The 144,179-nt window shown below is 36.3% G+C and overlaps 1 protein-coding gene across 2 annotated transcripts; it reads left to right on the plus strand.

The window, feature by feature from the left end:
- Positions 1-240: 240 nt before the first annotated feature.
- Positions 241-72,867, plus strand: HGF (hepatocyte growth factor). Of its 2 annotated transcripts, none has more exons than XM_036328346.1 (18): positions 241-527; positions 6,858-7,023; positions 10,648-10,760; positions 12,538-12,652; positions 17,304-17,446; positions 23,388-23,508; positions 25,114-25,232; positions 39,519-39,693; positions 43,451-43,578; positions 47,956-48,058; positions 51,837-51,970; positions 59,521-59,559; positions 60,957-61,053; positions 64,145-64,219; positions 65,313-65,459; positions 65,798-65,904; positions 66,026-66,171; positions 69,671-72,867. In XM_036328346.1, exons 1-18 carry the CDS (start codon positions 440-442, stop codon positions 69,845-69,847), a joined length of 2,193 nt encoding a protein of 730 aa, XP_036184239.1. In that variant the 5' UTR covers positions 241-439; the 3' UTR covers positions 69,848-72,867. The 2 variants fall into 2 exon arrangements, with proteins under 2 accessions (XP_036184239.1, XP_036184241.1); XM_036328348.1 differs by having other exon boundaries at positions 17,319-17,446.
- The last annotated feature ends 71,312 nt before the right edge of the window (positions 72,868-144,179 follow it).

A 144,179-nucleotide genomic window follows, 5' to 3' on the forward strand; every position in this document is an offset into this window, starting at 1 on the left:
GTGCCTTGATTTAGCTATTGGGCTGAGCCTTGCTCCTCCCTTCCCTACTCGGATAGGAGCGCTCCGATCTGGAGCTCGAGCTTCCAAATTGAAGCTGGCCCCAGGCCAGGTGACCTTTTCTTTGTAAGTTTCTTTCCTAAGCAGAGTTGGAAAGTGGAGGGGGAGGGGGGCGCGGGGAACTGGGATCTGTTTGGTGTTGTTGGGGGTGGGGGGGTAGTGAGGGAAGGAGGGGGTGGAAGAGAGTAAAGGGCTGTTGTTAAACAGTTTCTTACCGTAAGAGGGAGTTCAGACCTAGATCTTTCCAGTTAATCACACAACAAATTTAGCTCATTGCAATAAAAAGCCGCTCAGAGCCGACTGGCTCTTTCAGGCACTGAGTCGGAACAGGATTCCTCCACCCAGGCATCTCCTCCAGTGGGACCCGCCAGCGCCCAGCACCATGTGGGTGACCAAACTCCTGCCAGCCCTGCTGCTGCAGCATGTCCTCCTCCACCTCCTGCTGCTTCCCATCGCCATCCCCTATGCAGGTTAGTTTTCCCTCCCTCGTTGTTATTATTTCCACTATCTCTTGCTAACCTATTCTTTCCCTAGCGCTCTCTCTTTCCCTGTCCCCAGCATCCTTTCTTAGCTCAGTATGTGGTATGGGTTTTTTAAACTTCTCAATGTCCTTTCTTTTGATCTCTTTGCAAAGCATTTAAAGTGATAATTAACATCCCCTCAGCGTGTCTCCCCACCCCACCCTTACTCCCTAATGACCCAGCCCCTTCTCACTTAGCTTAATAGGTGTGGACTTCTGGGTAGGGATGAAGTGCTAACACTGGCTGGAACTTGGATGGTTTGGACAAGTTTAAAGTTGAACAGAAGGTCTGGGCTGACGAGGGGAGAGTGATGGTCAGTGCCGCAGGGATTCATTTTTTTTTCCAGAGGATACTTTTCCATGACCATCCACGACCCCACATCACTCTGTAAACACTCAGAGCCAAATTATGACTTTATGCAGGTCAACATTTGGAGACGGCAGATGAAACTCTGAGTCTATGCATGTTATGAAAATGAAAGAGAAAGCCTCCCTTCTAAGATCTCAGTTTTTCTGGGTATGGATGCCTGTCTTTTTGAAACTGCAGAGCAAGGAAGGCAGAAAAAACACAAAATTGTGTAACTTTGAGTAAAGCTGCAGAGCTGCTTTCGGCGTCTCATTTTCTGCCCTGAATTTACAGGTTGGGAAGGAGTTGCTTGGGAGTTCCTATTGCCTGGAAGTTGAGAAACTTCATTTACTGCTTTGGGACGTTTTCTGTTGTTATCAGGGCAAGAGGAAACATCTGCATTTGGTTGTATTATCATTGCAGTGGCTGGGATGCCAGCGGGAGAAAGTAGTGAGCATCATGGGTGGGCACAGGGGAATAAAAGAATGGAACACATGCCCAGATGGTAGACATGGCCTTTTTATAATCTAAAACAGAGAACTGGCTGTATTTTTTAAGAGAAGTTAAATATGAAGTTCGTCAGACCTCTGATCTTGCTCTTGATGTAATAGAAGAGTTGAAAACATCAGGGATGTGCTAAGTGATAAGAAATCGTTCAATCCACCTGGCTTTCTTCTCTTCTGTGAATCGGTCCTTTTGGAAAACAACACTGTGTTAGAAAGGTCAGCTTGAAAACAGGTAGGTTAGACTTCTGAAGAGGTGAAAAAGAAGTTAGTTCAATCACCAGGTTATCATGCTTGAGATGTATCCTGTTAGAATAGATTCTTATAAGACATCGCTGGTTTAGGAGAATTTAAGTATAAATTGAAATCATGGCTGATATTTTGAGGGCTTTCATTTTTAAAGATGAAAGTGTTGCTAAAGTCTGAAATAGACTCTGGTTACCTGAAATCATCTGTGCTATTGCAAGGGGAACACAGTGTGGAAAACCCAAACAGTAGGTCAACCATAGACAATGTCTACTTGCTTTTGGCATGCATCATGAAGTTTTGGCAGGAGATATACATTCGTAATTATATTTCACTTTGGCTAATGTTGAAATGACTGCGTTTCCTGAGTGTAGAGAAAGCGCAGCCCAAGAGTGTGCTGGCAGGCAAGGAGAGGCCAACTGGGAATTACAGATATGCTGTGAATAATTCCCGAAGTGTATAATGGTCAAATTGTCATCAAAAGAGGGTCTGCCTTTGTTTGGGTGGCAAGTTTATGTTGATAGTTGCTCTTTTTAAAAATAACATTCTTCAAAATGGAAAACATGGGTAGCCCTCTTAGGACACAGAAAGAAAGTTTGTTCTTTTCAGTTTCATCTCATGCTGAACATTTAAAATTTTTGTTGTTGTTACTTGCTTCAGTGGTACTTTTTGATTTATCTTATTGTACATATTGTAAAACCATGCAATGTTAGGAAAGCATTGGGTACTATAGTAAAGTGACAACCAGTTCTGAGCAGAATGCATTATGGAGATATTTTACTGAAAAGTTTTTAAAGAAATATTCAATGCAGTGGACCGAAGCCATGTTTATAGAAGTTCTTACACAGAGAATTACCCTCTATCTGTTCCTAACTACACTGGAAATAAATATCCAATCCCTTGTAACTGCTGAAGCATTAAATGAGCATCTACTGTGGGGGACATAAAGATGAACAAATGAGGAAGAAACCTACATTACTGAGCAACTGTTATGGACCAAGCTCTAAAAGTGAAACTTATTTAATTCTAATAAGATTGGCATTGTTGGACTCATCTAACATGAGAAAATTGAGGTTAGAGACCTTCAATTATCTTAGTGAAGGGATAGACCTGAGTGTCTTACCCAAATCTATGTGAATGAAATATATGGGGTTAAAAAATATTTATACTGAAGCCAATAATTGTGAAATCAATTGAAACAGCCTTTAAAGAATCCATTTTGCTAAGTAATTTAAGAAAAACTGTGGGAAGCTGCTGCAAGTTTTCGAGTTGACAAGGTACCTGACAGTGTAGTTGTTTTGGTTGCTGTGTGGATGGAGCGTGGTAGGCAGAAACAGCAGAGGAAGAGAACAGGAGCTTCTATGGGATGAAATGAAATGGAATGAAAGAGAATGGAAAAAAAGAGAAGGGAAATATCTAGGGAGGCCCCTAACCTCCTACTGAACATTGCTTCATTTTGCAAATCTCTTTGCTGCTTCTCAAATAGCAACATTTGATTGAAATCTGACAGGATGCCTTTCTTCTTGACATCTTTATTTGTGATGCTGTTACCTTCTCTGCAGAAGAGGAGATGATTGTGATTTCCAAGTTCCTAGATAACAGCAATGAAATTCTGGACCAGTATTTATGATTCCTGCCTTTGAGAAGTTTAAAATCTCCTGTCACAACCATTCCTTCCCATTAATTATTTGTATACTTTCATCTTAACATCTTGCCACTTCAAGCTGTTAATCACTAATCATGTGGGTAGGTTTCTCAGAATGTGTAGAGCCAGATTCCTGCATCTTTCTACACCCTGCAAATCCTTTCCTTGCACGATTTTCCTTTGAAGTCAATGGTTAGTCCACACAGAGAAGAAAATATATGAGGTACTGAGAGAAATGAGTGTGAGGCCCAGGGACCAGAGGGAGAAATGTGTCTTTCTTCAAGCACCTTGATACATTTGACCCTACTCGCTGTTTGTAGGTTTTCACTACAATCCTAATGATTTCAGTTCTAAAATAGGGACTTTAGGTCCTTCAGGAAACACAGCTCCCAGAATGTTTCCCAGACTGGGAGAAGAGGAAAAAGTTGTTACAATTTGAAGTACAGGAAACATGACAAAGTTGGAGTGATCTCTCACCCTTTGGTTTCATTTCACTATTTTGTTTATAAACTTCAACTAACAGCCATGCACAAAATTAGTAGGGCAAAATCTGATCCAAAGATATTTTTGAGTTTCTTCCCAAATTAAACTTGTCTTTTAACTGTTTTCAGTAAAATAAGCATCAGTTGTTACTACATATGGAAGATAATTTTTTTTGGATGCTTTTTAATGACTTCTCTTTTGAAGTTTTCTTTTATTGAAGAAGAAATTGAGTTTATAAGTGTATGGGGTTACATGATGTACAATTAGCCTGAACTTCACATTTTTGAGTATATGTTACTGATCCAGTAGAAATGACTGAATTATAAGGGAAAGCGTCTAAGTCATGACAAATGAATAGTGGAAAGGGAATCCCGGTATCTGGTTCTGATCGCCTATGATTAGCTTTGTAGCCCAGATAAGCCTTTCACTCCTATTTATTATCTAGTAAAGGGAAATCATGGACTTATTTGCCTTTTAGAATGCTTTTTGATCTTTAGATGAAATGTAGTGATGGGAAAATTTATCAGCAAGCAAGAGTAGACTATTTTTATGAGGTACAGCCACACATTAACACATTTCAATAGGACAACTGAGGAGCTGTAGAATTAAACACAACCAGCAAACCCACAGAGACTTTTTCCTCACAGTAGTCTTCCATGCTTGCTTTCATATTACATGGTATCAAGAAAAGAAGCAGAGCATTGACCAGGGATTCTATTTTTTTTAACAATTAGTAAAATACATATCGAATTTAATGTTAGTCTTGGACTTTTTAAATTTCTCTCTCACTTAGATGTGTATAATAAATACATAATACAGGAGGTCATTTTTAATTCAATATTTTTAGTTAACAGAATTCATTTGATATATATAATGCTTCCATTTTGGTGGATAATTTTTTAAATAATTGATCTGCATCTATTAACTATATTTGTTTCTAAGAAATATTTCTATTTGTGTAGGAAATCAGATGATTATTATGCTGTGAAACATTTCATAGCAGCTGTGAAATAGTGCACTAAGGTCAAATGAAGGAGAACTTCTTAATGAAGAAACTTATCTTCCATTAACATGGTCCTGTATTATAAACCAACATTTGAAAAGAATTCTACTATTTTTTTTTTTTTTGCTTGGGAGAATAAGTTTCACTCTTATGCCAGAAATTAAAGAATAAAATTTCAAAAACAAAAGTAAAACTTTGCATATTAATAACATTATTTATTCAAATTGGTTTCCAAATATTTACTTAATGATTATAGTTTAAATAGCTCCTTTTAGTTCAACTATAATACAACTTTTATTTTTCTTAGATTGAGTAATTGGGATATTAGCATTTCAGGTAATTAAACAAAGTCATCTGGCTAGTCAATGAGAATGCCAGAATTATCATCTGTCTGCCAACGTTATGCAAGGCATTTGGTCCGCACTCAATAAAAAACATGTTGATAGATTATTTGGTTGATTGAATTTCTATGTTAAAATGTCTTTTAAATTATATCTGTTGTGCCATAGCCATTTAATCTTGTAGGGCAAAGAAAAGTTAAAAAAAATGAAAGCATTACTACAGAAATTAATACCAGTCTTTTGGACCCTGTGTTCTGGAGTTTTATAGAGAACTAGACATGTAGAAGACTTCATGTTTTCTCTTATTTATTGTGAACTTCAGGTTAGGAAAGACATTAATGAGTAGCATCTGTCCTCTTAATAAACCAACTGGAGCCAGTGGTTGCTGGCAAACTTAAGAGTACAATGCCATTCTTGGTACCTCACTCTACTAGCCATAGTTCCAATTTTTTTAGACAAAAATTTTCATTCTCTTTTCTTGACACATTTCACCACATATAAAAGCCAGGAATGCATTGTCTGTTCTACTGTCCAACTTACTTCTGTACTGATGGCTCTAATCTAAATCTTCATGAAATATTTACAAGCCATATTCTCACATTCTTTCTTAGCAATGCTAAGAGAAAAGAAGGCATCATAAGTGTTTAAGAGTGGGGGTTCTGAAGCTAAGGCAGCTGGGTTTCGAGTCAGATCTTGTAAGTGGTCAATTTCCCCCTGTGTCTTGGTATCTACATCTTTAAAATGAATATATTATTGCTGCCTTTCTTATAGGGTGTTAAAAAGGATTGACAGGCAGAGGAGAGCACAGTCATGTCTATCCTTATTATACAATAGCTGCAGTCTCTTAGACATTTTCATCCTCATGGTAAAGATGGTGATCATCATTACAAACCAGACAACTTTAGGCAAATTGAGAAGAAGCAAGTTCATGATACTCTAATGTTATTCAATGGATTACATCTTTTAGGATGTTTTAGTTCTGTTCTCAGGTTTTTAATAGGAGGATTCATGCTATCTAGGCGCCTTGTCGAGCACTTTCATGAAGAAAAATGATGTTGTTACATTAAAGGATGGAGCTTTACATACATTTGATTTGCAGCATTTGGATTGATTTCAAGACAAACAGTTCAATGATAGTAAGAACTAGTGCCCCCAAGCACAGAAGGCACTAATGTGGGAAATGAGAAGAGCTAAAATATGAATAGTATGAAATATTTTAAAGAGCAAGTCAGAAAAATGTGTCCACTGTCCCAATTTTAGTGAGAAGTTTCTTATCTGCTATTGAATGGGCTTGTTTAATTAATACTACAACTTACATACAGACCACTTATGGGAGGAAATGACAAATTTAATTATAGAGCATGATATGATATGCCCTGGCCCTTGCTTTCATACTGTTTGGAGAATATCATGTTATTTATTTCTTTAGAGTGAACTCTGCCCTAATTTTTAAAAACATCCTTAATTTGAAAGAATGTAGATGAGTGAAGTGACTCTACATGACAAGCTATTTATTCTTCACTGATTATAATATTCTTTTTTTCTCTTAACTATCAGAGAGTATCATTTCCCACTTCACTCTATCCCCAACTCCTGGAGGTCTAGTATGTTGTCAGATGAAATTATTACCTTGTGGATGATCTTTAAGGATTTTTTGTATGTTAGCCTCAAAAACATATTCCTCATGTGTGTTTTTAAAATTATTATTAATAGAAGGACAGAAGAAAAGAAGAAACACACTTCATGAATTCAAAAAGTCAGCAAAGACTACTCTATTTAAAGAAGACCCATTACTGAAGATAAAAACAAAAAAAATGAACGCTGCAGACCAATGTGCTAATAGGTGTATTAGGAATAAAGGACTTCCATTTACTTGCAAGTAAGTTTCTTCATTTTGTTCTTAGGAAAACTTTCCAAATACAGTATGTACTTATTATCATCATGGCTTTTGTTTTTGTTTTTGTATTTAATGTGATTTTCCCTTAAAATTATAAGCTTGGCTTTAGTGTTAAACACATTACAACAGAAGACTTAGCTCTCAGTTGATGGAAATATGAGTAAGGAAGTACATATAAACTGTTATATTTTAGACCTCATGGTGGCTTTGGTTATGGAATTTATATTTCTCATCTTATAAACAATTGAACTTTAGGAACTGAAAGGTAATTAGATTTACTTTTATCTCACTTTTAAATGTTTTAAAAAACATTTAAAATATTCTATTCAGAGTAAACATTTTTTTTCTTTCAAGAGGAGTGAAGAAATTTTCAGAATATAAGTTGGACAATAGCCAAAATTTACTGTAACTTATGTCAATGTCTTTAGGGATTTAAATAAAAGGTGTTGAGAGAATTAGATTATAAACTAGAAGGGTTGGTGTCAGCAGCAGAGACTGTTTAGGCCAGGGTAGTGATGATGACGTTATAGATGAAAAGTGATGGGGTAATTCAGAGAGGCATGAGGGGACTCAGAGTGAGTTCTCTTACTTGTGAAAGTCCCTGCATGATCTCACAGAGAATTCCTTACTACTTTGCCAGTAATCCCAGAGGATGCAATTTGGAATTTTGGGCCATGAAGGTAACACTTTCATCCTAACTGCCCAAGGAAAATGTGTTTCCTAGTTCTTCTCCATAAACATTTCTCCCCTCACTTACTTTCCTCCCTTTCATTCCCTATTTCATCCCACATGTTAGAGGATTTAGCATGACACCCTGTAAATTTTAAATTCTGCTCTATAACATTTGGGTCATGACACATAATGTGAACACAGATTTAGTAATGTCATGGCAAGTGGTCTGAATATCATCTCGCCTTTCTCAGAGAAATGAATGTTATGGGCCTGAGGGGAAAGGACATGGTCAGAGAATAACTTCAATAGATTTAGAGGGAGGAGAGACTATCTCCTTTCTATCCATTTACAGCTCCTCTGGAAGTATTTTATAGCCAAACTGCCACTTTCAGGGAGATATTTCTTGGCAAGAATAGTGGGGGATTGACTTTGCAAGTATTTTCCTATGATGATTCTGCTTCTTTCCCTGGCTTTCTGATAAAAGCCTTGTGTTAGTTAAAAATAAATTAGAGAAAACCACTCTCAATCAGCATCTCAGCTGTGCAGATTTATGGAGATGTTCTTCTGGCAACTGAGGAGGTTGGATTTACTGTATTTCCCCCCTTGGGGTTGGAAGGGCAGGGCATAGAGAATTAGAGAACCACAATCATTGTTGGTTTTTAACTCTGAATCTGACAATACACTCTCCTGAATCCACAAGTAAGGAAAGTATTGCTGCCTTTCATTTTTCACATTAATCAGCCTTATGCCTATTAAAACCAAACCAAAACAAAACAAAAAAACCTTTTCCTTTGTTTTATTTAGTAGAAACGAAAATGAATTTGCTTCATTGGAGAACACATGTGACCTGATTAATATATCTTTATATACCCCACGTATATGAGGTTTCATATTTTCCTACCATATTCTGGTTGAGTTAAATTTAGTCTGCAAATTTATGGCAACCTGTACAGAAAATCACATGTAATAAAACCCATGCACAGCCCAAGTTTTCCTGCCTAGAAATTGTATCATCCTTCTCACTTATCTATCCCAATATGTGTGTCTTATACATATGTATTTGGAACCACTAAATACATTAGTTATTCAGAATTAAATATATATACTGTGATACTCTGAAATTAGCTTCTTAATGAATTAAATGATATTTTTGCTGACTTGTTATATGGACTAGAATCATTGGCAAACAAGAGCAAATATAGGAAAATGCTGGAAAATACCAACAAAACTGTGTGAAAGCATTTGCAATTGAGTAAGCATGGAGTGGAGCATTGTCAAACACTCTTTTCTCTTGAGAAGGGATCAACAAAATTGATTGCACAGAGATTGAAATGTTCCTTTGCTGGGTAGGAAAGATAAGCAGAGTGCTTGGTTCTAAGCTCTTCAGAAAATTGCCATTCATCCATTGGCTCAAGAGAAGAAAACAGGAGGCATTCCTCTTCTAGCCATGAGTTACTCTTACTGGAATTGCCCTCCTGCCATGACCAACTAATTCTTGAAATGAAGATGATAATTAAAATCAGGCTAAGATAAAGTCAAACTTTTTTTTTTTTTTAAATATATTTCATTGATTCTCCACAGAGGAAGGGAGAGAGACAGAGAGTTAGAAACATCAATGAGAGAGAAACATCGATCAGCTGCCTCCTGCACATCTCCTACTGGGGATATGCCCGCAACCCAGGTACATGCCCTTGACTGGAATCGAACCTGGGACCTTTCAGTCCGCAGGCCGACGCTCTATCCACTGAGCCAAACCGGCCTCAGCGATAAAGTCAAACTCTTAAAGTCAAACTTAAATTTGACAGCCAGGATCCAGTCCATATGGAGTGTACAATGGTCGAAGGAAACAGTTTTCTGAGAGAATATGGCAGAGTAATGGAAGAAGAGAAAAAAGTGAATGAAATCAGTGAGCTGGAGACCCTGTCCCTCACTTTCCAGATGTAACCACATTGTATTCACAGAGGCTAATCTTGCACGTTCCCCATGGGGCTCCTGTAAAGTTATCTCATGTCAAAGCCATATAGAAAAGTAGTTTATATATGTTTGCTACATTTTTATTTTAATGTAAAGTTAAGTGGGACACTATTGATTTATTTTTAAATGTTTGTTTATTTTTATATATGTTATTTATATAATTACTATGGTTTCAAGGTCATTTAACACGCTCCCCCTAACACCACAATAAGGAAATAGGGAATTTAACATGTATGGCATAAGCTTATAGTCTACCAGATCACAATACAAATCTACTATTAGCCAATTTTTTTTTTAAATTTGTTTTATTGCTTAAAGTATTACATTTGTCTCCTTCTTTTTTTCCCCTCCCCTTGACCTTCCCCTGGTCTCCCCTACCCCCCAGTGTCTTGTCTTATCAAGTTTTTCTGCCACAGCTACAAAAATAATACTTTTATGTTTTGCTTTTAATTACTATGTCAGCTGTAAAATGCTTTTAATAGGTAGATATTTTAAAATATTTGTATGTAAATCAAAGCACAAAGTTTATGAATATGTTTTGAAGTTATGGATATAGAATGAATTGTAGTAAATAAAATATAAAATAATAAGTAAAATATTTTATAAATTTTTATGTATTTTTGTATTTGTTTTATAAAAATTATTTCCCCTTATTGATATTATTTAAAAGTTGTCAAATACTAAGAAATGAAGGCTTGTCCATAGTGGCATCATAAGTAGCATAGTGAGGAATTTTAATATCATTTCTTAATGGGAAGAAAACACTTCAGAATTCCAACTTCGGTTCTTATGTGTAAAATGTTATCAAATACTTTACTATTTATGGTTAAGAGATTTTTGCATTTATAATTTTAGTTTAGAAAGACTTTTTATTGCCCTCCTTGGTTAAACCATGTGCCCAGTCTTTAAAAACTGTATAAATAGTAGTATTCCTTCTTTTCATTCAGATATTTTTTTCAGGGCCTTTGTTTTTGATAAAGCAAGAAAACGATGCCTCTGGTTCCCCTTCAATAGCATGTCAACTGGAGTGAAAAAACAGTTTGGCCATGAATTCGACCTCTACGAAAACAAAGGTAACTGGCCACTTTCTAAATATCCATAATGAAATCAAGTGTAAAACTATGTAAATTTCTGCCACAGTTCTCTTTCTCATGGATTTTTCTGTTATATACTGGATCTATTATGCAGTCAATTCATCTATTAAGACAGATGACACTAGAGACTTGACAATAGAATGACACTTTTGATTACAGAGATCATTTCCCAAACTTCCCATAATTAGATTACCTCTCCTCAGTTTATTTCTAGGAGCCTCTCCTAGAAATGGTATTCTCCATGTCATTTTGGAAAGTGCCACCTTAAGCTATTAGTTTGACATCTTACATTACAGCAAATTTGGGGATTACTATAGTATTTTAAATTTTAATAACTTTAAATATCTAAGTTATAGTGATAATTGCTGATAAAAAAATGTGGAGATATTGAAAAAATAGTTGGATCTATTTCTAATTATTATGTTCTTTAAAACTATATATATATATATATATATGTATATATATATATATATATATATATATATATATATATAATCTTTATTGATTTTCAGAAAGGAAAGGAGAGGGAGAAAAAGACAGAAACAGCCATAATGAGAGAGAATCATTGATTGGCTGCCTCCTGCATGCCCCCCACTGGGGATGGAACCCACATCCCAGGCATGTGCCCCGACTGAGAATTGAAGCTTGATCTTTTGGTTCATAGTTTGACACTTAACTACTAAGCACACTGGCCAGGCTAATAAAATTTTTTTAAAAGAAGAATTGAGACCAAATTTTTTTGTTAATTTGTCTATTTTAGTATTCTGATATTATAGTCACAAGGTATTTACTTTGTAAAAAGCAGAATGATATCAAATTATTGAAGAATGTTAAATAAATGTGAATTTGAGAAGATAAATCTCTCATCACAAGAAATAGTTATGGATTGTATTTATGATAATAGCATTAATTTTAATTTTAATGCTTTCTTCATATTATCTTATTAATTTAGGTATTTGGTAATATACACAGATATTTTCTTATAATATGGTATATGTCTAAATTAAATTAAGATGGGTTCATGGTAGAAAATAATATAATATCTATATACCCCAATAATTCTACAAATCCTAAATATAATTCATACTCTAGTATAAGACCATCTTCAACTAACAACTGTATTGTAGTTGATATTGTTTGACAGAAATATACTGCATGTTTCAATTTGATTGCCCTGAAATTTAGCAGTGGAAATATTAGCAAAAATATGGAAAAAATCAAAATAATATAATTATATCTCTCACACACACACACACACACACACACACACACACACACACGTATATACAAAACCCACACCATTTTACTAAAAGACAAATTAGTTATTTTTATTATCTTTAAGTAACTTTCTGAATTCATTATAGGTTTTATAAATCCATTAATTTTCATTTTTAATATTTTCTTAACATGGTCTGCATAATTGAGCAAATCATTCTGCCAAATTAAGTTTGGCCAGTTGAGTGTAGAGTCTGTGTTAAATACATAGACTAATATCTTCAGTTATCCAAGTATATGCTCACAAAATTAAAACTTCTCAATAGTCTTTTTGTTGTTGTTCTTGTTTTGGATTATTCTGAAATGTATTATTTTGAATATATTAGTAGAAGCTTTAGGCAATACATTTCAATATGATTCGAGAAACAGTAGTTTACAAGTGTTAATTACTTAAAGGTTTGAATGGAAGTTTCTTTTACTTTTAGATATATACAGCATGTTACCCATAGTTACAGCCTTTGTCTCTGCTTTCTTCTGATAGACTATATTAGAAACTGCATTATTGGTAAAGGAGGTAGCTACAAAGGAACGGTGTCTATCACTAAGAGTGGCATCAAATGCCAGCCCTGGAATTCCATGATACCCCACGAGCACAGGTAAGAACGGCATGAAGAAGAGAGGATAACCCTCTTTTTTGATTATGTGTGTTATAAATCTCACATTGGTCCTTCAGGATAATGCTACAGTTCTATCATAGCATAGACAACCTTGCTGAATTATAGCAGGCCAAGGACGATGTGAATCCATGACTGGTATTTAGCCAACGATGAACAAATTTATCACTAAGGTGTAGCCTAAAAGCATCCTCCCTCAAAACTTCAATTTATAGATCCTAGTGTTTGTGAAAAAGTCATGGAAACATAATTTTAAGATTTCCCCCGCTCCCTTTGCCTTCAAAAAGGTTCCGCATTGTGCAGCTGGAAGTGGAGAGGTTGACTGTATAAATTAGAGATGGATCACATTCTGACCTTACCTAGTGGCCAAATGTTCTTTAACCATGGTGGTTCTCAACCTCGGCTGCACATTGACATCACCTGCTAGAAGCCCATAACACCTCCTGCCACCCAGGTATCAGCATAGACCAATTAAATCAACATTTCTTGGGGAAATAACCCATGTGCCATCTGATTTTTAAAAAATGCTCACCAGATGATTCCAAAGTACAGTCAAAACTGAGAACGCCTGCTAAAAACTCATGCCTCTGACCAGCTTTCCTGTTTTACCTACTGTCGGATGACTGAAAACAAAACAAAACACAACCTTCTCATTCCTTGGGAATTAAATGTCTACACTTAAAATTGTGTTCATTATGAGATGAATGCTATTTAAAGACGAGTACACATAGTAGCCATAGCCTCATTAGTCTGAAAGTTTTAATCATAATGGAGGAGAAACATAGATATCTACTCCCCACTAGAGAACTAAATTTAGCCAGTTTTCAAGGTTTATTTTACAAATAATTTTAACTGCAACTGAAGTAGTTGAAAAACAGCTCACCCTGGTTATTAAATGCATTAGGAGATTTAGATTACCATGTGCCAGTTACCTTGCTGAGCAGTATACCGTGTCTATAGTCTTTAATCTTTCCAAGAAACACATAGTGGATGGTTTTATTAATTCTGCTTTTATATAGGGGGATGCTGAAGCACAAAGAGCCTTAGTAACCTTTCGAGGTCATTCACATCTAGTAAGTGGGATGGCCAGAATCTGAGTCCTGCTTTTAACAAGCCCAGGGCATCATACACTTAGCAGGTCAGTAGGACACAGGCTGTCACTTGTTTTTGCAGTAGTGAGGATAACTTTGCCTTAATGAATCCACTTTTTATCCCACTCCATTAATTTTTGGAGGGTATAATTATGAAAGATGATTTTACTTCAGTAAACAAAGTTGAGTTCATTGGTCCACATACAAAGAAAAAGAGTTTGTTGCTTCACATTGGGATCAAACTTGTAATCTCAGCCTAATTAACACCAGCTAGTAAGTGTCCAAACTGATCAGCTTTCCCATGTTTCAGTAACAGAAAACAACTAATCTTTTCCAAATTATTGATTTTTTAATTTTAAATTTATTTTCTAACTTTATTGTTACTATTGACATTGTGACAGATGTCCCCATTATCCCCCGTTTGTCCACCTCCACCCGTTCCCCACTCCCCCTTCCCTCTGGCCATCACCACACTGTTGTCTGTGTCCATGGGTTATGCATATATGTTCTTTGGCTAATCCCTTCACCTTCTTTTATCCAGCCTCTCCCTTCTCCCTCCCCCCTGACAGCTGTCAGTCTGTTCCTTGCATCCATGCCTCTGTTTCTACTTTGTTGGTCAGCTTCCACATATAAGGGAGATCATATTTACTTTTAATTACACACAGATACCTGTGAAATAGAGAATTGTCCTTATATTTAAAAAACAAACAATATAATTGGTTTTGTCCTCTCATAAGTATGTGGATGGTGTCATTCCCAGGATATTACGGAAAACATCTTATTTAAATAGATAGATCTATGCTTTTCATGAACAAAGGAATAGCATTTGAAATCAATCCAGCCTTAGCTAAGGAGAGTGCACTGGACTGACCCAGGAGAGTTCTTATTTCAATCCAATTTCTCTATGATTGTGATTCTCTGCTAGAGGAGTAAATGTGAAATAGATCTCCCTGGGAACAGGCTTTCCAGTCCAATCAGCTATTTTTCCAACAAACATTTCCTTGAGTTTAGGGCTGAGAAGATCTTGTACATTAGTCAACATTTTAAAAAATTCAGTGGGAGCAACACTTAATTATCATCAATTATCAGCTTATTGGAATATCAACATAATTGCTTAACACTTTTAAGTGTTAACTAAAGATTAACTTCATGGGAAATGGAAAAAGAAATATATAAATGTCTTTGTCTAGAGGAATGATTTGTTGTTGACTCCCTAAATTGAAATATTTTACAAGTGGCTTAATGGGAAGATGATGATAGATGATGAAATGAGCATAGAAACTTAACCAGAGAATCAGGTGACCTGATATCTACACCTCTATCTTTCATTGGCCACCCAGCATTCATTAATGAAGCAGATGATGGAATAGATCAAGTTTCCTATGAACACTGTTTATATTAAAAGAAAAGAAAAGGAAAGGTGACTAGCACCAGAAGATCTAATTTATATTTCAGAGTACCTTTAAATATAACTCAATTTTAAATATTTCTTCACTTATCTCTCTTAAAGCCTTGCCAACAAGGACAAAGAACCAACAATAGTATATATGTAAATAAAAGTTTATTACAAATCCTGTTGACTGGCATACGGCTTTGGTATAACAGCTTTTCATAAACATTTGTTGAATGAACACAAATAAGTGAAAAGAGCAGGACTAGGCTTCACCCCTTGCTCAGGCACAGGCTGCTACAGAAAAGCATGCTAACACCTCAAAGCACAAAGGAAAACCAGTTAATTTGGGTAAAAAGTCATATATGCCAAAGAATGAAGAGAAGAGATGACCCAGTATTCTTGTTACCCTGCATGCCTTCAAGAGGAATTCGATATAAATTGATAAAGAATTGTGAAAAGAAGCACATCTTTTCTCTTCATTTCTCATTTTGTTAACTCTATTGGGACAAGTTTATTCATTTTTCAGCCACTTTTAGGTTTGATTTACACTTTATCTACCTTTTTACTTGTATTTTTCCTAGTAAATTGTTTTTTGATTCATTCACTACTTCTTGCAGCTTCTTTTTTACTTTAAAAATCCACTGGAAAGGTTTATTTGTTTATATATTTGTGTGTGTGTGTGTGTGTGTGTGTAGAACAAAAATCTCTAAAACTAGATATTTAATGTGTTCATTTAATATGTGCTAAATCCATTATTTAGTTTCTTAAGTAAACTGAGTCTGTAAAATGATACAAAATGAAGGACCTCATAATAATCCCATTCACTCCATTCATCTTATACATCTGGAAGTTGAAAACCCCAGATGTATCTAAGAACTGGTGTCATATATGGCAGCAATGGAGATTTTGTAATTATTCTTACTCTTCTATTATACTAAGCTTTCCCATAAAATAGAGTTATAAGAGAATTTTCTAAGGTAAATTTGATTAATACAGTACTTTATGAAAAAGAGTAAAATCAGTTTTGATTCTATCAGAATAGTATTTCATTAAAAGTTATAAAAAATTGGAGAACTGACAAAAATGAAAGAAAATTTCAAGCAATGGCACATACAAAAGGTATCCTAAATTATTCTGGAATAATAGGACTAAAACTAAGACAAAAGATGACTCCTTTTTCCTTTGAAAATTAAAACTGTTAGGAAACTAGTGAAATCATATGGGCTTTAATTGTTCATTCAAGTGTTTAATTTTTACTTCCACAGAGTAAAGACTACTAAGTGGAGTGTGCTTAGTAGGTAGCATTTATTGTCAATTACTCTGTCATCTCTTAGAACTTCTCAAAACAACCATATACTGTGTAAGATATGGTGACACAGTCTACTGGGTTATAAGTTATGGTTATATTCATTGTACAGGTAAGCTAACAGGCTGAGAGGCCAAATTACCTACTGGGTCTCCAGTTAGTAAGTGAGAGAGTTGAAATTTGAGTCCAGGTTTAATTTGATTCTAGACCCTTTGTTCCTGTTACTTCATCAAGCTGTTTCTCAGTTGTTCAGAAAATAGGAGGGTCATTCTTCATAATAAAAGCAACAAATAAACAAGCAATTATGTGGGATAAGCAGTGTAACTGTGAGCTTTCAAGGTCAATTGCAGTGTTTCTTCAGTTTTCTTCTTAGTGGCCTTGCTCAATCACTTGCTGCCTTTGAATGAGGCTTAGAAATTGTGGTACAAACAATGTTCATTAGGTTCTTAAATGTTTGGCTCTTGAAAAATCCAGAGATAAATCATTCTTAATGATGTTGAGCATGTGAATTGTTAGCTAAGTGTTTATAAAATTTAAGGATTTTAAGAATGGATGGAAATAACACTTAACGTTAATATACAGGGTGGGGCAGAAGTAGGTTTACAGTTGTCTATATGGAAAACAATACATAATTAATAAGTAATAATGCAAGAATAAACTCTGTTTTGCATACTCACAAACTGTAAACCTACGTTTGCCCCACCCACCCTGTATATGGAGATCTGAGTTAGAATAAATGTTTCTCCACTTTCAGGGAAAACATACCCACTAATTAGTAAATTTAATAGGCCCACAGTAAAGTTGCATGCGCTTATACTGTAATGATTATCATTTTAAAACTAGCTTTTTGCCTTCGAGCTATCGGGGTAAAGACCTACAGGAAAACTACTGTCGAAATCCTCGAGGGGAAGAAGGGGGACCGTGGTGTTTCACAAGCAATCCAGAGGTACGCTACGAAGTCTGTGACATTCCTCAGTGTTCAGAAGGTAAATGAACCTGAATGCCGTGCGGGGCACTCAGCTCCTCCTTTGTGTAGATCTGCAGCTCGCATGAAAGGTTAACAAAAACAAACCAAATCGCAATGAATATGTTGTTAATTCAAACACAACCAGAGAATTAATTGAGCCTTTTATACACAGTTTTAAAACCTGATCATCACCAGATGAATGCAGACTAAGGGAGCGAGTTATCAGTTTGTGAGTTTAATAGAGCCTGAGGCATCATTCTGGGGAGAGTATAAACTTGGACTTTTTCATTAACCGTGTGGAGCTCACGTGCCTCAAAGTCTGTTTCCATACATCATCTGAAAGGAACCAAATGCAACTTAGCTCTTTATGTACGAGTAGAGCTAATTCTCTAGTCATCAAACTCCTGCTTCCCCAGCAGCGGTGCAGCAAGGGTATATGAACCCAGAAGGGTATATGGGAGGGGGGTCATGGGAATTGGACACACCTGTGTGCGTTTTGGTGCAAATGTGACTAGAACCAAATCTAATACATAGACTGGAACACTGTTCAGAATAGCACCTGAAGAGATCAAGGCTGTCTTGAAGGCAGGCACCCTAAATCCATGTCTATGTTTTTACCTCCTCTCACAGCATAAGAGGGCACTGTCCTTACTTTTGCAGTGGAAAACTGAATGACTGACGAGAAGGAAGAGTAACCATTTCAGCATTGTATACGGTTTATTTTTCTTAGTTATCTGGCTACCGAATAGCTGTTCTGTCAGAACCTAAAATCCCGAGAATCCAAATGAAACATGGATTACATTCTGATAGAAATTTAGTAGGATTTTGAAGTTTTGGGGGGTTGGGGGGGGTCTGCTGAAATACTGTCCAATTTTTATAGTAAGTTATCTTACCTATTTGTTAATGAACCAATTTTTTAAAAGACATTTCTTCCCTAAATATCAATTTAGTATTAGGTTGATATTTTCACATAAAAAATCATTGTTAGTTCACTGTCACAGAGAAGGTGGATTTGTTTTCTGTTGTTGGTTAATTTAAAATTGACTTCATGTGCCAGAGCCAGTTCTATCTCTGTTTGTAAATTCTTACTTTTCATTCGTTCCATATCGTATTCTGTTCACTATAACTTCTTCATCATTGTTTTCTTTTCTTTTAAAAATAATAAACTGATCTGTGATAACGTGATGAACAAGTCTGTTTTGTATGAATAAGTCTGTCATTAATGTTTGTCTTAAATTTACACCTGGAAGAAAATAACCTGCTTTTGGGAAACTCTCCATTATCACAATTTTCTGAGGTTGAAAGTCATCGCAAGGAGTTTTGTAATTGATTTTGTTTGACCTTGGAAAATGTTTTCACGGAAGGTAACATGGTCAAACTGTAAACAGTTTAGCATTTATGTTACCTGCCTAGTCTGTATGAGAATATAATTTTTCAACCACTGGTTTATAAGTGAAACCTTATCAAAATACACTGGCATAGATCTGAACTGATAATTAATGTAGAACAAACATGCTAGAAAATAAGTAATTGTAGAAGTCCTCTTTCCAGTTATTCTTATGTCATTAGATTATATATCTCTAACATCCTTTAATAATCATTTTAGGTCATTACAGCTCCCTTGGAAAGGGCATTACTATTTAGTATAATGGTGCATGATGCTGATGGTTACAATGGCACTGAAGGTTGCAGATATGCTTTTTCTGGAAACAATTAGAAATCTGACAATAGTAGAAAAACCCTCCTGTAAGAGAAGTAAACCAACACCTACTTGCCCTATAGGCTGAACATATCTCAGGGAGTGTGAACTGAGTTGTGATGTTTAAATTCATTCTATAATGAACAATGTTTTAGCAGATTTTAATAAAGAGGATCTAAAATAATAAGCACTATCAATACATCAATAAAGAAAAATAGCTCTTTATAAAATAAGTAATAAAATACTCAAAATAATGTACAAATGATGTTCATTTATATTAAGATACAAATGTAAGGGGGAAACCTCAAAATCCAGAATACTTAATATCATCAGTGAGCCATTTTTATCTATGTATATTAATTTATTAAATGGCAATTTCCAAAGGTTACATCATTATGGATGAGGTAATAATAATCAAATAGTTTTGGATATTTAAAATTAAGCAAGAAAAATGCCTCAAGTCAAACTTCAAACTGTTCTTTTTAAAAATACATGTAGAACAGTATATATTTTTTGAAAAATTTATAACAAACTTTTGACTAAATACTCATCTGAAATTTTTCAGAAAGTTTGATTCATAGACAATATATATCTGATGTCTGATGATTAATATTATTTTCTTATAATTTCAATCTTTGAAATATATTAAGCATTCCAGTAGAAATGTCAATCTTTGATTCAAAGATTGTGGAAAACTGAGCTTTGTAAAATCTAATTTCTTGTTTTAACATTTGCTTGGGATTTAAAATAAAGCCAACACTAGTCATTGGAACAGATGTCTTTTTAATGATTGTCAGATATCTGAGTAAATACATTTTAAGCCATAATCATTATTTTTTAATGTCTCACACATAATATCCCAAATAATACTGTGTGTTAAATCCATACTCTGCATGGAGAATGACTTTAAAAAAAACAAGGCTTAAATAAAACTATTACTAGTATTTATAAATATGGATTTGTGAGACTATCCATATTTTAAACATTCAGTTGTTCTGAAATAATCACCAGCATGGAATTTGCTGAGAAATACTTTTTGAAATATCTCTTTTACTCTTAAACTCAGATTACTGTGGTTTTATGATTGAGAAAAACGGAACACAATACTTTTTGTTCCTTAGTTAATACGGTGAGAAAGATGTTACGTTAATCCTACTTATGTTATAATTATGTGTCATTTTATAATTTTCTACTACTATTTAGGTCAAAACTATATTCAGAAAAAACAATCTACTTATGAATAGAAATAATTAGTTTGCATTTATATGATCTGGATTAGTATTTTACTTTTTTGTACTTTTTGTTTGTTCTTTTTTTTTTTTTTTAAGAAAAGAACTTGCTAGAAGGGTTAAATAATACACTTACCACAGTAGAGAGAGAAAAAGAAAATAGAGCAGTAGGACAGTGCTCACCCTCTTGTACTGTTAAATAGATTATGCTTTCACCTGGTTCCTTGAGTAGGTGGACTTAGTTTCTACCTGTCCTACCTGTACTGCTTAACTTTGAGCTACAAAAACTTAGAAGAGTCTTAGAATTCTGGAATTTTGAAAAGTGACTGTGAGCTTAAAGTTTGGCTTTCTTGAGATAATTTTTTAAGACTAACCTGATGGTTTGATGCAGTGGTAAAACAACAAACCTTGGAAAAGATGGTTAATCTACCTGCTTTCCCAGGGCCTCCTTTTCCACATGCCCCAATAGGTGAAAATCCAACAGGAGGACAACCTACTGTTATACACAGGAGAGCAAAAGGTAATTGGGACAATGTTGAAAAAGTCAGGGAGGTTGACTTTCTAAAATTATTCTTATCAGTCTACCTGAAAGTGTGACTAGTTAGGATGTATAGGGGACACATTAAAATATGTAGGACGACACAAAAGCAGTGAGGGAGAATGGAAAGAACACTGGACTATGGGTCAGGAGACCTGTGTTCCAAGCACAAGTTTGACATATTTCTGTTTTAGGTAAGTCCTTTAAGATTTTGTGAGTTCTTTCCTCACTACATAGATCAAATGATTTCTTATACATTAAAAGTACTGAATAATCAAAGAACATGTAATGATAATATATTTAGAATCTCACTTCTATCACCATAACACATTCATTGACTACCAAAATCCAATATTATCCTTATTAACTTTTATTATTAAAAAAAATCTCACTAGGTCTGAAACTGCATCCATAATCATCTTTTCACTTTACTATAAACATAGCATGCTAATTCACATTTCTATACCATTTTATGGTATTTTGCCCCTTTTTAGCTTATCCAACTCTCATTCATCCTTCAAGGACCAGGTAAAATTCACTCTCTTCTAAAAAGCTATTACTGACAAACACTTAGAACTTTTAGAATGGAACTAATTATCTACAAACTTGCTACTCTCCATGAGATCCAAGTACCAGAAGCATCAGCATCCGCTGGGAGCATCCCGACCCCCAAAACCCTTTATAAGAACTTGCCCTTTAACAAGATCTCAAAGTGACTTTTTACGCACATTCAAGTTTGGAGAAGCACTGGTCTACCACACTCATTCTAGAAAGTGGTCATAAGAAAAATAAAAAACCCTGAAGTCCCCAGGAAAAATGTTTTATAATAATCCCCATAGTATAGCTTCCTAGAAAATAACTTTATGTACTCTCATATAAGGGGATATACTCTTATAAACTGCATTTGCTGAAGGAGACAAAATAGATATATTTTAATTTCTTGAGTACTATCTAAGGTTAGAAATTGTATATGTGGACCCTTATCTCTTATGTCTGACCATAGTATTTTGTTCTATTTTCTCATTTAATTGAATTCATTTTTTCATTCCATTTTATTCATTACAAAGGAGCAAACAACAATGATAAATGTCACATCGTTTTCTGTGAGGATATCAAATCTTGCATTCTTTTAAAAAAAGGGAACTAAATCAGTCTGTACTGCATTCAAATGGAAAGCTCTCATGTGATAAGGCGTAACATATGTCGATCATTTCAATGTTGAAGAGGCCTTGCCCAAACAGAGAACTGTTATCATTATGCTCTTGGACCCCTGAAATGTATAGTGCACATGCTTACAGACTGTAGTCTGGGAATCTCAGGACCAAATGAGAGGAAGCTGAATTGGTCCCCTGTCTTAGTTCACAGATTAAACTACATGAAAAGAAGTAGATGGATCAAGCCAAATTGTCTCATGTTTTGGAGAGTTAATAGTTAATGTCCTATTAGATGATACAAATCAAAGGTTCAAAAGTGATTTTTCTGATATTATACCCCCAAGTTATTACAAATGCTAATTAGGCTAGATCTTGGTAGATAAAACTAAACATTGACATCTTTGCTCCCTTTCAGTAAAGGTAGATGATCAGTAATCACAAGATACAAATGATGTGTTTGGGGAAGTTTGCCTGACCCATAGGAAAGCTAAGCAATGATTTATTCCACAGGGTGCCTGTAGGACTACAAATCAACCTGTCCATTTGAGAAGTATCTTTTTCAGATAGTTGATGTGATTCAGGGTTTTCAGTGTGACATAAGAGGCCAGCCAGAAGAGAACTATTAATTAACCACACAGAATCATCAGTAAGATTCTGCATACCTAGGTCAACTGAAAACATTTTAAAAACAGTAAGTACAAGGAGTTCAATAGTAGGTCAACTTCTGTCCTCAGCTAGATAAGAGTAAAGCCTGCCCAGTTATTCAACATGGATATTTGCTAGCAGAAAGGAGCTATGCTTTCTTCTTTTAAAATATTCTTTGAATAGTAGCAGATTTGTATGCAAAGCTGGTCTCTACAATCTGTCTCATCCCGATTTGGGCATTGACCATATGAGTAAGATGTACACTCATTTCCGGTGCATGTCATTGGAGGTTCGGCTGAGAGGGGGGCTTTATTGTACTGACAGTATAACTACTGAGATCCCTTGCAGCTTAGACAAACCAAGAGGGAAACCCCAAAGCTCTATCTGATATTTCCAGTTTCTAAGTACCTTTGGACAGTTATTGAAAAATTAGAAAGGTAATTTCCTGGTCCTGTGGTAAATCTGTATGACACTGAGGACAAAAATCTCATTTAAGCTATATGAAAAGTTCTGTAAGGAGGATTTTATGTCACTCTTTATGGACATTAGGCCATAATTTAAAGTTAAAATGACATGTAAGTTTTTTCTAGAAATCTCTTTGTGAAACAGATGATTTACGGTTCTTTAAATGGAACAGTGGTGTTTTTGATTTTTCTGTCAAAAGCAATTAACATGCCATGCTTTGATTTTATTAGTAGAATGCATGACCTGCAATGGGGAAAGTTATCGAGGCCCCATGGATCATACCGAATCAGGCAAGATTTGTCAGCGCTGGGATCATCAGACGCCACATCGGCACAAATTCATGCCGGAAAGGTAAAATACCACCAACCGTGCTCCCAGCGATTCTTTACTCAAGCTGTTATTTGCTCCCTGACAAACTGAAATGGAAATTCTCTTTATACAATGTTTTCTGGAAAGTCTTGGGCAAAGGGATTTATGATGTACCTGAGTGCTGTGTACACTCCAATTGGCCTAGGCTGACTGGATTCCAATTCCCAGAAATCAGGACGGTCCTGAGGAGCACCCGTGGAGAGTGAACGGGAAGCACTAACAGGAGCTTCCTCTTTCTCTTGCCCAGCAGAAAAAAGACAGAGGCCCTTTCAATAATGACCTCTTTGACCAACCTGAGCTCTGGGAGCGGGCATTCTTGCTAAATACAAGCCAGACTCTTTCTAGAGCCACATCTTCCGTGAGTTAGGTAAAATGGGCTCCCATGGGTGACAACATGACAGAGGTCCTGCCCAGGGAAAGGGAATGGAAGGCAGAGCAAATGATTCTTTGGCTGATTTATCCTGCTGTAGTTTTTAAAAATACATTTGTATTGATTTCAGAGAAGAAGGAAGAGGGAGAGAGGGAAACATCAATGATGAGAGAGAACCATTGATTGGCTGCCTCCTGCACGCCCCGGAGTGGGGATCGAGCTTGCAACCTGGGCATGTGCCTCTTGACTGGAACCAAACCTGGGACCCTTCAGTCTGCAGGCGGCCACTTTATCCACAGGGCCAAACTGGCTAGGGCTACCCTGCTATATTTTGAAATTTTAACCAAGTCTATTTTCTCTTCAGAAGTAGGTTTTGGAACTTAAATGGTTAAAAGAAATACTATCTACTTTGGCCCATTCATTTCACATGAAACACTTTAGTTGAAAAAAAAAAATCTTGTTTTTATTATAAAGAATAAAAATACAGATAATAATTCCAGAGGAAGCTTTCTCCCTATCTTTGTTTAGAAATGTGTTTTTGGAAACGTGTTTTTTCTTCTTTATATTTTTATTTATTGTTCTTCTAAATGAGGTTAGAACTTGGCTTTCTTTTTCAGTGCATCTCTAGTCCTTCAAGTGAGAGCAGAAGGGACATGGTAGCAATTAAAATCAAGTCACCGATGCAGGCCCCAGCTAATTGAAAGGGAGGGGGGTATGGAGAAAGGGGTGTGATGGAGTTTGTCTCTTGCTCCAGGGAAGGTGAGGGCATGACCTAGAAAGGCTCTGGTTCCAGAATTGAGCTATATCATTAGTAACAGCTCTTGAAACCTACCTTTTGGGTTAAACTTAAAGCCTGCCATGGAAGAAGACCTGTTTTTTAAATGAGTATTTTACACGAGGTGATGTTTGTGTAATCTGTTCTTAACTGGGCTTTATGAAAAGAGGTTTAGGTTTTGGACCTCTAATGGTAGACAGGTACCCAATGGACTTAACTTATTAGTAAAGGTGATGGTACTCTATACTTGGTGGAATATGTAAGTTCATAGATTCAGCAATGATTAGCAGTCCTTGTAAGGCGAAACACAGAGAACTTTTTTTTATTATTATTCCCCTCAGCTAGCAGTATCTGAGCTGGATCAGAGGTTATTTTCTGAGCTGGGGGCTGGGAGGTGTTTCCAGGCAGATTTACGTGACACTTTTGTTGGTGTGGTTTGCAGATATCCCGACAAGGGCTTTGATGATAATTATTGCCGCAATCCTGATGGCAAGCCGAGGCCATGGTGCTATACTCTTGACCCTGACACCCCTTGGGAGTACTGTGCAATTAAAATGTGTGGTAAGTTAGGGTCAAATTTATTGCTTCCTTTTCCTCCCACAGATTGAATCGAAGCAGGTGATTATTAGTGAGACTGGTTAACAACTATTTTACTTGATGCTTTAATGTGTGCAGGTTTTTAATATTTTAAAAATGTGTTACATAATCCTACCCAATCCATTATTTTGAAAGAGAGAAATACACAAGTGCACACATACTCACAAAACATTTATACTTATTAAAAGTCCTAAGCATTCTCATGTCGTCAAGGAAAAAAAAATCCACAGAAGGAGAAAAAGATTAGAGATTATATGAAGTGTCATAATGACATTACGCTGTAAAAGCTAGGACCTTAGGCTCTTACCTTCCAATCCTGTATCCTTTCCTTACCTTTCCTCCCCAGATGTTACATTGGCTGCCCGCTCACTGTGAACCTCCTCAGGTGAAGGACAGAAGCTGCAGTGATGAATAACAAATCTTTAATTTCTAGGAGCTGGTCCCCAAGGCTGTCCTTGTACACAACCTGCATTCTCTTCCAACCTCTCTTAGCAGTTCTACAATTCTTCTCTAGGTATTGTCCTTTACCCACTCCCACTCTCTGAATTTATGGTAAAAAGTTTCTTTTCTCACTTGCTTTGTGGTATCCCTTTAAATATGTATGTTTGGTCCTCTCCTCCATGGTTCACTCACATATTTTTTTTAAATATATTTTATTGATTTTTTACAGAGAGGAAGGGAGAGAGATAGAGAGTTAGAAACATCGATGAGAGAGAAACATCGATCAGCTGCCTCCTGCACATCTCCTACTGGGGATATGCCTGCAACCCAGGTACATGCCCTTGACTGGAATCGAACCTGGGACCTTTCAGTCCGCAGGCCGACGCTCTATCCACTGAGCCAAACCGGTTTCGGCAACTCACATATTTTTACTCTTTTCTGAAATAATATTAATGGATAATAATTAGACATATACATGCTTTTATTTATATGAGTACAGATGGGTCTTATTTTTTTTCAGCTGAATTCTAAAATGCTTTAAGAACAGTAGAACTGCATACATTTAGTAAGGTGTAATAATGATATAATTGACTTGATATTATAAAGAGGATGGGGATAGTCCTTTGAACAAACCTAATTTGGTGTTATCCACAGTATGATACTGCCAAGGTAAATCTCTCTTCACTTAGACCTGCTAATAAAAGGAAGTGTTTGGGACAAATCAAAGCCCATAGAAAGGGCCATGTCTGGCATATGTGAAGTAACTGCAGAATCTGGAAGGCTCTCAGTGTGAACACAATGTTCCAAGGAAATTTAATCATCTGCTCAGACCTTTAAAATAAAAGACAACTCCTGTGACAGTGTGTCCCTGTATAGATTGAATTAGTTCCACTTGTTGGCTTTTAAAATCTTGTTACTCTTTCCATCATTAGACCATTTTAGGTACAACAAAACAACTGTTTTCCTTCCCTGTGTGTGTGTGTGTGTGTGTGTGTGTGTGCTTTAGGTACTCTTATAAATTGTCTCTTGTATTTTTGGTGTGTTTTAGGCATACACACAAGCATACTCACCTGCACATTCACCCTTCAACTGATACCACTCCCCCCCACCCAAAATATCCATGTGTTGCTCTCCTCTTCATTTTCCCAAACAATCTTTGGTTATTTTTAAAGGACATTAGGAGAGGAGAGCAATGGAATGAATATCACACTTCCTAACTATTACATAGATTATCTTTCTTTTCTGTCTGAGGAAAAGTCAACTAATTATTGCAAGTAGCATGCAATCATTCTGATGGCTTTGTTAAACAGAGGGTGGTGTTTATAGGATGTTAATTCTAAGAAAATGGTAGAACTTGTGAGGCAAACCTAAAGTTAAGATTAAAATACTCTTCTGAGCTTTGGAAATATTTTAGAAATAATTTATTACAGGGAAGCTTTTAGTTTATAAAATGAATAAAAGTTGACATTTGGAATTCTGCAAAGTATGAGATAATGTTTTATGAATATCCTTTCATAATATTTTGGCTTCAATATATAATAAAGCTTATAATGCAAAATCAAGAAACTTGGTATTAGTTTGGTAAAGCCTATAATGTAAAATCAAATTTCAATTGTGTATTTGTTTTATACTGCTGCATAACAAATTACAAAAATAATTTGATGGCTTAAAACAATGCATATTTATTATCTCATAAATTCTGTTGGTCATTAGTGCAGGCATGACTTAGGTGGGTTCTTAGTATTGGATCTCACAAAGCTGTGATCCAGATGCCTGCCAGAACTACAGTCTCATCTAAGACTCGGGGTTCCATTCCAAGTTCACTGGTTATTGGCAGAATTCAGTTTCTAGTGGTTGTAGTGCCGAAGTCCTCAGCTCATAGAGAATGCCTGTTGTTTCTTACTATCTGACCCTCTCCACAATAAGTCAGTTTATCTCTTAAAAGCCAACAGGATAGCTTTCTGTTCCTTTGAGCTTCTTACCCCTATACCCTCTTTTAAAGAGCTTGCTTAATTAGGAAAGACTCATCTAAGGTAATCTTTCTTTAATTAACATAAAGTAGATTTTAATGAGGGACTTTAACTGCATCTGCAAATTCACTTCATTTTTATGAAGCTAATATAAGCTAATAAGTTAATGGCAGGAGCGGTTCCATAATGTTCACACCCACACTCAAGGGGTGAGAGTTATACAGTGTGTACACCAGTGGGTGGGAATCTTGGGGGCCATAATTGAATTCTATATACCACACACAGGTTCACATGAACTGATTGTAAGAGAATATTGATTATCACTTTTTATTTGTATTATTTGATTCTTGGGTGAGCTTTCTGATTATCTCTAAGTCCCAATTGCTTGAATTCATTCTGAGTTTTCAATATGTTTGAAGAAAAAAATAGAGTTGATTATGTCACTTATCCTCTCTAAAGTTTAAGGGAAACTTTTAAACTCTTGTTACATTATATAATATTAGTGGCCCAGTGCACAAAATTCGTGCACTCATGGGGGTCCCTCAGACTGGCCTGCACCCTCTCGCAGTCCAGGAGCCCTCAGGGGATGTCTGACTGCTGGCTTAGGCCCACTCCCCACCACCGCCACTGCACAACCACCAGGGGGCAGCTCCTGCAGTGAGCGTCTGCCTCCTGGTGGTCAGTGCACGTCATAGTGACTGGTTGGTCTGCTGTTTGGTCAATTTGCATATTAGCATTTTATTATATAGGGTATGTTCTCTATCCAGAATATATAGCTATACAGTGGGGCCTTGACTTACGAGTTTAATTTGTTCCGTGACAGAGCTTGTAACTCAAATTATTCGTATGTCAAATCAAAAGTGAACGAGTGAGACACGTGATGCTGGGCTGATGTTGTGGCATTCACTGTGACGTTCGCTGCGCCAACTAGCGGTGGGGTATCTGAAGCTGGCTCATAGCCCGAATTTTAGCTCACAACTCAAGGCAAAAAATCGGCCGAGAGACAGCTCGTATCTCAAAAAACTCGTTAGTCAGGACACTCATAAGTCAAGGTCCCACTGTATATACATTTACACATTGTGTGTGTGTGTGTGTGTGTGCGTGTGTGTTTAGTGAATTGTGTATTTATCTCTTAGAATCTTGTGGTCACAAGAAATTAAAAAAAACTCAATTTTAATATATTAAAATCTTTTAGAAAAGTATAATGGAGCAAGGAATAAAGAACTCTCCAACATAAAAGAAAATGAATTACATTAAAATAATATTTTGGGGTAAAGTGGAATGGAAAAATGATTGAAGGAGAAAAAAAAGTTGATGTACATTTTAATCAGAAACAGGTAGGTATCAAATCACTGTGGTATTTACAACCTATGAAATCCATTTAAAAATCATATGAATTTTTTTGTCTAAAAATGCCAATAGGTATGCTAGAAATCTCATATTTTGTAACTATTTAAACTTACCATAAAAAGTATAGAGGTCAACTTAAAAACATAAGAGGAAATATGAATAATTTTTTAAAATTCTTTTAGTAAAGGAGAAAAAACAAAAATGAACATTTGAAGACCACTGATCTTGAAGAACTACTATACATTCCAAGTATTTGGGGTGGAGAGGACTGAGGAAGGGGGCAGGTGGGTCTGGTGAGCTCTGATTTTAACAGCTCAATTAGAAATAAAGAGAATGTGAACTAAGGCAGTAAGTTGTGAGAACAATTGGGTGAGGAAGGATGTGAACAATACTAAATAGGTATAATGGATGTAGTGGGAAATAAGATAGGGATAGAGAAAAGTCTAAAATATATCCTACATTAATGGGTAGATGGTGAATATTTGAGAGAGTTAAAATTTTCAGGAGAAAGATAAGTTTAATTTTGCTTATAATGAAATACAGGTGATTGATGTGTGTGCTCATAGCACATCTAAGTTCAGTTTTCTCTGAAGCTCATGCAAAGTCATAAGTAATTACCAGTGGTAGTAAAAGCCTTGGACATAACAGCAATTCCAGGAAGTACAGGGAGAACACAAAGAGGTTGTTCATCTCTTTTCTATAGGGTTTATTTAATAAGTATTTACTGAGTAGATCATATATGTCAAATGCTTTTCAGATTCTCAGGATGTAAAAGTGAACAAAACAAACCAAGACCTATGATAAAACTGCAATTTCAGAGCGTTAGCACGAACTAGTGAAGTGAAAGCTGACATTGCCTTGACATTAGGATATTCACCTTTCTGAGCCAAGGTTTTGAGTACTGCTCAGTTACTTTTATTTGTTAAAAAGCTGAATGAACCACACATTTGTTGTCACTTTGCTCTCAGCCTTCTAATCTTACAATCAGCATATCACTGAAAGTGAAGAATGAGCCTGCTGGCCGCCTGACCAGTGTGTGCCAGGGTGGTCCAGGACAGGCCTTCTGTCTTCCTTTGCACCACTTTCCTCAGGACAGGCTGTCTACCCAATGGCAGCTGCCCCACATATTCTAGCGATATTATGTTTAACAGATTGCCAGGGATATGAAATTTTAAAACATTGCAAACATATAAGATTGGAGGGCCTATATAGTGCCTAAATGAAGTACTGATTTTCTTATGTTTTTTTCCTATAAGAACTTTATATTCTGATAAACAGTTTGTTCACTGTTATTCAGGAAGAAATAATAATATTGATTGGCCATAACTGTATTTTTCTGAACTGAACTTGAACAGTTCTCTGGCAATTTAAAAATGGTTGTGGTTGCTATCCCTCAGGAACTCTCATTGATTATTTAAATCAATTGTTAACAAACTTCTTGTTATCTCTAACCTCATGTACTACCACATTTCTCTCCATGATCTTCATTCTATCCAGAATAGTTTCCTTCTTATACCTCATTATTTCCCATATTGTCATAATGGTTCCTTCACCTCTGCCATTTCCTCTGCCTCGAACAATTTTCCCTCCACGAGTTCAAAGTTCAACTCAGTTATCATTTCTTCATTCAATGTCCCTGAGTTGGTCAAATCCCTTTTTATATATTTATAGCACCATCAGCCTCTCTTTCCATGTACTTCTTAGAGTTCAGTTTTTACACTTATTTTACACTTATCTTTATAGTCTTTAACGTTACTGAGATCCTCAAATTGTCAATGTGGACTATATGACTCAATATTTACTGTATTGGAAATTAAAATTAAAATTTTAAAATTTTATTAATTTGCTAAATATAAGCTTATTGGGTTTAATAAATATAACCAACTTTAAATACCTTTTTTTCAGAAAAATTAAGAAAACAATGACATGTTTTTAGATTTTTTGAAAATGCCAATGTTTTGCAAATTTATTTAATGTGACTTTAATTAGAAGAGGATAACTGAGTATCTCACATTTGGTTCTGCATTCAATAGCTTGGGATATCATGCATCACATGCATCTGAAAATTCCACTTTATAAAGAACAAATGATGACTTAGCATTGTTATGAAGCATCTCCAGAGCCCCAGGTGTTCCCCTGAGAACAGCTGAGTTACTGCATGTGCGACATGTAAGGCTGATGTAATCCCGTTAGAGTACACTCACTAGGATACTCCTGTTAGCTGCTCTGATTGATCCTCACCTCTCACGACCAGCAGCTCACCTAGTTGGGCATTTCATCTATCATTTATTATCTTTATCTCTGACTTTCTTTATCTATGCTGTAGGGTGGTCTACTAGGTTTTAAACTCTCTTTTGTATGATTGGTACTACCATTTACACAGTTTAACTGCCGAAAACCTGGCATAATACTAGACATGCTGTTTCTTTCAATATTCATTTGATCCATCCATACCTCTCAATGTTATCTTCTATGTACCCTCAAATCTGGCCATTACACTTTATCACTGTCTCCATTGTCCAAGAGAGTATTGTTCTTTATCTTGAATATTTGTATGACCTTCTGAGTAGAGTTGTATCCATATTCACTAGTTTTCCCCTGTAATTCCTTTTCTACACTGCCAATAGTATATTTTTTCAATCTGAGTATACCCCATCTCTGGCATACAACATATGTACTCAGTTACACACACCAGTTAAAAACCCTTCAATTTGGGGAGTGAGGGCGGAGGGTGGGGTGGGAACTGGGTGGAGGGGAGTTATGGTGGGAAAAAAAGAGTAACTAATGTAATAATCTGAACAATAAAGATTTAATTAAAAAAAAACCCTTCAATGATATTCTTTGATATCAGGACAAAGAAGAAAGAAAACCATCTTTTACGCCTACATCCATATCTCTAACCTCATATATTACCACATTTCTCTCCATGCTCTTTGCTCTATCAGAATAGTTTCCTTCTTATACCTCATCCTTGTCCCTACTAGTATTGTCATAATAGTTCCTTCACCTCTGCCATTTCCTCTGCCTCAAACAATTTTCTCTCCTTTCACGACTTCAAAGTTCAACTCAGTTATCATTTCTTCATTCAATGTCTCTGAGTTGGTCAAATCCCATTATATATTTATAGCATCATAAGCCTCTCTTTCCATGTACTTCTTAGAGTCCAGTTTTTATACTTACTTTTGAAATTTTTTAGTTAACAGCACTGTTAAGATTTGTAAGCTCCAATAGTGCTTAGTACTTTGTCTTGTACATGGTAGTAGTTCCACAAATATTTGTTGAATTAATGAATGTTACTTTCCTACAAAGTGGTAGTTTTAATTTTCTTTTTGTGTTTCCTGGAATTTCTTTTATGCTTCTTGATGTTCATATGAAAACTTGGCTTCTGTCAGACATTGTCTACCAGGAAAATTTGCTTTGTACCTTCTTCCCATCACCTCATCAACTCATCCTCAGGTTTCTTGTTTCCCTGGCCTAATTTTTGTCCCCTTGTTGCTGGTTGTCTTGATGGTCTTTACTTTATGGACAAAAGAGACAAGACTTTTCATGATTTGCCTTATTTTTTCCTTTTATTTCTTTTTCTTATTTTTTAAAGTTCTAGATATGTAAGTGTCCAGACCATTTTATTTTTTAACAACTTTATTCAGTTGTAATTGATATAAAAAGCTTCACATTTAATGTTACAATTTGATGGGTTTAAGCACATCTATATACCCACGAATCAAGGTAATAAACAAATCCATCGCCTTCAAAAGTTTCCTTCTGTCATCCCCTGCCATTTATTTACTTATTGTGGTAAAAACACTTAGAGATCTCTCTCAACATTTTTTTAGCATACGGTACAGTATTGTTAACTATAGGTACTATGTTGTACAGCAGGTTTCTAGAACTTACTCATCTTGCATAACTGAAACTTTATATCCCACTTCAGAAATCTAAACTAGGCAGATCTTTGGTAGCTAGGATTTCTATTAAAAATATTGTTATAGATTGAATTCTGTCCCTTCCCCACAAAAATTCATATATTGAAATCTTAACCCCTATTGTATCTGTATTTGGAAATAGGGCTTTTAGATGTAATTAAGGTTAAAGTAAAATGAGGATTCGTGGCTATATAAGTAGAAGAAGAGAGATCTCTTTCACTCTCTCACTTCACTATATGAGGTGAAGGTAGCCATATGCAATCCAGGAACCAAATTGATTGGTACCTTGGTCTTGGACTTACCAGCCTCTAGAATTGTGAGAAAATACACACCTATTGTATAAGCCACCCAGTCTGTGGTATTTTGTTATGGCAGCCTGAGCAGTCTCATGTAGTTATGTTGCCATTGGTCATTAATGAAAGGAACCCTTCCTCCTAGTAACTAATATACATTGGTATCATTTTAAGAGAACATCTACCTTTAAAAATTCAGTATGTTTGTATGTTGGGAAAATAACTTCCTAAAATTACATGCAAACACACTGAAATTATTTTCTTTCTTAAAGAAAGCTGGTTATTTCTCTGAATTTTAATAATCCATCTAACGCCAGACAGAGATTCATAGGAATAAAATCTTCTTACTGTAGTCTGAGTCAGGAAAAAACGATACTGTCAATACCGTTCTCAAGGGAAAGATCTTATGCTTCAAGGTTTTATTTTTTTTCCAAGTCATCTACTAAGGAATAAGAGTATAGAATTGAAGACCTTTCATGAAAGTCTTGTCTCTTGAGCATTTTATACCAGAAAAGGCTTGGATAAAGTCCAGGGAAAAGTTTCAGTTAGGAATTGTAGGTTCACATGGAAAGCAAACGTGCAAGCAATTTGAGGTTTGCACTTTGGAGGTCTTTATACTACTTTCCCACGTCAATTTTAAAACGAGAAACTTTTTAAATTTACATTGAGCCCGGTCCTGTCTTTTGTGGCCCCAAAGAATACAAGTCTGTTGACAGGCGAGTAGCCTTACACACTGTTCTGAATCTCCAGGGACCATCATAGAGTAAAGCCTGCATTTCAGTTGCTCTTCAATAGCTGGGAGTAAGAAGTGGGTGGATTGAACTAGTTGGAAGAAGAAGCAAGTATTTGTCTAAGGGCCTGTGAAGCAACTTGTTCTTCACTATAGTCAAAAGAACAGTGATAGCTTATCACCACTGGGAAAACCAAGTTTTGGGGTGTGCGGGGGGATATGTAAATGTAGGGCTTTACTTATTGTCCATGTAAGTCTTACAGAGCCATGGGGGTGGCTCTCTGTAATATGCGGGTGCATTAGAATTCTTCAGTTGCCTTGGATCGCCGTTAGGGCCATGTGGTCTTTCTGCATAGATTTGGCTAGCCTTTCACAGAGAAAACGGATCAGACTTATTAGTCATCTTGTTCTACTGTTTTTTTGGGGGGTGGGAGGGCGGTGGTGGGGGTGGGGGAGAAGCAGATGTTTGTTCCACATATTGCATCACAATTAATGCCCATTCTCTTAAACCTTAAAGTTCCCCACTAGCAATCCACACCAGCAAAGTGAAATTAACATTCCAAGAGGCACCCATTGTATTTGATTGTATTCTAACAGGACAGTAAAACATTTAATTAGCAAATGTTGTTTTCCTTAAAGCATCTCCAAACAGAAAATTTCATGTCAATCATCAAAGAAAAACATTCTTTCTCTCCTAGGCCACCAAGGATCATATAAATTCTCTTTGCATCTGCTCCAAAGGGTGATCACTACTGACACCTCTGGCAAATGTTTTATTTGTGCGGAACTCTCAGAAGATTCTGGATAGTTTCAGTATGAGTTTGGTAGACATTACTTGCAAAAATATTTGTGTACGTGGGAATGCAGTATTTAAAAAACATGTTGCTTTGGCTAGACTTCATCCATTTCCGCCAATATTTGAGGATATTTCTGTGCTTAACACTTCACTTAGCTTCCAGAGACTCTTCAAACTCATCTCTTAATTTAGGTGCCATGTTAAAGTATTAAGTCTAAAGGAATACCTTTCCTACCATTTAATAGCCCTTCCCAAAGTAATTGGCATAAAACATTTGTTTTTGAACCAGGTTTTGATATTTATACAGTAGGACAGCTGAAGAAGTAGACTTTATTGCAGTTCAGGAAGAAGTCATCTTGTCTGAATAGTAAGTATGTATGTAGGCAGCAAAGATCAAACATTTATATCACATTAAAGGGTCTATGGACAAATCATTCATCATGGTCCTCATTGGGTAATAGTTATTAGACAGCTGCATGCGTTATTGATTGATGACAACTAGTTATCTTGTACTAATTTACCTTTTTGGCCTTTGTTATTTATTCTTATACATTGCCACCAGAATTATGAAGTTTTGTCTATGGCAGCGGCTCTCAACCTGTGGGTCACAACCCCTTTGGCAGTCGAATGACTCTTTCACAGGGGTAGCCTAAGACTATCCTGCATATCAGATATTTAAATTACGATTCGTAACAGTAGCAACATTACAGTTATGAAGTAGCAACGAAAATAATTTTATGGTTGGGTCACAACATGAGGAACTGTATTTAAAGGACCAGAAGGTTGAGAACCACTGGTCTATGGGGTTACTGCTAGCAGCTGAATATCAAATAGGATAAATACAGATGCACTAACTTCAGAAGGTACTTTTTAGTTAAAGTAAAATTCTATCTAAATACTGCTAGTTTTGCCCTATCTGGTTTGGCTCAGTGGATAGAGCGTTGGCCTACGGACTGAAGGGTCCCAGGTTCGATTCCAGTCAAGGGCATATACCTTGGTTGCAGGCACATCCTCAATGGGGAGTGTGCAGGAGGCAGCTGAATTGATGTTTCTCTCTCATCAATGTTTCTAACTCTCTATCCCTCTCCCTTTCTCTCTGTAAAAAATCAATAAAATATATTTTAAAAAAATAAAAATAAATAAATACTGCTAGTTTGTAGTTAAAATCATAGGTAATGTTTCCACTGAATTAAAAACACAAGAATAAGTAAAACCATCAGGTGTTTGAGGTTATATATTTACCTTCAAATTAGGGAAATAGTTATTTTCTACTAGCTTTTATATATTAACATTCCTCTTAATATTTTCTGATGATTATATGATTGGTTACTCTTTTAATTTTCCCGGTATTAATTTCTTAATGAACTATGATAATATTTGTTTATGTTAATTATCTCCCTTTTACAGAGAGCAGTGTAATTCAAATTGGTTAAAGCTCTATGTATTGTTTCACATTTTAACGATTCTAGGTCATTTCTACAATAGTGTCATTTTGTAAAAGGTGCTTATGAAAAATTACTTGAAAAATGCAATACTCTCTAAAAGTGACACTTTATATTTAATCTTACATTAACACAGTAGGCATAACATTTTGCTCTCACATCTCCACACAGGCATAGTTATACAATGAGAGGCTACTGGTGCATTCACATAGTAGAGGAAACAGCCCTCTGAATCTGCTGCCATTTTTAGAAATTCCATCAAATCATGGCCAAATCCCTCACCATCTCTAAATAGCATATTCCTTTTTTTCATTGTTTAGGTTTATATCTGGCAAATCATACTGTTGTCCAAGGAGAATAAGAGCCTGTTAATCTCTGATTGGCTCAGCCTCAATCTAGGTTCCTAGTAAGATGTGTTGGGCCCACATCTAGCTGAAGGTGATTGATGGGGACTCATTAAGACTAAGTTTTGCTGTTACGTGTTCACAGTGTCAGAGTAATACTTGAGTCTGGGGAATAAGTCCCCCAAAGTAGCTTTAAAACTTCTAGCCCCCCAAACTTCTGTAAAAACTGCTCTCTAAATAATTCTGTACTGTATTTCTCTTCTAAAAATATGAATCTTTCAACCAGGCTCCTGGTGACAGATGGGTTTCCTTGAAGCCAAGTTTTATTTTTGTTTTGGTGTGTGTGTGTGTGTGTGTGTGTGTGTGTGTGTGTGTGTGTGTGTGTGTAGGGTGGGGGGGCAGTTCTTTTTTTTTTTCTTTTACATTAAACAAAAGCTACTGATGATTTCCACGTGAAAACAAAGAGCCATAGTTTCAGCCTTGAAAAAAAAATGAGTCAGTAATAAAAAAATAAATAAAACAATATATACAAATAAGTAAGAAAGTAAAAGAGGTTTGTGAAAAGATTAATAGAAGTGTTTCTGCTTTGACTGCTCTAACTCTGTTTCTCCCATTGTCAGGACTCTTGAGTCCCGACCAAGGTCACAAGTTTGCTGCCCAGGAGTTTGTGTCCAAGAAGTGAAGGAATCAAATCTTTTCTTCTAAGATGCTAAGCTAACAAATTTATGGATTCCTGAGGACATTTGTTTTGTCTTCTTTCACATCACATATAGTTTTGCAGCTATATATGAAATATGTCAATATGAGCTTGACCTTTTATCTGTTTTAGAGTTATCATCCTTTAAAGTCTCCCCCCACAGTCTCCTCACATAATTTAACAGTAAACTCAAATTATCAGAAATGTAGCAGCTTAGTGGCCTTTGTTTTAATGAAATACATATAGTTCCTCAGGACCTATGAAATCCATCTTATTTACTACTTCTTGAAAGAAGTTTAGGTAATATTAAAATAAAAAAGAACTTGGTTAATTAGAACCAACTTTTTTTATACAAGTCATTTCTCCTGCTCAATAATTTTTGTTCTTATAATACATTTGTAAACATTCTCTAGGCTATCAACCATGAGCACTTCATGGGTCAATCTTCAGCCACTTTCTCATCTCAATTTGAATTTCCTTTTAACTTAGGATAATTCTGAGGCACTTTTTTTCCTTAAAGTAGGTACATAAAAAATTAAAATATTTAAAAATGAGCTGATGTTATTAAAAGGCAAATTTGTAGAAATCTGTATATACAACATATTCCAGCTGTTGGGATGGTTATTAATTAATCTTCCTCCTTTTTTCATGAAGCTTCATAGAATAACTTCAAACTATGTAATTTCCATGGAATTTAATGAAATAAAGCATTTCGCCACATGAGGTAGTAATTATTTGTAAGGAAAATATAAAGTTAACTAAAAGTGAAAAGCCATTAAATTTTTTACTCTATTAAATAAGGAGCACTTTTATAGACATCCTCGGCCTCTGAAGTCATGTCTAATTTTGACCTCTCCTTTGGAGAACTGATACATCTAATTCCAGATTGGATAAATCAAAGGCATTTATTCAAATCTTAAACTGTCCTGGAGGGTGGCAAATTGAATTTTATCCAGTAGTATCTTGAATGCCATTGGAATGGCAAAGGCTACTGAGGAGTTTACACTGAATTTAACCCTTTTGAACCATAAACATTTTCATGTATCTTTTGAAAAGGCATATGAATTTTGGTTGCTCCAGAATGTTTTGAGTTAATATTTTGTTTGAATAACATTAAAGACAAAAAGAAAGTCCAAGTTGTGGTAAAAATTTAATTTTGTATTTTTTTTTTTACTTCTTTGTTACTGAAATTTTCATGATCTTCATAAAATATGGTAAGAATTACAGTTGGACTAAGAAAAAAGCTAGAACAACTAATTTGTGTATTTTTAAATGCCAACAAGTTTATTAAAAATAAAATATTTTAGCATATCAGCTTCAAATCCTATATAATAAAATGCTAATATGCAAATTGTCCCCTCAACCAGGAGTTCCACAGGGAGTTCGAACAGGAGTTTGACCAGGGGGAAGGGCTGGCTGGCCAACCTCCAAGGTCCCCTCCCCCCAGCAGGCCTGGCCCGATCAGCCCTAATGGGTGCAGGCCAGCTGGACCCCACCTGGGCACGAATTCATGCAACAGGTCTCTAGTATATTTATAATATTAGAGAAAAACCAAGGTTAATACCATTACCAACTTTGTATGTATTTAAGCAAATTAATTTTAGGAATAATTGTATAGCTATTTCAGAAATATATACTCAGCATATATGTTATAGTGACATATGGAAATAAATGCCTTTGAAGAACTTTTCAAGAACAACCTAATTTGACGTTTGAAAGGAAAATTGGAAAGGAGATAGCCATAATGATAAATTGACTTTTTTTATAACTATAATCTCTAGACCAACATTAATTTCCCTTTTTGTAAAATTTTTTTAATGGCCAAACTTAGAGCAAAGTATTTTTTTCATTTCCCTACTTGATCATTATATTACTCATAGATGTTTTTCAATTTCCAAAGAAAAGTAATTAAAAAATATATGGGATAGTTAAATGGAGAAATTTTATGTCGAATGTTAAAACATGAGTAGACAGATCCAGGAAACTTAAAAATTACCAGTTGATGCTTTTTTAAACTGGTCTAGATGAAGCCAAGCTAAAATATTCTGTTTTATATGGAGAAAAATTTCACAGTCGGGTCCACCATGTCAACTTGCTCCTGTACGTTAAGTGTGATAGTAATAATGATACATTTAATATTTATTCCACTCAATTATTATAAAAATGTATGTGACAAAATATCCGGGTAATATGAATGCAAATGAACATTCAGAAGGATGATAGTTTGAAAGATTTTATTAATTTGTATTTATTTTTATCAATAGCTCACAGTACTATGAATGACACCAATGTCCCTATGGAAACAACTGAATGCATTCAAGGTCAAGGAGAAGGTTATCGGGGAACTGTCAATACCATTTGGAATGGAATTCCATGTCAGCGATGGGATTCCCAGTATCCTCACCAGCATGACATAACTCCTGAAAATTTCAAGTGCAAGTGAGTAAATTAGGCAGATATTATAAATGTGCAGTAAACTCTGGGAAAATGAGGTAGGGTGGTTACTTTTTACTAATTTCTGTGTTAGAGATCCTTAAATTTTAGTGTGCTAGGGATAATCAAAAGGCAGATTAATCTACTCAGAGATTTTGATTCCTTAGGTCAAATATGCATTTTTTAACAAGAATTCTAGGTACTTTCGAATCAGATGGTTTATGTACCATGCTTTGGGAAGCACATATACAGGTTTCTAATCACAGCTTTGTTCTTCCCTTTGCTTTTTCTGGTTAATCTTCACCCAAGGATATTTTTCTATTAATTTTTAGGGAAAGTGGAAGAGAGAGGGAAAGAAAGAGAACCATCGATGTCAGAAAAACACAATGATTGGTTGCCTCCTGCACAAGCTCTGACCAGGGCCCTGGGCCCGGGAGGAGCCTGCAACCAAGGTTCATGCCCTTGACCATAATCAAACCTGGGACCCTGTGGTCCGCAAGCCGACGCTCTTTCCACTGAGCCAAACTGGCTAGGGCCATAGCTTTGTTCCTACAGGTCTAACAAACCAATAAATGGTAATAGTAACCAGTCAAATTTTAAACCAGTGCCTTTCATATTAACTTTAGATTACATACTTTTTCTCCTGCAAAAAGAGGAGTATCTTATTTTCAGCTAATATTGTAAACTGATAAATATTAGGCCCTGAAACAAACTTTTTTTTTAATGTTAAATGAATATTTTCTTTTGTTTCTAGGTTTGCTTTTTAAAAATGGGGAAGTAAAACATTTGTTTAGGTGAATTAAGCCCAAGAAACTCCCCTTAAATGTCAGTTACTTGGCTGTATGTGCCTCCCCTGTGGCTGCTTTTTTCACCACTTGACGTGTCGGACAGGCACAGCCACGATGCCATGTGTTTTAAAATTGTCCACCTTGTTATGGGGAACATAGAATGATTGCTTTTGAAATTTATAACACACGTGTCATTCATAGTGCCTTGCTGAAATAGCACCTATAAATAACATATATTGGCTTTATGTAATTGGATTTTAATAAGAGAGCTTAACATTTCAAGATGGAGAATTTTGAGCACTAGTCAGCCAATCCATTGGAGAAGGGAGATATTTTATGTTTTTCTTTTTAAGTTAATTTAATGTATTTACTTAGATAATAAATATTCATCGCTTATGAGTTTTTTCATTATTTTATAATAACACATTTATAGTTGTTATTCTGGGCTTATTTTCCATCATTTTTTTTCACAGCAGTATACTTTTTATTCCTGACCTATATGTTTCATACCTCGGAAATAAATATCAAAGTAAAGAAAGCAAAGAAAATGAGAAAAGATTAGTTAAGAGAGATAGAGAAGACACTGTCAGTGCCATTCACACTTTCTGTTAACTTCTAAGACTGGTAATATTCAAGTAAGAAATCATGTATGTGTGAATACCCAATTAAATTTATTTGTAAGAAAAAAATAATGTAATTCACATATTTCACGATTAAAAATTATCAAAAGTTTAGTTGTTATTTGTTATCAGAATTTAAATTATCCTTTCTTAATTTATTTATTTGGTCAAGATTACCAAACCCACATACAAAAAAAAATAGTGAGTTTTGTTATAAAACAGATAAAACCTGACTCAACATTTTTCTCAGAATGTTGATGCATTTATTTGTGGTCTAACAGAGAACAGTGTGCTAGTCAGGTGTCTCTGGTTGCATTAAATACCATTTGCTGCAATATGAGACTCCTTACAAATGACAATTTTAAAACTATAACTCAACCATCGTGCCTGTGATGAATCTACATGAATCATATAATAATTAATTTGTTTTAGAAATTGTAAACAATTCTTTCTTCAAGTGAAGGGAAAGATCATAGAAAAAAACATTTGGGCATGCCTTGACTCTCACGCTTGCTTAATCTAGATTAATGAGGTGCTTATAGATATTGATTTGTGTGTGTTAAATAATTTTTTAAATTAAATTAATTGAGATGACATCGGTTAATAGGATAATTAGGTTTCCAGTGAACAAACACCTCTCCCAAGAAGACATACAAATGGCCAACAGATATATGAAAAGATGTTCAACCTCACTGGCAATTCGATATAGGTTTTTAAAGTGGGCCTAAACTAAGACTTTTGTTAGCCTTAGAACTCTAATGATCTCGCCCTAAATTAATTTAACTAAGCAGTTATTCATCTAAAATTACAAAATGCTATAAATTTTATGTAAACTTTAATGCACATATTTTGTACTGACATACATTTTTGAAACATTAGTATAAATTGTTTGAAAGAAATGACAGATTTTCTTTACCTTTCCAGTTAATAATTTTATCATTTATAAGAAGGCTAAAGGCTTGAATAGGGGTTATAACTATGAAAACTTGTTGTTCTGTGGCCTTAACTATTGGCAATAACTGTTATTATAACCTTAAATAACAAAGTTTGTGTCAGGACATATTTTTACTATATAAATTATTATTGATTTTATAATCAAACCCAAGCCTCTTCCTTAAGAACTTCTCAGTTTCTAGTGGTTAATTTTGGTATCATTAAAATTATAGTTCTTTTTAAAAATATGTGTTTTTATTGATTTTAGAGAGAGAGGAAGGGAGAGGAAGAGAGAAAAACAGAAATATGAGAGAGAAAAATTGATTGGTTGCCTCCTGCATGTGCCCCAAATGGGGAAAGAACCCTCAACTTGGTACGTACCCTGACTGGGAATGGAACTGGTGACCCTTCAGTGCACAGGACAAGACTCAACCAACTGAGCCACACCAGCCAGGGCAGTGCTTTTAATTGGACCTAAGTGATGTAAATAATGTGGTTTTAATAGATTGAATATTAATTTTGTTAAATTATTATTCACAGATCTAAAAAAAGACAGTGCAAGCTTGCTTTAAATTAGAGAGCATGTTTAGGAAAGCAAGTCTTAAATTCAGTATTTCATTTGAAGTGAATTTTATATTAAGTTTTGCATTAAATACTTTTATACACAGAGAATATTTGTATAGAACTTTTCCTTACTGAGAACTCTAAATACTTAATAAGTTACTGGTAAAATAAAGGATGTACATATACTACATTGATGACTTCTATATTAGGTTTCTATGTTATAATTATGTCTTTATTTTACAAAAATATTTATAAAGATTTAGGTAACATCTCTAAGTCAAGAAATAAGTAATGTGCAATTAAAATAAATATATGTAGCAAGTTAAATGAATCGAGAAAAGACAGAATTCAAAGAAGAAATAGGTATGATGTTTTTGTGTGGCAAATGTTCGATTAGGCAAAATTTTCATTTTAAGTGAGCGTAATTAATGACTATTAATAATAGCCTTTATTCTACAGAGAGATGCATGTTGTTTCTACATTATATATGAGCAATAAAGATAATAAGTAAGAGTTTAGTTTTAAAATGTGTAGCAGTTGAGAGTCCTAGACTGACAATAAGTGAGAAGAATGTAGTGAGTGGTACCAGTTCTCTCATTTGTGAAGCAGGAGTGTTTGTCTGAAACTCCAGGCTGGTGGGAGGAAAAGAATACTGAGATCTGTCAGCACGTTTTTCAGTAATGGGGCAGTGTCTGTTGCATATATTTAATTCTAAATTGTTCTAACTATCTTAAAACTAAAACTTAGAACTCTAATTATTGACATGCACACATTCTGGGGTGTCTAGAGGTATAGTAGTGCTGATTCCATCAATGTAAGAACTCGGGCAATTTACATTAACATGCTTATTCTCAATAGGGACCTAAGAGAAAATTATTGCCGAAATCCAGATGGGGCTGAGTCACCCTGGTGTTTTACCACTGATCCAAACATCCGAGTTGGCTACTGCTCCCAAATTCCAAAATGTGACGTGTCAAGAGGACAAGGTAATAGTTGACATTTTGCAATATGGGCATGATTAAATTCAGGGGAACTGCCTAAAGGGAGCTCACAATTTACAGCAGAAAGCCTACTTCTCATTGCACTGCTTTTGTTGAAAGCAAAGTCCCCAAGTCTAATTCTTTTTCACATTCCCATTCATTTGTTCAACGTTTATTTACTTATTGCCTGTATACCAGTGCCAGACACAGTTCTAGGCACTGGAGATATACCAGGAAACAAAACAAAATTCTTTGACCCCCTTGAAACTAAATTCTGGTAAATAGAAAATAAGCAAAGTAAAAACGAGGTTGGGATAGTAAGTTAGTTTGTGGTAGTGCTAGAGAGAAAAGTGTTCCAGTTAGAAGAGAGGGGTTTTGCTACTTTATATTTTAACTTGAGGCCCAGTGCACAAATCTGTGCATGGGTGGAGTCCCTCGGCCTGGCTGGCGATGGTGGCCCATCAGGGCAGGCCAGGGATAGGGACTGTGGGAGGTTGACCGGCTATGGGAGTGCACTGACCACCAGGGGGCAGCTCCTGCATTGAGCGTCTGCTCCCTGGTGGTCAGTGCACATCATAGTGACCATTTGACCGGTCATGTGGTCGATAGGTCCTAACAGTCGCTTAGGCTTTTATATATATAGAATTGTTTGGGAAGATCTTACATATTAACACATTGTATGCGCGAAACGTACTTATACATTTTACTTATACGTTTTACGTTGACTGGCAGTAGAGCACGGGACACGTATTAATACGTTTTTTATAGACTAGCGGTAGAATGCGGGTAATGTATAAATACGTAAACTAAAGTTATCGTAATTTTACTGAACGTTGCCATTTGCGCAAAAAATTAGCAAAAATGGCCCGCGCCACCTGTTAGCGCGCGATAAAAACTACCCACAAACAATGCCTTTTGCAACAGCATGGATGGAACTGGAGAGCATTATGCTAATAGAAATAAGCCAGTCAGAGAAAGATAAATACCACATGATCTCACTCATTTGTGGATTATAGAGAACAACATAGACTGATGAAAAGGGACAGACCCAAAGACTGAGAAACAGCGATCAGGCTATCAATCCCCAGAAGGAAAGTAGGGGAGGGCGGGGGTAAGGGGAAGAGATCAACCGAAGGACTTGTATACATGTATATAAGCCAAACCAATGGACATGGACAACGGGGGGATGGGAGCATGAGTTTGTGTGTGTGTGGGGGGGGTTGGGGGTTAATGGGGGGGATGAGGACACATTTGTAATACCTTAACTAATAATAAAAAAAAAAAAAAAGAAGACCAGAAAGACGTCAGGGAGCACATGTGCCATATGCATCTGTTTATAAAGGGCATTCTAGATAGAAAAAATCTACAATTGCAAAGATGGAAGAGTGCTTGAAAAGTTTAAAGAAGCAGCACATCATTATGGCTGGTAGAGACTCAGCAAGATAGAGAGTCTCAGGAGATGAGGTTATACAGCAGCGGTTCTCAACCTGTGGGTCGTGACCCCTTTGGCGGTCAAACGACCCTTTCACAGGGGTCGCCTAAGACCATCCTGCATATCAGATATTTACATTACGATTCATAACAGTAGCAACATTACAGTTATGAAGTAGCAACGAAAATAATTTTATGGTTGGGTCACAACATGAGGAACTGTATTTTAAAGGGCCAGAAGGTTGAGAACCACTGTTATAGAGCAATTGGCTAAACTCGCATAGGCCTTGTAGGAGTTGGAAGGATTTACACTTTTATTCTGAAAAGGAAGGAACTCTTGTAGGGTTCTGAGAAGAGAAATTAAATGACCTGTCTGACTTAAATTTTAACTGGACGATCCTGGCTGCATTATGGAAAATAGCCAGAACTTCTGACAAGGACCCAAATAGGGTAATCAGTTGAGTGATTGTTTCAGTAATTTAGGTGATGAGAGTTATGGGGACCTGGGTGTTAGCAGGGGAGATGGTATGTAACAATGGGGTTTGAAATAAATCACCATTGTACTTGAAAACATAGGTGCCATTGAAGGTAATTGTTTCAGGAGCAGTAGTAGAGAAAAGTCAGATTGAAATAGATTTTAAGAAGAAATTATTTGTCAAAGATTATTAATAATGTTAGGTTATGGACATGTATTAGTATATAGTAAATTGAGAGCTCTAATTTTTGAATAATTATTTTTTCACATAAATTTAATTATGATGGCTATGGTCAATCCTAAATCATCCTAAAAAGTCCAAGCCAGAGTCAAAGCTTCATTTCATAGATTTATTGTCCTATACATACTCATCTATCCTTTAACCTCTTTCCTAGTGACATTTTTCATGAACAACTCTGAACACAGTTGCAGAGAGAAGAGGGGATGAGTCCCTTTTCAGTCAATTTCACTGTTCTTTGGCAGATTTTAAAGGTCATTTGGAAATAAAATTAAAACCAATTATTAAGGGAGTCTTGGTATCTACTGGATGTTTTATTCCTATCTTGTTCATTAAAGCTATTACTGATAATTTGTGATCATAGAGGCGAAAAAGAGCAATTGCTTGATAAGCTTCTGGTATATATGAAGACACTTTTGTGTACAGTACATATATATTACTTACTAAAAGATAAGGTAATATAAAATGAGAGTTTTGTATTTTAGAAGTTAAGTAGATGTTATTGCTTATCTAGTAAGTGCACAAATTAATAGACAAAGAAATTAGTTTTATAGAATTTAAATAACTTAGCTAAATACTCAGCTTATCACAGCTGTGACTGAATATAACCCTCCTTAAAATGATCTTTCCATTATTCCATGTTTTATCTTTTTTATTAATACTTTAACATTTATTGCATCGCTTTTCTTTAATAATATATTGTACTGATACATTACAACAAAGTGCAGGCTCTGTGGGGCAATTTAAAAATGAAGTCCTACTTAATAGACAATTCAATATACAGCTGTGAAATGTTAACACTGTTATGCTATCATTTGATATTGCCAAGCTAATGGCATGTGCGCGTGCGCACACACACACACATACACACACACACAAGAATGTTGCTGTTATCCTCTCCATATACCAGAAAATATAAATTTCACATATAGTTTGATAAGTTAGAAATTTCTTCTCAAATCTTGCAACACCTGAATTAGCTTATGTAAAAATGCTCTTCTAATTGGATATTAAATAACTTTGTTTAAAAAATAAAAACTTAAATTACAGACTTTCTTTATAAATGTTGATAAAAACAATTTATTAGATTATGTGAGATACACTTAAGAGAATTTATAAGTCCACATTTATATCACTCCTTCGACTACTAACAGTAGTATTGCTACCACTACCATTGCTACTACTGGCAGTAATAATACCTAAATGGAAGGAGCAGGGGAGAAGGAAATATTCATTTATAAGAAAATGACGACTACAAAAGAAGTGTGGGAAATAAAAAATAACCATTTTAAAACCAGCATAGTACTAATTCATGCAAAATTAACCAAAGTATGCCTAAGCCATTAAGTGACTATTACTTGGCAGTATGTTTACTCAGTCTCAAAGGCCTCAACATTTTTTGTTTTTGTTGTTATATAAAAAGAAGTTTTTCTTTTGCACCACTTAATGAAGATATCAAATTCACCAGTAATAATGATAAAAGCTCTGAAAAGAACAAAATATCATCTATTCAATATTCCTGTGTTTAAATTGATTTTATTCATGAGCAAATAAAAGATGAAATTAAAGAGCATTTGCAAAACACTTGGCTTGGCCTGGTTGATGTGGCTAAATGGTTGAGCATAGACCCCAGAACCAAGAGGTCATTGGTTCTATTCCTGGTTTGATTCCCTATCAGGGCACATACCCAGGTTGTGGGTTTTAGGCTCAATCCCTAGTAGGGGGTGGGCAGGCAGCAGTGCTCGCTAACATATGGGGATGTTTCTCTCATCTATCTCTCTATACCTTGTCCTTCCTCTCTCTAAAAATCATTTAAAAAAAAACAACACAAAAAAACCAACATATTAAAAACAAACAAAACACAGCTGGCTTGGGTGACTCAAAATCCCAATCACATGAAAGATAAAATTAAAACACAACAAATGTGATGAGTATATGAGTGTTCATTATGTCATTCTTTTCTGAAGAAAATGTTGGGAAATATATATGTCATTCTAAAAATTCCCACTGTAAGTGTCCTTAAAAGCCACCTGTTTAATTTTTTTTTAAATGTGCAATTTACTGCATAAAGTCTCATTTTAATGAAAAAGAAATTTGGCTGAAAAATAAATAATTTGTACAGATTTTAGAGTGATTTAATTTTTATGTTGACTTTTGTGAATGTATATGTTATGTTTTTGTTCTATCTGTATTCCCTAGTATTCACTAGTTTTTTTCCCATGTATTTATTTATGTTTAGATTGTTATCGTGGAAATGGCAAAAATTATATGGGCAATTTATCCAAAACACGATCTGGACTAACATGCTCAATGTGGGACAAGAACATGGAAGATTTACACCGGTGTGTAAATTTCTTTCTTACAATATATAGTATCCTATATAATAAAGAGGTAATATGCAAATTGACCACACACCCTTGCACAAGATGGCCACCTCATATGGTCAAAGATGGCCACCACAAGATGGCTGGCAGGGGAGGGCAGTCGGGGGCAACCAGGCCAGCAGAGGAGGGCAGTTGGGAGCGACTGGGCCTGCAGGGGAGGACAGTTGGGGGGGACCAGGCCTGCAGGAGAGGGCAGTTGGGAGTGATCAGGACGGCAGGGGAGCAGTTAAGTGTCCATCAGGCTGGCAGGGGAGTGGTTAGGGCGTGACCAGGCTGGCAGGCAGAAGCAGTTAGGGACAATCAGGCAGGCAGGCAGGCGAGTGGTTGGGAGCTAGCAGTCCTGGATTATGAGAGAGATGTCCAACTGCCAGTTTAGGCCCGATCCCTGACTGCGGTTGTGTGGGGTCGGGCCTAAACATGCAGTTGGACATCCCCCGAAGGGTCCCAGATTGGAGAGGGTGAAGGCTGGACTGAGGGACACCCCCTCACCCCCCCCCCCCATGCACAGATTTTGTGCACCAGGCCTCTAGTGTAGTGATAACAGTAATAGGTATATGCAGGTATGCACATTGATATTTCTTTCCATTTTTATATATCATCATAAGCTAACAAAAACATTAGATTGATTATTCATGCAACTCAATTTAATATTTTACCTCTAAGTAGCAAACTTTTAAATAAGAAATTCAAACCAGTACATATTTATTGAGCACTTACTGTATGTTCTGCTTTGTGATAGGTACCATGGGGAACATTAACAAAAATTGGGTATACATTTTGACTCCATCTTTATGGAGGATATGGTCATATTGAGAAAATAATTTACATTACTTAATAAGACAAGGCATAATTAAGTGATAAATTTTATGTTTCATGTAGTACATTATATTATTATGTTCTCATAATTAATTGTTAATATTCATAAAAATTGAGTAAGTTACCATTTTCATGTACATACATACCTTAATATCTAATTAACTCCTAAAAACTTAGAAAGACATGTTCCTTATATAACCTTATTTTGACATATAAAATGTTTCTAAAATAAAAGGAATGTAATTGGAAAAAATTCTATATAGTTCAAAGAAGTAGAGATTTTAACATTGGACATATTCACAGAAAAATAAGTTATCTTCCACTCAAACCTAGCAATAGTGTCAGTGTGTTTGAAATTACAAAAGAAAGGCCATAGTTGTGACATAAAATATCCCAGAATATATGCATAGTTACATTAGATGAGTTATCACACTTGACCATTCTATATGCGTGAATAAGAATTTTAGCACTCAGAGAAATTGAGTCATTTTGCCTCCAGCCACACTTTAACTTTAAAGCCTTTATTCTCTTCCAAAATGTACTCACTAGTGGATGATAATGTTTCAATTAATTTACTTCATAAATAGTGATAATTCTAAGGTAGTGCTCTCTAACGTAAATATGCATTTCACATATGTAAGCTTCATATGTACTTTTAAGTTTTCTAATAGACACATTGAAAGAAGTAAAAATAAACAGGCAGGATTGTTTTTGTAAATATAGTTTTATTATAAATCAAATATATCTAAAGCTTTTTCATTTTAATATGTATTCAATATAAAATTATTAATGAGATCTTTTACATTTTTATACTAAAATGTAAAACCTTCAAGATCTGGCATATATTTACAATTATAGCACCATTCAATTTGGATTAGCCACATATCAATTTCTCAGTAGCCATATGTAGCTAATAGCCACTGTATTGGGCACAGTAGCTCTAGGACTTCAAGCATAAGCAGAATTCTTTCCTCATAGATTTTCAATTCTAGTATGTAATGCCAGAAAACAGAAAATGCCAATATCATATTGTAAAAATTATGAAAATAGCATATTTTATTTTGTGGGAATGCAAAGAAGTGGCACTCAAACCTTTGATCGTCAGGAAGAATTCTAGAGGAAGGGACATTAGCTGTGACATGAGATAAGTAGGAATTGGTGAAAGGAAATGTGGGAGATAGAGTGCATTAGGCAGAAGGTATAGTTTGTTCAAAAGCCTAAAGATTGAATTGTTCAAAAATCAGAAATAATTTTGGAAGTTTGAAACAACGTAATTTGGCCACTGTCCACAGCCAAGGAATTCCCCAGTGGCAAGACTATATAGAGCCCTGGAAGCTGTTTAAAGAAGTTTGGATTTTATCCTGAGTATTAAAGGGATTCATTAATGAATTTTAGGCAGGAATCAGCATGATTAAAATTAAATGCTAATTTGAACACTGTTATTTTAAAACTCATTTTTAGAAATACAAAGGGGTGGATCTAGCTCTTATGGACAGACCTGTGAGAGACAACTGTACTAACTCTGCCTTTACTGATTTCTCATTAGAAGGTCAATGTTTTTATGATGGAAGTATTTACACCACAAAAATCAGCAGGGACAACCTATAAAGACTCCCTTCCTACACACTTCAGAGTTCCAGTTGTTAAATATTTAGCAGCATATTACTGGAAAGATGTAACATTTACTTAGGTATTGCAATGGTTATAACTATTAATTTACTAAGCTTAAGATTACTTTTGGAAATAGTTAAAAGTCACTTGGAAATAATTTGTAGGAAACTGATGAATGATTAAGTTACATGGTGGCACTTAGGTTATATATGTAACTCACATAGAATCTAGCACATAGTATTATATGTGTTTGCTGTTGTTATTGCTCCAGAAAATAAACTCGAGTTTGAAAAGATGGTCTAAGTTTCCATGTCCAAAGCTCTTCCCAATTTTTAAAATTACATATTAATTACAGTTAAGATGGTAGTAATAAATAATCCAAAACAAATCCAGTTAGATGTATAGTTTTCATGATTTGGTTAGGATGGCCATGTGGAATTTGACTTCACTAATATTACTGAAGTAAATATAAATATCAATCTATAATAATAAAAGCATAATATGCAAATTGACCAAACAGCAGAACAGCAGAAAAACTGCTGTTATTATTAAGGTCCACAATTTACTATGTTTATACATTTTTAAAATTTAAATATTTAGTAAGGTACAGTAATGATATTGTACTTTATGTACAGTATATATATATATATACTGCACATAAGCAGGTATGGTCTTCTATACAATATTTTTGCTTTTCTTTTGTAACAAATTTAGTGAAGATGTAAAATATGAAAGGCCAAAGTGTTACTCAGTTATCTGTCAAGAAATCACATTTTGTAACTCTATGACCAATGATATTTTATAACTTAACTATTTTATTAGTACATTGTTATTAATTTCTCAACGTTTCTTCTTGTATTTTTGCAAAGTTATTTTGCAAGAGATGCTTCATATGTCACTGAAACAAAAAAGTACTTTGCAATGGATTATGTCTTCTAGTTATTTTATAATATTGATGTTCTTTGTCATCTGCTCTTTTTTTTTTTTTTGCCAGTGTTCATTTCCATGCACAAGTATATTGTTGCCTTACCACTGCAATTATTAAATAGAAATAAAGCCATAAAATATTTCATCATTTAACTATGCTAATTATTCAGCCCTATTCCATATTCCTGAGCTAGAGAACATGCTTCCAAACTGTAGAAACAAAATAAATATCAAACAAAATAATCAAAATTCATATCAGTTGAAGCTTGTGCCATATCTCTAATGAAAGTTATGTGCTCGGGCTTTATCTTCTTGGTGACATTTTGGGTTTTTTTGGACAAAATGAGCATCTTGTGATGTTCAGAGTATTTTGTTTATGCAGGCATATCTTCTGGGAACCAGATGCTAGCAAGCTAAATAAGAATTACTGTCGGAATCCTGATGATGATGCCCATGGTCCCTGGTGTTACACGGGAAATCCTCTCATTCCTTGGGATTACTGCCCTATTTCTCGTTGTAAGTATATTTAATGATCTTTTTCAGGTGAAATATTTTAAATATACTGCATCTTCTCTAAATTGATATCATAATCAGAGGTGAAATAATAATATAGGAGGAATGCATTTGATCCCTTAATGAGAATGTACTACACACACATACACACATATTTTTTTCATCTTTCATCTAAACAAGGAGACATTCTGCTGACCTTTAAAAAAAATATATATACATATATATAGTGTTATATATATATATATATATATAACATATATATAATTGATTTTAGAGAGGAAAGGAGAGGGAGAGAGAGAGAGAAAAATCAAATGATGAGAGAGAATCATTGATTGGCTGCCTCCTACTGAGGATTGGGCATGCACCTCAACCAGGAATTGAACCGTGACCTCCTAGTTCCTAGGTTGATGTTCAACCACTGACCCATGCCAACTGGGTCATTCTGCTGACCTTTTAAAAGAAGACCTTCCTTCCTCAGAAGATTCTCAAATTGAATCCAGAAACAGTCATTGGTCATGGCTCTAATATGACTGCTCTAGGAAGAACTCCCCATTCTCATCACCAGTACTATCTGTTCAGCCTTTGAATGTAGCAGAGCTTTCAGCAAAGGCCCCCAACCCACTAACCATCCCAAGAAGAGAGCTGAGGTAGTGGTGCTTCTATCTTCTTAGTTATTTAGCCCAAGACTAAGAAGTATGGAGCATTCCATCCACTCTTTGAGCACAAGAGAATTTTGTTAAAAGAGTATCCTATCTAATAAAAGAGAAACATGGTAATTGGTGTACGACCACTACCCTTCCCATTGGCTAATCAGGGCGATATGCAAATTAACTGCCAGCCAAGATGGCGGCTGGCAGCCAGGCAGCTTGAAACTAACATGAGGCTTGCTTGCTTCAGTGACGGAGGACTCCAACGTTCCCCGCCTGCCGCTGCAGGCCTCTGAGCTGCAACTCTAAGCAACTATGTAACAAATATAGAAGCTAAACAAAACCCCAGAAACCTTCTTTAGTCCGCCGGGCTTCAGCCAGCAGGATCGCAACATTGTAAGCAAAGGCCAGAAACCTACTTTCAGCAGCGGAGGCCTAAGAGCTGGAGCCAAGCCTCAAAGCTAAAGCTGGCCCAGAATAAAAAAAAAAAAAAAAAAAAAAAGGAGCGGTTGGGAGCTTCAGTCACCCCCAGCCTGAAAACAGCCCTCAGCCCCTCACCCAGACTGGCCAGGCACCTCAGTGGGGACCCCCAACCTGAAGGGTGTGTGACCAGCTGCAAACAGCCATCATCCCCTCACCCAGACTGGCCAGGCACCCCAGTGGGGACCCCCACCCTGAAGGATGTGTGACCAGCTGCAAATAGCCATCATCCCCTCACCCAGGCTGGCCAGGCACCCCAGTGGGGACCACCACCCTGATCCAGGATACCCTTCAGGGCAAACCAGCCGGCACCCACCCTCTACCCTATATAGTAAAAGGGTAATATGCCTTCCAGCAGCAGGATCAGTGGAGCCGCGAGGCCTCCTGGCACCGGGATCAGCGCGACAGGGAGCAGCGCCCAAACCCCCTGATCGCCCTGCAGCTCTGTGTGTGACAGGGGGCAGGGCCACAACCCCCTGATCGGCCCTGCTCTGCGTGTGACAGGGTGCAGCGCCCCAACTCCCTCCCACCCCCCCACGGGCCCTGCTCTGTGTGTGATGGGGTAGAGCCATAACCTCCCCATCGGCCCTGCCCTGAGTGTGACAGTGGCAGTGCCCCAACCCTCTGATCGGCCCTGCTCTGTGGGTGATAGAGGGCAGTGCCCCAACCCCCTGATCCGCCCTGCCCTGAGTGTGACAGGGGGCGGTGCCCCAACTCTCCTATTGGCCCTACTCTGTAAGTGACAGGGGGGAGCTCCTCAACCCCCTTATCGGCCCTGCTCTGTGCATGACAGGGGGAGCTCCCCAACCCCCTGATTGACCCTGCTCTGTGCGTGACAGGGTACGGAGCCCCAACCCCCCTGATGGGCCCTGCTCTGTGCGTGACAGTGGGTGGTGCCACAACCTCCCCATCAACCCTGCCTTCAGTGTGACAGGGGGCGGTGCCCTAACCCCCCAATCAGCCCTACCCTGAGCGTGACTGAGGGTGGCATTGCAACTTCCCAATCTGCCCTGCTCTGTGCATGACGGGGGCGGTGCCCCAACTCCCCAATCGGCCCTGCTCTGAGCCCGACCAGGGGCTGCACCTAGGGATTGGGCCTGCCCTCTGCCACCCGGGAGCAGGCCTAAGCCAGCAGGTCGTTATCTCCCAAGGGGTCCCAGACTGCGAGAGGGCACAGGCTGGGCTGAAGGACCCCCTTCCCCCCCGAGTGCACAAATTTTTGTGCACCGGGCCTCTAGTTAGTGCATAAAGTAAAAGATACAGTTGGGCCTTGACTTATGAGTTTAATTCGTTCCGTGACGGAGCTCGTAACTCAAATTACTCCTATGTCAAATCATAAAGTGAACGAGTGAGACACGTGATGCTGGGCTGATGTTGTGGAGTTCACTGTGACGTTCGCTGCGCCAACTAGCGGTGGGGTATCTGAAGCTGGCTCGTAACTCGAATTTTAGCTCGCAACTCAAAGCAAAATATTGGCCGAGAGACATCTCGTATCTCGAAAAACTCGTTAGTCAGGACGCTCGTAAGTCAAGGCCCACTGTATATATAAAATATATGTGTGATATACTTCACATAAAAGAGCACCTATATATCAGTAAGAAAAAGATAACTTAGGAGAAAAATAAAGAAAACAAATCCTCAAAAATAAATATAATTGATAAACAAATATTAAAACTTAATTGTAAGAAAAATGAAATTATAAAAGCATAAGAAATAATTTCCACCTATCAGGTTGGCAAATAAGAAAATGATTGTTAATGCCCAATAATATTGAGAGCGTGGGTGATCAACTCCCTCGATTCTGAATTACTCTGTGAATGGGAAAGCTTATCTGGAAGTAGTATGGAGAAATTTTGTAACCTCAATACTAGTGACACTGTGTGCTAGATAGCTCTTGTTGTGGCAGGCTGTCTTGTGCAGTATAAGATGCTTAATAGCCCTACCCATTATATGCCAGTAGTACCACCGATACATCCAGTCATGAGAATTAAAAATATTTCCAGACATTGCCAAATGTCCCCTTGGTGGTGATGGTCGGGGAGCATGGGAAAATATCCCCATTGAGAACGACTTATATGGAAATATATCCTCAATATATTATTGAGTGAAAAAAGTCTTATTATAAAACTGTACAGTAGCAAGAGACCATTGTACTATACTATGTATCTCACAGCTCCATGTTTATAGCAAACATCTTGAAACACTGTTAAACTACCTTCTTACTTAAAAAAGGACATAGTTTGATAAATTCAATACTAGTCTGTTTTAAGAATGTTTTACATGTGAGACAAACCAGCAGCAAGTACCTTGAAAATAACAGTAAAAGCACCCTTTTTAAAAGAGGCAATGGTTTGAAGAATTGTTAGTTTTAAAACATGAAATATAAACAACTCTATATTTTTCCTTAATATATGACAAATTAAAGAGATAATTTCTCACCTTAAGTGGAAACATTGTGAAATTTTAGCATAAAATGGTAAACCTTAAACACAATGCTAATCAAGTATATCTATCACTATTTTTAATAAAGAAATTCTCTATAATAATAAATAAACATGTTTGCAAAGGAATACTATTAATATCATTATATTTCATCTCATCAGCTCTAATCAATAGCCTTTCAAATTCATTAGTGTTTCTCTGGTGTTCTGTTTTTCCCACACTAGGGTTTGCGTAGGTCCTGGAAATGTTCTTTTATAGAAGATGTCTTTCAAGTTTTAATGCTAAAACAAACAAGCAAACAAACCTACTTCTTTGGCACAAAAACTTAAAAAATAGTTAAAGGAAGTAATTTTTCTAAATATTACTTTTACATCATGGAAAATTTTTGTGAAGTTTCTGTGATTAAGAATAAGGATGTCCAGATGGCATGGCTCAGTGGTTAAGCATTGGCCTATGAACCAGGAGGTCACGGGTTCAACTCCTGGCCAGCGCATATGCCTGGGCTGTGGGCTCAATCCCTAGCAGGGGGCATGGAGGAGGCAGCCAATCCATGATTCTCTCTCATTAATGTTTCTATCTCTCTCCTCCTCATCCTCCCTCTCTGAAATCAATAAAAATATATTTTAAAAAAAGACTAATAAAGGCTAGTAGACTATCCAATGAGAAGGAAAAAAGTCAATGATCTGGCTTTTAAAAAAGGTTCTAATGCTTTTTCTACAGAATTCCAGATATGTAAAAATCCCGGTAGCTTAGTTTTAGCACATAGGGTAAAATGCTCCCATAGAATCTCAGGGAACTGAGCTTTGGATTACAAACCTAATGGACACAGGGCTCTAATAATTTAAAAGTTTTTAAAACATATTTCCAACTAACATTTTAAAACTAAAAGTTGTCTTGTGCTATTGAAAGACTTCAAGGTGTTGCTAGTATTTGATTAAATGCTATTGCAGATAACTCATTTTTACTTCAATTTATTTCGAACATTAATTTTAATAAATATTTTTACACTGTCATCTTTCTAACTAATATTTATAGCCAGGATTTATTTACATTTTACCACTGTTGAAAGGCTAATAAAATTTATCTTTAGAAAATTTGAGGTTGTATTTATTTAACTGCAGAGACTAAATAAATCATTTTTGCATGGTACAATTGTGGTACAAATCATGTAAAGGTTTTATTACTTTAAAAAATGCTTACAAAATTATACTTAACATATATTTTTAAGATCAAATATGCAGAAATAAGACTAGAGAAATGTTTAGACATTTATCTGTACATAAACACAATATAGCTTAGAAAAAAAATCTTAGTTTTTAACAACTAAGAGTGTAGTGATTAAGAGCTTTATCTCTGACCTCTGGGTAAGAATTCCAACCCTATTACTATAAGTGCCTTGGGCAAGTTATTACATTTAAGTTTGTATTTATTTATTCATTTTTAACAACTTAAAATTGAGTTACTACTATGTGCAAAGCCCTATATAACACACTAGGTATCCTATATAATAAAAGGGTAATATGCAAATTGACCCTAACAGCAGAACAACTGGGAATGACTGGTCACTATGACACACACTGACCACCTGGGGGCAGACGCTCAATGCAGGAGCTGCCCCTTGGTGGTCAGTGTGCTCCCACAGGGGGAGCTCTGCTCAGCCACAAGCCAGCCTGACGGCTGCCAGCACAGTGGTGGTGGTGGGAGCCTCACCTGCCCCCTCAGCAGCGCTAAGGATGTTTGACTGTAGTTTAGGCCTGCTCCCTGCTGGCAAGTGGACATCCCCCAAGAGCTCCCCAGCTGCCAGAGGGATGTCTGACTGCCAGCTGAGGCCCGATCTCCCGGGGAGTGGGCCTAAGCCAGCAGGTGGTCATACACCAAGGGATCCCAGACTGTGAGAGGGCACAGGCCATGCTGAGGGACCCCCCAAGTGCACACATTTTTGTGCACCAGGCCTCTAGTACAACAATATAAACTATGTTTCTTACCTTTACATAATTTTCAGTGTAGAAAGGAGACATTTATGTAAATAATTGCAAATATAATTATTTAATAAACATATATTAATATTAAAATAAATAATGAAAATGGGAGCAATCAATATCTGCCTGGAGAAATATGTGATGTTCATAAAGTTTGAACCTGACTCAAAAATTTAAAAATATATTAAAAGGTTTCTTTTGTTTTCAATAACAGTTTATGGTTTGAATCACAACACATAAATACAACTTTTATAATTGACATGTTTTCCTTCTTCAAAATATAAGTTGAATCAATACATCTATATATTTTTTTTTCATATTTGAGTACTATGGTGGAGATAGTGGGAAAGAAGTAAAAGAGGGGAAAATTGAGAATAGTATTTGATGGTAAAATGGAAAAGGCCTAGAGAGCAGTTTTTCAAGGTTTTGCTCAAAATGTACAACAGAAGAAACTAGAATGCTTTTAAAAAATTCATAATCTAGCTTTCAACCCAGAATCTCCAGAGATCTGACTATAAGTGGTATTTCAGCTAATTCTAAAGTGGGGGAAATATTTGCTTAACAGGAAACTGTATATATTTTCAATAATTAATTAATATTAATATCAATAATATTAATTAATTATTATTTAGGTCCACAATTTACTATGTGTATACATTTTTAAATTTTAAATATTTTAGTAAGGTACAAATGAACTAAATACTGCGTTGTTCTATTAGCTTGATTCTTAGAAATAGAAAACTTGTTATGCAATTGAGGATAGAATAGTCTTTTTCATCAGGACAACATAAGAAATAAATATATATTTTTATTTTAGAAATTTTAAGTACTTAATTTGAGTGGAAAAACCACTGTCCTTGATGTTTTAATGAGCCACAATCAGCCTCAATCTTTATTTGTACTATAAACTAAAACCTTGACCTCAGCTGACTCTAAGACAAAACCCTCCCTCAGGATAAGCTAAAGGGAAAGTAAATAATGAAATTTATATGTTTTCCTTTACCCTTATTCACTTAAAATACTTAGACTTGGTAAATAAGCTCAAGTAAAAACTCTTGAGATTCTCTATAAATAACAATCAAATTTGCATCTATTACAAAGGAATCCATATGCCATTATTCTTTTGTTGTCGGTTTATTTGAGCTCAGAGTATTTCCAGGGATTAACAAACAGCTGGGTCTAAACAGTGCTTGACTAAACTCTATGCCATCACTTCTGAACAGTCGGACATTAATTTCCAGGAAATGTATTGTGCCTCATTTGTTACTGCATAAGTACTCTCAAATCCTAGCATCTTCTAAGCCTTTCTTTTTGTAGCAATTAAGCCTCAGTAAAGAAGTTATGAAAAAGGAGTAAGTTATGAAGTTTTAGTTAGAATTAATTTCCAGTTTCTAGTGTTCTCTTTTTCCCATATTTTTTACTATCATCTGGAAAAAACAATTTTGAAATATTCTAAGGAAAAACGTTATATTGTAATTCTTTTTTCCCATTGATGATTTTCATTTCTATCTTCTGGAATTCTTAAAGTTTTCTGAAGCATGTGAAGTTTCAATTATCCTCCACTGTATTTTTAAAAAAATAATTTTCAGAAAAAATATAAATGGGCCACATTACAGTAAAAACATAATTTATCGATATGAATGGCACAAGCAAGCAATAATAAGTATTAATGCTATTAAATGAAATGGTCCTTGTGTATGATGTTGGGGGGTCTTGTAGGATGAGGCAGCTCCTTGATGCCAGTAGACACCCTCCACAGTCATAAAACAGGGTTTTCCCCACATTACCCCCTACCAGTAGGCACACACCTTCAATATTGTCCAGTAAAAGTGACACATAATTACTCAAAAGAGTACTATTACGTTTTATCTTTGAATAAAATGTCAATAATTTTAGTAAATTATCCAATTCATGGACATTTCAATTGCAGTATATAGCTTTGGTTTTATATTACAGAAGTAAGTCTGTATGAATTATGTTTATATGTACATACTTATTTTTACAGGTGAAGGTGATACCACACCTACAATAGTCAACTTAGACCGTAAGTAATATTTTGTATATTTTGTGTCTCTATGTGTCAGAAATGAGTCATTACTTTCTTCATAGGAAAATACTTTGTCACTATATTAACTTCCATTATAAAAATAAGTTAGTCTATTTTTACTTAATTTTTTTATGTGCATATATATAGGGTTACAAAGGTAACTGCATATTAAATATCAAAATTCAATTCTGTAGCAGACATTATAAGAAGTTATATTTAACATAGAAAAAGCCATTATATTTCTTTTAATTCTGGCCAAAATGAATGTATGGACCTTTACCCTCTTTTTAAGTTAATAAAGATGCAAAAATCAGAAGGAATGAAACCAAAAGGTTGGGAAATTATGCAGCACCTCCATCTTGCTCTATTTTTAAAGCTCTCTGCATGCTCTACTAGGCCAAAGATGACACAGCCTGAGAGGTTCGGTCAATCCTCCATTTAAGAAAATCTGTTGAGAGCCACTAGTTTTTAATTTTTGTATATTTTGGGGGCTAAAGGAAATCATTCAAGTGTTTTGATTTAAGAGGCCATTTGCTTTGTTCCAGGCTGAAGAAGCTAGTAGAGGTCATTTTTAGACTAGTTGATAGGATAAGGCAAGGGACAAAGAGGAGTGTCAGGAAAAAGTTTAATTCAGAGAATTCTGTATTGTCATATAATGATTTGAACATAGTAATGATGTCATTTGGATATAATATCAATACTTCAAATATTGATAACCTAATTAAAATTGCTCTGCCTTCTCACTTTACTATTTCAGAAATAATAAACCCAATATAGTTTTGGTTTGTTTGTTTCATTCAGGCTTTTGATTTGCGTTGGCATTTAGAAACTACCACCATAAATGACATAAATTTTATGTTAAGGTTGGTGGGGAAGATACAATCACTAAGAGACATGGAGAACTGTTCTTACTTAGTGCTGGGTGAGGAAAGCCACTGTCATGCTCATGGCCACGCTGTTGACCTTGAGTTGATTAGTTTTTCTGTGTTATTCATCTAAGATGAGGATCGCAAACATGTGGGGCCTGATTTGGCACTGTAGCCACAATGCATGTTCACCCTTAAGTGTTCTTCTGACAGAATTATAGTAGTTACGTTTGCCTAGGTACCTTTGCTGAGAGGCACAGTATTAAAAAAATGTTTTGTTAAAATGTTAAGGGGAGTGGGGTGAGGGTGCCTGGATAAAGAAAGTGAAGGAAACAGCTAAAGAATAGATGTGCATACCCCATGGACATGGACAATCATTTGTAAGGGCCAAGGAAGGTGGAGGCAGGGGAGAGTGGAGGTGGGCAAATGGGGGGAGGAGGACTCCTGTAATAATGTCAACATTAATTTTTAATTAAAAATGTATGTATATAAATTATGTATATAAGTTATGTTTGGTTCTCTTTTTAGATCCCGTCATATCTTGCGCCAAAACAAAACAATTACGAGTTGTAAATGGAATTCCAACACGAACAAATGTAGGATGGATGGCTAGTTTGAAATACAGGTAATTATTAATGACACAAATTGTATGTATTTGGCTTATTTGCAGAAGGTGTATTCCCAGAAGTATGGCCATATGTGGTCATGCAGATTGCGCCCTCCCCATGGGCACTCCTATGAAGGGGGCTCCAGAGAGGATCGATGACATTCTGCTTGCCAAACAGCCCCATATTTTGCAATTTGTTCCTCTTCAGATAGTACCTTTTTATTTATTTTTTATTAAATTGATTGGGGTGACATTGGTCAACATGAACATACAGATTTCAAGTGTGGGTTTCTATGTTATAAGATCTGTATATTGCACCATGTGCCCACCACCCAAAGTCAAATCTTCTCCTGTCACCATATATTAGGAACCCCTTCTGCCCCCACCCTCTTTCTGCCCCAACCCAGTACTCTTTGTGTTCACCAGTTTCAGTTTTATATCCCACATATGAGTGAAAATATATGGTCCCTAGGTTTTTCTGACTGACTTATTTCACTTAGCATAATGTTCTCAAATGGCGCTATTTCATCCTTTCTTATAGCTGAGTAGTATTCCATCATTTATATGTACAGTACCCTTTTAAATGTTCACAAAAGTCCCATATGTGTTGGTATTGTCCCTAATTACAAGTGGCACTTCAATTCTGATTAGCAAAACATACAGTACTTATACCTTGATATCACCAGACTAGTTATAATGCATATGCTATTAATTTCCCATTCTAGGATATTGTGACTTTATTTTCTAACATGCCTATTCATAATTATATCAGAAATTTTATATTTCTTTTAAAATTTTGAATTTTCTTTGTCATACTAATGAGAATGGCACTAATTTTAAATTCTAGAATATTTTGCCATTGAGAAAAATATTAATAAACAATAGTGATGGCCCTAGCTGGTTTAGCTCAGTGGATAGAGTGTCGGCCTACAGACTGAAGGGTCCCAGGTTTGATTCTGGTCAAGGGCACATGCCCAGGTTGTGGGCTCAATCCCCAGTGGGGGGTCATGCAGAGGCAGCCAATCAATGATTCTTTCTCATCATTGATGTTTCTATCTCTCCCTTTCCCTTCCTCTTTGAAATCAATAAAAATAAAGGGGTGAGAACAAAGCATAAAGATTAAAAACAAAACAATACTGAGGTTGAGTATTCCTGCTATTGTAATATTTAGTGTAGATAAAAATTCTTGGCATGTCTATTTCCCAATGCTTTAAAGAATGAATGGTATGTTCTGTGTGAAATAAACTATGCAAAATATACTGTTATACAAAAATTAAGGTTAGTAATTCTGTTGTAAGAGTTTTATATTGAAAATGAAAGTTAACTTAAAATATGATCTTAAAACTTTCTATATACTACATGCATTATACCATACGGTAATCAAAATGTTAAAATATTTTTGTCAATACCCATCTTTACTAGAACCTCATCACAATGAACCTGAATTCTAACCACATTTTCTATTGTTTTTAAGACACCTTACGTTTCCCCTCTAAGCCTTTGTGCTGTTCTACCCACTACAGTTGTAGCTTTCTTCCTCCATATTTTATGCTTGGAAAATCCTTCTCATTCTTCAAATACCAACTCAAATATAACTTTTTTTGGGAAACCCTCTCTGTTCCTTGAACTATAGCCTCCTAGAGTAGAGAAAGAAAGTACATATTTTACTACAATGAAGTCACAGTGATATTAAAGTAGAAAAGAGACAACTTGAAACCAAAGTTCTTTTATAAATAAGACAATTCTTAGCAAACAGAATCCTTTGATATATACCAGGTAGAAGATGGTCTAAAGTTCTCTTCTAGTATGTCTTTCTTTTGAGGAATAAATGACCAACTTTTATAAATATGTGTGATGATAATTGTAGGGTAGCTGTCCTAGGTGTGTAGTACTGAAATAGAGTTGTGAAACTCACCAGAATTTTAAAGCTAATTGTACAAGATGAAGATTTAATGAAGGCTGCAAAATTTAGGGGGGAGTGTTTCATTCTATTTATTATAGAAAATGTTTCAAAAATCCACATCTCTAAATTAATTAGTTATTCTTTGCAAATCTCATAACTCCATAAAAAAGGTATGTACATATGAATTTATTATTACCAATACAATATATAAGGATACTCCTTTGGAAGTTTCTGAGGAGAAGTAGATAAAATTGTTTTTCATTAGATCAGAGTACTATAAACTTTTAGGGGAAAAATATTTTTCTTTTAAATCCAAGTTCTCTAGTAACAACAGCTGTTTAGCTATTCTTCCAAAACACATACTGAGAGGAACAGAAATTAAAACTCGATATATACTCTTATCCTCCTGTGTGGTACAGGCCATAAATAACCATGGTCTTAATCTGGGAATCTTTTGCTATTATTCTCTCAAGCACTGAACATCTGTACACTTTGGAAATGTAAATTGTGAAAAGTTCTACTTTTTTTTATTTCTCTGCCAAAAAAACAATGGATTTACAGATTTTGGATATCACCAAATAAATGTACTAGTGTTTATTATTCTCCACAAATATCTTAAAATTTTTCCAGATGATATGTCTTGCAAACTTGCTTTAATGATATGTTGCTGGTCTTAAGCTGAACAAACAAATGTATTCAAACTCAGTTGTATTTTAAGTTAACATCTCAGAGCTAAATAATGGTAATGAATGAAGGAAATAGTGTCCAAATTTTATATATTGCTGCCACCACATGTCTTTTAGAGTGTAAATAAAAACTTAAATTTGCATTTTTCATAATTAAACACTGAATAGGCCTATGTTGTTTTTATGGTTCATATTTTTGTTCATTCTAATTATCCTATATGTGTAGCACATACTTTCTCTCACAGGAATAAATCTTGGTATGTAGTGGCAGGGTTCCACATACAAAAATAAAGTTGATTTCATAAAATTGTAATCACATTATAAAAAAATGCTAATGCTACTGTCACCAAATGTCATCTTTCTGATAAAAGGATTACTCATTTTATTCTAGTTGGGTTAATTTCTACATTTTTCTCTCAAATGCATTTATTTTTAACAAACATAGCCATAGATTTCACATTAATTGGCAGCCAACCTTCCTGCACAGATGTTACTTGTTTCTCTTTCCTCTTTCTTGTAGAAATAAACATATCTGCGGAGGATCATTGATAAAGGAAAGTTGGATTCTTACCGCAAGGCAGTGTTTCCCTTCTCGGTAAAGTGTTTCTGAAACCAATTATTTGTTTTGAGCATTTAAAAATATGCATGGCTTCCACTTAGCTTTAGACTCAGTATGTGTATTTATTTAACAGAGATTAACCAGCATGGGTGAAGACACTAATTTTTTTTTTTTTTTTTTTAAGATTTAGCTAACAAAACTTTCTTTGACTTAATTATACTTACTTACTGGGTACTGCTTCTATTCACCTTTTCCCACAATTGGCATTACTCTAATTTGAGGGGAAAGTTGCTAGACTTATGCAAATAATTTAATTACAACCTCTTGCACTCTATATTTCTAGATACAAATTCTTTTTCTGTTTGTGTTTCTTTTTATTATTGAATTGATTGGGGTGGCATTAGTGAATTATCAAAAACTTTCAATCCTCATTTCTGCTTTCTTATGTAGAGACTGCCTCCAGATCATCCTGGGAATAATTTCCAATGAAACAGTCTAGCAGTGGTCCTCAACCTTCTGGCCCTTTAAATACAGTTCCTCAGGTTGTGACCCAACCATAAAATTATTTTCGTTGCTACTTCATAACTGTAATGTTGCTACTGTTATGAATCGTAATGTAAATATCTGATATGCAGGATGGTCTTAGGCAACCCCTGTGAAAGGGTCATTCGACCGCCAAAATGGTCGCGACCCACAGGTTGAGAACCGCTGTAAGAAAAAGATGGGAGGCAGCATTTGTAAGCTAACTTCCTGATTCTCATCAAGGTCACTCCGATTTTGTTAGTATAAATCACCAACCCCCATTAAGAAACCAAACACACATACACACACACACAGCTGAAGTGAAAGGAAACTTTGTAGTAAAATTGCCTGAAAATTTTTTCTCTCTAGAAAAACATAATCAAAAATGTTTGAAACAGCCATTTAGATTTTCATCAGTTTATAAGCTATCCCTTATATGTACTTCTAGCCGTCAGAACTTTGCATAATAAATACGTTGCTCTTTATTATACTTTGAATGAGATTTTAAATTTAGGTGATTTTTCTGTACTTGTAAGGTAAAATAATATATATGAATAATCTTTACACAATTTAAAATTATATTTTACATTTTTTGTTTTTTACTTAGAAACAAAGACTTAAAAGACTATGAAGTTTGGCTTGGGATTCATGATGTCCATGGAAGAGGAGATGAGAGGCGCAAACAGGTTCTCAATGTTTCCCAGGTGGTATACGGGCCTGAAGGATCAGATCTGGTATTACTGAAGCTTGCTAGGTTAGTTCCTATAGGAGGTTTTGTATTTTTAACCTAGATTGAAATTGTTAAAGCTCTTTTCACTATGTGGCTATTCTTCTGCTCTCATGTAGACTTGTTATAGAAACATAAGTCATGTGTAATATATGAATGTATATGTGTGCATAACTGATTTACCTACCATCTACTACAGATTTCTAAATTATATATTAAACATTCCCTTTTTCTGTTTTCTTTTTTAAGAAACATGACTTCTTATTCTCTCTAAACATCATATTAAATATTAACAGTACATTTCAATCTGTTAATTTTGTACTGAATCCAATCGAGAATACTACCATTATATTTTGTCTTTTCAGACCTGCTGTCCTGGATAATTTTGTTAGTACAATTGATTTACCCAATTATGGATGCATAATTCCTGAAAAAACCACTTGCAGTGTTTATGGCTGGGGCTACACTGGATGTAAGTTATTTTTCATAAGATAAGGCAATACCATATTTATTTTATTAAAAATTGTATTTGTTTCTTATTTTTTCTCACTGGACCCTGTGCTCATTAACTAAATTTTTTTGCACCACTCTAGTGATCAACTCTGATGATCTATTACGAGTAGCACATCTCTTTATTATGGGGAATGAGAAATGCAGCCAATATCATCAAGGGAAGGTGACTCTGAATGAATCTGAAATATGTGCTGGAGCTGAAAATATTGCAGCGGGACCATGCGAGGTAAAAAGGGAGCTTTTTTTTTTTAATATATTTTATTGATTTTTTTACAGAGAGGAAGGGAGAGAGATAGAGAGTTAGAAACATCGATGAGAGAGAAACATCGATCAGCTGCCTCCTGCACATCTCCCACTGGGGATGTGCCCTCAACCCAGGTACATGCCCTTGACCGGAATCGAACCTGGGACCTTTCAGTCCACAGGCCGACACTCTATCCATTATCCCTTTGGCAAGGGAGCTTTTTAAATAAGGCATAAGTGATTAGTAGCATAGTTTCGCATGTTTATTTTGTCTATATTTTTCAAACGAAAATCATTATACACCAACATGTTCCCAGAGAGAGGAATTGGGAAAGATAACCCTGTATTATCTTTGTACTTTTTTTTTTTTTTTAACTAAACAGTGATACAATCCATGTTTCATTAGCAGTAAACTATGATGGCATTTGTCTCTAAAAACAACACAAAAAATCCCAAAACACAAACAAAAAGCCCCAATAAACTAATAGAGCCAGGACTCTAAAAGAAGCTGTATAAATGAGAAGTATCCAATAGGATTTTGATATAATAGCTTTAATTGTTCTAATGTTTTTCTAAATTTATCTAATGTTCCCAAATTCTCCCTAAATGGACTATATTAATAATTTTATTAAGAAATATCTATCTAACCCAACCAGTGTGGCTCAGTGGTTGAGAGTCCACCTATGAACCAGGAGGTCAGGGTACATGCCCAGGTTGCAGACTCGATCCCTAGTAGCTAGGGTCTTGCAGGAGACAGCTGATCAATGATTCTCATCATCGATGTTTCTGTCTTTCTCTACCTGTCCCTCTCTAAAATCAATAAAAAATATATATATTTTTAAAAGAAATACCTGTCTAGCTTTTAACTTTTACATGTGTTTTTCATTAAGTCAGTGTGTGTGTGTGTGTGTGTGTGTGTGTGTGTGTGTGTGTGTGTGTGTTAACAAATTCTATTTTAAAAACCAAAAGGTCAAAGTCTATGACTGTAAGAGCTTGGACATTATAATTTGTTAGGCAACTGTTCTTTCAACTTGGCAGTGTTCCTATCCCTGTTTTACATAGACAAGCTGTTAAACTGTTACTTTAGATGTATTTTTGAATGTAACAACACACTCCTTAAGCCCGGGAGCTGTGGAATTGTAGAATATTATGTGTAGCAAAGCATAGATTGAGTTCAGTATTAGTGAAATGTCTTTTGACTTGTAGGAAATGGCCTAAGTATGGAGCATTAATATTTATAGAAATGCATGTGTTAAATATATTGCTCTGAGATTTATTCCTGAAAAGAAAGCATTTACTTAGTTAAGAATATTTTAGAACTGCTTAAGATGATATGGCTAGAAACAGATTATATATTTATAACCACTTTTAAATTCCTGTTTTTCCAGTAAGTCAGTATTACTGTGTTCATTATAACTAATGAAAATAACAAGGAGAAAGGAATCCTCCCTCCCTACCACTTTTCCTTCCTCCCACCCTCCCTCCCTCTCTGCCTTCCTTCCTTCCTTCCTTCCTTCCTTCCTTCCTTCCTTCCTTCCTTCCTTCCTTCCTTCCTTCCCCACTAAGATCCCTGTGAGCATGAAGTTTGAGCTAGACCCAATCTTTGCTATCATTTAAGATGCTATGCACTTATCCCAGCCCTACTGCCATTACTAAAAATGCTTTGGCAACTGCTCTTCAGGAATAGCCTGTAATCCGGTTTATCATCTATACATTCTTAGATTCCTAACTTTAGCATTGGAGTTTTCATCACATTATCACATACTTGTTATTTTTATTATATGGACAAGATTTGACTTCAGGTTGATTCTACCACTTCTCAAGAATGGATTTATCCTCTAGAATATATTTAAAAAAAAACAGGGCAATAAATCACTGAAACCACTTAAAAATAAATCTCCCAAATGTTTGTAGCATCACATTTAGTAAAAGGTATCCAATGTAAATTGCTTTGAAGATAAAGCAGTTTACTGGTGATTTTATTTTAAAATCAAATTTATTAACTCATGTGGCATAATTTATATGAAGTCTCGTAGAATGAACTATTTTTTTTCACTGTTTTATATTCTACTTCACCCTTACTTTGATTTTTTCCATCATAGAATGTTGATAGCTCTCTCCTTTCCACCTGTATCACAGAACTAAATTTCGCAGTAGTTTATTTCTATCTCATCACTTCGCTGTTGTGGGAGAATTAAGATAGTGTCAAACACTCTTCTTCATACCAGGTTGCTGAAAGTCATTATCACAATTGTAAGAGGCTACATAGTTCATGAAAGTGATGAAGCACATTTGTAATGATTATATACAGCAATAGTGTAAATATAGGGTGGGGGCAAAAGCAGGTTTACAGTTATGAGTATGTGAAATACAGTGTTTATTCTTGTATTCTTATATATTCATTATTGTATTATTTTCCATACAAACAGCTGTAAGCCTACTTTTGCCCCATCCCATATATGTGAATATAAAAATATACAAAAAAATCAATCTATTCATCTATCTATCACATATCTATATCTGATGATATAACAGGGTTACCATACAAAAAATGCCATAAAATCACAGTCTGCCTTCCTCAAGGAGGGGTATAAAATGTAAGCATAACTATGTATAACTACTAATGCCAATAGTAAGTGCAAAAACATTCCTTCTTTAAGCCTGGAAAAGCAATATCTAAATAGTAAATAAAATTATTTTTATCAATTATATGTTTTTGTTTCACTTGTTAAGATCATTTTAGAGACAGGATTGGAGGAAGGAAAAAAAGCTTTACAAATAAGAGGAAATTTAATGCAGTTTAATCATTAAACATGTATAATTACAGGTTTTTATTGGTACTTGCATTTATCTACATTTTCCAAATTTTCTGTATTGAACGTATTTTAAACAGCAGAAGAAAGTAAAAATAAATATAAAAATGTACCTTCTTAAATAGCTATCAGTGGCTATGTGTTAGTATGCATTCCAAAGAGGCAAAATCCACTTTCAAAGAGGAAAATATGTCATTCTCAAATGAATACTACACATTATAGAACACTTTGAACTTTTGTACTTATCTCAGTCTTAGTTAATTCAATAGAAAGATAATTAATGGTTTAGTACATAAATTTTTTTTAATATATATATATATATTTTTTAAATATATTTGTATTGGTTTTTCACAGAGAGGAAAGGAAAGGAATAGAGAGTTAGAAACATCGATCAGCTGCCTCCTGCATACCCCCTACTGGGTATGTGCCCACAACCAAGGTACATGTCCTTGACTGAAATCGAACCTGGGACCTTTCAGTCCACAGGCCGATGCTCTATCCACTGAGCCAAACCGGTTAGGGCTAGTACATAAATTTTATTTAAATTAAAGTTATTCTCTTTTTTTATATATGTACCTTTGAGATACAAATCTATATAGAAAATGTTAATGAATCATTCAATTTTATTTCTAAAATAATTAGTTGTTATGTCACATGTCTTCTTCCTAGGGGGATTATGGTGGCCCGCTTGTTTGTGAACAACATAAAATGAGAATGGTTCTTGGAGTTATTGTTCCTGGTCGTGGATGTGCCATTGCAAATCGTCCTGGCATTTTTGTCCGAGTAGCATATTATGCAAAATGGATACATAAAGTTATATTAACGTATAAGGTACCGCAGTCATAGCTGATGTAACTGTGCCTGAAATTTCCATCAATACAACTCTCTTTTACATGAGGATTCAGAGAACATGTAATTAAAATGTCACTTAAAACAATCCTAAGACACTTGAGTGTCATGTTTGTTAGATACTCATTAATATTTATGGGTGTTTCCTGTTGTTTTGTTTGTGAATGTTATTTTGTAAATGTTGAAGTGAATTAAGGTACATGCAAGTGCAGAAACATATCTCCTGAAGATACTTGAATGGATTAAAAAATGCAAAGGTATAATTGCTGGATGATAAAAGACTTAATGGGAAAATCAATTAATCTCTCTACACTGCTTTCCAAGGTTAGTTTCTTAAGAATGAATGCACCATAAGTTAAACATTATTTTAACCTCACAAAAATAATTTATACCTTGTTTTTTAAAATTGTAACTCAATATTAAATTATATTACCTTTCATATGCCATACATTATATTTCATTTGTTTCTCCTTACTATGTATCCTGTAATATTAGTATACATACTTTTTATAAGAACTTGTACCCATATACACAAGCCTGGGTACACAGGTGCATGCACTAGAGTTCAAATTGTGGTGTATCTAATGTAACCCTTAAATATTCTGAAAGAGTACTTATAGTTTTTCCTTAAGAAAAAACAAACAAATGTAAAGACCAGTAGAAATATTAAGGAAAGGTGCAAAATAGAAATGACAAGCTCATCCTGATATATAATCTGCAGATGACCTCTAGGGTTGGCATTGAATGTGTGTTCATGTCCCACAATGTTAAATAACACCTAATCTAGGTAGCTACATATATTTATCATCTTAGTTATTTTATGTAGTTTCTAATTCTTAAAGGGAAGAGGGTGATATGCGTATTAGTGTCATTTCTTCCAAATTTAGGGCCACATTTTTATGTAAGATATTTTTAGATTTATTTTCCTATAGTATTTTTTAAAATCTTAGATGAATAAGCAATTGAAATTTAAAAGTATTTTGGCATTTAAAATGTATTTCAGTAAGGTAACTCTAAGACTTGCTGTGATTGGCTTCTAACTCATCCTCTTTAATTTTTAAAAAGTATTTCAGGGGAAAATTTTCTTGCCTTCAAAGATTTGCTAATAGCCCCTTTTCAAATTATTCATTAAAGTATATATTGAAGAAAAAAATTGAAATACTTTTTTTCTACCTGGAGGTCTTTTAGCCTAATAAAATTTTACTCAAGTAAAGTAAAAACGTAAAATAAAAGGAAAGAAAATGACTTGTCCAAACTCTCTGTATTCAATTTTTTAAAAGATTGAATCTGTTAAATGAGCTATTTTATCAAGATATCTTTCTTTGATCTTAACTTCATTTTACATAGATCTTTCCTAACACCACGGGAAATAGTCATTCAAATTTTGTATTCTGTATGATAATAAGTAAATTATCATATTACTGTATTTGTTGTGATTAGCTGAATATTATATATTGTCAAGAAGTGAGATAAAGAGTAATAGGATAGGTTCTAAATTTTTACAAAATCTTCCTTACAGAAGATCTTTGAAAATAATGATTTGAATGATTCAAATCCAGCATTCCCACTTCTCCAACTAGCTTCTCTTGAATGATCTTTATGAAGGCCAAGGATTTTATTGAAGAGTAAAAAGCATCACCAATAATCCATCAGACATGCTGTACAAAACAGTTCTCCCTTTGGGAAGTTTTCTTTGTAATAGAGGGAAAAGGGAGGAATTGACAATAAAAGCAAGATGAACAAAATCTGTTATTTTAGGTGGCAGGACAGGGTATAATCCTATATTTTTATTTGGTGAAGGATACTACTACCTGGGCATTCTTTTCTTAATAAACTACAAATCATGAAAAATCCAATTTATCCCAAAATCCATTTCATTTTGAGTCATGGATCAAACTATCTTTCAAATTAGAAGTTTTCATTGCTATTTTTGTTTTGGCTGTTTGAATAATGGTCATATGTTGTTATAATTATGGACATTTTCTGATGTCTACCAGGAATAGTAATGTAAAATTAAAATATGTGTCATAATGCCTCTGCTGTGCAGAAGGGATGATAATCCTTTTGTATACTGCTTTAATTTTATTGTAAAATATGTATGACTCTTACCTATGTGCTGTGGGCAGGTCCTCAGTAAGATGGTTTCTATTGAACCAATCTCTAGTATCAACAGGCTCTTGCTTACTATCTAAGTGTTTCAAACTGTGGGAAATATGAGACACTGGAAAGCAAGAAAAATAACAATAATGGTATGTGATAGCAAAATTATATTTCACTTATTCCTGTGAATATTTCTTGTTGGTACCAATGGTACTGTACAAAGTGAATGTTATAGCCACAGCATTCTCTTGAAGAAAAAAAACACTGTCAAGAAGTTAAAAATTGCTGCCGGGCATTTTCTTGTTGTTTCAAAGCATATGTTTTTAAAGAAATACTGGTTTTGCAATGTAGGGATCATGGTGTAAATAATTTTAATAAACTCTACTACTAAAAAACATTAAAGTGATGATTTACTAAGGTTCAAAAATTGACTACTTTCAAATAATTATATCTCATGTTTATAGACAAACATTTGAAAAACAAAAATAATTTGAATAAAAAGACATAGTGTGAACAAATTACTTTTCAAAATAAAGTCCAAAAATAGGTTATCTTTTAAAGTTCAATTAAGTTCTGAACTAAGAATTTACTAATACAAAAAAAAAGAATACATTAAAACTTTCTGGACCTTAGAAATCTTAACAGTGTAATTTTAAGTAGATAACTTCCATTTGCACAAAAAGTTTCTGTCTTTAGGAAACTGAAAATGGAATACTGTGGATGTTATGACTGTGTTGTGTGTGTAAATAGGAAACTGATAAGCTGCCTATTCAGTGGTATAGCAGGATGCTTACCCAAAAAGGGAACACTGTGGTTATGACTTGTATATGAAGTGTCTGTAGTTAATAAAGTTGTTATTTTTATAACCATGATTATATTAATATTATTCTTAATGATAATAAAATATTTTACCTAAATGCTTCAATTCTCTTATTATGATATATATGAGCATATTTGAATCTGCTCTAGTGCTTAATGCAATAAATGACAATCATTTTATTGACAGAAATAACATGCAAATAAAAGGGCACATCTGTAATGATTTCAATAATAAAGATAAATTTTTTAGAAAAGAAATGTCATATAATCTGTTTATAGAACTAAGACAAAAGTTATTATTTTATTTCAACATATATCCATGGCAATAACAGCAGTCTTTAGTAAACCATTAATTTCTGCACCCTTCAATTTCTTCCACTGTGCAATAGTCATCCTTCATATTTCCTAGAATGGCACTATGATATAATTTGCTAATATATATAAAATATTGTCATGAATGATCATCTTCATGTCTTTACTATATCACTCTCTATTACATGGATAATTATAGATGATTCAATTAATTAATTTGGAGTACATTTTCAAAATATGTATTAAAGTCAGAATAAATATGAACCAAATGGGTTCATTTGATTCAAATCGCAAGCAAGATTGAAAGGACTAATTATCAATTGATCAAACCAAAAAGAGCCGTAACACCATTGATTATTTCAAGTTATGCTATTCTGCCTCTTCCCAAAAGGGTTGCTCTATTTTTTCTGGTATAAATACCTATCTCACGATTAATGCATCTGATTCTAGAGGCCACGATAAAATATCTGATCTTCTTTATGATTTTAATGCAAGCAGAATATATGCACTTATTAATTTCCGGTGTTAGTTTCTTTAAGAGATAGCATTGAACAGAATCTCAAGCAGTGTAAATATCCAGAATCTGATAACTAAAACTTGGACAATATTTCTGTTAGCTTTTTAATATAAGTTATTTATTCACTCTTACAAACTGTAATGCTTTAATTAGTCACCATTTGTTAGTGTCCCAAACAGAATCACCTTGGTTTGCATTTTCTCAGTGTTTTAGTCCAGAATTCTATCCATTATTTTCCTACACAGACCCATCCTTAATCAATACAGTCAATAGAATTTTACCAAATTACAACCCTTTCATGTAAAATTCAGAATAAAAGTCTTATTCTAGACAGTCTATTTTTCTTTTGCACCTTACATTTACAAATATCTTCATTGCATGTATTGTTTAGGAAGACTGAAATTTAAAAGTAACTTCAAGATAAAAATAATATTGTAGTAAATTGAACAAACTTTACAGGCAAGAACATCTTGCCTAAAATGCATCTAAGCAAAACAGAAAATACTGAGCAAATGAAAAACACTTCTACTTTTATATATTTAAAAAGAAGTATTAGATGATACATTATAAGTATATGTATGCTTTAAAAAGGTAAACAACAACATCAAACAAAACAAAACTATCAATCTAACTTTAACTCCAAACTAGCTTTGGGCTCTCATCTCTCCCAAATACTCCTGAACACCCATCGCTTTATTTCATCATTGGGAACATTACTTCGCATTTAGGTGTCATGGCTGCATTCAACAGTCCCTGTGAACATTAGGCTTTTCTTTAATTCTTCAAAACCTTCAACTGTCATGTAACTTCTTCTGTGAATCCATCCTCAGTATCCTCATGTAGAAATCACCCCTTCCCCAGATTACAGCTGGGTTTGCTAAAGCTTCTTGGTCACTTGTTATAATAGTCTGCCTATAACTACATGAGGTTCTTTTTTTTTTTTACTTTGTATTTAATGTGTAATTTACCTCCACCCCATTTAAACTCTTTGGAAACAACAGCAATGTCTTGCTATTAATATTTATATATTCTTTATTTTGCAGAGTGCTTCACACATAATGATAATAATCTATATATTTTATAATTATTCAATAATCTATCATCTTTTTGAAGGCTTATCAGTATAACCCACAGATTTATAAGATTTGTAGAAATTACACAACTCTAATTGAGGACTTAGAATTTTAGGATTTTGTATTTAATTTTATTATTTAGATTTTAAATAATAAATGGGACTATTTTTAAGTGGTTTATTATATTTCAAATACTAGAAGATACAGCTAGAAAAGAAAGCATTAACTCTAAAGATATAATATATATATTTGTAAATGTGGTTATCTACACTAATAAAAGACAAAGGTGCTAATTGACCGTACCTTTGCTAACCCAAGCCACGCCCACCAGCCAATCAGAGTGACTATATGCAAATTAACCCAACCAAGATGGCAGCCAGCAGCCTTGGAGCTGGAACAAGCAGGAGACTTGGTTGCGCCGGCGATGGAGGAGGCTAAGCTTCCCGCCTCCTCTGGCTGGCTGTGGCCTCCACAAAAGGCAACAAAGTTTCAATTATAGAAGCTAAATAAATTCCAGATACCTGCTTCCAGCCAGTCTCCACTGGGAGCTTGGGTGGCTGGGGGCAATGGCACCTGAAAACAGCCATCAGCCCCTCACCCAGGACGGCCACACCCTCATGGATTGAGGGTCCCTGCTGGGGGGCTTGGCTAGCCTGAAAATGGCCCTCAGCCCCTCACCTAGCTGTCCAGGCACCCCAGTGGGTACCCCCACCCTGAAGGGGCTCTGGCCAGCCTTCAAACAGCCATCAGCCCCTCACCCAGGCTGGCCAGGCATCCCAGCAGGACCCCCACCCTGATCTGGGACACCCTTCAGGGCAAACCAGCCGGCCCCCACCCATGCACCAGGCCTCTATCCTATATAATAAAAGGGTTATGTGCAAATTGACCCTAACAGCAGAAAGACTGGGAATGACTGGTCACTATGACATACACTGACCACCAGGGGGAAGCTCCTGCATTGAGCTGGATGCTTAATGCAGGAGCTGCCTTCTGGTGGTCAGTGTGCTCCCACAGGGGGAGTTCTGTTCAGCCACAAGCCAGGCTGACAGCTGCCAGTACAGTGGTGGTGGTGGGAGCCTCTCACACCTCCTCAGCAGCACTAAGGATGTCCAACTGCAGCTAGGCCTGCTCCCCGCTAGCAAGTGGACATCCCCCAAGGGCTCCCGGGCTACCAGAAGGATGTCTGACTGCCAGCCCTGGCCCAATCCCCCAGGGAGCGGTCCTAAGCCAGCAGGTGGTCATTCCCTGAGGGGTCCCAGACTGCGAGAGGGCACACGCCGGGCTGAGAGACCCTCCCGAGTGCACAAATTTTTGTGCACTGGGCCTCTAGTTAAAAATAAAAATGGAAAACTAGGTTCTAGTTTGTTAATAGATACAGGTGTTTACTTCACACAACCTAACATAGTTTAGTTTACATTGCTGAACATTTCCCATCTGAGTTTCTTGCATGAAGTGTCAATGTCAGAACACTGAGGGGAAAAGTCATATCAATTATTGCAAAAAGTTCTGAGTCAATAATAGTCCACTCACTACTTATGTGCAAATAAACCATCTGCTGTGCATTGAGAAGTTTCACAATATTGTTACTCAATTAGCAAAAGGTTTTCATTTGATGACGTTTCTAAACTGAGAGAAGTCAACTTGGGTAACATATTGCAATAAAATGAAGTAGAGAAAAGGCAGATGGATTTTTATATTATTTTTTCCATGTGTTTTTAAAGCTTTACAAATATCTAGTTTTCAGACCACTGAGTTTTAGGTGGCTAAAATCCAAAAAAAAACCCACCCAAAACAACAGTGATAATTTAGAATATATGACTATACTCTGAAACAAAGACTTTATATCCTATAAAAAATAAATAATATAAGTGGAAATTTGACATTATGTAATTATAAAAGTGACTATGGACCTTTAATGTACCGAAGACAAGGTGCACTTATGATTTAATATTTTTCATTGGTTGTTCCAAGAGCCGTTATGAGAGAAAATTCTCAAGACCTTCTGGTTAGGAGTAAGAATTTGAAGAAAAAAAAAAAAAGATTGATATTTGAGTTAGACAGTTTAGGTACCAGGCAGAACTTCATAATTCTGAAGGCTAAGGAATATTTAAATGAATAAGAAAACACATCGAATCCCTTCCTATGGACATTTCTTAAGATAGGAAGTATTTCTTCAGTGACTTAGGGAAGCTTTACCCAAACAGTTTCTTGCAGAGCCGTATGTAGGACACTCAAAAGTTGTGCTGAGGAGAACAAAATGCCCAGGGCTTGCATAAGTTTTAGAAATGCTGAGATGCTTTACATGGGTCGCTTTGTTGCAGAATTGTCAAGGGCCTTGGATATTCACATGTATTTTGAAGCTCCATGAGGGAGCATGGTATGGCACATTCTTCAAATTCACTGTGCTACAGAATCCCTTTAAAATTATGGAGACAATATTTGCCCCTTTAGCATTAGAGTTCTGCTAAGTGCAGTCCAGGAAAACTTGATTTACATATTTATTTTCTGAATGGGAGGCAATAGTAACTACATAGTTTTAGATTTTTACTGTCTTTTGTAACCTACAATATTTTTTCTTCTCTACAAAAAACTCCCAGCCATCTTTCCATTTGACGAATTTTCCCAGATCAATTTTCTTTTTTACATGATTTATTCCTTTATACTCAATTTGAGTAAAATTTGGACATTTAGGATTTGAGGCATATTTTTCTTGACATATGTGTACCATCTGCTTGACATCTCATATCATGGGGACAAAAGACAAGTAACGACTGTTAAGAAAAAAAATAGAAACGAGGAAGGGAAAAACACACAAAAAATAACACTGGAGGAAATTTGGGAAAGTTTTCTGGAGTTGTTTACATGTCACCAGAAGTAAAATCAACAAAAAAGATCTAAAGCATTATTTATTAGCCTCTTTCCTTTTTAGTCACAACCATTTGTACAGGGTGGGGCAAAGTAGTTTTATAGTTGTGAATACATAAAACAGAGTTTATTCTTGAATTTTTATTTATTTATTATTGTATTATTATTCAGACAAACAACTATAAACCTACTTTTGTCCCACTCTATACTAAAAATTAAAATTTCATGATTATAATAAAAGGGAAATGGTAGAAAATAAATATAGGGTAATTTGGAGGATATTAGTAAATATTCACATTCTTACTCTAGATCAGTGATGGAGAACCTATGACACGCGTGTCAGAGGTGACATGCGAACTCATTTTTTTTGGTTGATTTTTCTTTGTTAAATGGCATTTAAATATATAAAACTAGAGGCCTGGTGCACAAAAATTTGTGCACTCTGGGGGGGGGGGGGGCGGTTTCCTCAGCCCGGCCTGTGCCCTCTCGCAGTCTGGGACCCCTCAAGGGATGACCACTTGCTGGCTTAGGCCTGCTCCCCGGGGGGATTGGGCCTAAGATGGCAATCAGACATCCCTCTGGCAGCCCAGCAGCCCTCGGGGGATGTCCACTTGCCAGCAGGGAACAGACCTATGCTGCAGTCGGACATCCTTAGCCCTATTGAGGAGGCAGGAGAGGCTCCCACCACCACCGCTGTACTGGCAGCCGTCATCCTGGCTTGTGGCTGAGCAGAGCTCCCTATATGAGAGCACCCTGACCACCAGAGGGCAGCTCCTGCATTGAGAGTCTGCCCCCTGGTGGTCAGTGTGTGTCATAGTGACCAGTCATTCCCTTTTACTGTATAGCATAGAGGCCAGGTGCACGGGTGGGGGCTGGCTGGTTTGCCCTGAAGGGTGTCCCGGATCAGGGTGAGGGTTCCGCTTGAGTGCCTGGCCAGCCTAGATGAGGGGCTGATGGCTGTTTGCAGCTGGACACACCCCCTTCAGGGTAGGGGTCTCCACTGGGGTGCCCGGCCAGTCTGGGTGAGGGGCTGAGGGCCATTTTCAGGCTGGCAGGCGACTGAAGCTCCCAACCTCTCCTTTTTTTCTTTTTTTTAATTCTGGGATTTATTTACCTTCTATAGCTGTCACTGGAGCTGAGAGCCGGCTCCAGCTCTGAGGCCTCCACTGCTGAAAGCAGGTATCTTGGGTTTGTTTAACATTGTTGCTTAGAGTGGAGCTCAGAGCCTGGCTACGCAGGCGGGAACCTTGGCTTCCTCCATCACTGGAGCAAGCAAGCCTCCTGTTTGCTTCAGCTGCATGGCTGCCGGCTGCCATCTTGGTTGGCAGTTAATTTGCATATCACCCTGATTAGCCAATGGGAAGCATGTCGGAGGTATGGTTAATTACCATGTTTGTCTTTTATTAGATAGGATAAATATAAAAAATATAAGTCTTTGTTTTACTATGGTTGCAAATATCAAAAAATTTCTATATGTGACACAGCACCAGAGTTAAGTTAGGGTTTTTCAAAATGCTGACACGCCAAGCTCAAAAGGTTTGCCATCATTGCTCTAGATACTGGAAATACTAATTTGAACCCCTTACAAATACCAAATTGTCCCTTTATGTAGCCTGGCCTTGTCATTTAAATGAAGTCCTGTTATCACTGGGCGTTTTAGGAAATTATATCAATACTTCCTCTAAGTCAGTATTAAACTAATATTATCTTGTTACTTCCCATCCTTTTTATCTAAGCCTACTATAGATGGAAGAGAGAGCTGTATGCTCAGTATTCCCTTCAAAATTAGGAACAATTTTGAATATAGGAGTTCTCCTTAGCCACCGGTTCATTTTCCACTGCTTCAGTAACCCGTAGTCAAATGTGTCCTGAAAATATTAAAGAAAAAATTCCAGAAATAAACAACTTACCAGTTTTAAATTGCGTGCCATTCTGAGTAACATGGTGAAATCTTGCTCAATACTGCTCTGCCCCACCAGGATGTGAATCATCCCGTTGAGCAGCATATCCACTCTGTATATGCTTATCTACTCTTTAGTCACCAAGAGGCCATCCCAATGGTCAGATCGACTGCTATGGCATTGCAGTGCCTGTGCTCAAGTAACACTTATTTTGCTTAACAACGACCCCAAACACAAAAGCAGCGATGCTGATCATTAATATATGCCAAAGAGAAGCTGAAAAATGCTTCCTCTAAGTAGAAAAGTAAAATTTCTTGATTTAATAAGAAAAGAAAAAAATGTGTGCTGCGGTTGCTAAGATCTATAGTAAGAATGAATTTTCTATCAGTAAAATTGTGAAGAATGAAAAAGGAATTTGTGCTAGTTTTGTCGTCACACCTCAAACTGCATGTATGTATAGCCAAAAACATAGTAGGGTTCTATACTATTTGAGGTTTCAGACTCAGGGGTCTTTGAACAAATCTCTGGTTGGGGTGGGGGTGGGAGTGGTACTGTAGCTGGGAAGAAAGACAAAAAGAAGGTTTAAGGTTTTCTTTATAAAAGTAAATATCCTCTATTATACAGTTTGCTACTATTCCCCTAAATCCATTCTCCACTTCTTCATTTGTAACGGAATCCCCAATATTTAGCTGAACACATGGAGCCTAAGATTTCATATATCCTTGTTACTAATCCTTTCAGCTACATTAGGCTAAGTTATAGCCAAGGACTCCTGGGAAGTGTTCTTAAAGGGAGAGTGCCTTTTCTTTCTCCCTTCCCCTTTCCTGGAACTCAGGCTTGATAGAACCTTGAGAGTCATTTTGGACATAAAATTGAGCTGAGTGCTGAGACTAACGTAGCAATAACACCGACAGAGTCTGAGTCCCCTATGATTTCCTGAATTTACCATGCCAACTCTGGACTTCTACTTCCAGATTGATTTTATATGAAACAGATATAACGTTATTATTTTCAGTTTTTGTCAATTGTAGCTATGTCTAATTATAACTGATAAACCCACACTTATGGGACTTTCTTTTATATTAATAAACAAAATATTTACTATCTGAATACTTAACCTTGCAAACTACAACAAAACCACAGAAATATAGATAGATTCCCTTAACATCTTATGATGATACTAGAGGCCCGGTGCACAAAATTCATGAACTGCGGGGTGGGGGGGGATGTCCCTCAGCTCAGCCTGCACCCTCTCCCATCAGGGACCACTCAGTGAATGTCCAACTGCCCTGTGGGATTGGGCCTAAACTGGCAGTTGGACATTCCTCTCACAATCTGGGACTGTTGGCTCCCAACCATTTGCCTGCCTGCCTGCCTGATCACCCCCTAATCACTCCCTTGCCAGCCTGATTGACGCCTAACTGCTCCTCTAACAGCCCAATCGCCCCCAACTGGCCTCCCTGCAGGCCTGGTCCCTCCCAACTGCCCTCCTTCCCCTTCAGGCCTGGTTCCCCCTAACTGCCCTCCCCTGCCGGCCATCTTGTAGTAGCCATCTTGTGCCCACATGGGGGTGGCCATCTTGTGCGAGGATGTGATGGTCAATTTGCATATTATGCTTTATTATATAGAATTCTTAACTGGATTAGAAATTAGAGTGATCCAAACCACTGCTGGTTAGCTAAAAAATCTAAATGAAAGCCAAGACACTTATGTGTATAGTCTTCTGAATTCCATTTCATGGAAGGAAAAGCAAAAACCTCAGAATCTAAGGTTCAGTGATAAACACCTGTTCCCCCTGCAGTTCTGAGTCCATTTGATGTGGAAGCCGAAGCTCCAAGGAAGAGGGATTGAGTGTATGAACCATGCCGCGAGGGTCTTACATGTGACAGTTGTTCAGGCCCAGTTAAGAGCGGCAGTGCTGAGATCCTGTTGCCGCAGGGAAAGTAGGTTCTTTAAGGATATCCATCTGAAAACAGATGGGACAGATCTAGGGCAGTGGTTTCCACCCGGACACTGAGGCTGACAGGACTAAACAAGAAAGGGGGAACCAGCCAGCCAGCTTAGAACAAAGACAAAGAGGAGGCTGCACCTAGGGTCAAACTCAAAACTTCAGTAGAATTCAACAACAAATGGAGATGGTAGGCAGAACTATTTCAGGAAGACAGAATTCCATGTCGAAGTTATTGAGGCAAGAAACAAAGGAAACATAAAAATTAACAATAAAACAAAAGAAGTCACTGGTCTTTCAAGCAGCCACCATGCCAGAAGCTGAGTTAATAAGGAGGGAAGAGGGATGGAGGGAGCTCTGGGGTCACTAAGAAGCGTGGGGTCTGAATCCTGGCAGATGGAGAGCCAGGGAAGGACTGTGGGCACGGGCTGCCTTTTTCACATGTGCCTTTTCCATAGTCGCTCTAAAGCACAGAAGAGGATGGCTTAAGGGAGAGCCACTTTAGATTTAGCCTTTTAGAACACCGAACCCATGGATGGAAAGAATGAAGGCTTCAACGAGGAAAAGGAGATGAAAAGGATGAGGAATGGTCATTTTCAGGCATAATTAGGCGGCAAAATCATCAGACCCTGCGATCGGAGCTGTAGGAAGTGGGAGAAGAATAGATGAGCCAGGGCTCTAGCTTTAGTGGTTTTGCAGATATTACTGCCTCAACTGGAATATAAAATAGAGGAAAATCTGTGTGAGGGGGAAACACCATGTTCTGTTTTGGGAAGATACTATCTGAAGTACCTATTGGACATGTAGGTGGAGACAGGCTTAGGGGTTTGTCTTTCTGAGAAAACTTCAGGAGATCATTTTGGACTCCAGATAAAATCAACTGCAAGCATAACCGTATGAAGGGTAACAAAAATTTAATTGACTAAAATGCATGCCACAGTATTGTGAAGTTAATAAAGTCAACATTTTCAGGTTGGCATTACTATTACAAAAATAAAAAGATCCAACTTATGCCACTGTACATCATTGACCAAGTGCAGAAGTGATAAAACTTCAGATGATCAGAAGACCACATTTGCCAACCCTACCTCTTTCCCTATCAGGACTGTGGCATGAAGGAAAGAAATTGCACAGTTTCTAGATAGGGCCAGTGGGCTAAGGTGGGCTTTGTTATGTTTTTAGATATGTGGACATCCTGAGAATTCTCATAATATTCTAAGGTGGATAGAGGCAGAATATGAAGATTCAAACTACTGAATTAATGTGGCCAACACAAAACATTGGGAACTGTAAGTACATTTACTAAGCTTTTAATCCCAATGTGTAACCATGTATTTGGGAAACTTAGAGCTAGAGTTTCAAACTCATCTCCTCACAGATTGCACAATCACAGAACATCCCTGGCACTGAGGAACTAAAAGCAATTCAAATCTGCCAACAAAGTCAATCTTTTAAAGCTGCTTTAAAAATTAAATCTCCTCTCTAGGTGAGGAACTCTTGCAATTTTCTGAATTGGTTGGCCCTGGCAGGTTCACTTCCCCAGAGTTGGGAAGGACAGCCCTACACTCATCATTCCAGGTTTGCTACTGCCTGGCAATGTGAGCTCTTGCTGCTTCTGCATTTCAATTCCACTTCGACTTCTTCTCAGTCCAAGACGGAGTCAGGTCACAAATTGGACTTGGGAAGACGGCCGAATCACATCCACCCTGGCTCAGTCCTCATGAAGGAGTTTGCTAGATCCTTACTTACAGTGGCCGTCCCTGCCAGGCCTTTGTCCTGGTCCCTTTACACTGTCAAGTAGACTGGGCCTCACTTTTGCTTGGGTGGCATTTTAAGTTTCTGTTTTAAATTGTTTTAAAACACTGCAGTTCTTTTTTAGGCTTAGACTAAATTTCAGTATTATGTACTTTATGTATATGATCTCAGTTTAAAGATAAGTAAATAATAAAACCAAGATTTTTAATTTTAAAAGGAGTAGGTTTTGTTTCTGGGACCGGCTCTGTCTCTAGCTGTGTAACCTTGGGCCAGTCAGTACACTTCTCTCTTTTTTTCTCTGTAAATTGATGAGGTAACTTTTAGCATGTCTTTGCAGCTGTCAAAATCTATGATTCCATGTGATACAATGCAAAAAAATAAAAAATTAAAAATAAATCAAGTTGTTTTTTTACCAGGACTGCAGTGGTCTTATATAAGAGATTATCATTTCCTCTGTAGATGTTTACCTTTTTCATAAAACACCCTCTGGTATCTACAATAAAGAGAAAGCAACATTACTGCTTTGTTTGTTTGTTTGTTTTAGAATAAATTCTGAGCTTCTTTTTTTTTTTCATTCCAGTCCCTTTAAATTTTTACCACTCTATGTTTCTCTGCAGTTCTTAGCATTTCTATCTTGTAAGCCTGTTGTTTTTCTTCTCCAAAAGCTATATCACCCTCCCAACAAAGATAAAGAAACCTCTCCTGCTAAACTAGTCCCTTACCCCACTAACCTTCAACTCTACAGTCTTTAGCATTACGAGCAGCTCCGATAAGCCATTTCTATTTGAAGGTGAGGAGACCATGCTCCTTCAGGGGATGCTCTTTGGGCAAGGCCTGTTTGAAAAGCAATCTGACTTCTGAATAGCTTCTTGCTCATATCCTGCCCAGATGATGGCAGTGTTTTTTTTGTTGTCGTCTACAGGAGTTCCTCTCTTTTTTTCTATTTTTCTGGAAAGAATTAAATTCAGTATTCATTCAGTAGTTCATTAGAACTAAAGGGTCGAACACAATTAATATTGAAAATCTTCCCCTCAGTGTGTTCTTATTACAAGTTCTTTGAATACTTCCTTTTCTCTAAAATAGATGTAACCTGCCTGTGTAACATTATAATGACGATTAAATGAGATAAAACAGAGCCTGGCAAGTAGAAAGCACTGAATAAGCATTATCTATCATTATTAGATCATCTTCAAATATAATTAAAAACTTATGATAAAAACATTTATTAATCTTGCGCTAGCAAAAGAAACCTTTATATGATTTTATCTCTAAAAATTGCTGGTGTTCTTATCATTTGAAAAGTTACATTATTCCCTTGATAATAAATGTGTCACTGAATCTACTAAAAGTGTCATCAGATTCTTAGGAATATAAGGAAGAGGGGGCAGGATTTAAAAGATTAGGAGCCTGGAAAAAATGAACAAAGAACAGGGAAAATAAAAGAAAAGTAAATCTAAACTTAGTCAAATTACTAGTAGTACAATGGTAAAAGTGTTCATAATATAGAAAAACTAATATTCAAATTGACAAGATTTAGGACTAAAAAATAATAGAAAATTAAGGGAAGATGAGCCAAAAAGCTGAGTAAAATCTTACAATACCCTCCAGAAGCTATTTGGACTTCTCTGTGAACACTTTGAGGTCCTTGTTTCATGCTTGCCTCCCGGATGTGTCTGTATTTATAATGAAGGCAGGCGACACGTTTTATATATTCACCATTGTGTTCCCAGGACCTAGCACTATCATGGTAAGTGATCAATAACTATGGATTTATGTATGATAGAAGCCAGTAGAAATGACGCTACCAACATTACCACCAAAAGAATTTAGAGATATAACTATTTTAATACTAAACAAAATAATGTAACTGCATTTTGGAATTGAATGAAAAAAAAATTCTGCAAGCAGGTAATTACTGATGCATTCATTAAACAAATATTTATCATGTAGTACTTACCCAGTAATGAAGATCAATGTGTGAAGAAGTTAGACTTAGCCCAAGTTCTCGAGGAGCTAGTAGGAGAAACTATACATAAATGCATGCACACACACATATGTGTATGTGTGTGTGTGTGTGTGTGTGTGTGTGTAAATAATTTAACTGGTGCATCATACTTTGAGTTGTGTAACTGGGTCAGGAGAGTGGGTGGGGGATATTTGGTGACATTTAAACTGAAAGATGAAGTAGGCATTAGTCAGGCAAAAAGTGGTGGATGGGGGAATAATTTCAGGAATAAAAAAATAGCAGATGCAAAGAATTTAAAAAAGAAAAGAGCTTAGCTATTCCCCGAATGGAAAGAGTCTGATGTAGTTGGGATATAGTGGGCAAAACAAAAAGAAGTGATGGATGAGTGGAACAGTCAAGGACAGTTAACATAGATATAGGTAGGCAATGGAAAATAATTAAAGGATTTTAAGCTTCCTTAAAAAATGAGTTATATTTTAAAATGTGTTTCTGGAAATTGAACATAAAATGGTTTGGAGTATATGTGTATATTATGTGTAGTTTTATTATAACCAATTTTGTATGAAGAAAATGTACAATCAGATAGGTTTGTTTTTTTAAAAGACAAGAAAAATCTCTAAAAATCCCTCGTTAAGTTCAGAAGACCAAACGGTTCTTAACATCTTGCCATGAGTATTTCAGGTAACACTCGTGTGATTTGATGATGTACTAGATAATTATGAAAGAGTTATATTTCATACAGGAAAGAATTTGGAGTGGTTTATTTTATGCATGCTCTAGTGATATTTCAATTTAAATTAAACATATTTATATTCTTTCTAGAGGCCCAGTGCACAAAAATTCATGCACTGGTCCTTCAGCCCAGCCTGTGCCCTCTTGCAGTTAGGGAACCCTCAGGGGATGTCCGACTGACGGTTTAGGCCCACTCCCCTCTGTGGGAGACAACCAATGGGCTGATTGGGGGATGGTACCAGCCAGCGAGCAGCCAGCCCCACTCCCCATCACCTTGCGACCACTGCCCCCTGATCGTCATCCACTCCCTCTGCCTGCTGGCACCCACCTTAGCTGGCCTGGCCCTGCCTGTTCGCTGGCCTACCCCCCACTGACTGGTAGTTCTGTCGTTCGGTTGATTTGAATATTAGGCTTTTATTATATGGAATGATAAAAAAGTAGTACATCAAAAAATATCACTAACACCAGATATTCTATAGGAATTTCTTATCTGGAGTCTATGTATTTATAAGGAAGAAAGTTTTATTGTACAATGACCAAATTCTCGGTTAAAGTATATATCTAATGCAATGCTAACTTTTTCTTTATTAAATATACATTTCACTTGGAAAATATTTATGATTAGGCAATCAACTTCCAAAGAATGATGTTATATATCTAAAACCCAAACCATACTTATTAAAGATAATATAAAATAGCTAACATTGAGTGCCTCCTCTATGAGAGATACTAGACTGAGAAATGAATATAGACTTCTGATTTAACCTTCACAATAATCTGCATATTTTCACTTTACTGCAAGTTAACAGAACATTAGGAATTAGGCATCGTGATACATCTTAAGTGACAGCATCCAATTTGTGCTCTTTCTCACAGAGTTTTCATATTGCTCTACCATAACATGCACTTTATTCTCATTCTTTTACACTATCAAGATGAAATAATTAAAATATCTATTTTGACATATATGTTGTTATTGTTGTATTTGTACATTCTGCCTTCCTGGTGTTTAAGTCAATGTACACTGAGTGGCCAGATTATTATGACCACCTGACATTTGTAGGCAAATTAGCTATAATCTCACGCTGAGGTTGCTAGAGGGCCAGACCAAAGCACTCATTCAAGAATGTAAAACTCAGCCCTATTTGGTTACATTTGTTAATTATTTTAACCTGCACATATTCACTGAACAGATGCTATGTGTGAGGTACTTTTCTAAGCACTGGGAATGTATCAGTGAATGATATAGGCAGTAATCAAGTAAACACATTTTATATTTTGAAAACACTAAAACAATGGTTGTAGAAGTTTAAAAAAAAGAGTAAGGAGATAAAACATAACGAATTGGATTTCTGGTCAGGAAAGACCGCTTTCTTCATAAAGATCATATTTGGGTAGAGAGAGGATATATACAGAGAAAAAAGCCATGCTCTATGGGGAATAAAGGACCTGCAATGGCCTGAAGAATGAGTGTATGGAGGAGAGTTTGGAGAATAGTGGAAGATGAAGTTTAGAGGTAGACAGGAGCCAGCTCAGATGTGCAGTTTTCTAGGCCATGATTAGGAGTTTGCATTTATTCTGAATGTGGGGTTCTCTGCTTACTCAGCCTGATAGAAAAGCCTCAGTCTGGACCACAGCTAGACATGATTGCAGAGGGGACTTAAGGCCCATAGGCAACTCTGTTTTGGACCAGGGTGACTGGTGTCAGGGACCTATTTATTATACATACAAGAGGCCCAGTGCACAAAATTTGTGCATGGAAGGGGGAGGGGTCCCTCAGCCCAGCCTGCACCCACTCCATTTGGGGATATCTCGGGGATCAGGCCTAAACCAGCGGTCAGACACCCCTTTCACAATCTGGGACCGCTGGCTCCTAACCACTCACCTGCCTGCCTGTCAAATTGCTCCTAACCCCTTTGCCTGCCTGATCACCCCAACTGCCTCTGCCTACCTGATCATCCCTAAACTGTCCTCCCTTGTTGACCGGATCTCGCCCCCAACTGCCCTCCCCTGACAGCCTGGTTGCCCCCAAGTGCCCTCCCCTACCAGCCTGATCTTGCCCCCAACATCCCTCCCTGGCCGGCCTGATCTCGCCCCTAACTGCTCTCCCCTGCTGGCCTGATCACCCTAACTGCATCTGCCTGACTGATCACTCCTTACTGCCCTCCCCTGTTGGCCTGATCTCGCTCCCAACTGCCCTCCTCTGCTGGCAAATTTGGTTCTGATTGGTCAGTTTCTATGCTAGTCAGCTTCTCTAGGACTATCAATGGGGCCTGATCAGAAAAACACAGCTGATCAGCAGCCCCATTGGAGACCTGGAGAGAAATGGAGGCACAACTGTTGGCCAGGCTGGGAGAGAAAGAGAGGCAAGTTCTGATCAACAGCTGCCACAGAGGCTACGGATCAGACCCTGCCTCTCTCTCTGCAGGCCTCTCTCCAGGCCTGATCTGCAGCCCCCTAGTCAGTCAGTGCTGGGTCGGGACACCCACAGCAGCCCCAATCTGGTTGAACCTTCTGTGGTTAGGACCCTGGCTCTTTATTATATAGATTACTATCTATTTTTTTTTTCCAAACCATGTTTTCCTTTTAATGACTACTTATTTTATGTTTCTTTCTTGGCTTCTGCTTTGGTAATAAGCAGGTCCCATCTCTTAGGAATATTGTATCTGAACATGCTGAGAAAGAGTCAGTGTGAACACAGCCCCAAACCAGGGCTTTGGAATAACAAGAACAGCAAAACCAAGCTTTTTCTTCATTTACAAAGGGATTGTGAATTGGAGGGTCCAAAGCTCTACTTTCTTAAAAGAAAACCTGGAACTCAGTGTAAAAATGGAAACCAAAATACATCAGAAATGAAGCATAGTACCTCCTCATATACTCAAGGTCAAGATGGTTTTTGAGAAATAAGTATCTGATTATTTGGCCTCTTGTATTAGGAATGACCCCATTCCAGGATTTTTAAAGGAAGATGATTTTATTTCGATTTCATTTCCCAAACAGGTATAAAATCTACTAAAAGGGAGATAATGAATCAGAAGAAATCAGCTCACTCATAAGAGGCACTTCTAGATAATGATTTTTTTTTTTTTTGAATTTTTGTAAGAGTTTATTTGAGCCAAACTGATGACATATACTGGGGAGCAAGATCTCAGATGCTTTGGAGAATAACAGTGGTGCAGCCTCTTTTATGCATTTGAAATTAAGGGACCTGGGAAGATTACATGAAGGTGAATTACATGGCAGTTAAGATTATGTGCTCTCACAAAGGGGTCCGCTTCAGAAGGAGGGTCTGAAAGGGGCATTTCAAAGGTGCTCACCTAGACGCACAGAAGCAATGGACAGGACTTGCTTACGCAAAGAGAGCCTTTTAGTAACGAAGTTATATGCCTGGAGTGTGCCTATCCACCTGTGAACTGCCCAGTTCGGAACGTCTGATCGGATCACCCTGTGAGGTTACTTTGATAATGATTTTTGGTTGCTGAGAATATGCAGCACATGATTTCAAAGTGGCAAAATTCAGGTCATCTGAGGAGGGAATTCAAAAGTAGCAGCTGCAGTCACTGATAGAATTATGTGACACACACTCATAACCCCATTTACTTTTCAGTGTATATGTCAAGAGACCAAGACCCCTGATCATGAAAATATGTTATTTTGTACATTACAGTGCACAGAACAACAGAGGAAGGACACTTTCTTGGAGAGTGACCCAGAGGCATTTTGCAAAAGGTTCCTATCACTCTGAGGGGGGAGGCCTGGAGCCCAGTGCAGCAGCATGCCCTTCATTCACTTGACATTCCTCTTCTTTGGTTGGTGGCCTCAGCGAGAGCTCTGTCTCTTCTAAACGTTCTGCTGGCTTCTCCCCCGTGTCCTCCTCATTGTCTCGGGAATAGAGGTCCTGGTACTTCTGCATGCACTGCTGCATGGCCCAGAACTGTCTACATAGTCTGATCCCTAGACATCCACCGTGCTACAGTTGAAGCAGAAAAAGGGGACTTGAATGGTTCCCCATAGACCACTGGCCATTCCCCCAAGGTGTGAACAGTTCCGGTTTATGTCTCCATTTGGCAGGATCAATCTATGCTTCTTGAATGCGTCATTGGGATCTCCAGCCACCAGCTCTGCATTGCCTGGAGTTTCATGGTTTTCTTTGGTCACAAATATGATTGGACCCTTCCCTTCTTGCCAGCAGTTGGCCATGGCTAAAGCCAAGCGCCCGGACTTTGCAGTGGTAGTGCGGTCATTACTATTGATTCCTGAGAGCAAGGCCAAGAAAGCTCACTCATCTAGCCTAAGGAAACTATTACATATACAGGGAGATAAAAAAAAGCATGCAAATGTGTAAATCATTAGAATTTTATAATACTTACTGGAGGCCTGATGCACAAAAGTCGTGCAAGGGTAAGCCCTCGCAGCCCTGATGCCTCAGCCCTCACAGCCTCCCAGCTGCTGCCTCAGCCCTCGCAGCCCCCTCCTGCCCCCACCCCCTCCCCCACCCCCACTGCGGCCTCGATTTCATCCAGAAGGTCGTCAGGACGGTCATTTTGCTGTTCAGTCTAATTAGCATATTAGCTCCTTATTATATAGGATATACTGAAAAAACACCTAAATATTCAGCTTTAGAATATAATATATAGTACAAACTCATATGTATATATATATACATACATGAGAAATAAGTATATATATATATATATATATATATATACATGAGAAATAAGTATCTGATTATTTGGCCTCTTGTATTAGGAATGACCCCATTCCAGGATTTTTAAAGGAAGATGATTTTATTTCGATTTCATTTCCCAAACAGGTATAAAATCTACTAAAAGGGAGATAATGAATCAGAAGAAATCAGCTCACTCATAAGAGGCACTTCTAGATAATGATTTTTTTTTTTTTGAATTTTTGTAAGAGTTTATATATATTGCTTCTATTAAAATGTTATGTTGCTGATGGTACATGTAAAATGCTTGAGCTTGTGAGATTCTCTCTCTCTCTCTCTCTCTCTCTCTCTCTCTCTCTCTCTCTTTCTCTCTCGGCACTAAACTAGTGACTAAGGAGTGATTTAAATTACTCTTGCTACTTTGTACTAACTTCTATTACTCCATAGTATAAGCACACACCCACATTTAATACAGGAAAAAAATAGGGGCTATAGGGTTTGGCAGGTAGAATGTGCTATGGTTGATCTTAGACAGACAAGATTCAATTGAGGTAAAAGATAAATTAAACATGAGATCTTGGATTTGCAGGTAACTTTAGTTTGTGATTTTCCAAATGTTCCCTGGGATTATCTGATCAGAAAACATAATATATACAAATGCAAAATGTTCAGTGTTTAAAAGAGAAAATATGAGTTCTCATCTACATGAAAAATAGCACTTTTCCCCTTAACATTGCCAGCATTTCTTTTGGTGCAACTCAGAATGAGAGTCTTTTTGATGCCACATTAATCCATTTCATAATATTATACCTTCAATTTATCTTTTGAAATTGACACAAACTTTCTTAACTCTAGCCGAATTCTCTGAAAGCACATCCTGTGTGGCTGCAGGTACCATATGCTAAAGTTTGATTTTATGCTATTTATCACTTCGGTCCCTGACCCCTTTTGCTTCTAATTCTGTGTAGCATAAAGGGGAACATTTATCTTTATTTACTTAATTGTAAGCTCACAGATTGCCTCTGCCATCCATGCAGGGCAGCAGCGTAGGTAGTCAGTAACCATCCATGAGTGGAGGCTGCTCTGCATGTCTCTTCAATTACCCTCCCCTGGACTTCCTCAGTGTCAGCTTTATCTTCATTAAGGTAAAGCTGCCACTTCCCCTTTGCATTTTTGTGAGCTGGGCCCTGTGTAAAAGGAATCGGTGTTTTGTTCTTTATGCTATCTTTGGTATATTATCTTAGTGTAAAATAAATAAGTAGCTTGCTGAGTGTGCGCGTATGTGTGTGTGTGTGTGAATTACCAAGTTTTGTATTTATAATATAAATGCAACACATGTCTATGAAAAAATGCAAAGAATACAGAACACTATAACAATATAAAGTAATATGGAAAGTAACACATCATCACAGAAATGACATTAAGAGTTCGGCATATACCTTTCAAAATAGTATTCTATTTACATAATAACAGAAGTTTGTTTTTTTTCTAAAATGTGATCAGCCTACAGATATTTTCTATTTTTTTTGTACACATTGCGTGCATCCTTCCATGATCACATTTATAGAGCATTTCTCTCTCCTATATCTGAAATAACTATATATTGTAGTAATATATATACTAGTAGGTCAACATTTCATTTGAAAATTATTTTTTGGATGAATGTATATCACTTTGTTATTATCACTTTTTTAAAAATTACACTGCTTAATTCCCAAGATTTTCTAATGGCATTTTCAAAGTAAGTTTTATTTGTTGCCTTTTCTTGTGAAAATAACCATAAAAAATACTTATTTTAGTTTAAAAATAAAGAGAAAAGGAAATGAAACATGGTGCTTCATCTGTGCCAAGGTTTACACTAGGAACCTCAATAATAAATAAATTATTTTTTATTGTCACAACCCTATGAACAAAAGCCATTGGTGGTAAAATATTTATTAAACACCTACCATGTACTTGATGCTGTGTGAATTTTGTTCAGCAATCATGGAAGTTAGATACATTATTGCCATTTTACAGAAGAAAAATAAAATGGATCCAAAGGTTAAAAAGTAAAGGTAAAAAATGGTCATGATAAAAATACATAGCCTTTATTCTTTCCATTAAATCATTTAATGTCACCTATTTAAGTGTTGGTAATGAACAGTATTTTACATTTCTCCACAATTTATCTCTCTAAAAATAAAATGTGATAATCCTACTTTAAAGTTTCCAATGGCTTCCAATTCTCTAAAGGATCTAGTTTTATTTTAATTATCGATAATGTTTAAAAGCCATTCAAACCCGTTTGTCACCTGATTCTCAATACAAACCACCATCAGAACTAGTTTTCACTCACCAAATATGACATATTGTCTCAGCTTTGCATATGCTTCCTCACATGCCACCCTGGGCCTCACTTCTACAAATGGTGAACTTATTTTCATATTTCACATTCCATTCAATTTTCACCACCTCTGGGAAGCCCTCCTGGACTTCCTCAGAGAGAATAATCACTTTCTACTATAAGCTACTAAAGCAACGTGGACATGCCTTCTCCAAAATACATATCATAATATCATAACCTATCACAGTGCAGGAATGTTTCCATTTCCACTAGAACAAACTTTTGGAAAGTAAGATGTGTGTTTGAGGCTTCTGTTTGTCTTCACCACAGTCTAGCCCATTGACTAGCAAAGAGCCAGTGCTCAAGAAATGAGAGGTAAATAAACATCATGGAAGATGTACTTAAAGTTATATATCAATTTTGACCACAAATATGAAATTACTAAATCTACAAGGATTATCTCCATCAGCTTAAATCTCCATCTTTCTGGGGAGTATATTTTTGTACCTTGTGGATGATACTAATTATGGCATAATCACTTCTGTGGCTTATTCTACTTCAGAGTTGATATGAAAAAAATGAGAATGCAGGATGGATATCTCTTTTCCTTATAGGACAATAAAAAAGACAAGAGATGCTGCCAGGCTTCACTATGATCTTTGGTCCAAATCTCATACAGTATATTATTTTGTTGGGCAAAAGCAGACACAAACTTCCCTGGCTTTTTTTTTAAAGGCACCAGAACCTTCTGTAGCTTCATTATAGCTAAACCTTCTCCACTTATAATTTTCTAGTTCTGGTAAAGCCAACATTGGAAGGCCATGCTAGTGTCTTTTTTACAGGATTTTGCTGATATTTGAGTGCCTCAGATTCATTTTTAAAAGCACCCTCTTGTTATAATTTTATAAACAGAGTCTTCCCATGAGATATATAGGAAATTAATTTCAATAATAGCCTATATTTGGAAGATGTTTCCCACTTATGAGCAACTTTACTCGTGCAATGCATATTTATACTATCACAAAATTCTTTTCCAATGAAGTATTGATTTCTATAAACTGAAACTCAATATTTTACTAAAAATAAGATTACATATCAGTGAGAGAACCCTAACAAAAATAGTGGTTAATTACATTGTGATGTTAAAACTTCCCACCCTTTATTATTAAATGATTACTATAAAACAACTGCTGTATTTAAGCATAATATTTATTAAGCATAGCCTTTATTTTAGTGATGAATTAAGCGAAGTAGATGCATACATAGTGATAACACAGGGGAGTCAGTTTGGAAAACTAACCCCTTGAACACAGTCTAGCACGGATTGGAGTTACTTGCCCAAAGATCCTCTACTCACCTATCAAAAATCTAAGACATACCATTTTAACATAAGAGCTCCAGTCCTGGGAGTGCCTTGCTGTTATTTGATAGTCTGAAAAAACACATGGGGGACCAGAGGGGAAGAACATAGCCTTTAGTACTTACACATGGGGATGACTGATGGCGGGCCAGGGTCTATCTAGCAGAGGGGAGGGGGAGAGGGACTTGCTTGGAACAGCTTGTGTGCAGGCCAAGGACAAACAGTCTGGTGAGACTTGCTGGCTGTCAAGGACGTGTGCAGACACAAGGACATGTGAAGGTATGTGCTGCTCTGCTCCTGTGGCTGCCGGCCAGGCGACACAGTTCAACTGACTGGGAGGGGGAATTGGGCTATATCCTCTCATGACCCCACACCATTGTTTGGTTCTTCTCTTCCACTTCTGCTCTGTAGGCAGCTGAGTGGATGAAAGCCTGGCTGAGCCATCCAGTCCTCGCTTTCTACCTCTGCATAGAAATCAGTTATTTCATGACTTACTTCCTTTAAATCTTTGTCAAAGTGCAAAGCTCTCAATGAGACCTTCTCTGGACCATCCTGTTACAAACTGCATTCCTAGCCTTCTGCTCTCCCTGTTGCTGTTCCCTGCTTTAGTCCCCTGTGCCTCTTATGATCATCCAACATTCTTAAAATCTAACTTGTTGATTGCCTCTCTTCTCTCAAGAGAATATAAAGTCCAAGAGGGCAGAGAGGTCCATCTTCAATTCTGTAATCCTATTACTTGACAAATCACCCAATTTTTCTAGATTGAAAGCTTAGCATCTCTTTAAATAATGCCTCTTTGTCACAAACCATATCCAATTGTTTAACAAGTTTTGTGCATTATCCATTGGAATGGTTTTGAAGGTCCATATTATACATCCCACAGTATTCCAGGCTTGAACTCTAGATATTGCAATGTCTTATTAACCAGTTATATTAAGATTAATTTAGTTGTGTTAGAATCTCAAACCCAACTAACTTACATAAGAAAAAAGAAAATGGATTGGTTTAGTATATCAATTATGTACTGTCACAATAATGCTGCATCAGAAACAACCATAAAAATCTTGGTGGAATACAATGCTAAAATTTGTTTTGTTCTGTACGTCTGTGAGTTAGGGGAGCAGTTCTGCGGCTATGGACTGGGTCTGGGTAATCTTGGCTGGGCTAGTTTGTGTGTCTAAGGGAGGCTAGCAGGTTGGCCACCAATTGGTTACGCTCTTCTTTACTCACTCGGTTTCTCACCTTTGGCAGGTTGCCCTGGGTTTCTTCTTATGACAAAGGCAGGGCTTTAAGAGAACAAGTTGCCCTAGGCCAGTGGTCAGCAAACCGCAGCTCGCGAGCCACATGCGGCTGTTTGGCCCCTTGAGTGCGCGATTCATGCACGAGTTGAGTGAGCCAGTCAGTCAGCAGTCTCATGGTGCAGTGGTTAATGCTAGTCACGTCTGCAAATCGTGCGGGTGACAAAAGTAAAGTTTATTAAGTTAATTTTAAGGGAACATTGTGGAGTGAAAGAAGACGTAGTGTCAAGGATTGAGAAAGATATGTTGAGATGGTTTGGACATATAGAGAGGATGAAAGAAAGGAGATAGACGAAACAAGTATACAAGACAAGTGTGGATGGGAGAGTTGGAAGGGGTCGACCTCAGCGAATGGACCTCAATCAGATTGAGGACGTTTTTAGCAAAGGCCAGTTTAGGAGTACCCTAATTAAGTTAATAACAATGTACCTACCTATATAGTTTAAGTTTAAAAAATTTGGCTCTCAAAAGAAATTTCAATCGTTGTACTATTGATATTTGGCTCTGTTGACTAATGAATTTGTAGACCACTGCCGTAGGCCTCTTGAGGTCCTGGATCAGAATTAGTATAGTTATGTCTGCCTCATTCTATTGGTCAAAGTAAATCACAAGTCTACCTGAGATTCAAAAGGTGGGAAAATAGATTTCACTTTAATGGAAGGAACTTAAAATTCAAAATTACAAAGGGCACAGGTAAAGGGAGAGGAAGAGTTGGTGCCATTTTTACACTCAATATACTATACTAGCATAAACAAAATTAGGAATGGGATAGTGCTGTTTCCGAGAGGATTAGATATGGGAACAGAAGTCTATCAGGAATCAATTTCTCTCTTCCTCTCTTCAACTCTAATCTGCAATTGTCAGGCAGCTATTCCCACAAGGCTGGTTCTAAGGTTCCAAGTCATTTTGTGTTTACAATTAAAGTAAATTCTTCTTCCTCAGCAACAGCTGAAAAAATCAAACCAGGGAAAACCTCTAATTTCTTCTGCTAGGCATAAAAACCCATGCCTGGTCCTTTCACTGCAGCCAAGGATAAAGGATACTTTAATTAGCCCAACCAAGGTAGGCTAGGGTGCTCTTTGCTCCCAGAATCAGGAAAAAAAAAAAAAGGAAAAAGTGCTTTGACTAAAAGGAAGAAGAATGATGGGAAGGCAAAATTAACATGACTGTTGACTGTGTAATTCAGTTCCTTCACATTCTTACTGGGATACTATACAGCATCACTGCGGTTTCCCAAATGACAGATCTCAAGTTATTTCCCCCCTTACAACCAGTGGTCCTTCATTGACTGAAATTAAATACAAACTTTTTAGTCTGTTATCATGTGTAAAACCTTCTTAATTTGTTATACATGTATCTCTTCAGTCATTTTTTTTAATATATTTTATTGATTTTTTACAGAGAGGAAGGGAGAGGGATAGAGAGTTAGAAACATTGATGAGAGAGAAACATCGATCAGCTGCCTCCTGCACACTCCCTACTGGGGATGTGCCCGCAACCCAGGTACATGCCCTTGACCGGAATCGAACCTGGGACCTTTCAGTCCGCAGGCTGACGCTCTATCCACTGAGCCAAACCGGTGCTGGCACTTCCGTCATTTTTATCTGCCTCTTTTTTTCCCTTGGTTACCCAAAGATATTTTAGCCACAGTGACTTATTTTCCAGGACAGGAATGCCCTATGAATTTTGCCAAAGCTTCAATTGCATTTTCTTCATTACCTGGCCCAAACATGTATCTCCAACATTGTTTCTCACCAGACCATTTCAGCACCTGGTAATTTATAATCAAGTCATACTATATTTCTGTCCCCAAACTTCTAATATCCTTTTATGATTCAGCCCATTTGCATATGCCCCTTAAATAGAATGTCCTTCCCTTTCTCTTCTTCCATTTGGTATAATCCTAGTTATTAGTTAAGTCGTAAGTCCATTATCCTCCTTTCCATGAATCTTGCCTTATCCATAGATGTTCACTCACTATTCTCCCATAATCCCTATCATATGACATTCTGCTTGCTTGCATTTTTAAAAGTATCTTCTCCCTCTGAAATTCTTTACTTTTTTTAAAAAATCCTCTGTGCTTAGCATTATGCCTGGACTATACTAGCTAACCAATAATTACCAAATAATGATTTTGTTTATAACAATAGTTCTCAATTTATTTGTTTAAGTGAATAGAAATTTTGATGGATGAATAAAAAAGATACTATGTTGGTATAAAAAATATTAGCAAATCTTTTTGGATAGAAAAATCACTATGTTTCAATCCTAAGCATTAGAATAAAGATGAGTTCTTTAAAATGTTCAATCTTCTTCAAAAACTCTTGAAAACATGTGAATCTAGAAGTTCAAAACTAATTTATCAACTTTTTCTTTAAAATTTCATTATTGTATTAGTTCTAAAATTATTCTCTCCTCTTATACAAAAATGGTGTGACTATCTTTTGAAATTAAATATCTGATGTTTCCTCCTTGGACTAATTCAAATGTATCCTCTTTCTAAGCCGAGATAGATGCATTTTTACTTTGTTCTGTAAAACCATCCATGCTAGTGATAAATGAGCAATGTCTGTGGTTACATTTGTTCTTATCTCTTTTGAAGCAGAAAATCTGGCAGTCTCTTATCTAAACTTAACAAGTGGAGATAAACCTTGATAAAAAAATGTTTCTGGACTGCCATCGCTTTTAGCAAGAGTAAACTATTTAAACTAAAAGCAGCTGTTTGATTTTTCAAAAAATAAATCTAAAAGTAAAATTTCCTCTAAAAAATGGCTTGTAATTCAATGTAACTTTCAATCATGTGCAAAAGCAACTGTATTGCACATTTATCATGTATAAATGTAAGGCAATTTTATAAATTAAGCTATTTTGGCTTTAGAACTGAGACAGTTAATGAAATAATGTCCAGTCCAGGCCATTAATATGATCAAGGAAGCGCTGCTAATCTGTAGTGCAGGTTCTTAAGCTTAGAAACATCTATATTTTATTTTTGTAACAATTGGTAAATTCATTTGCTGGGTTTCAACTTTTGTCCCAGCAACTGGGAGTTTCTCCAGAAAGTTCTTAAGAGTGGATCTTGGCTCGTAATGGAAGAAGGCAATTCAAGAGTGGAATTCCTGTTCCCTTTTAGAAATGACTGCAAAAAGATAAAGAAATACATGAAAAAAAAAAAAAAAAGATAAAGCCTAACAGTGAAGAAGGAAGCAAATAAACAAATATTTCTGCATTGTAAGAGAATAGAAGTGTATGTTTTATTTTTTTAAATATACTTTTATTGATTTCAGAGAGGAAGGAAGAGGGAGAAAGAGATAGAAACATCAATGATGAGCATCATCGATCGGCTGCCTCCTGCACACCTGCTCTGGGGATGGAGCCCACAACCCCGGCACGTGCCCTGACTGGGAATCGAACCATGACCTCCAGGTTCATAGGTTTACACTCAACCACTGAGACATGCCAGCTGAGCAGAAGTGTATATTTTAAATTTGAAAATTGTCACCCCAATTTGTCACTCATTTTGCTCCAATTAGCTCACTGATCTGACTTCCCTGAAAGTATTACAGACACAAATTGGGCCTGTATTTTTTTCTTTAATGCTTATCCCTTGGGATGTTTTTGTACATTTTGTTTCCTGTGCACATAATAGGCTGATCTACATTAATAAAAGCCTAGGCGATCCTCACATGATGCTCTCACGTCATCACAAGATGGCCACCACAAGATGGCCAGCAAGGGACGGCAGTTGTGGGTGATTGGGCTGCCAGGGGAGGGCAGTTGGGGGCAATCAGGCAGGCAGGCAGGTGAGCAGTTAGGAGCCAGCAGTCCCAGATTGTGAGAGGGATGTCCGACTGCCGGATCGGGCCTAATCCGGCAGTCGGACATCCCCCAAGGGGTCCCAGATTGGAGAGGGTGCAGGCCAGGACATCCCCCATGCACGAATTTCATGCACTGGGCCTCTAGTCCTATATAATAAAAGCCTAATATGCAAATTGTCCCCTTGATCAGGGTTTGACCAGGAGGTCAACCAGGGGGTGAGGCCTACTGGCCAACCACGGGAAGGGAGGCCCCGGCTGGTGGCAGGCAGGTGCTGGGGGAAGGGAGGCCCTAGCTGGCAGCCAGCAGCCACAAGGGACCCTACCCATGCACGAATTTCATGCACTGGGCATCTAGTATATAATAAAATATAATGTGTGTTCAAGTTGTTTTAGTGACAGAACTGTCCATTTTCTCCTTCCTTCTTTCCTTCTTTCCTTCTTTCCTTCCTCCCTTCCTTCCTTCCTTCCTTCCTTCCTTCCTTCCTTCCTTCCTTCTTTCCTTCCTTCCTCCTCCCTTCCCTCTCATCCTTCTTTCCTTCTTTTTTCCCCTTTATCAAGCAAAAAGAAACATTACCACAATTGAGCAAAACTTATTTTCCTTTGTAGATAAATTAATATAAATATATGTATATACTTTGACTAAATCGTATTAAGATCAATTGGTAAATTAAGTCTACTTGCCTGAAAATGTGCTTCTGTGAATGAATCTCAGTACCAAGGAATCGTTCCTCTGTCCTTTCAGAGAATGTTAAGTCACCATGTTTGACTTCCAAGTTCCTATAGTGCTTTCTAACTCTTTCACCTTTGGCTTGAAGATATACATTTTATCTTTAACTTCAAAGTTTACTTTAGAATTAGAGTTAAATTTGAAATGTAAAGATTCTGCCTTGTGCATGTCAACAACTAAGTTCTATTTCTGTGGTTTCTTGGGTAAATTCAGCTGTCTTACTAACCAATCTTCTTCATAGTTGCTACAATGATTCAAGATAACAATTTGCCTTGTCATTGTTCTGTGAGAACTACAATCTCTGAATAAGAGTTTATGTCCACTTTAAAATTATGAAATATTTCCCTTGGCACAACCATTCATAGTAATGATATTTTGAACCCCAAATATTAGTGGCAACAGAGACCTGTGTGAGGATAGGACACTTTGATTCAGTAAGACTAGTGGAGGCAATTGAAATCTGACTGGGGGCAATTAAATTATGCAAGGGAGATAAAAGCCAAAATCATTCCTTAAAGGGGAGTTTTCAAAATTTAATGTCACCAAGACTAAGCTTTATAAGTAAATCTCCTTGTTAAATTGTGACATGCAAAAAAATAATAATAATGAATTTGATTTTTAATATTCTACCTCCATACTTTGAACAATCACACTCTCAAAAGGTATTAAATACATGCCAATTCCTTCACAAAAATAGAGATCTTGGTAGAGGAAACTTGAAAGTGAATTATAAGTAAATTATAAGTAAATATAGTTTCAGAAAAAGTTTTATCTAACCTAAAGGATTGCTCTACTTTCCCTTAGTCCTTCAAACCAGATACATAGAATAAGTGTACTTTGTGAATGATATATTTGTTTGCCTTGTTTTGCCTTAATTTTAAGGAAATGTATAACCATTACTTATTGCTTAATTTTGGTAGTTTATCTAAGTTTTGACAATTCCTATATCTGTGGTCTTAAATTTATTTTTAAATTTCGTAATTTTTTTATCTTTTCCTGTATATGTAACTTTATTCTTCCCAAAATATTATTGGAAGACAGTGGAGTACATGCATCATAAGTAAATTAAGATGAAAGAAATAAATTAGTGCATTGTGAAAAATAAATGGTACAATGTAATACATACCAATGTTATTAACGGTATCATAATTACCAATCTGTGAAACTTTAGCCTTGATTTTAAGGGAGGAGAGAGCCTGTCTCAAACGTTTAAAATTATAATTAGTATTAATTGTTGAATTTTATGTTAATAATTAATATTTGGCAAAAAGGGGAGTAGCTGCCTTTGTCAATATATTTATGAGATAAACATTTGTGTGGAGGAAGAAATCAGTACTGCCTGTTGAGAGTTTAGTTTGTGGTGTAAATGTCACATAAATATTTAACAAAAGGAAACCCGAGGTCTCCTGTGGACTTACATTTGCTACTGAAGAGCCACAACTCACATGCATCACGTGTCTTTTCTTCACATATGGCATATCAGAAAAGAATGTTTAAAAAAAAAGTAAAAAATGTAAGTTCCTAACCAACATTAAAATTGCGTGTATATAATAATACAAGTATGTCTCATTAAAGGACTCTGGAAAAATATCTGGAACACATATGGAATAAGACAGCTGTTCTGTTGCTGCAAGGTTAAACAGATTTATAATATCTCCACTATACTCCCCACATGTTAATATCAAGAACTTCTAGGAGTGATTAATATTAAGGACATTAAAAAGAAAACAAGTGTGTCTTTCTTTGAAAAATCAGATTTTGCACATAATTTTTGAATTGACTAAAAGTGTAAGAGCATGTAAGTAAGAAATATTATTTTAGGCAATCCTAAAGAATGCTTTAAACAAATCCAAATGAGAAATGGAAAGTGTTAAAAGATTTCAACTACTTTCAGAGTCATGCAAAAAAAAAACAGTTGTTTCTCTTTATAAGTTAGATTCCTTAACATTCTCTCCCAACAGTCCTATAAAGAATATGAAGAAAGCAAAACTGAATTTAGAAACCTGAATGAATTGCAGTCTGAGAAATGCAACTTTGAAAGCAATTATACCTTAGAAATCTACATCATTATAAAGTTAGACTATTTATAGTCTCTCTCTTCCTCTCTCTGTCCAACTCTGTCTCTGCCTCCTTTTGTCTTTTTGTCTTCCTCCCCCTCTCTCTGTATTTCCAGTCTCTGGGTTTGTTATTCCAAAAGGATTCAAGACAACTTTTATGTAAATACATGAAACTCAGCAAAATAACTGTCAGGATCTAACCAGGAAAACAGAAAATGGTCTAATCATGTTTTAATAAAGTGAACTTAATAGAAGACATTGTTTATACAGGTGATAAGTTAGGGGAGAGACCAAATAAGGGACAGTGAGGCAACACAGAAATTAACAACAGCAGGAAGCAGCTGCCATCTGCAGCTGAAGGGACCTGGTGATGAGGCTGTGTTGGTAGGACATAAGGATTGAAGTCTCCTCATAGGAGCTAGACCTACAGCAGGCCTGTCTGGCAGGAACCGGGGCCACAGGGAAGATGCACTTACTGACTGCATCTACAGAGAACAGAGAGAGGGGAAGAAGTACTCTGGCTTCTCCCATCCTCTGGACCCCATCCAGTCTTCCAAAAGTGCCACTCCTACGTTGAACACAATGGGACACCAGCTGAGGTCATATTAAAGTTGATTCATTATAAGTAAGCAGATAATTTCACTATTCATTTTTAAAAACAGATATATTGAAGGCTGCATTTATTAATTTAACCTAGCTGTTTTGTGAAACAGTGTATGTTAAACAACGCTTTAAGTAATGTACAAATATTAATTAATTTAATATACCATACTAACCTAACAGGTAAGTTCTAATACAGCCCCTATTTTATAGATAAGGACACAGAAATAAAGTAAACTTCCCAAGACTGCACAGCTAATGAATAATGGTATTAAACCCAATATGGACTGTAATGACTGGAGGAAACAAATGCACAAGAAGGAATTTGCAGTGGAGAAAGAAGTAATTTACCAAATAGGCGAAAACCCTGAAAAAGAAGAAAAAAATGCCATAGAAAAGAAAGTGCATATTTCAGCTATTAGTGAAGAAAGTTTATTTTCTTCAATCCTCAATGTTTTTAGGTTGGCCCAATAATTAAATCTGCATGAGACAGGGTAACAATAGAAAAAAATATCAAATTTAATCACATACATATGTATAGGAATCCCACATAGGACAGGTTCAGGAACAGGAAGTTAAAAGGAGATATATATGGCATTCTGAACTAAGGTTGAGGTAAGGTGCCTTGGAATTCCAAAGAGTCACTGTAGGATGATAAGAAGAGCAGATGTTCAGTAATTAGAAGTTTGTCCTGCTCTGCAAACAAGTCGTAAAAAGTTATTTCTGGTTATAATGCTTATTATAGGCAAGGCCCCTAATTTAAATTCTTCGAGGGAGAGGTAAAAGTTTCTTGTGAACCTATAGGGTCTTGATTATCTTCAACTCAAAATAACATATTTACTAATGTGACACATTTTGGGGAGGTCTGTTCTGAATCCCTACAAAAGGAAACATTAAGGTTTACTGAATAAGTTACATTTCACACTAAATCTGGATAACTGTGCCATTTTATAGGAATGAAATTGCTACTACCTCTGAATACATTGGCGTTCTTAGCATTGTAATGTAGATAAACCATTAATTATGTGCCACTATTTTACCACTTTGGCCCATCATGCACTGCTATATCATAATTACGTAATATATGGTTTGCCCTTAATCCAGATCGACTGCTTGCCGAAGCAAAAAAGGATCCAGACTTGACCAACAAAACTGAATAGCTCTACAAAGGTACTTGGAATATAATCTTGAGTTCTTTAACTTAATGTTTATCAAAAGGAACTGAACAGTGACTGATATCTCCAGTCCATAAGTGTTAGGGTTGCCAAAGGAGGAACGCATGAGGCCAAAAGGGATAAAGAATTATACTAGTAAATTCATTATTACATCTGCTGGCAGGAGGGCTGAGACCAAAATGGAATCAGTGGGACAGAGCAGGGGGAGTGGGATATTTATGTCTCTTGTAAAGGTCAGTCAGAGTAACCAGTTGGACCAGGTGCAGGTGGGGGCCAGGTGGGCGGTCCACTGGATACTGGGTGAGATGGTTCACTGGAAACCGAAGGCTGTTGATCATGAAACCTACACTGAAAATAACTGGAAAATCGCTGGGAAGGGCAAGAATATACCAAACATTCCAGGGAGGGGCGAGAGCCCCAAACAAGGCATAATGGAGCACAAGAATGTGCCTAACAATATGCTTTTCTAAATCTGCACAAACAATATTTTGCAGCAAAAAAAGTAAAGGTTTATTAATTAAGAAAATGGAGACAAACCCAGAGTCACAGTTGAGCTCTTCCTCTAGGACCTAGCTCCCTGATGGTTTCTAAGGGATGGATTATACAGAGAGAAAAAAAATTAATCATGGCAATTTAGGGAGTTAGGGTCATGATCTCTACTGATTGGTTGGTTCTAGGGTGTAGTTGATCATTGCATCTGGTAGTGATGTCAACCTTGGTATCATCCTGCCTGTTGGTGGTCCATTCTGCTTTTCTGGGTGTAGAGCTAAAACACATCCAAGGCTAAAAGTGGATTTCTGTGGTCAACATACCCAAAGCTTTGTTTCCAAGACTATTATATACTGACCGGAAACAAATTGTCCTGAGGGCTTAATGATTGGGGAGTGGATGTGCAAAGATGGAGGGAGGCAAGTGAGTCACAGTGCAGGATGAGGCCAGTTTGAATCAAAAGAAAAGAGAAAATCTCATATTAAAGAAATGAAGTTTCTGTGTGGTTACAAGTCTGTCCCTGGATTAATTTAGAGTCTAGGTGATCAGAGGACAGTGCTTAGATCTGATTAGGGTGCATTTTCTCCTTGGAAAAGCTTTCTCTAAAATGCTTCTTATGTAATAGTATTTGTTTAGATTGAAAAACATTGTAAGGAATGAATCTCAACACTACAATGATTTTCACAACAGTGTTGTTAAAGAGAAAATTATAGGCCCAAAATCACATTGCTTATGCTAAAAGCCCAGGATAGCAAACCTAGATTTAATACCTAATCTAATTGCAGTTTCAACCTCTCCCAGAAATGTAGTCTTAATCAACCCACCTGGAATTCTCAGGTTAAACACCAGCAGGTAATCTGTCACTTGGGCCTCTCCATCTTCCCCTACGCTTCACCCCATAAAAAAAAAAAAAAAAAAAAAAAAAAAAAAAAAAAAAGGAGCAATATACATGGTAAAAAAACCCATTTCCTTTCCTCCAAAAGAATATATAATGCTTTTTTTTTCTTTTGTGAATTGCTCACTCTCCCCATACTTCTTCCTTAAAAAAAAAAAAAGAAAGAAAGAAAGACAAACAAACAACAACAAAAACTTCCATTCTGTACACTCCCTGGAGCACCCTTCTCGTTGCTAGATGGGAGGCTGTCCATGAATCGTTTAATAAAGTCAATTCTGTCTTCAAATGTACACAGTGGGCTTTTATTTTTCAACTGTGTGCATTACTTTAAACTCTATCTTCTTTATTAGAACACTTAGAGCAAATTCAATTCTGGTTTTGTCATCAGAAAAGCTCTGCCTCATCTGAGTAATTTCTTACGTTATAAACTACATGGCTACTTTTATGTCTCTCTTTGATTTGTTAGGTAGCTTAAAAAATGGCTGCCTCCATTTATCAAGCTAATATGCTTTTGAAGCTGAGTTTTGTTTATGTTTATGTTTTATGTTGGTCTCAGCTCTGGGCGAGGAGTGCCTGGGGTACTCTTGTAGGCCATACTCCTGTGGCCAACTCCCACGGACGTTTCCCTAGTGGGAGACAATGTTGTGGCTGGACCAGCCCTTGTGGTTCTCATTATGGTTGCAAGATGCACCTCAGCAACAACTATCAGGGAGCTTTAAGAAAACAAGTTTTATTACTCATAAGTCCTGCAGCATTCCCAGGACCACACAGTGAAGTCACGGGGAGAAAGAGAAAATGAGAGATGGACAGAGGAGAGAGAGAGAGAGAGAGAGAGAGAGAGAGAGAGAGAGAGAGAGAGAGAAGACCTGAGGTTCTGCTATATACTGGCCAGACACGAACTGTCCTAAGGTCTTAATGATTTTGAGGGTTCACTCTTTATTTGTAAATTTAAAACAGAACAAGAATTAAAGCATGGGAAGGGAAGAGCAGGTTCATTCAAGTAGTTAGCTATTTAGGTCACTCAGGGCTTCCTAAAAGGAAAACTCCATTGGGTGGAGCATCCTGGCTCTTTTTCTAGTTTTATAGCTGGAAGTATGTTTACTTGAGGTATAGATCTTTGAAATGTATGCTGCAGCGATCAAAAACTTAATGTCAGGCACTTATGTTACAATAGAAAATGCTAACCTTCAGGCACTTAGGCTACACTATACTAACCTCACCTTTGCTCACTATTCCTAGTATGTTGCTATCATTGTCTTCCTTAGGAATTCTCTCTCATACACTCTATGGAGGAGATGGTTCATAAGTCTCAGCTGAAGGCCAGGGTTGTGTTTCGGGCATCTTCCCTCTTATTAAGCCCTGAGCGCCAGTGTTGTCTCTGTAGCACTATGCTACTGCTAATTTTTTGCTTAAGCTTTTTAGCCTCTGATGCTTGAGGCTTGGCTTCCTGGCCATTTACCATTTACAAATAGGGATTAGGAAATGCCTCCAGAAAAAGCAGTTCAGAATTCTATGCTTCTTTCCCTATTGTTTTGTTTTGTTTCAGATATAACTTGTAGTTATTATAATTTATACAACTAGTTTATACTTATCAACTCCATTTTTGCCTATCTCCTCTCCTCAGGCTTCCCAAAGTGCTAAACTCCTGATCAGCCTGCATAAATTACCTATATGCAAATGCCTTGGGTTGAAAATCAGTGAAGAATTTGGGGCTTACTTTAATGTTTTCCTGTCTCAACAACCTAACCCCTTAAGTCCCACCTGCCTTTGCTGTTCTTTTAAACCCTTCTAATAGCTATTTCTTAATATTATATACATTTTATGATTACTATTCTCAGAAACAGAATTTGTTTCTTGCAAGCTATTCTTAACTACTGGATGGATAAGACAAAAAAGCATTCATTCATGTCTCATTCTCTGAAAACTACCAAATGTATAGTTAAAATGTGACTGAGCAGGGTGCTATTTTGTTAGCTTATATTCAACACAAAAAGAGCGTAACATTTGTAAATATTTAACAAGTATTATTGAGGGACTACAATGGTACTCAGAGGTTGAAAACTCTTCTAAATTGGAAATACAGAACTGAACAAAACAGGCAACTGTCAGCCAATTGGAATTTACAGCCTGGTGAAATGGAACAGTCACAATAGAAATAGAAGAGAGAAAGATTTTTACTAATTTTTTAGAGAAATTTTGTAAAGTGATTATAAATTCATATTACAAGGTTAAATATATGTTTCCTATAAGAACTGAGAAAAATCCATGATAATCTAGCTATGGGCTTTCATAGGTCTCTGCCACAACAATTACACAACTTCTAGAATCGCAGCATTTGACTTCTAATTTTTTCTAAATGTCACTGAAATTTAGTAAGTTTATTTTATGTTATAAGTCACACTTGTATTCTTTCATAATGGAGAAAAAATATGTTGGGGGATGGGTGAAAAAGGTGAAGAGATTAAGAAGTATAAATGGGTGGTTACAGAATAGTCATGGAGATGTAAAGTACAGCATAAGGAATATAGTCAACGGTACTACAGTAATAATGTATGGTATTGGATGGGTAGTAAGGTTTATGGGGTGATCACTTATTAAGTTATATGATGTCTGATTACTGGGTTCTACATCTGAAACTAATATAATAGTGTATGTCAACTAATTGAAAAAATAATTTATAGTAAAAAAATGAAACTTATCAGGATTTTGAGAAACATATGAAGTTGTAATAGTCACTTTTCTCATTTATATCCATTTGTAATAATATTTTCTGGGTATTTTAAAAGAGTTTTTGTTTTATTTTGTAACTATTTTACCACTAAAGATAAAGTTTCTTTTTTTATTGTTGACACTGTTACAGATGTCCCCCATTTTCTCCCTTTGCCCACCTCCTCCCAACTCCTGCCACCCTTCCCCTGGCCTTCACCACTCTGTTGTCTGTGTTCATGGACTGTGCATGTTTGTTCTTTGACTACTCTCTTCACTTTCTTTCATCCAGTCCTCCCACCCCCCTCCCCTTTGACCTCTGTCAGACTGTTCCTGTATCTATGCCTCTGGTTCTATTTTGTTTGTCAGTTTATTTTGTTCATTAGATTCCACATATAAGTATGATCATATGGTATTTTTCTTTCTCTGACTGGCTTAGTTTGCTTAGCATGATACCAATTTCCAGGTCCAAATGCCCAACAGTAGATGAGTGGATAAAAAAGCTATGACTTCTAAGTTTTGCTTGCTGGCTCAAATATGGAATTTGCTCTTTGGATTTTTGTTTTAGGGTTCACTCTGCTCACATTAGTTGCTTTCGACTATTATGGATGCAGGTTTCAACTCACATTCAATACTATACTAGCATGGTCAAATTTCTGGTGAACTAACATTGAGCACTGAATTTTGGCTCCACTAGCAAGAGAGCTAACCTCTAATATGATACAGAGGGTAAATAAGGCAGAACTTATTTTTTTTAAATTGATATTTAGAGAGTGGAAGAGAGACAGAGAGAGAAAGACATTGAATGGCTATCTTCTGCACTCACCCCGACTGGAGATTAAACCCCAAACCTGCTGGTTATAAGGGATGATGCTCCAACCAACTAAGCTACCCCAGGCCAGGGTAGGGCAGAATTTCTTAACTTGAGATCTCTGAATCCTTCAGGGTCCATTGCATTTGCTTTATGTGATTGTTAGTTCTACAAAGTATATAAACAATATCCACATTTATATGCATATATTAGTATATTTACTTTTTGGGGTATATGGCCTGTATTTTCCATACTCTAGCAATAAAAATTGTCTATGATAGTAACCTAGCTGTCTTTCACATATGTCCCTCACCCAAACCTAATCAACAGTCAACCATTTTGAATTCTAAATCATGAGTAACTCTGAGTTCTGTCCACTCTCCAATATCTTCAGTGCCGTCATCCAAGTCTAAGCCAGGATTATTACACCAAGAGAAAACTTTAATAAATGCAATAAGTTCCTTGACTTCAACCCCCAATGAACCCAGGGTATTTCTAATAAAAAATGATCATGTTGCTCCTTTCTTTCCTTAAAAGTTTAGCGTTGTTTATGCCATTTTAAAATGCACTTAGAATAATGTAGATTTAAAATAACATTAAATCCTTAGTATCACCCAGCAGTCAATCTAGTGAGACTGTAAAACTCCTTGGCTAATAAAACAGCTGCTGGAGTCACTTCAAGTCATAGCTCTTCTGCTTACTATGAAATTTTGGGCAAGTTATTTAATCCTCTGTGCCAAGTTTCTTTTTCTATATAATGGGGATAAAGATGTATCTACATGGAATTGCTGTGAAAATTAAGTAGGTTTAAATAACAGTAGACTTAGAACAGTACCTAGGAAGCTCCCAATAAATATCTTAATATATATTAAGTGTTGCATGATATAACTCCTGCCTTCATCTTCATATTTATCTCACATAACATCCCAAAACCCTGCCTACTGAACAGCTTTAACTCCAGTCTTACTGGCCTTTTTACAGCTCTGTAAATACCTTGAGATAATTATTCCTTATTCTTATGCATACCTGCTTTTCACAAGATCTTCACAATTACTGTTCTTTTACTTCAGAAAGTAGGTTCACTGATTTTAGACAACTTTAGGTTTTATGAATTGTTCTCATCATATCTCATTAAAAAGATGTGATTGTAATTATTTTCAATAATTATTGTTGACTTGATTGCTCACTAGGTTGAATGTCCCATACTGGAATCTTTTGAACAGATTTTCTTCATCTTTCTTTCACCAGCACATATAATATATAGCACATATTAACTACCCAATAGTTTTTGTTGAATTATTATACTGAAAGAACAAAAGAGATCCTGAAATCCCCTAAATCATAAAAAACACAGATATGAGAGAGCTGATGATAATGTATTTGGGGAAATTGTGCTCAAAGATCGGGTGGGACCACTGAGGATTGCTCAGAAGAGATGATACATTTCTAAGGTAAAGACAACTCACCAAGTTCCAAAAATAGAAAACCAAATAGCTGGGATTAATACTAAGGAAAATTTAGCTAAAATAAATATCAAACACAATTTTGTCAAGTATGAACTGTACTAAATTTGGGTACTATGTTTAACATAATTAATACAATGACCCCCCCTCCCCCCCAGCACATCTATTGAGAATCCTTCATATACTTAGTCTTCCTTGTCTGGTTCCCTTTCTACCTGCCAGCACCCCCACAGAGATATTTTTAACCATACTAAGTTAATTCCTTTCCTCCCAAAGAGTCTCAAAACCATAAGAAACCACAAATAGGCATGTATGTTTTTGAGATTGAAGGTTTGCCAAAGAAAAGTATTCAAGCCAAATCAAACTTGAAACTCTAATGCTTTCACACTTAAAACATTGCAGTTTCATGGTAATGCAATGTCCAAGAAAACCACAACATTAAAAAAATTTTCAACACTTCGTGATGTTAAAGGATAAATAAATGAAACATAACATTTTGATTAAACTGGAAAGCAAATAAAATCAAAGTACAATTTTTCATCTTAATTACTTTTTCTAATTTACAAAAATTTTAATATTTTAAGCTTAAGTAAAACTAAGATGTAAAACATAATGTATAGTACAGAATTTTAAACTGATAAATGCTAAAGTAAAGTATGCATAAGAAATATTATAAAGGCTATTTGAAGGGAAGATTATTTCAAAGGTAAAAATAAACTTTTTTGTGCGAAGTCAACGTACATAATATAATTAATTTTTTTGCAGTCTGTTTTTACTTTATGGTAAACAAAGACTTCCCCAATTTTTAAAGATATTGTAGAGTTTTTATGTCTGCCTTCTTCTCCAATAAGTAGTTTTGAAATTATATAGATGTTCTTTTTTATTGTTGTGTTTCTTTTAGTGAGCTTAATATAAAAATGTGTGATCAGAGTGTATTTTATTTTTAAGTTTATTAAGTGCTAACTCTGTGCACCTCCTATGCATTAACTCATTCCTAAGCAACTCCTACACATGAACTCATTTCTTCTTCGGAACAATACTGTATGTTTTATGTACTATTACCGAATCGATTATACAGATGGGGGGGGAAAGGCACAGAGATGCTGAATAAATTTTTGACATTTACACAGTTTTCAAGGGGCAGGATTGAGATTGAAACCTTGGCAGGTGTGAGGTGATACATCATTGTTGTTTTAATTTGCATCTCTCTGATGATTAGTGATGTTGAACACTTTTTCATATGTCTCTTGGCCAATTGTATGTCCCATTTGGAGAAGTGTCTATTCAGGTACTCTGCCCATTCACACTCATGTTTATGAATTTTAAACACATATGATCAAACTTGAATCTGTGAACTTGATCAGAAATAGGCTCCCTAGAATTTCTAGCCATCTGTTTCCCTATCCATCTAAATCAGTCGGATTCTCGTTACAGAGAAACTCTCTTAGCTGGGGTCATCAAGTCCTTCCTAACTGCCAGATCTCCTGGATGTCTTTCTGAATTTAACTTGTTTTACATAATTGCCATAATTAAAGTTATTACTCACTTCTTTGCTGAATCTCTCTCTCTCTCTCTCTCTCTCTCTCTGTCTCTCTCTCTCTCTGTCTCTCTCTCTCTCTCTCTCTCTCTCTCTCTCTCTCTCTCTCTCTCTCTCTTCCCTCCTTTCTCTCTCCCTCTGTCACCAATGGCTGCTATGACATCAAATTTAATGGTTCAACTCTATATCCTCAACTCTATCTATATTGATTTCAGAGAGGAAGGGGGAGAGGGAGAGAGAGAGAAACATCAATGATGAGAGAGAATTATTGATTGGCTACCTCTTGCATGCCCAATACTGGGGATCGAATCCACAACCTGGGCATGTGCCCTGACCAGCAATCAAACCTTGACCTCCTGGTTATAGGTCGACACTAAACCACTGAGCCATGCCAGCCAGCTTCTTCAGCTTTTTGACATTTATTCATATTTCTTTTTTTTATTTTAAAAACCATAAGTATTTTCTATTTTGGTGTGGACTTAGAACTACTTAAAGCAGTGATGGCGAACCTTTTGAGCTCGGCGTGTCAGCATTTTGAAAAACCCTAACTTAACTCTGGTGCCGTGTCACATATAGAAATTTTTTGATATTTGCAACCATAGTAAAACAAAGACTTATATTTTTGATATTTATTTTATATATTTAAATGCCATTTAACAAAGAAAAATCAACCAAAAAAATGAGTTCGTGTGTCACCTCTGACACGCGTGTCATAGGTTCGCCATCACTGATTCAAAGAGTGGCTTTTTTGTTTTTTCTTCTTTGGTCCATCTTCCTTATACTCAAGATTTTAACTAACAACCCTATGCTGATTTTTATGTCAGGTATTTATTTCTGTACATGATCTCTATTCTAATTTCTAGAAAAATATTTATGTATGTTACCTAGTGAATAACTACTTGCATGTCTCACATGTAACTCAAATCATCATTCACTGCTCTTTCATTTTTCTCAATCATATATCCAGTATTCTTTTAAAAAATATATTTTTATTGATTTCAGAGAGGAAAGGAGAGAGATAGAAACATCAATGATGAGAGAGTACCACTGATCAGCTGCCTCCTTCATGCCCCCTACTGGGGACCAAACCTGCAACCTGGACATATGCCCATGACTGGAATCAAATCTGGGACCCTTCAGTCTTCAGGCTAACACTCTATCCACTGACTAAAACTGGCTAGGGCTCAATTATATATCCAGTATTCTTTCTGCATTTCCCATCTAATGAAGTAGCAAGTCTCACCCTTTTCATCTCACATAAGATTAAAAAGCTGTCTCATTTTGTTCCATTTGTCTTGGTATTGATTTATCTTAGATCCTCATTACCTATCACTTGAGTACTTGTATCAGCGTCCCATGTAATTTGTGCATTGGATTGTACCCCTCAACACTGCAGTACACTTAAGTCACTGAGTTTAAAACTCTGATTCTTAGGATATATTCCTAGAAGTGGGATCACTGGATCAAATGGCAGCTTCATTTTTAATTGTTTGAGGAAACTCCTCACTGTTTTCCATAGTGGTTGCACCAATCTGCATTCTCTCCAGCACTGTACTAGGGATTTTTTCCTCCACATCCTCGCCAGCACTTGTTGTTTGTTGATTTATTGATGATAGCCGTTCTGGCCAGTGTTAGTGTCGTTTTAATTTGCTTTTCTCTGATAATTAGTGATGTTGAACATTTTTTCATATGACTCTTGGCCATTTGTATGTCCTCTTTGGAGAAGTGTCTATTCAGGTACTCTGCCCATTTTTAATTGGATAGTTTGTTTCCCTTTTATTGAGTTGTATGAGTACTTTATATATTTTGGAAATTAACCTCTTATCCAATGTTTCATTGGTAAATTTGTTCTAAGAATCTGAAACACCAACCAGAAAGAATATATGCACTCTATGCTCATAGCAGCATTATTTACATTAGCTAAGATCTGGAAACAGCCCAAGTGCCCATCAGTAGATGAGTGAATAAAAAAGTTGTGGTCCATTTATTTACACAATGAAATACTGCATGGTCATATAAAAGAAGGAACTCACCTTTTGCCACAGCATGAATGGACCTGGAGATTATTATGCTAAGTGAAATAAGCCAGTCAAAGAATGACAAATATCACATGATCTCACTTATATATGAAATCTGATGAACAAAATAAACTGATGAAGAAAATAGAACCAGAGGCATGGAAATATGGAACAGACTGAGGAATCTCAGAGGGAAGAAGGAGGGGGAATAGGAAGAGATTAACCAAAGAATTTATATGCATATATGTATTGCCCAGGAACACAGACAATAGGGTGGTGAAGGCCTGGGGCATGGTTGGAACTGGGTGGAGGGGGGTAATTGGGGGGGAGGACATCTGTAATACTCTCAACAACAGAGATAAAAAAATAAAACCCCACATCTGACAATATCAACGCTTTAAAAAAATTACCTCTTAACAAGCTGCTCAAGGTACATCCTCTGTCATGCCCTTCCTCACACTTCACTCATTATTTGAACTCTCTTTTTCACATAGGCACGCACACTCATAACACACACACACACACACACACACACACACACACACACACACACACACAGAGGAGTGCATGTACTATGTCATATCCTACTTCTGTGCTTTCTTTCATACTGTTTCCTCTCCTTGGAAGGGATTTCCTTTCATTTCTAGTTTGCTTAGAACACACAATTCATTTAAACGCAGCTCTTGTAGTATTTCCTCAGGGAAGAGTTTTCTGATTTTTTAAAAGATTTAATTAAATAATCTCCTCAATACCAGTCTTTCTTGCCTAAATTACCATAGTAGATTTAAATTAATTTTGCCTCTTCATTTCCCATGTAACTGTAATTTCCCTCATGTAAAATTGGTATCTTACTCATTTTTCTTTCCCTAAACAGCCATTTAGTAGGTAGGTAATGGTCCCTTAATAAGGATTTACATCTTTAATTGAACAAACATATGTTTTATATATCTGTCAGGAAAAATACATAATTGAAGTGTTTTCAGACTTAGATTTTTTAATGTGGTATGATAATTAGAATAATCTTTATTCTTATTAATTGTTCTTTGTTGAAAATAGATATTTTAATCGTAGTATATCATTTGCCTTATGGGAGGTGATACTGTAAAATTCAAAGTAAAGTGAAACTGCCCTAACCAGTTTGGCTCAGTGGATAGATCATCGGCCTGCAGATTCAAGGGTCCAGGGTTTGATTCCGGGCAAGGGCATGTGCCTTGGTTGCGGGCACATCCCCAGTGGGAAGTGTGCCAGAGGCAGCTATCGATGTTTCTCTCTCATTGATGTTTCTAACTCTCTATCCCTCTCCCTTCCTCTTTGTAAAAAATCAATAAAATATATTTTTTAAAAAAGTAAAGTGAAACTGATGCCTTCTAATATTTACTTTCCAAAGATTAAGATATATTTTCACATTTACAAATTTGAAGTAGAGCACAAATTTAGCATAATATGATTATTAATAATGATTTTGATAGAAGTCATTTGGTTTGAAGTTTACCTATCACATAGATATTAACAAGATGACCTTGTTAATTTCCTATTACTTGAAGTTCTGTAAAATGGAGTACAGTAACTGGCATTTTTTCATATATATATTTGAAAAAATATAAATATATATATTCATATAAATATATATTTCATATATATTTTGTATGTATATATACAAAATCAAGGAGTTAAGTGTTTCATAAATGACTACTTTAGCCGAGATATTTTTATATCTGGACTCTGACATTCCACTGGGCTAAAAACCATTAATTGTCTAATTGAAACATTATCTTCTGAAATCCATAGACATAAACCCCTCTATTTATTTGTAGTCATCTATTTGGAGATCTCTACATCATCTGCACTATATTTTCCCAGGATGACCCATGGCCTGAGAGATACCAGAGAGCTTTAGACCATCTCCTTGCTAGATTGACATGTATAGTAGAGAAGATACACTCTTTAATCTATAACTCTACAGTATATCACATTTCCATATATGTTGTACATCACTATATTTTGTGATGCTTCCTGATATGTTCAAATGAGTTATGTTTTCATGCCAAAAATGATTGGACTGTCTCTGTTTTTATTGGTTTACCATTTTCTCTAGGGAACTGATCAAGAGTCAGACTTTTGAAATTGCTGTTAAGTGAAAGACAATACTGAGATCTGAGAGAAAATGTTGAAAGTATAAAAGAAAAGCTTTCCTATTTTTTATTTTCTACCTCTAGTTCTTAAATCTACTGTTCAACTTTCTACAAATTAATAATGAAATGTTTTATGATACTTAATAAGTTTTGTCCAAACCAGGAGACTCAAGTGAAGAGTCACTTACATCCAGAGAGAGTTAGTTCATACAAAAGATAAATTCGCTGAAATGTGATTATATATAAAAGTAGACAGAATTTTGGCAAAGAAAATACCTTCTAGAATTCTAGTTTTCATATATTTTAGTCTATGAATCATTTGGGGCCACCAAAGATCCCCAATGTTGGCTGACATTGAATATTTTTCTTTAAGCAAAATCGACCTGGTTCTACCTCTCTAAGCCTATAATTCTACAAATAATAACTATGCCACAATTAGAGAGTTACCATCTTTAAATCACTTCTGGTGACTCTGATGCATTTTTGATGAGTTGTAAGATCACCAACTTTAGCAGCAGACACACTTATATTTTCCTCTTGCGATATCATTGATAGCTATACAATGTTAAACCAATGGAAAAAAAAATCACCTATTTCATGGCTTTATTGGGATCATTAATGTAAATATAGACAGTTTCTGTACATAGAAGATAAATATTTGTTCTCCATTCCCAGTAACAATTCATTTTTCCTTTTTCTCAAAGACCTCAGCTCATTGTCCTTGACATCTTTCTTTTATTATTTTCATTTTAAAAAAAATCTTTATTGCCGAAACCGGTTTGGCTCAGTGGATAGAGCGTCGGCCTGCGGACTGAAGGGTCCCGGGTTCGATTCCGGTCAAGGGCATGTACCTGGGTTGCGGGCACATCCCCAGTAGGAGATGTGCAGGAGGCAGCTGATCGATGTTTCTCTCTCATCGATGTTTCCAGCTCTCTATCTCTCTCCCTTCCTCTCTGTAAAAAATCAATAAAATATATTTTTTTTTAAAAAATCTTTATTGCCCTAACTGGTTTGGCTCAGCGAATAGAGCATCAGCCTGCGGACTCAAAGGTCCCAGGTTCAATTCCGGTCAAGGGCATGTATCTTGGTTGTGGGCACATCCCCAGTGGGGAGTGTGCAGGAGGCAGCTGATAAGTGTTTCTCTCTCATCGATGTTTCTAACTCTCTATCCCTCTCCCTTCCTCTCTGTAAAAAATCAATAAAATATATTTTAAAAAAAATCTTTATTGTTGAAAGTATTACATATATTCTCCTTTCCACCCTCCCCATTGACCTCTCCCACCACACCCATGTCTAGAGTGGGGAAAAATCAAAAGATATTTTTGTATGCTCCATTGGTAATCTTTTATTGTATTGAAATGATATCTCGACTCTAGTAATCGTGAGGGAGATCACTTTGTACCATAAGCCTAAAATTTAATCTGGAAACACACACACACACACACCTCTATTTGATTGTTTTATTTTATAAATTCAGATAATAGAATGGTTAAATACAGCCAAATAATTACCTCATGAAAAATCATGAGAGTTTTAATAATATTTTTTAATCTTCACTTCTGATTAAATGCTAAAAAGAGGAAATGAAGTTGATATTTCTAACTTTAGTAGTAAAGGCTCTATTCACTTCCTGAGAATGAAAACCAAACACTTTTTTAAATTATAATTTTAAAATTATAATCTAAAAATGGGTGATATTTTAATGGGAAAAGAGCTAGAAAATCCTCCCCTAAAACATACAATCATTACCCCAATTAAATAATGTTTACATCCTAATAAACATTTTATTAAAATATAACATAGGCACATAAAAGTATATATGTCACCAGTATATAGAACAACAGTTCATCACAAAATAAACACATATGTCCATTAATGTGTTAAAAATTAAAATTTAATTATCTAAAATATTTATCAATTTAATATAGCCAATCATCAACACATTATGCTAACACAATGCATTTTTATAAAAACAAATTACATTTTCCAAACAAAAATGTAAGGAAATTAACATTAAATACATTTTTCAAACTCTTTAATATCGGTATTAATAGAAGAGAGTTGGATTTTTTTATATTAGTTTCTGTATTTAATCTTTTGCAATATGTTGCTTGGTTAATTGCTTTGAAGGAAATGCAGATGCATAAAAATACATACTAGCAGTTGGAAAGGCAAGTTTGTTTTACTATCTTTTTTCAGGTAATTGTGGATATTTTTGCCACTACAGAAAATTTCTACAAGTGGTAATTTCTTAAAGGTACATTAGAATGTGGAACTGAAACTGTGCTAATGTTAACCCTTATACCTCTCCCACTTCTACCCCTGGATACAACAAATTTCTTATTTCTGTCTCCTTAGATTAATCTCGCCTGTAGCTGAACTTAATATGAGTGGATTCAAACTCTAAACACACACACACACACACACACACACATATATATATATATATATATATATATATATATATATATATAAGTCTAAACAACTGAACAAGTGGTCACTGAACAACTGAACAACTGATCGACTGGTCACTATGATGCACACTGACCACCAGGGGGAAGACGCTCAATGCAGGAGCTGCCCCCTGGTGGTCAGTGCACTCCCACGGACAACCTCCCATGGCTGGCCAACCTCCCGCAGTCCCTCCCCCCCACCACCACCAGCCAACCTTCCGCGGTCCCTCCCTCTGGCTGTCCAGGGAGGGGGGCAGACCGATGGACCCCACCCTTGCACAAATTCATGCACTGGGCCTCTAGTAAGGAAATAAGAATGAAGCCAGCAAATAATGTCTCAGTATTATTATAAAAACAGTTTTTGTCTTTATAGACCACCTGAAAGACCCTCAAGGACCACTAGGGTTTTCCTAATTACCCTTTGAGAACCACTATGTTGGTATAGTATTATACTATATAAATACACCTAATTTTTTAACCTATTCTATTAATAGATATTTAGGTTGTTTATTAAAATCATTATCCTTCCCCTAAATGTTATTCAGTGTACTTTTGTTTTATGTGCATATATTTCTGGATTCTATAATACTGTTTTGTTTTAGCTATCTAATATTATAACAATAAAACAACATTTTAGTTATTGTGGCTTTACAATAATATATAATATGCCATAGATAAGTCCTCCAATTTTTTCCTTTAACATTTTCTTTGCTATTTTTGGCATTTAAATATTAATTCTAGAGTAAGATAACCCTGTAATTTTTGTTTTCTCTGTGGACTCATACAAAACATTGATTAAAGTCATTCTTATGTATCTTATTTTTTTATGCAATGGTTGATAGGACTTTAAATTTTTTCAGTTTCCACTTCTTCTGGCTTATGGAAATACAATTAATTTTTTTATGGTGTGAATTTGCTTATTTATTTTAATAATTTGGTACACACTTTGTTTTTCCTATGTAAATTCATGACATCTGAAATAATGAAAATTATATGTCTTCTTTTCCATTATTTCTCTTACTTGCTTTATTGCACTGTCTTGGAAAGAGCTCAAGTAAAATATTAAATAGAAGCAATGATGTCAGATAGTGCTGCCTAATTGCCAAACTAAAGGGTACAGCTTTCATTATTAATTATTTAGTAATTACTTAATAAACATAATTTCATCAAGTTTGTTTGCTATAGGTTTTGATAGAAAGTTCCTTTATATTCCCAGTTTATAAATACTTTTACATCATGAATGTGAATATTATCGAATTCCTTTTTGAACCTAAAATAGTTTTCTTTTTGTATCTTTTTAATATAATGAATTATATTGATGGACTTTTAGAAAGAACCTAGACTAAATCCAACTTGATTGTGATTTTACATAGGGTCACACACATACAATGATTTTGAATTGACAATGTTTCATTTAGAATTTTAAAATGTGTATTCATGAAAGAGATTGCCTTGAAACCAATCCTTTGTACATTGATTGTGCTTGTCAGGTTTTAGTATTAAGGCAACTTCCCCCCTAAATTCCATTTTTCTTATTTTCTAAAAATTTATCTTTATTGTTAAAAGTATTACAGATGTCCCCCTTTTCCTCCCATCAACTCCTTTCTCCCCTCCTTCACTCCCTCTGCCCAAGCCTTCACTGCATTATTGTCTGTGTCCATGGGTCATGCATATCTGCATAATAGGAGTGCCACAAGGAGAAGAAAGTGAGCAAGGGATAGAGAAGCTCTGAAAAAAATAATGGCAGAAAACTTCCCTAACCTGGTGAAGGAAAAAGTCACACAAATTCAGAAATCACAGAGACTCCTAAGCAAGAAGAACTCAAAGAGGCTCATGCCCAGACATATTATAAGGTGATGTACTCTTAAACCAAGTTATGAGGTGTTACTTTTATTTTTGTGTATGTGTAAACTGGAATTTTCTTTTATGGTGGAAATTCAGGTGAGGATTAACAATTCATCATTTTTGTTTATTCATTAAGGTGTAAATATATATATACATATTCCTTTATATATATATATATATATATATATATATATATATATATACACATATATATATGTATATATATATAAAGGTATATGTATATATATATAAAGGTATATATATATATATAAAGGTGTATATATATATATATATATATATATGTATATATATTTATATGATGCCTATGTCTTTAGTGTTGAGTTCCTTGTTTTATTCATTTTTCTTTAGTTTTATTATTTTCCAACTAGAGGCCCAGTGCACAGATTCATGCACCAGTGGGGTACCTCAGCCTGGCCTGCAGGAATCGGGTTGAAACCAGCTCTCCAACATCCCCCAAGTTGTCCTGAATTGCAAGAGGGCGGTTCTCGGGTGATGTACCCGGAAATTGGGCTCCCTCCTCTCTGGTTCTATGTGCATCATCCAAGAACTGCAGCTGCCAAGTCACTGCAGCTCAGCAGCCATCAATTACACACACTATCTGGCCTGGTCTCTATGTAAATTTAATTAGTTTTAAAGCCTGTCTAAACAGAGAGCAAGAAGACCACATTATCTTAGTTCTAGCTTAAACTTTAAACTTCAAATTCATCCCCATTCTGATACCTAGATCCTCTCCCACACAAACACAAATAATTTATGAGAAATGGCCATTAAGTCAGTTGCATTAGAACTGGCTTAATTCTGTAGTCAGCACTCCAAATTAGCTATTGGCCTCACAGCAGGCCACCTGGAACTCTTGAAGCATGACAGGTGAAGAATGGGTAGAGAATGTCTAAGAACAGGGCCAATTCCTATTCTTTAATAGAATTAAATGATAATTTTATTTTCCATTATACGTATTGAGAAGTTAGTGATTAGATTTTTTTGTTACTCTTTGATCCTAATATGTATTTTTTCTGATTGCCTTAAAATTGTCTTGACCCAGAGAACTGATGCTGTTGTAATAGCCTGGCTAATATGTAATAGGAAAAGAGAAGTCAAACATTGTAAGCACGATCACCTGGGAAACTTCACCAGAAAGCTACAGCTTCGCATAGCATTGTTCCTCCAAGGGATTAATAACCCTTTCTTCCCCCATCTGGTACTATTTTATTGGGGGGTAAAGGCGGAGACAGGCACATGCACAGTAGAAGTCAGGGTGGTGCAGGGGAAGTGGTTGCCAGTCTAACCTGGGGAACAGTGGATTAGCTAGTGGGTGGAACTCATCCAAGAAGCACATGAAATATTGGAAAGTTAATTCGTTCATTTGAAGAAGCTCCTGGTTAAAACTTCAGACTAAGGAGCTTTCTCTCTTTTGTTCTCTCTTGTTCCATGATCCACACTGGCCCATCCATTCATGTGTTCTCTCTCAATAGCCATGTGGCCTTAGCAGCTGCATGGCCCATGTCCATGCATACTCCACACACAGGATGCTGAACTGGACTGTACTTTAATATGGAGCAGAAACTATGGGCAGTGGCCTTTATTTTGGTCCTGCTGAATACACATTTAGACTTTTTCCATGATAGGTTGGGCAGAGAGGGGACCTTGGAAAGGAACCCCCTTAATTTTACATCATCAATAAAGCTTTCCACGAAACCCCATCCTCTTGTGGGGCCCCAGGAAATTCTTTTCCTAGAGGCACTCCAAGAACTCTACTTCCACCAATAATACTACTATTTAAAAAATAGAAAACCAGAAGATAATTTGGGAGTAGAATCAAAATCTGGGAAGTTACATTAAAACAAAAAACAAACAAAAAAACCCCACTATGACATACTGGTTTGGGGATCAAATATATGGAAACCTGCCAATCCTAGAAGAACCTATCTATGAAAGGTTGAAAGGAATTGAGGAAAATGTATTGGAAGCTTAAGGGAAGGGGACTTTTATCTTTGACTCTCTTTCTAGTCTGCAAAGGAGTCTCAATATAAAAAAGACAGCAAAAATAAAAAAATCAAATCCAGAACCCTGAAAAGAAAGCATGGCCTCCTGGGAAAAACAAAGCCAAGGTTTGAGAGAAAAATTCTTTGCTGAGGTCTCAAAATACTTACGGTACTTTCTCATAGATTTTTCAGAAAGACAAAAGGCCTTCAAAGGATCTTAGAAGTAGGTCTTGCATATACTGTTAAATTATAGAATTTCTAAGAATCTTTGGGTTTTGTCATACAACAAGCACAAAGTGGCTTAAGTAGAAAATATTTGTAGTCATTGCTTTTGTTTAATGAATTGAGTTGCAAATTATACACTTAAAAATACAATGTTTTTAAAGGAATTATACCAGCCTGCACTGAAAGAGATAGATAAAGTGTAAAATAAAAAAGTGGTCTTTTCTCTACTTTTTAAAAATTGAGATATAATTGACATATAACATATCAGTTTCAAGTGTGCAACATAATGATTCAGTATATAAACACTTCAAAATAATCACCACAATAAGTTTAGTTAACATCCATCACGACACATAATTACTTTTTTCTTGTGATGAGAATTTTTGAGATCTATTTTAATATCTACTTTTGAAAATGTGTCTGTTCAGATAATCCTATTGTGATAGTTAATTTTATGTGTCAGGCTAAGAGATGCTCAGATAGCTAGTAAAACATTATTTGTGAGTGGGTCTATGAGAGTGTCTTTGGAAGAAATTAACATTGGAAAATTCTCTTTTTAAAAAATGTTTTTATTGATTTATTTATTTTTTTGAGAGAGAGAGAGAGAGAGAGAGAGAGAGAGAGAGAGAGAGAGAGAAAGGAGAAACATCAATCGGTCACCTCCCACCGGGGATATAGCCTGACCAGGGATGGAACTGGTGACCTTTTGGTACATGGAACAATGATGCTCTACCAACTGAACAGCACAGGCCAGGGCAAGAGATCAGCATTTGAATTAGTAGAGTGAGTAAAGAGAGTACTATTACCAAAGCCCTTGGGCATCAGCTAATCTGTTTAGGATCTAAATAGAACAAAACCTGGCTAGCCTGAGTGGCTCAGATTGCTGTGTGGAGTCCTGTGCACCAAAAGGTTGCTGATTTGGTTCCATGTCTGACCTGACTGGGTAGGAATGGAAGGTAACTGATCCATGCCTCTCTCTCTCTCTCTCTCTCTCTCTCTCTCTCTCTCTCTCTCTCTCTCCCTCTCTCTCCTGAGGTGAGGATTTAAATAAATAGAACAAAATGTTGGAGAAAGGGTGAATTCACTCTCTCTCTACTTTAGCTGAAAACATCCATCTTCTCCTGCCTTTGAACATTGGTGCTCCTACTTCTGGGTGGTTGTTTTTTTTACCTCACACCAGGACATTACACTTTTTCACCCCCCTTTCATCCCCCATTCTCTGGCCTTCAGACTTAGATTAAATTATACTACTATTTTCCTGCTTTTTCAGTTTGCAGATGGCAGATTATGAGACTTGTCTGCCTTCGTGATTGCTTTCTATCTATCTATCTATCTATCTATCTATCTATCTATCTATCTATCTATCTAATCTATCTTTATCTCTATCTCTATCTCTATCTCTATCTCTATCTCTATCTCTATCTCTATCTCTATCTAACTAATCTCTATCTCTATCATCTCTACCATCTCTATCTCCTTTCAATCCGGTTTCACTGGAGATTTCTGACTACTATACCTGTGCTGTCTCACCACTGAATGTAGAACATGGTGGTGGTGACAGGAGGCAGGGGCAGATCAAGAGGAACTGTAACTAAAGTCTTGAACCTGAGGAGCTTCATCTGTATCTCTACCTGATTTAAATGATGGCATTCTTGACCATGGACTATGTGGTCACTAGATAAGACTTTTGGAGGGTCTTGAAAGGGAATGAGTACATTTGCTTTTGGGAGGTATTTAATAACTATAGTCAGAAGGCATACTGCATAATTTGAAAAGATGGCAGCAAATTCTTTGACATTTCTCCCATAAAGAAGTTGAGTCTATGTTCCTTCCTTTTGAAACTGAGTGGGCTCTGACTGCTGTGACCAATAGAGTATGCAGAAGAAATGCTATGTGACTTTTGAGGCTGTTATAAAGATCAAGCACCTTTGTAACATCTTGCTTTTGGAATTCTGAGTCATTTGGACTATTTTTATATAGGGAGAATACTACCTACATTAACTTTTGAATAATGTTGCTATTTTATATTATTAACTAGCTTTCTATTTTTCTTGAAGATCTGATAATATTCATATTCATTATCAATTGATACATATTTACAGTTGACTAATTCTTCCCAATGTAGAGTGTCACATACATTAACGTGAGAATATATTTTTAAAATAATTGTTATTTTTGCTGTTTCTGGAAGTAGGAAAGAGGGTAAAGTGTTGTAGAGGAGAAAGTATAAATGAGGTTAAAAAGAACCTAGGCCAAATCTAGATTTGAAGGAAATAAGCTCCCATGATTTCCCTTTAAAGGTAGAGAATATAAGATAAGATAATATGATGAATAGGCCAAAATCACTACTAAACGAATGATAGTTTTACTAATTTATCCTTATTTTCTCCAAATTTGCCACAGTATAGTTATAAATCAATGACTAAGGAGATTAGTCATAAAGTGAGAGTCTATTGTTTATCAAGTTCTCAATTATGCTTTTGAGTTTTTGTTTGGACCTCATTTATTTTAGGGACCACTATATTTTCTAATTGATGGCTTCTGATACATTGACTTATAAATAATTCTTTGTGGTGAAAGTAATAGGGACTTTAATTTTTCACATATTTCAATTAATTTAGGTAGAGGTTTATTAAATGAATTTCAAAGACAAGTGTTTTGATTTTATGGGACCGAGTTTTTTTTTATCAACTAACACTGAATTGCTGTAGGAGGTTTTAATTTCTTTAAAGTTATGCAATGTTACTGACTCAAGATCTTCTGATTTGATTGCTCAGTATTAGTCACCATCAGATGTAGAGCCCAGTAATTTCCCATAGGTCCATGAAGTCGTTTATGAAAGGAAACTATTGTTTACAAATCCATCATAATCTTTTTTATACTGTAAGCAACAGCTTTCTAAATTTAGTATAAAGGAAAATGATGTCACAAATTTACTCTTATTGAAATTCCTAAAATTAAGTTATTTTCATTTTCATAGAGCATGGAACATTGATTTTCAACATCTGTGTAGTTTGGAGATTATTTAATAATTCAAATAATCATGAAATATAACTACATTTGTAACTATAAAGTATCAATTGGATCCCCTTGAATTTCTGATTTATAAAGGACAGAAATGAGAATAAGTGAAAATTATATTAATAGATTCAAAAATTCTAAAATGTATCTCAACTTATTCTTAGGTGCATATGAAATAGGGAAAGCAAAGATTCTAAGAAAAATATTGATTCACAGGAGAGCAACTTTACATTCACAAGTCCCAAGAATATTAAAAACAATAGCTACAATAATTTTTTAATAAAAACACAATATAAAAACAGCTATATTGTGACATCAAAAACACAAAAGGGTTGAAAATTAAAAGGGTAAAGTTTTTTATGTGATTGAAGATAAGTTGTTATTAGTGTAAAATACACTGATATATTTATAAGATGTTTTATTTAAGCCTCATGATTACCACACAGCTAAAACCTATAGTATATTTAAAAGAGATAAACAGAAGGAAAAAAATCAATTCACAAAGAAAGGCACAAGAGTGGGAGATAGGAAAAGTAAACAACTCCCCCCTACAAAACCAAACCAACCAAACAAACAAAAAAACAAAAAACAATAGGATAATATTAGTAAGTCCATATATATACATATATAAATATTTACTCTAAATGTAAATGGGTTAAATTCTGTAATTAAAAAACAACAACATAAAGATCTTGGATCAGTGGCTCTCAACCTTCTGTCCCTTTAAATACAGTTCCTCATGTTGTGACCCAACCATAAAATTATTTTTGTTGCTACTTCATAACTGTAATGTTGCTACTGTTATGAATCGTAATGTAAATATCTGATATGCAGGATGGTCTTAGGCGACCCCTGTGAAAGGGTCATTCGACCGCCAAAGGGGTCGCGACCCACAGGTTGAGAACCGCTGCCTTGGATTGATAAATGAAAAGAACCAACTATATGCTGCCACAGGAGACTTATTTAGCTTTAGGGACACAAAATCATTAATGAGAGACAAAGAAGGCCATTATACAATGATATAAGGGTCAATTTGTCAAGAAAAAATAACAATTATAAGTGTACTGCACCCAACATTAGGGCACCTAAATATTAAGCAAATACTAACGTATCTAAAGAGAGATAAAGACAACAATAACTACTTTCAACAATGGGTAGATAGATCATCCAGACAGAAGATCAACAAGAAACCACTGAGCTTGATCTGTACATTAGCCCAAATAAATCTAACATACATAAAACATTCTATCACCAGCAGCAGAATAAAGATTCTCCTCTGGTTCACATGGAACATTCTCCAGGATAGATAATATGATAGCCCACAAAATTTTTCTTAGCAAATTTAAGAAGACTGATATCATATCCAACCACAACGGTCTGCAACTAGAAGTCAATAACCGAAGGAAAGCTTAAAAATTAACAAATATGTGGAAATTAAACAGCATACTCCTGAACAACCAATGGGTGAAAGAAATAATCAAAAGGGAAATTATCTATTTAGTTTTAATGAAACAAGGAGATATTCTTCTCTGTTAATATTCTCCCATCAAAATTCCCATCATATAAAATATATCAAATTGAAGTAATAGGGAAAGGGTTATATTTCCTATTCATCACTGTAATTTACAAATAAAAAAAATAGTGTTATTAAAGAAAAATATGCATGGACAAATATTGCTTTTTTTTTCTAGATAACACCAGATAATATCTGAAACTCTGCTGCTAAAAAAGTGCCTTTTAATTTTCTCAGCCAATAGCCAATTCCAATGGGTCATTTAAATAATCTATGACTATTCCACATTTGAATGTCAGGGCCCCATTCAGCTCTGTGATCTGAAGAATTAAGTTTTTCCCCAGTCATATCAAATTGGAGCCACTGGATGGGTTTTGGAATAGGGCCAAGATCTCAGTGTTCTTTTCCTTTACTGGAATCTAGGAGAACTCAGTTTATCCCCCAAAAGTAGGCACTATGAGACCAATATCCTATAACTAATGCCAAAATGATCATATATTGTTTGGCAAAAACCTAAGTAGTTAACATAGAATGAGTAGGTATTAGGAACATGACCTTTGTTTGACGATGCTGAAATTATATTAGGGAATTCAATGGCAGAAGAGAATAAGCAAAATATATATAGCACGTAAATATCAATGTTATCTGGAAATAAAATATGAATAGAATATTTTAGACAAAAAATGACATTTTAAATAAAGACACTTGAAAGTGGAAAGACTAGGGGGGAAAACAAACAATGGTTCTTGCATTAATCTAATGACTAACATAAACATTAATATTTATTTTAGCATTTTTACTTCCTTTTTAAAATTTTTATATTTTTAAAATAACACTTGTATTTCATAGTGCTCAGTCTATGGAAGTATTATATTCTGGCTGCTAGAGATTACACTCTTTCAGAGGGAAAAGTAATAATTACAATTTTGCTGCTTGAAACAGTATTTAGATTTCTTTTTAACTCATTTAAATACCTAAGATAGGGAAAAAAAAATAAAGCTTCTTTTGGTCTTTCAAGAAGCTCTTACATATCATAGAGTTAAACTATAATAGCAAATGTAAGAATAATGTGGTTAAGGACAATAACATATTTTATGAATTAAAACTCTTAGTTTCTTAAAACAAATTTATACTCTTGCCAAGATCTTTTATACTGTCACACATGCATTAGTTTGCTTTTGAAGAAATAAGAAAATCTTTCTTTTGTTATTTTTATATGATATTTAAAATTCCTGTTATTTTTCTCAACCTACCAGTTGCCAGTAAATTTGATAAAGAGTTTCTACATAACACACATTTTGATAAGAAGTTCTTATATATCTATATGTAGCAGCTATTGATGCAACATACAGAAGCTATGCTGTCATTCTGAATACATCCACCTGACTTATTGCTTAAAAGTAAGGTAGTTCCCTTGGATCAAATACATACAGATGTTTAAAACCTATGGTACAAATTAGAGGGGAAAATTTTTGTCTTAAAGAGCCAACCTGTTTAAAATGCAAAATTGTCTTTTAAAAATTCTCCTTATGGAAACACAGCTTTCACTGAAGTTTTGTCTACACTGGTAATCATTTTCTATGAGATTTGCCAACGTTCACTGTCTATCCCCACTGGAAAGAAAAAAAATGGATGTTTTCCATCTGCAGCAAAGTAGAGTCAAAACAAACGTATTTAAATTGGAAACACTTGTGGCTAAAAGAGCTGTTCTCCATGAAAACATCTGGTTGTACTTTTAAGCCATTGCCAAATAAACGCAAGCTGGAAAATCTATTTTATGCCACACATGGTCACCCATATATATGTAGCTGGCCTAAAACTGTTTTCATTTGAGGTCAGCACCCTTTTTTAGGAAGGAAAGTACAGATTTGTGAGTGTTCAGTGATTTCTAACAATGCTGCTGGAGTGACCATGGAGGTTTGAACATGTCTACTTTCTTCCAGACAAGGAACAGAATATGACAGATAGTGATTTTGATAGTTTTCAGGTAGACAATGCAAAGACTGAAATAATGATGGTTGTGGAACAGATCAAACAGCTACTTGTGAACAAAGACTGCTTGTGGTTTCTGGTTTCTGCTAGTTTTGATTTTGTTTTGTTTTTTCTTATTTACATTGACTCAAAAGGATAATCAACTGAAAAGATGTGAAGAGTCAGAATTTCAGACTACAGCATTTGGTTAACTAAGTTTATTTCTTAGTGCAAGTAACCCCAAAATATCAGTGCCTTAACACAATAGAAGTTTCTCTTTCATTGAAGCCCAATGCTGATGTTTTTGGTTGGTGGGCAGCTTCCATATTGTCTTTCAGGGATCCAGTTTTTTTCAATCATGTGGCTCTCTCAAACAGCAGGGCTCCAAGACTACTGAAGGTTATTCTTTATCTGCTCATCAGACAGAGTTTACAGGATCATACTGGAGATTTTTGGTGCCAGGCTTGGAATTGTGTACTGTACTTCCTTCCAGGTCTCATTGGCCACAGCTAGTAAAAGGAAGACTCTGGTACTCTAGCTGTGTACCAGGAGAAATAGGATACAGGTTTTGGTAAATGCAAAGTTATCTCTGCTACACTCAGGAGTGGAGTTAAATAGAACATTTTTCAACTATTAAAACACAATATTTTACATTTCATTGTACATATAATGTAAATGTCAGAACAAGGCCATATTAGCTATCCTATATAATAAAAGCCTAATATGCTAAGTGTCCAGTCATCCAGTCTGCCATTCAACCAATCAAAGTGTAATATGCTAATGATATGCTAAGGCTGCTCAGCTGCTCGCTATGACATGCATTGACCACTAGGGGGCAGAGGGTCAAACAGTCCCTATGACGTGCACTGACTATCAGGGGGCAGATGCTCCAACAGGTAGGTTGGCTTGCTGCTGGGGTCTGGCTGATTGGGACTGAGCAAGATGGACCTGACACGCCCTGGAACCCTCCCATGGCCCCTCCCCTGCATCCCTCCCTGGCCCTGATCGTGCACCCATGGGGTCCCTCGGCCTGGCCTGCACGCTTTCACAATCCAGGACCCCTCAGGGGATGTTGGAGAGCTGGTTATGGCCTGATCCTGCAGGCCAGGCCAAGGGACCCCACTGGTGCACACATTTGTGCATCGGGTCTCTAATCTACACTAATAAAAGACAAAGATGCTAATTGACCATACCTTTGCTATGCCCAGGCCACGCCCACCAGCCAATCAGAGCAACTATATGCAAATTAATCTAACCAAGATGGCGGCCAGCAGCCTCAGAGTTGGAGCAAGCAGGAGGCTTGGTTGCCTGAGCGATGGAGGAAGCCAAGCTTCCTGCCTGCCCTGAGCCAGCTGTGGCCTCCGCAAAATGCAACAATGTTTCAATTATAGAAGCTAAATAAATCCCAGATTGCTGCTTCTAGCCAGCCTCCACTGGGAGCTTGGGTGGCTGGGGGCTGTGGCCAGCCTGCAAACAGCCATCAGCCCCTCAACCAGGATGGCCACACCCTCATGGGGTGAGGGTCCCTGCAGGGGGGCTTGGCCAGCCTGAAAACAGCCATCAGCCCCTCATCCAGGCTGGCCAGGCAACCCAGCAGGATCCTCCACCCTGAAGGGGGTGTGGCCAGCCTGAAAGCAGCCCTCAGCCCCTCACCCAGGCTGGCCAGGCACCCCAGCAGGGACCCTCCACCCTAAAGGGGGTGTGGCCAGTCTAAAAACAGCTCTCAGCCCCTCACCCAGGCTGTCCTGGCACCCCAGTGGGACCCCCACCCTGATCCGGGACACCCTTCAGAGCAAACCACCCGGCCCCCACCCATGCACCAGGCCTCTACCCTATCTAATAATAGAGAAACATGGTAATTAACCGTAACTTCGCTACCCTCCCCATTGGCTAATCAGCGAGATATGCAAATTAATCACCAGCCAAGATGGTGGTTAACCACCAACAAAGATGGCGGCTAATTTGCATACTGCAGGCAGGGTGGGACAGCGCCATCCCACCTGCCCCGCTGCCATCCGGGCCTGCTATTTGCAACCCGGGTGGCAGGCGGCCCGTATGGGAGCAGACCCAGGGCTGGTGGTGGAACCCTGGTGATTAGCCACCGGCCACGCCCACAAACGGCCCTCCAGTGGGGATCCATGGACAGGTGCTAATGCACCGATCTGTCACTGGCCACGCCCACAAATGGCCCTCCAGGGGGATCCCTGGCTGACTGGTGCTAATGCACCAATCTGTCACTGGCCATGCCCACAAACGGCCCTGGGGGGGATCCCCGGCCGACAGGTGCTAATGTACCAATCTGTCACTGGCCACGCCCACAAACGGCCCTCCAGTGGGGATCCCCAGCCTACAGGTGTTAATGCACTGATTTGCCAAAACGCACACCCGGGCAGCCTTTGCCCTGCACGAACTATGCAGGCAGGAGAGGGGAGTGGGGCCACTGGGGGCAGGGCAGGAATTCCTGGAGTTGGCATCAGGCAGCTCAGAGCAGAGTGCGAACTATCCCCGCTGGTAGCTGCTTGCTCATTCACTTACTCGCTCATTCATTCACTATTCACTCACTCATTATTCACTCACTCAGCAAACCCTCTCAGGTCCATGGCACCAGGCCAGGCACTGAAGTTGAAGCAGGATAAGACAGAGCTATGTCCTCAAGATGTTAGTAATTCAGTAGGGCGAAGCAGGCACATGAACGAGGCAGTTGTATGCACAGGTGCAGTGTACTGGGTTCTGTGAGGGCTGTAACTAACGCCGACTTTGTTCTCTTGATAAATTGGGGCCTCAGTAGCCAGGCTGCCCCAAGCCTATAGGCCTGTGCCTAGGCCAGGAGTGGCCGGGGTACAGGAACATGACAGAGGGTGCAGGTTGGGCTGAGGGGTCTGGCCCCACTCCTCACCCTCACCCCCGAGTACACAAATTTTTGTGCATCGGGCTACTAGTCCTATATAATAAAAGGGTAATATGCAAATTGACCCTAACAGCAGAGTGACTGGGAATGACTGGTCTCTATGACACACATTGACCACCAGGGGGCAGACACTCAATGCAGAGCTGCCCCCTGGTGGTCAGTGTGCTCCCACAGGGGGAGCTCTGCTCAGCCACAGGCCAGGCTGATGGCTGCCAGTACAGCAGTGGTGGTGGGAGCCTCTCCCGCCTCCTCAGCAGTGCTAAGGATGTCCGACTGCAGCTAGGCCTGCTCCCTTCTGGCAAATGGACATCCCCTGAGGGCTCCTGGGCTGCCAGAGGGATGTCTGACTTCCAGCTTAGGTCCAATCCCCCGGGAAGCAGGCCTAAGCCAGCAGGTGGTCATCCCCTGAGGGGTCCCAGACTGTGAGAGGGCACAGGCTCGGCTAAGGGACCCTCCCGAGTGCACAACTTTTTGTGCTCCGGGCCTCTAGTTTTATGATAAATTAGAGACCCAGTGCATGAAATTCCTGCACGGGTAGGTCCCTAGGCCTGGCCGGCGATCAGGGCCGATCGGGGCCTTCTGGCTGCCAGCTGGGGCCTCCCTTCCCCAGCTGGCAGCAGCTGGCTGGGGCCTTCCTTCATTCCATGCCACCGCCTGGTGATCAGCACATGTCATAGCGAGTGATCAAACTCCTGGTCTCCTGGTCAAACTCCCGAGGGGATAATTTGCATATTAGGATTATATATATATATATATGTCACTAGACTGTGCCTCTCCTTCTCACATAGGGTACTGACTACCTATAAATTAACCCTGAAGTATGCTTCTAAAAATGTCTCACGGGTACTCCTGAAAAAACCTACAACTGCCACACCACCTTTTATCTGCTAGGCAGGCTGCTGAGTACCACAAGGTCCATTCATTATGTACCACTTCCTACTACATCTACCTGCATCTTTTGATGTATCAACCACTGGATTGTGCTGCGTCTAAACATATTGTGCACATTTGAAAACAAGATAGCATAGACCTATAGGAGGTCATATTTCACAGTATTCTGTTGCAAAATGGGTAAAAGGTTGTTAGAAGTGTATCCAGGTGGAAGGGAGGCAAAACTTTACCTCTACCCTCCTAGAGTCTTTGCCTGGCCTGAGAATTAAGTGGACGTGAGACAGATTAACACTGGAAAAGCATACCCATTTTTACATGTATGTGAGAGCTTCTATAGGAAAATGAAGACCCAAAAAGCTGATAGACCTGCATGCTTATATATTATATACTAAGTTGAAAAAAAATTGCAATTATGGCAAAATAACTAAAATATATGGGAAGACTAAAGGAATATAAATGTAATTTTAACATGGTCTGTTTGTATAGCTTTCTCTTGACCTCAATTCCCCATCTCTGGTGATAAGAATATTTCTTTTCTCCTGGTATAGGGAGGGAATCTTTTACATAAGAGATTTATGTCCTGTTTTCAGAAACAAAAGGGGAGATCAGAGTGCTCTTCTTGCATCTGCTGTTTTTCAAGTGTCTGTATCTCAAAATATGCTAAAGTGGCATATTTAGGATGGCATATTCCACCACTCTTCTCAAGCATTTCTGCTTGTCTCCTCTTATCTCTCAGAGACCCTCATTAGACATCCCCTCTTTCCGTAGGGCTCAGGTGCTTATTTGGCCTTATAAATGTCTGCACATGTCGATGCACGACTAAATCATTTATGCTCAAGTAAGCATGCACATAATTTAATCCTTACAACAAATCTAAGAGGCATATCTGAAATAATATTATTATTATCACTCCTGTTTTTCTGATGAAGAAACTTAACTTCTGAAAAGTTAAGTAGTTTGCCCCATGGAGCAGGATTCCAGGCCAGATTTGTGAATCCAAAGTTCAGGCTCTGAAGCACTGCATTATGTTACTTCTTTTAGCATGCTCTATATTCTTTTCATTTTTATTACCTGTGCTTTATCTTCACATATTTCTCTCCTCTTTTCTCCCCTCCCTAAAATGTCTATTACTCCCTTTTACTAAAAATAGTGGTGTTCAACTTAAAACAATCCCAGGTTAGTGCTCTAATAAAACTCACTGAGAATCCCACCGTCAAATTCATGTACTAGCAGTGAATGAGAGAATTCTGTGAAAAAGACTATAAGGACAAGGACTGTATGTGCCAATCTAAAGGGGGCAGCTACCATCTAACATGAGTCAATGGGCGTCATGTAGGAGCACATACTGCGTGTTGCCAAATCTTATGATTTTCCAAGGGAAGTTAGGAATGTGTGTTTTTTTATGTGCAATATTCAGATTTTTAATTAATGGCATTTTACTCACCTTTTTCTAAACAATAGGGATTTCTAATGGGCAATGCCTGAATGAGGTCCATTTGGCCCCTCATTTATTTTTGTGACTGGAAATAGAGACATTCTTCATATTTGTTTGTGTTACTCATTTATTAACCACTACACATTTAGTGTTTCATTCACTAACACTGATTGTACTGGGTCCATCCCTATAATATTAGTTATTCATTCATTCATGTATTCCATACATTCATTCATTTTTCCATCATTCAATGAATTCCATATTATGTTCAATGCACACAGTGCAAAGATAAAAATAAATTATCCCTGCTTTCAATTTGATATTGAAAAGAGACATACTAACAAGCAATTAAAATGTTTTTGATAAGTGCATTAATAATGGAAGGCATAATTAACTCTACATAAGGATAGTATTTAATTATAACTGCAAACTTGCCAGGGAGAAAATACATGAAAAGCATGATATATAGAAAGGCTAGAAGATTTAACACAGCAGAGTACAGTTGGGAAACCTGAAAAATTCCACATGGCTTGAACAGAAGATGCTATTGGGAGTGATAGAAACCAAAAGATATAGACCAGTGAGAATAAACAATATCTGATGGAACATTTATTCCTAAATAGGAACATGGGTCATATTATCATATCTATATTTATTAGCATATTGCTTATATGTATGTATTTGACTATTCTCCTCAATTACACTTCAGAATTATAGAATCCATAATAATCATCCTTGTATAGTGTGTCAACTGTCACAGCACTACTAGTATATACACACGTTACTCATTAACTGTTTGTTGAGAGAACATATTATTGAATGAATCTGATGGCAGCTTTCCTTAGACAGTGGTTCTCAACCTTCTGGCCCTTTAAATACAGTTCCTCATGTTGTGACCCAACCATAAAATTATTTTTGTTGCTACTTCATAACCGTAATGTTGCTACCGTTATGAATCGTAATGTAAATATCTGATATGCAGGAGGGTCTTAGGTGACCCCTGTGAAAGGGTCGTTTGACCGCCAAAGGGGTCGAGACCCACAGGTTGAGAACCGCTGTCTTAGAATGTTTGCACTGAAATCAATATTGTATTTTGCTCTTTTAAAAAAAATCAGGATACCTGGGAATAAGCGAATGTTTCAAAAACGATTAGCTGTGAAATCATATGTATGGCTATTTGGAGTATAACCTAACTAAAATTATCTTTTTGTGCTGAGTTTTTAGTAGTATATCAATATGCTATAAATTTTTAAGTGGACTGATATTCTCAATAAGAGAAACTGTATAATTTATCTTCTAAAATGGCCATGATTTGAGAGTGAAAGAATAGTTGGTAATTATGATAGGATAGTAAATACAAACCTGGACTATCCTAGGCCAACCAGAGGATAGTCATTTTATCACCAATCACTGAAGTATTTAACAGTATGCATGTTCCAGACATACATGTGTTTTTATGTATAGTATCTGAAAAATGATAAATCAGGAAAATCACTAATACTGATTGTGCTGGGCCCATGCCTATAGTATTTCAAAGAAAAGGTATATTTTTCTCCGAAGAGGCATATATGAGTATATTTTATATCAAGAAAATGTCCAAGTATATAATAAGGTACAGGGTGGTGGGGAAAACTTTTGATAAAAATCTTAGGAGAGGGAAAAATAAATATACCATAGGCTGCTTGGTATTAAAATAAATGTCAGTTATTTCAAACACAAAGTAATAGCATTTGATGGGTGAGCTACATGATATGACAAAGATTTGATCACAAAACTGAGTCACAGTCAAGAACTACTTGTGATATGGGAATTTGATAATCCAGATAGCAAATATAAATTTTATTTATTATATTTTTATTCTGTTTTAGAGACTTTTTTTCTCAAGAGGGTAAAGAAAGTAACTGGTAGAGGTATTATTTTGGATTTAAGTCTGAAAAAATGAGGATTAAATAACATTACTGCTATTTGGAGAAAAGGTGATAGGCCATTTTAATATGTGTGATGGCCAAAGTAGAAACATTGAGTGTGATTAAATATATCTCCTATACATTAGAAGTATGGATTTCCCCAACTTCAAGAAAAAGACTTCACAGCTTAAAATTATCGTGACTTAAAAAAGAAAAGGAATATTTCAAAACTATAATTTCAAGATTAGTTCCTTTAAAAAATATAGGGTAAATTAGTTAAAAGCATGTAGCTTCTTAGAATACTCCATAACGTTGATGATGAAAATAAAATTATGACGATAATTTTCAGCTAATATCACTATTAAAGTTTATTCCATGTACTAAACACCCATACTTAATACAACCTTATTTTATAGAAAAGACGAATGAGGCTTAAACAAAGTCAGCATTTCCCAGAATAATATAATAGAAACTATGGGATATATTGTAGGCTTTGTGATTTTAATAATATAATAGAAACTATAAGATATATTGTAGGCTTTGAATATGCAGTTTATATTCAAATCTAAGTTTCCCTGAATATAATAATAGTTATTATTATTATATTTTTATCCTCACCTGAGGATATGTTTATTGACTTGAGAGAGAAAGGAAGGAGAGAGAGAGAAACAACAATCAATAGCCTCCTGTATGCACCCCAACCAGGGATGAAACCTGCAACCTAGGTATGTGCCCTGACCCAGAATGGAACCAGCATTGTTTTGACATACAAGATGATGCTCCAACCAACTGAGCCACCAGGCCAAAGCTGAATATAATTATTGGCAGCCATTTTGTTCTCTACTACAGAAGAATATAAACAAAAGTTAGTAAAGAGTAAAATATCATTGCCATCCTACCATTATTATGTAAGTATAATGAACATCTCAAGATAATTGTACTCTACTTGGAACCAATCAATCTTCCCTTGCAGATATTGAGTAGAGTTCAAGACACTGCATTTCAGAAATTTATAGATGTCCTTTGAAATAATAACTACATGTTGTAGAACACCTGAGATTACATCACCTAAAAAAGTTACAGGTTTAGTAATGTTTAACCTAGACAATAGAATAATTGAATAATTTAAAAAATGGTTCCCTTTCAAATTCATAAAACAATAAATTGCAATGAGGCTTGTTTAATGTATCTCCAGAAAAAAATTGGGGATGATGAAGTTGAACATACATAATAACTCTACGAGCCAAAAAATGTCATATATGTCATATGTATGCCATGTATAATAATTATATTCAAAGGTTCCATTTTCTCCACATCTTTGCCAACACATGTTATTTGTTGACTTTTTGAGAATAGCCATTCTGACTGGTATGAGGTGGTATCTCACTGTGGTTTTGATTTGCATTTCCCTGATGATTAGTGATGTTGAGCATCTTTTCATATGTCTGTTGGCCATCTGTATGTCTCTTCTTTTGGAGAAATGGCTTTTTGTGTCCTCTGCCCAGTTTTAAATGAGATTGATTATTTTTTTTGTTATTGTATTGTATGAGTTCCTCATATATTTTGGACATCAACCCCTTATTAGATATATCACTTGAGAATATTCTTCTATTCAGTAGGTTGATTTTTTATTTTGTTGGAGGTTTCCTTCACTATGCAGAAGCTTTTTAGTTTGATGAAGCCTCATTTGTTTATTTTTGCTTTTGTTTTTATTGCTGTAGGGGACATATCAAAAAATATTACTCAAACTGATGTAAAATAATTTACTTCCTATGTTTTCTTATAGGAATTTATTCTTTCAGGCCTTACGTTTAAGTGTTTAACCCATTTTGAGTTTATTTTTGTATATGGTGTAGAGAGTAGTCCAGTTTCTTTCTTTTTCTTTTGTTTTTGTTTTTGTTTTGTATGTAGAGAATAGTCCAGTTTCTTTTTTTTATGGTTGAAGAGACTGTCATTACTCCATTGTATATTTTTACCCCCTTTCTCATAGATCAGTTCATTATACAAGCAAGGATTTATTTCTGGACTCGCTAGTCTGTTCCATTGATCAATGTGTCTGTTTTTTTTGTGCCAGTATCATGCTGTTTTGATTATTATAGCTTTGTAGTATAGTTTGATATCAGGGAGCTTGACATCTACAACTTTGCTTTTCTTTCTCAAGATTACTTTGGCAACTCAGGGTCTTTTATGGATATATATTAATTGTAAGATTATTTGTTTTACTTATGAAAAGAATTACATTGGCATTTTGATTGGCATTCAATTGCATTGAATCTGTAGATTGCTTTGGGTAGTGTGGTCATTTTATTTTTTAAATGTGTTTTTATTGATTTTTAGAGAAAGAGGATGGGAGAGGGAGAGGGAGAGAGAGATACAAACATCAATGAGAGAGAAACAACAACATTGATTGGCCACCTTCTGCATACTCCTTCTGGGGATTGACCCCTCAACCAGGGCCTGTGCCCTGACCAGGAATTGAACCAGTGACCGCTTGGTGTATGGGTCAATGCTCAACCACTGCGCTCAACACCAGGCAGGCTTAACAATATTAATCCTTCCAATTCATGAGCACAGTATATCCTTCCATTTATGTATGTACTCTTCAATTTTCCTTGAGCCCTGTAAGTGGGACTGCAAGCTATTGCAACCCCTATGGGAAACAACATGGAGATTCCCCACCCCCACTCCCCAAAAAAACAACAACTAAAAGTATATATACTATATGAAGTAGCAATTCAACTTCTGTGTATTTATAAATTAAAAAATGACAACACTTACTTGAAAGATATATGCACCCCTATGTACATTGCAGGATTAGCCAAGATATGAAAGCAACCTAGGTGTCATCAATACATGAACTGATAAATAAGATGTGGTTTATATATAAAATAAAATATTATGCAACAACGAAAAGTGAAATCTTGCCATTTGCAACAATCATAGATGGATCTAGAAGGTAGTATGCTAAGAGAAATAAGTCAGGCAGAGAAAGACAAATACCACATGGCTTCACTTATATGTGAAATCTAAAATAGCAAAACAAATGAACAAACAAAACAGAAACATAGACCAAAGGGATGGTTATCAGAAAGGAGGAGGTAGGGGATGGTGAAAAGGGAAAGAGGAAATATAGTCAATTATTGTGATAAGTTTGCAGAGTGACAGAGGATTACTGGATTTAGTGGGGCGATTACAGTGCAAGGTATAAAAATGTCAAATCACTGTATTGTTCATCTGAAACTAATGTAACCAATATATTATTGTATGCCAGTATACTTAAATAAAAATAATTTAAAAACACTTATATTGAAAATCTTTGAGGAAAATGTTATCTTTATATTAAAGAGAATATTAGTGAGAGATTTCCAGAAGATAAAAATAACAGACCTATTAAGTGGAAAGCAGCCTTCCAGTTATCTTCTGTATCAAACAATGTATATAAATGGAGTACTTAAAAAATAAATAAAATGTCAAACACATCCACTCATGATCTTGATTTTCTTATGTGCAAAGAAAACATTAGAAATGATACTTATGTTTTCTCCAACTCCAAAGTATACCCCTTTGCCTCACATTCTCCTATTAAATTCATCATCTATTTGCATAACATCAAAATAACCAAGATTGTATTCACATGTTCAGTTGACATAATTGAGTGTATTAATGAATTATTTTATCACAATGTAGAAAGTTGAGGAACTACTGTAATTAACTTTGACTTTTTAACAGTGTATTTAAAACTCAGCAAAATCCTTTCCAGTGTTCATTTTGTGACAGATTGATTGGGTGTGACCCATATACTAGTCAATAATTTTAATTTAAGGTCTGCCTATTTCTCCAAACTGCATAAACAATGAAACTTTCAAAAGAGCATTTTTTAAAAAGCAAGAAGAAGAAAAGTATTTGCCCTTGATTTTCTTCCCTTTATTCTCCATTTGTCAATATAAACACTTTATTCAGGAAAACAAAACAAAACAAATGGAGTGCCTTTTAGCCTATACCTTCCTTATATAAGGTAAATTAGAATTTAAAAGAATAGGGTCTTTGAAGTGTTTGGGGAGATTTTGAAGTAAAAATAAAATAATTAAAAACCCACCATTCAACCAAATAATAAGCAATTACCTGCATGATCTTTTAGTCCTAATAAAATAGACATATCAACAGAGGAAAAGAAATTGCTACATTGTTAACATATACCTATATCTGTTAGTTTGATATCTGAAATGATGAAATTCGTGTATTTATAGGTTTGTGCCAGTTATAAGACCAATTATAAACGCCCATTTCCTCCAAGGGTTTCTTAAGCCTTTGGTTCAAAAGAGCTTGAGTTACTCACGAAAGATCTGTATTTTTCAAACATGCAACCAGTGACTCACAGGCTTAATAACAGCCAGCAGTTTTCTTTCCATCCCCCAGTCCCCTCTGTTCTCTCCTGCTTAGCCAGAACATACAAATTAATTGCTTGTTTTTAGCATCCCCTTCCATTGCTTATATCAATTCTTGGCTATGATGCTTTAATAACTATACCTAGCTTATATATTAAACTATATTCTAGAACAGGGGTGGGCAAACTTTTTGACTCGAGGGCCACAATGGGTTCTTAAACTGGACCGGAGGGCCGGAACAAAAGCATGGATGGAGTGTTTGTGTGAACTAATATAAATTCAAAGTAAACATCATTACATAAAAGGGTACGGTCTTTTTTTTTTTAGTTTTATTCATTTCAAACGGGCCGGATCCGGCCCGCGGGCCGTAGTTTGCCCACGGCTGTTCTAGAAGGAGCTAACATAATCAATGAGAGAAAAAAATTATATAAATCTATCATCTATCTATCTATCTATCTATCTATCTATCTATCTATCCATCCATCCATCTATCCATCCAGGTTTTGGAAGGAACTGTGAAATCTATATTAGAAGCATTCCAAAATTCATTTTAATATAATAAATCAAATCCTTACACTTTTCTCTGAAGTAGTTTTTGTAGGATGCTGAATTGGGAAAGAATGCAATGGAAAATCTTTGTCACAGTTTGTCCCTTATAGCTATTATTCTCAAAAATCTTTCAGCATGATATTCTTTCAGTTACTGGAGATGCCTCCTTCAAGAAAAGAAAACAAGCTATATCTCTGTCCTCATATAGTTTACATAGCAGTGAGTGAAAATCAACGATAGATATGCTATAAACAATTGCATGATATGTTACAGGATGATCACTACCATGGAAAAAATTCGACAGGGAAAGAGGAGAATGAGGAGTTCCTATTTAAATTAGATGTTGTACTTTCAATAAGAAAGTGAAAACTGAGCAAAAACTTGAAGGAGATAATGGATCAAATATATGAACTTTCAGTCAGAGAATGTTGCAGGCAGGGAGAATGGTTAGGTCAAGTGTGTTTAACACAATGTGCCTGCCAGAAAGTTTGGGGTTTTAATATAAGATTCTAAGAGAATACACATCCTTAAGACTCCAAGGAAGTAAATTTTCAGATAGAATTTAATCCAGATTATCATAGCAAACACAGAGTCTTTTGTTCATTCATTTATTCATTCAGAGACCAAACAAATGAATACTAAGCCTTTCATTATCCTGAGCACTGGAAACACAAATAAGTGTTAGACAATCGGGAAACACTTATGTAAGCAAATCTTTACATTTCACACCATAAGTTCCACAATCGTGCATGTTTACAGAACTCTTTTGGATGATAGTAGAGTGGTGACCAACTATCCTGGGGAAGTCATGAATAGCTTCACTGAGGAAGTGATATTTGATCTGGTTCCTGAAGAATGAGTAAGATTTCACAAGGAAGAAATAAGAGAGAGGTATTTCTGGGCGCAGAATCATATCTGTAAAAATGGAGGTATAGAAAAGATTATGAAGAAGTCTTGATTTCACAGGTATATGAGAAGGAAAAGTAGAAATGAGTAAGGTACAAAATACTAAGTTGTTTTGGACTCTCATTTGTCAGGATATTTTAGTAGAAAACTGACATAATCAGGTTTGTAAATTAGAATTATTTGGTGGTGGACATAGAGGATGGATTGCCCCATTCAGACAACTTTCTACAGTTACCAGCTAGTCATGAGATCTCTGTAAATACATGTATAAAGATGACTTAATTCATCAGGGAAAGCTTTATAACATTACGTCGAAACCTCACTGCTAGTGTTGATGTAGAACAGAACTCAGAACAGGATAGGTTACTTCCGAAAATATTTAAATCACAACCCTATGGGGTGTACAATATGTGGGTATACAAGATTCCACTCTAGACTTTATGCTATTTAATGAGGTATCCTGAGTAACTCTAAAGCAATATAAAATATTTGTTGAGTGCTTCTCGTATATCTTGTAGTATGCTCGTTCCTTTTATGCATTACCTCATATATTCTTCAAAACAACTCTGAGGTAGTCATTATAACTTCCTACATATTATAAATGAGGAAAATGATATGTATGAAGGTTAAGTAACATAATAGCTAAAGCAGTTCTTATTGGAATCAGGTAGTTTTGATTGCAAGTGCTTTGTTAAACTACTTCTCTGAAACTCTGGCACGTATTTGTGTCTGCAGTATTTTCCCATTAAAGCACAACATACATCTGATGTTTTCTCTTCTACAAATTTTGAAGTTGCTTTCATTTATGCACTGAGACCTGTGTTAGTGACTAGAAGGATATACTGAGGTTTCTCATGACAAGAACTTGTGATGGGTATGAGTTTTTCTCTTGCTTGCAGAGGCACAGAGGTTTACTTCCCACACTTCATGGTTGCTGATACAAAGCATGATAGACTGAGGCCAAAAACAAAGGACATTGTTACTCAAGGGAATTGCAGAAGCTGGAGTGTCAGCATTCATACTGGTTCCTTAAACCCCAAGTCCCAAAGAATAATGCAGAGGACCATGCCATCCATGTCTGCATATGCATTGGGGTGAGTTAAGAAAACTTGAACCTTTTATAGTGGCATTCATTAAGTCTACCTGAATTTTGCCTTCCATGACAACTATATTTATATTTTATTGGACAGGAAACAAACCATCCCTTGTTTTAGAGAGAGATACTGCTTCTATCTTTCAGATGATTTCCTATGCAAGACTCCTTGCAAACATAGAACAAAGGTGGTCAGGTCAGATCATTAGTTTGGGAGACCTAGAGAAACGCAAGAAGCTCATGGAGGATTGTCTCCCAGCATCTCACCCATAGGAAACCTGTGCTAGAGGATATGTGAGAAAGCCTTACAACCACCATTTCCATTTTATATTTCTGGAATCCCATTGCAGACTGGAAATGCAAACATTTCCTAGAACTTCACTTGGATAATTTAAGCCAAGTTCTATTCCACTGCCAGAGCCATATAAAAGTTTGCAGATTTCATTATGTGATGAACAAGTCTCTGTGGAATTGATGTTTAATCAAAGTACAGAAAACTCTTACTCGTTGGTAGATTTTGATACCACAGTCAAAGGTCTCAGTCAAAGTATTCTTTTTAGCACTGTTACTATTTGAACTGCACATACCCTTGTTCTCAGTGATAGAGAGATACTGTAGGCAAAATAATTTACTATTTTAAAGTACTTTGACTGCTGGATAATGCTTCACACCATTCTGATTTTCTTAGAGATGTGAATAAAAATGTGAAAATGTTCTTTTTACCACCAAATAAAACTTTATTATTCCAGTCAATAGATCAAGGAAACATTTCAACTTGTAAAGCCTATACCTTAAGATGAATTTTCAGTCAGGTTATTCACACAACTAACATCATGCACTTTTCTTAGCTGCACTTTGGATGAAATGTGACATAAAGCATGCATTTAAAATAATAAGAGCATCTAGACAAAAGGAATTGTGTATAATATGATGCTGTATGGCAGAAGCATTTACTGTACTGTGCAAATGATATTGCAGAGCCATATAAAAGTTTGCAGATTTCATTATGTGATGAACAAGTCTCTGTGGAGTTGATTTTTAATCAAATTACATAAAACTCTTACTCCTTGGTAGATTTGAGCATAAATGGAGTTAATAGAATAGCTGATTGTGGGCATGTTGACTGCCAAAATTTATAGAATTCTAGATATACAGTCAGAG

This window comes from Myotis myotis, unplaced genomic scaffold, assembly GCF_014108235.1.
Source record: "Myotis myotis isolate mMyoMyo1 unplaced genomic scaffold, mMyoMyo1.p scaffold_m19_p_11, whole genome shotgun sequence".
Taxonomy (NCBI): Eukaryota; Metazoa; Chordata; class Mammalia; order Chiroptera; family Vespertilionidae; genus Myotis; species Myotis myotis.

What these genes read in the sequence shown, in the direction of transcription:
- HGF (XM_036328346.1), top strand. Translation starts at nt 440, where the DNA reads ATGTGGGTGACCAAACTCCTGCCAGCCCTGCTGCTGCAGCATGTCCTC. An exon ending in CATCGCCATCCCCTATGCAG is followed by an intron (nt 528 to 6,857) that starts GTTAGTTTTCCC and finishes TATTATTAATAG; the next exon opens with AAGGACAGAAGAAAAGAAGA. An exon ending in ATGATACCCCACGAGCACAG is followed by an intron (nt 12,653 to 17,303) that starts GTAAGAACGGCA and finishes TTTTAAAACTAG; the next exon opens with CTTTTTGCCTTCGAGCTATC.